Source organism: Cornus florida, unplaced genomic scaffold (genome assembly GCF_030987335.1).
Source record: "Cornus florida cultivar Cherokee Brave unplaced genomic scaffold, ASM3098733v1 CherokeeBrave_3.0.0_Hap2_Chr06, whole genome shotgun sequence".
Lineage (NCBI taxonomy): Eukaryota > Viridiplantae > Streptophyta > Magnoliopsida > Cornales > Cornaceae > Cornus > Cornus florida.
Window position 1 is genome coordinate 29904648 of NW_026775576.1, and position 144179 is coordinate 30048826.

General features: G+C 36.4%; 4 protein-coding genes, 1 long non-coding RNA gene, 1 other non-coding gene and 1 pseudogene across 23 annotated transcripts; 2 read left to right on the plus strand and 5 right to left on the minus strand.

The window, feature by feature from the left end:
• Positions 1 to 40300: 40300 nt before the first annotated feature.
• On the plus strand, positions 40301 to 47440 carry LOC132314827 (uncharacterized). The gene is made up of 2 exons (XR_009483515.1): positions 40301 to 40490; positions 47228 to 47440. It is a non-coding gene; the product is annotated as an uncharacterized LOC132314827 (long non-coding RNA).
• A 12964-nt stretch (positions 47441 to 60404) lies between these two features.
• LOC132311263 (probable LRR receptor-like serine/threonine-protein kinase At3g47570) lies at positions 60405 to 65652 on the minus strand. Of its 2 annotated transcripts, XM_059809101.1 has the most exons (5): positions 64728 to 65652; positions 63973 to 64626; positions 63587 to 63825; positions 61468 to 62227; positions 60405 to 61055 (listed from the first exon to the last, which is right to left on the minus strand). In XM_059809101.1, exons 1-5 carry the CDS (start codon positions 65548 to 65550, stop codon positions 60682 to 60684), a joined length of 2850 nt encoding a protein of 949 aa, XP_059665084.1. In that variant the 5' UTR covers positions 65551 to 65652; the 3' UTR covers positions 60405 to 60681. The 2 variants fall into 2 exon arrangements, with proteins under 2 accessions (XP_059665084.1, XP_059665083.1); XM_059809100.1 differs by having other exon boundaries at positions 61468 to 63825.
• Positions 65653 to 75896: 10244 nt separating this feature from the next.
• Positions 75897 to 86536, minus strand: LOC132311264 (uncharacterized). 17 transcript variants are annotated; one of them, XR_009482902.1, is made up of 10 exons: positions 86137 to 86522; positions 85788 to 85971; positions 85640 to 85699; positions 85469 to 85517; positions 83129 to 83270; positions 81828 to 81953; positions 79804 to 79919; positions 79534 to 79596; positions 79152 to 79442; positions 75897 to 76180 (listed from the first exon to the last, which is right to left on the minus strand). XR_009482902.1 is itself a non-coding variant. In XM_059809102.1 (5 exons), the coding sequence occupies exons 3-5, from the start codon at positions 79569 to 79571 to the stop codon at positions 76120 to 76122; spliced, it is 390 nt and encodes a 129-aa protein (XP_059665085.1). In that variant the 5' UTR covers positions 79572 to 79596; positions 79804 to 79919; positions 81828 to 81985; the 3' UTR covers positions 75897 to 76119. The 17 variants fall into 17 exon arrangements, 1 of the variants encoding a protein (XP_059665085.1); XR_009482905.1 differs by having other exon boundaries at positions 83129 to 83226; positions 86137 to 86521; XR_009482904.1 differs by having other exon boundaries at positions 83129 to 83236; positions 86137 to 86521.
• Positions 86537 to 87944: 1408 nt separating this feature from the next.
• On the minus strand, positions 87945 to 89192 carry LOC132313907 (disease resistance protein RPM1-like; annotated as a pseudogene).
• Positions 89193 to 91652: 2460 nt separating this feature from the next.
• LOC132315225 (small nucleolar RNA R71) lies at positions 91653 to 91757 on the minus strand. Its single transcript, XR_009483602.1, has one exon. It is a non-coding gene; the product is annotated as a small nucleolar RNA R71 (small nucleolar RNA).
• Positions 91758 to 92951: 1194 nt separating this feature from the next.
• Positions 92952 to 94013, plus strand: LOC132313908 (uncharacterized). Its single transcript, XM_059812843.1, has one exon. The coding sequence runs from the start codon at positions 92952 to 92954 to the stop codon at positions 94011 to 94013; it is 1062 nt and encodes a 353-aa protein (XP_059668826.1).
• Positions 94014 to 133061: 39048 nt separating this feature from the next.
• Positions 133062 to 135204, minus strand: LOC132313909 (disease resistance protein RPM1-like). The gene is made up of 3 exons (XM_059812844.1): positions 134811 to 135204; positions 134433 to 134718; positions 133062 to 133356 (listed from the first exon to the last, which is right to left on the minus strand). Exons 1-3 carry the CDS (start codon positions 135202 to 135204, stop codon positions 133062 to 133064), a joined length of 975 nt encoding a protein of 324 aa, XP_059668827.1.
• Positions 135205 to 144179: the final 8975 nt, after the last annotated feature.

Consider the following 144179-nt stretch of genomic DNA (forward strand, 5'->3'; position numbering starts at 1 on the left):
ATTTTTCCACAGTGTTAAGTATGGTGAATTAATTAGAAATCAACTATACTTAGGTTGGGTTTAATTGATACTCAAATTTCTATTAATTGTATCAATTCATGGATTATATTGGAGAATTTGGTAGGTTTATATACTGGAGCTTGGCAAGGTTGTTATGTATGATTTAAATATACATGTAAATCATATTTCTATAGTATTTGAAGTATTGGGAATTAACTAATTTTCCTTATGCTTAATTTGGATTTATTTGATGCTTAAATGGTACTAAATTGAATCAATTCAGGGATTATGTTGGAGAATGTAAATGTGTGCAAATTATGTATCAATTTACATTATTGGAGTTGGATTTTGGGCTCTGCATTAAATGTCTAATATTTATGTACATGAATTAACTTTTCTTGTGCATATTATGGATAATGGTTGATGGTTATTTAATATTGATTTATCAACTATGTTAACTGGAGGATTGTATGTACCGGTATGGGACAGTGACGTACTAGGTAAGGATTAGTTCAAGCACTAAGTCCTACCTAATTTGGAATGAGTTGGATTAACCATAAAAAGGTTAAGTCCCACTTATATGGATGTATATGAACTAGTATGGGATGGTGTCATATTAGGGATGGCTTAGTTAAAAACACTAAGACCTACCTATATTGGGAGTGGATTGGTTCAAAACGCTAAGTCCGACCCAAATTTGGATTCAGGTATGGATTAACCATAAAGGTTAAGTCCATCACCTAAATGTGTCATATCAATTGTGAATTGAATGATCTACTATGGTTTCCGAATGGATTTATTATATAGATATCAGATCACTACACAGATTGATTATATTCTGTATTAGGAGGGGTACGGACTTTATATATTTATTATATGTGCCATGGTATGAGCTTGAGTCTCAGGACCATGGTTAGGGTGCCCTGGTAGGTCTAGGTACTCATGCCCACCTTAGGGTGTGTATTCGCATGTTGCCTCCTATTCAGGCTGAGACAGACCTACTAGACTAGCAAGCGTCCTATAGTGTGTACTTTATATACATATATGGACTACTCTAGATATTGTTTAGTCTTTCTAGGATGTATCTGCGTATCGGAATACTGTTTAGATCGTAGTAGATCAGGACTTGCATGTGGGCCTGACCCACTCTATTATTTTTCAGGTGTTCGTGAGTACCAGGCTTAGGGTTTGATCGCGGTGATGCAGATACTGTCACTCACTCTTCCGACTACATAGGATTTTCTTTCTTATTTTGGTTTTGGGATTTTAATTCTGTAAATGTTTTACCAGTTGGAATTATTAGGGGTCCACTAGATGGATTCCCGAGTTGTACAGATTTGAAGAATTTAAATGTTATTAATTTATTATTTTAAGTTGAGGATTTTTATTTTAGAATTCTTTCAGCATTTTGTTATTTTCTTCTTACTTCAAATTTTATTCCTACTTGTTTACATATTAATTGTTTGGTATCCCTCGGATCTGTGCTCAGACTTGATCACCCGTGGCTCTAGAATCAAGGGGTATCACAATTTAAGATTTCTAAACTGAAATCAGAAGGCAAGTTCCTATTCTAATTCCTTCTCTTAAACATGTGTTTTGTGCCTGCCTAGGTAGTCTCCAGGGTTTAAATTGAAGTTAATACTGATCATTTAAGCATGTTTGAATTGAATTTAAAAACGTTGAATAAAACTGTTTTGTGGTTGATAGTTGTTCTTGCGTAAATTCTATTTTCGTTGATTGTAAATTAGTTTAAATTTCATGTTGTTGATATAAGATGCCTACTTATAATTAATCCTAGGACATAAATTGAACCCTAAGTAGTTAAATAAAACAGTACAGAGGGTCTTGCATGTCACCGGAGGCGAAGAAGACGAACATGAATTGGATTACGGTTCTCAGAGGGAGAGAGCTGGCTCTCTAAAGGAGTGGTCCAGCTCCCACATCAAGAGAGCTGGCTCCCACATAGAGGGAGCAGGCTCCCAACACCTTAAAGCTGGCTCCCACATGTGGGAAGCCAGCTCCCAAAAGAGCAGAGCAGGCTCTCAATGTTTGGGAGCTTGCTCTTGCCCCGGAAATTTCAGAAATTTGTTTTTAAGGGACTGTTTGGGCTGTCTAGAGTATTTTTGAGTTGTTTAAATTGCAATAAAGTATTTAAATAACTGTTGTGGATCTATAAAAAAAAATATTGTGAAGCATTAATACATCAATATGCTAAGTAATGGAACATCATGAAGATAAACAGTAAGCTTGGATGTGGAGTATCGATTAGTGGATTTATTTGCTTACTGAAATTTAGCAAATCTCTTATATATGATTGAATAGTGTTTAATCATAATTCAACAGTGTTATAAGTATAGTGGATTATCTAAAAATAACTATGCTTGGATTAAAGTGATGTTTTAATCTATTTATACTGCATCAATTATTGGACGGTTTGGAGGATTAAATTGCTTAATATTATTTTAGCAATTTATACAACTATGACATGATTTTAAAAATCTTGTATTGAATGTATATTATGGTTGTATACATATTAGACTCTATTTATGCTTATTTTGGAGGATGGTTGATGATTAAATGTATCATTTAGTGCATCAATCATTTGGTTTGTGAATTGTATGCACCGGTATGGGACGGTGGCATACTAGGGATGGCTTAGTTCAAAACACTAAGTCCTACCTATTCTGGAATAAGTTGGATTAATAATAAAGGTTAAGTCCTACTTAGATGTATGTATATGCACCAGTATGGGACGGTGGCATATTAGGGATGGCTTAGTTCAAAGCACTAAAACCTACCTATTCTGGGGATGGATTAGTTTCAAATACTAAGTCCTACCCATTCGGAAATAAGATGGATTAACTATAAAAGTTAAGTCTTACTTATAGTTATATGTCTGGTCAATAAACCTTTGAATGACATACCTTGGACGGATTTTTATATGTTTATGATTATGGTGCCGTGGTATGACCTTGAGTCTCAGGATTATGGTTAGGGTGCGTATATCACCTAGGATAGATAACTGGACATAGTTGCTATTCCCTAGTAGGTCTAGATACACATGACCACGTTATGTGCGATTTGCATGATATCTCTACTCAGGCTGAGACAGACCTATTGGGCTAGTGAGCGTCTTATAGTGTGTTTATACATATATGGACTATTCTAGTGATTGTTGAGCTATTTAGGATGTATCTGCGTATCGGGTTTCTGTATAGATTGTAGTAGGATAGAACTTGCTTGTGGGCCTAACCCACTTTTATTTTTTAGGTGTTCGTCAGTTCCAGGCTTAAAGCTTGATCGTGCTGAGCAGATACAGTCACTCACTCCTCCGACTACATAGGATGTCCTTGCATATTTTAGTGTTGGGTTTTGATTCTATATTTTACTTTCGATTGGGATTTTTAGGGGTCCACTAGATGGATTATTGAGTTGTACGGATCTGGAAAGTTTAAATTATATTAATGTATATTCTTTTGAGGATTTTTAATTTAAATTCTTTCAGCTTATTATTCTATTCTTATTTCATTTTTGTATTCCGTGTTTATTTATATATTAATTGTTTGGTATCCCTCAGATCTGTGCTCGAACTTGATCACCCGTGGCTCTAGAATCGAGGGGTATCATAGAGGCCATTGGCAAGAGTTTTGGTTGATAATGGTTCAGTATTGAATGTTGTTCGAGTCAATTTTATGCGCATTCTTGGAAAGTCACCTGAAGACATCATTCCAACTGATGTATTCATTGGTGGGTTCACAGGAAGAATAGTGAAAACACAAGGCATTCTACTATTGGAATTAACGGTGGGAGATAGAACTTCCATCACAACCTTCTTTGTTATTGAGTCTACAACGGCCTATAATTTGCTTTTAGGCCGTGAATGGATTCACCCAAACTTTTGCATTCCATCTTCTTTCTATCAAATGCTGATATTTTGGGATGGAGATGAGGTTAAAGTGGTGGAGGCCAATAGTCGGCCATTTGTGGTAAGGGTCTACCATATAGATGCCGAGCTATATAGTGAGGAATTCGTTCCAATTAGATTTATTGGAATGGATAGCAAGAATCGCCCAAGGAAGGCCACTATGAGGAGAACTCTCACGCAAGAGGATGTAAGGGAGCTTTTCCAAGAAACACCAAGGCCAACAATTTTACCCAAGGCCGGTGTTCAGCACTACATTTCAAACAAAAGTTTTTATGGAAGAGAAACCTAAAGAAGAGAGAATACTTGGCCAAGCGGTTAATTGCTGCCTTGTCAGGTTGAAAGCATATCTAGCCAAACTACGGCTGGAAAAAACTGCAACTGCTAGCATTTCTTTTTCAACCAATGTTTTAGAGATTATGGAAGATACTGAAGACAAGTTGGATGCTATCCAGCTGATAGACTTGAAGACAGCACCAATGAAGTTAGACGATCTGAAGGCCGAAATACAAGATCCATTTTTGGAAATTAATCTTGGAATAGAATAAGACCCTTAGCCTACCTACATCAGTAAGCTTTCGGAACTAACCTTTAGAGAAGAATTGATTTCCTTACTTGAAAAATACAAAGATTGCTTTATATGGACATATGAGGAAATGCCAAGACTTTCCAGAGAGTTGGCAGAGCATAAACTACCAATCAAAGAAGGTTTCAAGCCTTTCAAATAGCCTCCAAGAAGGATGTCCCAAGAAGTGGTTCTAAAGGTTAAAGAAAAGATAGAAAAGCTACACAAGGCTGGTTTTATAAGAACCGCTAGGTATGTTGACTGGATTTTCAATATAGTTCTAGTTATTAAGAAGAATGACAAGCTAAGGGTATGTGTGGATTTTTGAAATATCAATCTTGTAACTCAAAAAGATAAATACTGTGACGACCCTGGATTTTTCAACCTAGTGTGTCCTGTGATGACCCAAAACAGATCCAAAATGCAGAAGCAACAGATCAAACAATGGGCTCTAGAGATACAACACTCCTCTAAGACACCAAGAAACCCAAAGGAAGAAAATACGGAAGCAACATTTCAAAAACGGATAAGAATGAACCTAGGGGCAAAATGGTCATTCCACACTAAAATGGGTGCCACCATACACATCGTTGGAAAGACAACGAAAAATTAATAAGGATAGACTCAAGAATCACTTGATTTGGAGTCCGGACAGCAAAGATATCCAATTCTGAAGTAGAAGGAAGGGAAACCTTATCCCGGTTCGAACCAAAAACAGACACTACCTTACTAAAAATTTAATAACTTAAGCCACAAGAAGAATCTAAAGCTCTAATTAGTACCATTGGAAAGCTTATTTCGACACAATCAATTTAGACTCAAGAACGGACCAATTCGGAGTTAAAACGAAGAAGATATGATGATTTGAAGTCGGAGGTGCAGTGCTGAACCAAGACACACACACTCGTGAACTGTACCTCGAGCGCTTGAACAAGGACTTCGAGCGCTTGAAAATTGCCCTAAGAAATCTGCCCAAAGTTCGAGTGCTCCAACTCCCCATTTAGAGCGCTCGAACTCCTGTAGGCTGCTCTTGAAATGCTGACTTGAAATGCAATTTTGAGGACTTTTTGGGCCTTTTTGAGAAAAATAGAAAGAAGAAACTACCCTCAAAATCATGTTTTCTAGCCAACCATGCCAAAAGAAAACTTTATTTTTCATGTGAAAACCCCAAAATGCCCTTATGCTCAGTTTAGGCTCAAAACGGCAAAAAATGTAAGTGTGCACCAAACATACTTTTGACCCCAAATGCACTTCTAGGCTGAAACGAATATGTACGCAAACGTAATAAGTGATTTTGAGTAAGCGAAAATGGTTCGCGGCTCCCAAAAATGACCGATGCAAAATCCGACCCCCCGACGGCCAAAAAGGCGAAAATGAATTTGAAATGGAAATTTTGAAAACCAAAATTAGCAAATGATTGGAAATTACCGTTTAGTCCTTGGCTACACTTCATGAATGATTAATGAGATCCTACGAAAGAAGCAAAACGGAATTCCCACACCCGATGCAAACATAGTGAGACAATAACTTAACATTTTTCAACATTTTTATAATATTTCATGAAGTCAAAACTACATAGAATACAAATACATGTCATTGGCCTCTGGCCTCATCTCATACATGTCAAATACATTGTAAGGAGTGCACTCATGTACACATTACATAAATGAAATCAAATATACACATTTGACAAAAAGGACTACAATTGGCATTCCGAGCCAACCTTCACAAAAAAGGAAGTCTTCAAGTCCACAAGTCATCCAAGCATAATGGGAGTCTCAACTTTAATTCATGTACCTGAAATATGCCCCAGTATCGTAGGGGTGAGTAACATAAAGCTACTCGTAGGAAATGAATATGCATCGACCTACGTTTTACAAGTTTGCATGATTTAATTATTGTGGTTCATTCCACCTAACGTCTATGTCAAAGGTGAGACTCAAGGAGCATCCTAGCTACCTAAGATCATTTCTAGCATCAATTACCTCATTCATGCAACTTTAGCAACATAGGGTCACGCTTACACAAAGCAACAACATAGGAGCATGCTTACACAAAGCAACAACATATAGATTCTCAAGGTAATCAACTTGAAGTCTAAAATGCAACATTAACTAAATATAACAATTTAACATAATTAAGATATCTAATACCACACATCAAGACATAGGTTCTCTAGGTTATCAACTAGAAATCTAAAAGTGTGAAATCAACTAAATATATCAATTTAGTATGGATGTACTTAACAACATCAAAATGATTCATTAAAATCATAAACATGGATGTACTTAACAACATCAAAATCGCCAATAACCAAAACCACAAGTTACAATATAAACATGATTGTTAACTTAGAATCGAATGCGAAAACAAATAATGGAAGACTTGGACATCTAAGCTCGGAATTCTGCCGATACCTCAATGGTTATTCCGGGCACTGACCCGCAGGGAAGACCACCCTAAGTGCGCACTATCTCAATAACTTAGAGGACTCACGTCCCCGTACTAGAGCCAAACCCTAGCCATCTCAACTCAACAATGTTCCAAGATTCCAAAATTAAATCAAATAAGTTCACAACTTATACATAACTTATATATGTATGAAAACACCTTCCATGCACAAGTAAGTTGAAACCACACAATCCATGCCTTAGAGTTTCAATTCTAAAATGACATACATAATGTCAATTACAAAGTGTGCAATTCACTACACATGGCATCAATATATTCTATAAAGAAAATATGTTTTCATGAATATAAATATAACAACAAAGTTGTCCAATGCTCAAAACACAATCAAGTGAATACATAACAAGTTCAAGTCCATGATTTGAATATAGAAACAACTTCTAAAATACCAATAGATCCATGGAGCCATTAGATATAATTTAATTAAACAAGGTGATTAAATTCTCTAGATTTCAAATAACCTCAAATTAATATATGTTAAGCAACATATCATGGTCTTTACATATATCAAATCAAAAGTGCAAGATAAGCAAGATATCATCAAATAGAATTTAATTAATTTAAATCAATTAAATCTCTAGATTTCAAATAACCTCAAATTAATATATGTTAAGCAACATATCATGGTCTTTACATATATCAAATCAAAAGTGCAAGATAAGCAAGATATCATCAAATAGAATTTAATTAATTTAAATCAATTAAATCTCTAGATTTCAAAAGTTGTCCAAATGATCTCAAATTAATTTATATCAAGCACTAAGTCATGGTCATACCATATATCAAGTCTAAGATGGATTACAAGCAAAACACAATTTACTAGAATTTAAACCAAATTAAATCTATTTAATCTCTAGATTTGAAAACTCATCTAAATCAACCCAAATTAATATATGTCAAAGATCAACTCATGGCCATGCCATTTACTAAGTCTAAAATGAGTTATAAGCAAACTACCATTAATCATAATTTCTCAAATTAATACACTACATGCATACAAGTTGTATAAGTATAAAAAAACATGCAAGACAACAAACATATAACCCTATAACATTCCCTACCTCACTAGAGAAGTGTCTCTCTAGAATCCAAAACAAAATCAACACAAAATGGCAAACCCTTCTAGGGTTATGAAGAGGGAGATGAGGGGAACAAAATGTATTCCCAAGTTCAAGCTGGGAAATCAATGGAAAACTCTCAAAAATCAAGGTCAAAGCTTAAGGCTTTAGGCTCCATCCATGGAGGCTAGGGTTTTCTTTACAAAAGAGGGAAGAAATGAAAAATGATGAAGATGAAATATAAGTGGAGGGGATAGAGATCCTCCACTCACTATGTGCTCTTACACTACCTCTCACACACACACTAATGCAAGATCAAATTATGAGCCTACACTTGTCACAAATCCAAGGCTCCATCCTAGGCTAAATCTCAAGCCTATACTTGTCAACCATCCAAGCCAAAAAGTGCACCAATCCTAGGCCAACAAGTGGTTAAATCTCCACCCTCCACATGTCCTCATCCAAGGCCTCAGAGTGTTTCCACACACATCACAACAAGTGGACCAATGAGAGTGTGACACTTGTCACACTTTTTCGGAAATTGCAAAAAAATCCTTTTTGAAAATATCTTCCAAATTAAATTGCAAAATGGTCCCTAAGATGAAAAATAATTACTTTACAGTAATTACACAAAAACCCCTAAAGTTTAGAAAATTACAAAAAAAAGTCATGCATCTATACCCTTTACAAGAAAAGTAAGCACTTAGCATGCTTTTCTACAAAAGTAAAAATACACATAGTATGGAATTTAAATATCGTGGATGCATGCAAAATTGGAATCGAATCCGAACACAAAAAGTGAGGTTATGCCAACAAAGTGACAACCGAGAAAAAGACGAAAGTGAATAGTGTCACAAAAGTGAAAATATGAAAATGACTCGGTCCTTAAAGGAAGTCGTCAATCTAAGGAAAAGAGTCTCGGAAACCATCCCCGAGCACTCAAGATGACACTAAGTGACGAGAAACTGAACTCAGAAAGGAAAAGATCAACGGAAAAAAAATATCCGTGAAAATTTGAGAAAAGGAAAGGAAGGAAAATGGCCGGGTGATTACAAATACCCCATGCCTAGTGTTGACTAGTTAATAGATTCTGCTACCAAGAATAAAATTCTTTCATTCATGGATGGACATTCTGGGTACAACCTGATTTACATTGCGGAAGAAGACGTTGCTAAGACTGCTTTCAGATGTCCAGGATCCATTGAAACCTTTGAATGGGTTGTCATGCCATTTGGGCTAAAGAATGCTGGAGCAACATATCAAAGGGCCATGAATGCCATTTTTCATGACATGATTTTCCATTTCTTGGAAGTCTACATTGATGATGTAGTCATCAAATCTTCGTCCAAGGCTCAACATCTCCATAACCTAAAGATGGCTTTTGAAAGGATGAGGCAGCATAAGTTGAAGATGAACCCCTTGAAGTGCTCCTTTGGGGTTTTAGCTGGAAACTTCCTGGGTTTCCTGGTCCACCAAAGAGGTATTGAGATAGATCAAAATAAAGCAAAGGCAATTATTGAAGCAAAACCACTGGCTACTAAGAAAGAACTACAAAGATTTCTTGGCCAGGTTGGATATTTAAGGAGGTTCATTGCCAACCATACTGGGAAGACTCATGTTTTCTCCCCATTGCTGAAATTGAAAGGTGCTGAAGAGTTCAAGTGGACGGAACAGCACCAGCAAGCCTTTAAAGGTTTGAAAAGCTACCAGGCCAACCCTCCAGTGATGATGCCTCCAATCAAGAAGCGGCCTTTAAGATTATACTTATCGACCGCTGATGAGTCCATTGGAACTCTTTTAGCTCAGAACAATGAATAGGGAAAGGAGCAAGCCATTTATTATCTAAGTAGGGTGCTCACTCCGGTAGAATGTAGGTACACTTTCATTGAAAAGTTATGCCTTTCCTTATATTATGCGGCTATGAAGTTGAGAACCTATATGTTGCCAGTAGTCGTGTATATCATTTCTCAAACAGATTTGATTAAGTATATGCTTTCCAGGCCTTTGATCATTGGACATATTGGGAAGTGGTCATTGGCCTTGATGGAGTTTTCTTTCAAATATATTCTACAAAAGACGGTCAAAGGAAGGGCAGTGGCAGAATTTCTAGCAGATCATCCTTCCACTAAGATTGATTTAGAAGTATATGATGAGGTGGATAATCTCTACCTTGATTATACACCTTGGACTCTCATTTTTGATGGGTCAAGCACTTATGATGAAGGAGGAGCTGGAATAGTCATCATTTCACCAAAAGGAAGAAAAACCACATTTTCTTTCTTCTTGGATTTCAAGTGTACAAACAATTAAGCTGAATATGAGGCACTTATCGTTGGGCTGGAAATCGTGCTAGAGCTAAAAGTGGATAAGGTCCAGATTATTGGGGATTCCAACTTGATACTTAGCTAACTTTCTAAAGAATATAGATGTCTTAACTGGCATTTGAGGCCTTTCCATTTTTTGGCCTTGGAATTACTTTGCCAGTTTAATGACTTCCAACTCGAATATTGGCCAAGGCATTTGAACACGGAGGCTGATGATCTAGCACAACTAGCCTCTCGAGTGAAAGTCCCACTAGGTGTAGAAGAGACCTTGATCACAATTAAAAGAAGGACTCTCCCTTCTGTAGAGTCACGGTATGAGATGGCAGGTCCTATCCAAGCTGATGAGCCAGAAAGAATAAAATCTGCCAAGTGGACATGGGAGATTTTCAATGTTGATATAGATGGATTGGATTTGGAAGATTGGAGAACACCAATTATCCAATTCTTACAAAAGTCTAATACCAATGTGGACAAGAGGGTTCAGCTTTTGGCACCACATTACGTTCCGATTGATCGGGAGCTCTACAAAAAGAATAAAGAAGATTGACTTTTATTAAGATGCCTTGGTAGGAATTAGTCTATGAGAGTGATGGCAGAATCACACCTTGGAATATGCGGAGCTCATCAAGCTGGAATCAAGATGAGGTGGTTTCTTAGAAGGTATAGTTATTATTGGAAAGGCATATTGAAAGACTGCATAGAGTTTGCAAAGACTTGTAATGCATGTCAGGAACATGGCCCAGTCCAAAGAGTTCCAGCTATCAATATGCAGTCGGTAGTAAAAATATGGCCATTCAGAGGGTGGGCGTTGGATTTTATTGGAAAGTTGAGGCCACCATCTTCAAATGGTCATACTCATATTGTGGTGGCAATAGATTATTTCACGAAATAGGTTGAGGCTATTCCATTAAAGACTTGTAAGCAGTCAATAGTGATTGATTTTATCAAGAAGCACAGTATACATAGGTTTGGAATTCCAAAAACTCTCACAACTAACAGAGGCCTTTCCTTTGTTGGAAACAAAGTTCTTGATTATTGTGCTGAGTGTGGCATCTAAGTGATCAATTCCACTCTATATTTTGCCCAATCAAATGGACAGGCAGAAGCTTCCAACAAAGTAATTCTTAATATCCTTAAAAAGATGATTGAGAATAATCCAAAGGAGTGGCATCACCTACTTTCTGAGGCTCTTTGGGCTTACAGAAATTCAAAAAGATCAAGTACGGGCGTCACACCATATATGTTTACATATGGATATGATGTCGTTCTTCCAATGGAGATGACTATCAGGTCCGTAAGAATGACTTTCCAAAATAATTTGACTCTAGCAGATTACAACCATGCCATGTAGGTGGAATTGGAAGACCTTGATGAGGTCCGTCTCAATGCCTTAAACCATTTTATTGCTTAAAAGAGGAAAGTCATGCGGGCATACAACAAGAAGGTTAAGGCGAAGACATTTGTGGAAGGAGACTTGGTATGGCAGGTCAAATTTCTACCTGGGGTTAAAAGTTTGGAATATAAAAAATGGACACCTAATTGGGAGGGTCCTTATTTGGTGGAACGAGTCCTTGGAAAAGGGGCTTATAGATTGATGGACATAAATGGAGGATCATATTAGCATCCAGTGAATGGAATATATTTGAAAGAGTATCATCCTTCCATCTATGAAAATTGGAAATCCACAATCATTCAACCAGCCATGTAGAATGGCTAGTATCCTCCTTTCTAAGTAAACCGGAAAGCTGGAAAGGAAGCGTAATGGCCATACTTCGGCCATTCCAAGAAAAAAAAGCTAAGTACTTGGAAAAGTACATTGGCTAAAGTTATAAAGCAGACTTAGCTAAATTTCCAAGATCAGTGACGACGAGGCCGCTTGATGTACGTCAAAATAATGTAGTGAATGTGCGGTTCAAGAAAAGCCTTTTGGGTTAAGTTTAAATTTATAAAAACCACTACCAACACTACTACTAAAGTAGCAAGAGTGAGTAGTTATCGTCCTAAGGGATTATACGTATTGGAATTTAACTTCAACTCTAGCGTATTACAAGATTGCAAAAGATAGAGATTAGTTGATTAAACTAGAAAACAATTAATTAAAATGAAAGTGAAGTGAAACTAATTAGAGATAGGGATTTAAGAGATATGAAGAGAGGACTTAGGGTGTTGGAATCACCACTAAGCTCGTCTAATTAACCACTTGCTTTCCATTAATGGGGAATACATTATTGTGAACACAATGCGACTACCAATTGCAATATTAAGCATGGACCATCTAATTTATGTATGAATTGTCTACCTAAACTAAGTGTAGCACAACCCATCAATTTTAAGCATGACCCATCTAAGTAGCAACAATTGTAATACACATCAATCTAGAGAATCATGGAATTTGCAATAATAAGCCATGGAATATCTAAGCAAGCATAGATTGTCTACCTACCTACAAGCATGAATTAAATTGTAGAACAACCCATCAAGCATAAGTATAAACCATCAAATTAATTGACAAACCCATTCAATGAAAACCCATGCTTAGCCATCATTAAATCCTTAATTAATCACGTATAGACATGCAACCAACATAGAGAATCTAGTGTAGAGATCAATTCCCAAATAATCACACATAAGACAATATGTAATCAAATAGAGAATCAATAGAAAGAATTAATTCATATGAATCATGTAGAAATAATTCCTAATTTAATCACACATAGACATGTAAATAAACTAAAGAATTAATAGGAAGAATTAAACCATAGAAATCATAGAAATATACCAAGATTCATTAAATTCACAAGGCTAGAACACTAATCACAGCAATATATATAAATCCCCAAAAATAAAAATACAAGGGTTTAGATTACACAAGACTTAGGGCTCATCCAAGCCCTAAGTATAGATCTAGCCAATCATGGAAGAGGTAGATGTGGTCATGGAATCAAGCTCCAAACATGGCTCCATTTTCTTCTTCCTCTTATTCTTCTTCTTCTTTGAAGCTCTAAAGATGGAGAGAGAGAGTGGTCTAGAGATGGATCTTGAGATGTGCCTCCACTTCCCTCTTTTCTTCTAACCCTAATCTCTAACTTTGCTAGAGATAGAAAATAAAAAATACAATGTAAAAAATAAAAAGATAAAAAGCTTCTTTACAAAATGGGTCACTTCCCTTTATATAGAAGGTCCTTTTCTTAGTCACTAAGTCAGGAATATAGCTCCAAAAATATCTAATCCTGTACTATGTAGTAGGTGGACTTTTGGACGCGCACGAGTATAAGACAGCTCGCTGCTAGCAAAAGTTCGATCGATCAGAGAAAAGTTCGATCGATCAGAGAAAAGTTCGATCGATCCAACTTTGATTTTCAATCGATCTAACTTTGATCGATCTCACTTTTTGCGATCGATCTCACTTGGCAGCTTTTTAGGATCAGCCTCTTTTTGCTCCAAAGCAGCCTCCTTTTACTCCAAATCCTCACCAAGACTTAGTTTGACTCCAAAAAGGCCTTAAGAAACCATTTTTAGCCCATTTTAACATTATTGATCTGAAATAGACAAAAACACAAATAAGTACTAAAACGGGTAAATAAGATAGATAAAGGTCCTAGAATACTCAAGCTTAAGGAGTTTAAAAGTGTACTTTTCAGCGTTCATCAATCAGCTGATTTCCTAAGTATAGAGTATTTCATTAAGAAGAGGCTACATTACATATACTTCCACTTCTTCTTCTTTGATTTCTTTTTCCTTTTCTTCATGATAGCAGAATTTAAATCCCATGCCTTATTATCAAGTTGTTCCATAAGGCATGGAATTTGGGGGGCATTTGTTTACTCCATTATTTTTTACCCAATGGAAAGGCGACATGTGGCAAGTTCCAATGGAACTTACTACGCTAGATCACAAATCTTATGAGTTATTATTAGAAGCTATGTAATATTACGTAGTGATTAGACAAGTGGGTCAGTATAATCTTACCATGTGGGGTTTTCTATTTTAAAAGGAAAAAGGTGAGTCCTATTAGGACTTGCCATCTTTAAAATCAAGGGTCCACATCTTCCTATATAAAATGAGTTTGGCCACACATGGTGAATTCTGTGGGACTTACCACGGCTTATTAATTCCTTAGGGAATTGTTACTATAGAAGGTGTTGTATTTCCAAATGAATCCCAAATACATGGAAATTCACCAAAAGTGGTAGCACTGAAGTTGACCAAGTCAGAAGAAGGAGAACGTGGGGCTGGATTCTCTCTTTATTTTTTGGAGGCTTCAACATTTATTTCATTAAGTCAATTATGTTTGCAGAAGAAAAGGAACTAGGTTAGATGAATATATATATATATACATATATATGTGTACAAATATATATTCTAGGAAACTAACTGCAATGAAGAAGCTCTTAAAATCAAGTAGGTCATAGCGCCATGAACTCCAAAGCCCAGAAGGAAAATCTTAAGATGGAAGTTGCCAAAATCATGGAAACGTGGTTTACAGAAGAAAAGGGACGTGGGGAATAGTCTATATTTATGGATATATATATCTATGTATATATATTTATATATCAGATATAACCCATGAAAGAAAAATCGCTGAAGTCTTGGGGCCACGATGCCATGGATTCTAAAAATTAGAAAGGAAAGTCTGGTTAAGGGAGGTTATTAGAATCAAGGAACTGGGTGCAGAGGAAAATGAGGTGATATATATTTATGAATATATATATATATATATATATTCCAGAAAATAGCCCACAACGAATCAAAGAAGGTGCTGAAATTCAAAAGGAAACCCACGACGCCATGAACTCTAAACCTAGAAGGAGAGTCTCGAGATGGGAAGTTTTAGGAATTGAGGATGCCATCGCACTATGAAAAGATGCTAAAATTTAGGAGGCCATTGTGTTTTGAAAAGAGAGGTCTGGTTGAAGGAGGTTACCAAAATTAAGGACAACGTGGGTCTATAACTAACTTCTATATACATGCATGAAATATATAGAAGATATACAGAAAATAAGAATTTACGGCAGAAAGAAGGAGAACATGAAGATGTGGGACACATGTAAACCTATGGAGAAACCAAGTGGAAAATATATTACAAGAACTACCCATAAACTGAGATCGTGGAGAATATGGCTGAAGTCTACAACAAAGAAGGGAGAAGATGGAAGAAAGAAGTTACAACTGCCAAGAAATCATGGGGCACTTGGCAGTCCAAAATCTGGCCACGTGGAAATCGCTGGAGTTGCCACATTAAGCTACTGTATACATGGAAAACTCTATAAATAGAGTACTTAGAGTTAGTTTGCACATCACACAGCAAAAACAACACTTCAATTTCCTTACATTCATGTCTATTTACATTTATGTAATGCACCTTTAATATGTTTAATTCAAGTCATGCACTTATCTTTCTTACTTTCCAGCACCTTACTTTGAAGTCTTGCACTTTCAATACAGCTTTCCTTTCCACTAGCCATAGAGTAATCCAAAAGTCCTTTTTCAAGGCAAAAAGAACCTTTGAAAGTGGTAATTCCAATCCCTCGTACAATTGCATGATCCTTACAATCTGCTACTGGATAATTGTTCGGATATCCACTTTGGAATGACAACAGTTCCTGGTACGCCCGACATTCACCCTCTTTTTCACACTTAAAAAGGACCTCGGTTTTCAAAAGCCGAACACTTTTTATACTAACCATTAGATTAATGCTACGTTTGGTGTGCAGGAATGGAATCGAATGCCCATTCCAACCATTTCCATTCCTTTGTTTTATATACAATTTAAAGTGGGAATGGTTATTCCATTGGAATGAAAATCTATTCCACAACTAAACCTATGGAATGGCCATTCCATTCCCAAGTAAATTTTTTTAAAAAATCAACTTTCCAAAAAACCCTCATCTAAGTCCAAAAACCACTACTACTTTTCACCACAACCACATCCGTCTTTCACCACCACCATCGCACATTGCTTTCCACCATCACCACCGCCACCGACTTTCAGCATCGCACACCGCTTTCCACCACCACCACCGCCGCCACCTCCTTTCACTATCGACACCGCCTTCCTTGCTGCAACCACTACCACCGCTATTACCTTTCAACACCAGCACCACTTTCCACCACCAACGCCGTCATCGCCTTTCACCACCACCACCACCTTCCACCACCACCGCCTTTTACAATAGCCACTGACTTTCACCACCATGGCCACCATCGCCACTATCTTTCACCACCACTACCACATACCTTCCACCACCGCATTCCACAACCACCTTTCATTACTACCGCCACTGCCACCGCCACCGCATTCCACCACCATAACTGCCATCTCCTTCAACCACTTTCCACCACCGCCATCGCCATCACCTTCCACCACTGCCGCCATTGCCACCCCCTTCCACCACCGCCGCCACCACCATCCACCACCACCATCACTACTTTCCACCACCACCACCACCACCACCATCACCTTCCACTGCCGCCACCTCCACTACCTTCCACCACTACCACCACTACCACTACCACAATCACCTCCATTGGCTTCCGCCACCGCCACCTACACCACTATCTCCTTCAACAACAACCACCACATTGTCACCACTGCCTTCCACCAACACCACTACCACCTTCCACCACCACCGCCACCGCCTTCCAACACCACCACCTACACCACTACCGTTTTCTATCTCCACCACCGCTACTATCACCATTTATTTTAAAAAAATTATTAAAGAATGTTATTTTGTTAATTTAATTTATTTTTTTACTAAGAGGGATATTTTGAAGAATTTAATTTGAAATTTATTCCATTCTAAATTTTAAATTGATCTAACCAAATAGTAGAATGGTTATTATCATTCCATTCCTACATATTTCATATTTATAACCGAACAATAGAATGAGAATGGTCATTCCATTCTATTCCCACTTACATTCCATTCCATTCCAGCACACCAAATGCAGCATAAGAGTAATTTTACTCTGTCTGATCAAATTAGTCGACTTCTAGTCCGAATCCGATGTGTAACTACTATGTAATTACCTATTTTAGTGATATTTTTATTTAGACGTGTGACGACCCTGGTTTTTCAAGTTAGTGTGTCCTATGACGAACTGTAGTTTGACCCGATAAAGGATCCAAAATACGGAAGCAAAAATAGAAAACAAGTATCTAAGGATATACAACATCCCGAGGACACTAAAGTGACCTTTCATAAGGCCACAGAACTCCACGAGAACCGACGCGGAAGAGAAGAACAGAAAAAAAAAAAAAAAAAAAAAAAAAACCAAATAAGCCCCCAAGGGCAAAATAGTCATTTCTAAAAATATGAATTTGGGTGCCACAGAACATACCGCGAGAAAGATAATGAAAAACTAATCAAGATGGACTCAAGAATCGCATGATTCGGATTTCAGACGAATGAGAAATTGCATAACGAAAAAAATGAGCACTAAAGGCTAAAAGGGTAAACTAGTAATTATCTAGGGAGATCTAGGTGCAATTGAGTACACTATTGGAAAAACAGCAAAAAATTAGTTAAGTTCAAAAAAAGTTCACTTAATTTGGAGTCCGGACAAAAGAGAACGAGCGAAAACAAAACTCAACGTCAGGACGTCGAGACGAGGCACCACGAGCACCCCACGAGTATCCCACGAGCATCCTGACAAGCACCATGACATGCTAGGGGAAACAAAAGGGTTCAGCCAGAATTGAGAGCCGAAACGAGGTCCAAAACAAATTTTTCTGAAAAAACACGAAGAAGAAACCCCAATAAAATCGAGTTTTCTACCTGATTTCGCGGAAGAAAACGAAAAAAAAACTCACTGTGAAATACCCAAAATACCCATAGATCAGAAGAGGATCAAGAGGGCAAAAAATTGCTACTACTGTGTCTGTCCACATTTGAGAGTAGAAACGGGCTATCAAATGAATTTTTCTGGAAAAATACGAAGAAGAAACCCCTTCCGAAATCAAAATTTCTACCTGGCCATGCGAGAGAAAACAAAAAAAAAAAAAAAACACACTGTACAATGCCAAAATGCCCCTAGATCAGTTAAGGCTTAAAAACTCAAAAAATGCAACTTTGCACCAAGTATGCATTTGACCCTAAATGCATTTCTAGGTTGAAACAAACGTGCACGCAAGTGTAATAAATGATTCTGAGCGCACGAGAATAGTCAGCGGCTCCCGAGAAGCCCCGACTCAAAATCCGTCCCTCCGACAGCCAAAAATGAGAAAAATAGACTTAAAATGGAAAATTTGAAATCCAAAAATATAAAATGGAGTCAAATTACCGTTTGACCTTTGGTCACACTTCATACATGATTAATGAGACCCTATAGAAGAATAAAATCAGAATTCCCACACCCGATGCAAAAATAATGAAGCAATGACTTGTGAATTTTCAAGGTTTTCATAACCTTTCATGAAATCAAGAATTTCATAAGATGCAATATAAATGTCATTGGCCTCCGGCCTCATCTCATACAAGTCAAATACATTGTAAAAAGTGTACTTATGTACATATTACATATATGTAATCAAAGATATAAGTTTTGGTATATAAGGTTGCAAAATGACATTTCATGCTAACATTTGCGTGAAATGGAAACTTAAAAGTTACAAGCCAACCAAGGATTGATGAGCATCATGAACTAAGTCTTTGTACCTGAAAAATGTCCCCGGTAACTTTGGGGTGAGTAACATAAAGTTACTCGTAGGAGATGAGCATGCATAGACCTAACATTTTACAAACTAATTAAGTTGCCATAGTTTAATTCAAATGGTCATGCTACCTAGCATCGATGCCAAAGGTGAGACTCAGGGAGCATTCTAAGCTACCTTAGAGCATTTCTAGCATAAAGCACATCATTCATGCAATTTAAACAATATAGGAGCATATGGTACAATGCAACAAGATAATTAATTTACAAGTATACATACACAAGTATACACTCAATATTGAAATGAATTTAAGACAAGTATACAAGACATAAGTATACTAGGTTAACTGAAAAGTAGATCATCAATATACAAGTGTACACACCAAGTACACTAAGCAATATTGAAATGGAAATGCAACATATATATTCAAGTATACATTTCTAAGTATACTAAGCAATGTTGACATACATGGCATACAAGTATACAAATCCAAGTATACTAAGCATTTTTTATATATAAGGCGTACAAGTATAGAAATCAAAGTCTGCTAAGCAAGAAATGAAGTATCATGAATCCAAGCACAAGTTAAAAGTAATCCACGATTACAACTAGAAATTGAATGCGAAATCAACAATTGGCAAAAAGACAAAGGACAGAAGGTCTCAATGACCAAACAAGTGGTTCCGGGTTACTAGCCAGCAAGGTACTACCTAGTGCGCAACTAAACCTGGAATAAAATCATTATATTGGTGATTTTGGGTTACTAGCCCTCAGGTACCACCCGGTGCGCACTATATGAAATCGAGGGAACTCTCATCCCCTGTAATAGTGTCATACCCTAGCTGTAACAATTTTTAATGTCCATGCAAGCTTTCCAAAAATCATCAAATTGTGTAACAAGTATATCACATATACACAATGCACCAAAATCAATCACCACGCATAACCAAGTCATGGAATACACATAAGCCATGCCTTAGGCATTCAAGCTACAATGGCATATTAAATGTTATATAAGTAAAACGTGAACACTTATAAGTTAAATCATAACTTCAACTCATGGAATACTATCATGTAATCATATAATAAGTTTCAAACTACAAATTAAGCAAGAATACAACATCAATGCCTAATTACCTCAATGGAAGTATAAAAGGGAATTTAATTATCTTAAGTAATTAAATTCTCAAGATTACAAAGTAACTCCAAATATTCTACAATTCAAATATGTCAAAGATCATATCAAGGCCTATTTCAATTTCATGATACAAGTTAATTCTACACTAGGCATCACTAGGTGAATTAAATTCCAGGAAAATAATTAAACAAAGTATTCAAGGCTCGTTCAAATATTCTAATTTCAAGGTATGTTAATGAACATATCAAGGCCTACTTTAAAACCACATTATAAGTTAATTATATACTAGTTACAACTAGGTAAATTAAACTCAACGCCAAGAAAATAAATAAATAAAGTTCTCTAAACTTATCCAAATATGCCCAATTTAGTATATAGGATAGAAGATGCCAAGTTCATCAATAATATCAAGTTAAAAATCCATTCAAGTGACTAAAGCACTTAAAATATAATTAATTAATCTAATCTAATTACTTTTCTCTAGATTTTAAAACAACTTCAATTGCTCTCAAATTAACATAGAATAATGTACATACCAAGGCCTAATTTAATATCATATTACAAGTTGATTCTATGCTAGCTACAACCATGTGAATTAAATTTTCATACAAGTAAAAGATTAAATAAAAGTTGCAATACTTATTCAAATACTCCCAATTTAATATATTTTAACAAACATATCAAGGCCTAATTTAATAACATGCCACAATTTAATTTTAAGCTACATACAACCATGAGAATTAAATCTTATCCATAGAAAATAATTAAATTAAATCCTAGAATTAATACAAAGGCATGCTTACAAGTTGTATATGCTTAGAAAACAATCAATATAACATAAATATAAACCTAAAACATCCCCTACCTCATTTTGTGATGAAATCGCAAATCCCCACCAAAAGAAAACCGCTCCGAATCAGACGATACTCCTAGGTTTTGTCGGGGACAACAAGGTGAACATAAAACCCTAAGGAGGTCAAACCAAAATTCAAACTTGGCTTCAAAATTGAACTCAAAAAATGATCAAAAATGGTTTCTAATAAGGGGGAAAGGTGCACCTCGCCAAGGCCTTCGATAAACGCTAAGGCATTACAACATTTTATCTAAGGGAAGAAGGTTAATTTGGGAAAAGAGGGGTGGCAGCCATGGAAAGGATGTGGAATCTGATCCAGAACATATGGAGAAGAAGAGGAAAATTATGTTTTAATTTTTCAAACCCCCTATTTATAGAAAATCTCAAAAAGTGCCCCGAACGGGTCCCGCCGGGTTCGGAAAAGTGGAATTTGAGCAGACGTGCTCAAACGGCAAAACACTGTGAATGAAAAAGGACCAAAATGAAAAAAAAAATGAATAATGAAAGAAACAATGTTAAAAACTGAGTCCCGTATAAGAAGATATGTCCCGAACAAGTTCGGCACTAACCAGGGCCAAAAACCCTAAAATTGGGGAAAACAATCATGAGGAAATTCTAAGAGTGCATGACTCAACGAAATGTGAAAATGAATCCCGTACGAGGATCCGGACTCAAAATGAGGCATTTTGCAATAACTTTCATTAATTGCACAATGGCCCCTCCAAGAAAGGGTAACTGCAAAACTACGTTGAATGAAAATATCTTCCAAAAGATATTTTCTTAAAAACCCTTGAAATAAAATATCTTCAAAAGATATTTATGAAAAACACCCCAAAAAACATCAATGTTTCTGAAGAATCCTTTCATCCACGCCCCTACGGGAAAAAGAAACAACCAACGAGCTTTTTTCCAAAAGTAAAGCTACGCCTTTCAAGGAAATCAACTAGAATAAAAACTCTTGAAGTCAAAACTCAACTCCGAACATGAAAAGTGAGGTTATGCCAACAAAGTGACAAACGGGAAAAAGGACGAAAAGTGCATAGTGTCGAAAAATGAAAAATGTGGAAATGACGTGGTCCTTAAAAAAGTTGTCAATCCAAAGGAAAGAGTGTCGAAAACCATTTCCGAGCGCTCGAGATGAAACTAAGTGACGAGTAACCGTGCTTAGAAAAGAAAAATCAACGAAAAAAATTTATTCGTAAAAATCTGAGAAAAAGGAAAGGAAGAAAAATAATCGGGTTATTATAACCTACCCTCCTAAAGGAAATTTCGTCCCCGAAATTAAGAATATCACCGGAAGAACCGAACCACGACCGAACACAAGGTCACACCGAGGAAAGGATCATAAAGCACTAAAGGATAACTCCAAAAGTCCCAAGATCCAACTGAAGGAATGCGAAACCACGAACCGAAAGACAACACCTCACCAGACAAATTGACATACAACCCAACGTCAACCTCCCAAAGGAAACCAAGGCAACAATACGCCAAAACAAGGAACATGACCAGAAGCAACACGGCATCACGAATAGCGACTAGAACCCGCCCACAGGTACTCAAGGTGAGGTAACATCGACAGTGTCTAGTACCCGCCCACACTTACATTACTTGCTAGGTAATGTAAGGTAGCATCGACGGCAACTAGCATTTATCCACCATACACAACTTGTATGGTAGCATGACAGTATAAAGCCCTAATTCATCACCTACCCTAATTCATCACCTGCCCTCAACAAGTTCACCCGTGAAACCTACCGATACAAATAACATCAATGTCAAAAATGACCATTACCAAAAGCACCACGGAGACCAGGTATTTTGTGAGAGTTGAGATACAGTCCAAAGATGTTCGACCAGACTATCCTAGCCAATCCCAAAACCCTAACAGCAATACCATAGGTACCGCTACGCTTAAGGCCTTAAATCCTCAATACTAGAAAACTGATAACCCCAAGTCTCAAAACACCGTTGTCAACAACACCAGTCACGAATCCAAAGCCTGACAAGTCTGTACTCTTAAGTCAATCGATTGGACTTTACAAAATCTGACAACATCACCATCGCTCTAGTCACAACGACTCCTAAGAAGGCAATCAACCCAAAATCCTCTACGTTGTCCTAAAACTGACCTACTACAAGGCTACGCCTATGAATCAAGACACCGGATCAAGCTCACACACACAATCCCGACAACCAAGGTCATACAACCCCAGGCACTATACAGGAATGATAAAAGCATGAACTAAACAAAATAATCAGTCATAAGACATACATATATTAGGTGACCATTTACGACTCATAAAATCAAATCATATAAACCAGATCGCACCATACAACTAAACACATAGTGTACCAAGGCAATCAAATATGCCACCTATCAAATAAGGGTCAAGCATCAAGGACACGCTACACATCATCTATGACGCTAGCATGCTAAACAGATATAGTAAATGAAAACACATCATATATATCATCACATAACTACCAGATGGTCACGTATCCTAAACATGTTTCTAAGGCATGCTCAAAACAACAAGGCATATGAACATGTAAAAAGTACTACGCAATTAACAATCCCGTAAGTCAAAAGCAAGAAGGAATGAAATGCCTCTCAAAAGGACGAACTCACTGAAAGTGAGTCCCAAAATCCCGGATGGTTCCAATCTCTCACCGTGAGGAAAGGAATCATCTCCCAGAGTGAACCCTAAGGCTTCCGAAACAAAGAGTCTAAAAGTCTTTCCTAAGACTAGCTCAAACCCAAGATGGAATCCCAACGCCACACAAAATGAAATAATGATGCAATGGAGAGTTTCAACACTAGCCATTACGAAACATCAATAGAGAACTCAACTCAGGATGCCAACGAGTTCGATGAGAACTGGACAGGATTCTAGTGAAACCCTAAAGTACCACCCCAAGTCTTAAATGACAAGGGAGAGTAATTAATTACACCAATGCAATTAATTACATGAAACCATGCATACCCCAATAATAGCTCGTAAGAGCTATCTGGGCAACACCAGAAGGATCCTAGGTCAACACACCTATACATATCACAAAACCATTGCCCTAAGAAGGCAAGACATGAGAACCTCACCGCTGAGGCTCACAAGGCAACTTCCTAAATCCCCAAGGAAGGACTCGAGTTAATCCTGACTCATCGCCCTATGATGATAAAAACAAGACCCCAGTGACGTCATCACATCCAGGTCACCATGAAACCCCAAGAGATGAAACCAACACCTCAGGCACTCCTCGACCACGTCGTGAAGTCACGAATAAAAAAAGAAATGAAATGGTGCCTCCTTGGCCTACGTCTCACTCCTTCAGACAAGGACTGCGATTCTACGCTCACATGAGCCTTACTCGCATCAACCATCGGACCAAGGTCTCGAAACAACCAAATTGACAATAAAAATAAGAAGGTTCCCGTCGTGGGTTCCTTACAGAATGAATTTCTCCTACCCAAGGAAGAAACTCAGCAAGACAGAATGCATCCAAGGGATACGATAAGAGACAACGCCCTGGCATTAATCTTTACCAACCAAGCTAGAACAACATAAAATGTCAAAACAAGACATAAAAAGTAAACAACTAGGATACAACATAGCAACAGGCTACCTACTCACACAAGTAGTAAAAATCACATAAGATGTGTCAATGTATACAGGAGAAGGACATAAAGGATGACGATATGCTGCATATAATCATGCTAAGATTGACAAGCATATATAACATGTTAAAGCAGACAAGCATAAATAACATGGTAACTCAGATAAGCGCGTACAATGTATTAAGGCCAGCAAGCATATACAATATGCTAAGGCAGACAAATACATACAACATGCTATGATAAACAAGCATATACCATACGCTAAGATAAATAAGCATAATTCGTATGCTAAAGTGGTTAAGGTAAGCTACTAAACAAGTTGCCACATAAGCAAACAAAGATGTTATTAAATTAAAACATGTCATCAAGAAGTAATTAAACACATAGAGCATGGCAACATAAGCATGATATGCACCCAAAATCCGTCGTCTAAGGTATTCGAACCTAGGATCTCTGATAACACTTGTGACGGCCCTGGTTTTTCAAGCTAGTGCATCCTGTGATGAACCATAGTTTGACTCAATAACGGATCCAAAATGCAAAAGCGAAAACAAAAAACAAGTCTCTAGGAATATACAACATCCCTAGGACACCAAAGTAACCTTTCATAAGGCCACGGAACTCCACGAGAACCGATGCGGAAGAGAAGATCAGAAGAAAAAAAAACCAAATAATCTCCCAAGGGCAAAATAGTTATTTTTAAAAATATGAATTCGGGTGCCACCGAACACACTACTGGAAAGAAAATGAAAAACTAATCAAGATGGACTCAAGAATCGCCTGATTCGGAGTTCGGACGAAGGAGAAACGACATGACGAAGAAAAACAAGCATTTAAGGCTAAAAGGGTAAACTAGTAATTATCCAGGAAGATCTGGGTCCAACCGAGTACACCATTGAAAAGACAGCAAAAAATTAGTCAAGTTTAAAAAAAAGGTCACTCGATTTGGAGTCCGAATGAAGGAGAACGAGCGGAAACAAAACTCGATGTCAGGACGTCGAGATGAGGCACCACGAGCACCCCACGAGCATCCCACGCGCATTCTGACAAGCACCATGACATGCTAGGGAAAACAAAAGGGTTCAGCCAGAACTGAGAGCCAAAACGAGGTCCGAAACGAATTTTTCTGGAAAAATACGAAGAAGAAACCCCCATAAAATCGAGTTTTCTACCCGACTACGTGGAAGAAAACAAAAAAAACTCACTGTGAAATACCCAAAATGCCCCTAGATCAGAAGAGGATCAAGAGGGCAAAAAGCTACTACAGTATCTGTCCACGTCTGAGAGTAGAAACGGGCTATCAAATGAATTTTTCTGGAGAACAAACCCCTCCCGAAATCAAAATTTCTACCTGGCTACGCGAGAGAAAACAAAAAAAACACACTGTGCAAAGCCAAAATGCCCTTAGGTTAGTTAAGGCTTAAAAACTCAAAAAATACAACTTTGCACTAAATGTGCATTTGACCCTAAATGCATTTCTAGGTTGAAACGAATATGCACGCAAGTGTAATAAATGATTCTAAGTGCGCGGGAATGATTCGCGACTCTTGAGAAGCCCCGACTCAAAATTCGACCCTCCGACAACCAAAAATGAGAAAAAAAGACTTAAAATGAAAATTTCAAAATCCAAAAATATAAAATGGAGTCAAATTACCATTTGACCCTTGGTCACACTTCATACATGATTATTGAGACCCTATAGAAGAATAAAATCGGAATTCCCACGCTCGATGCAAAAGTAATGAAGTAATGACTTGTGAATTTTCAAGGTTTTCATAACCTTTCATGAAATCAAGAATTTCATAAGATGCAATATAAATGTCATTGGCCTCCGGCCTCATCTTATACAAGTCAAATACATCGTAAAAGGTGTACTTATGTACACATTATATATATGGAATCATAGATACAAGTTTTGACATATAAGTCTACAAAATGACATTCCATGCTAATATTTACGTGAAATGGAAACTTAAAAGCTACAAGCCAACCAAGCAATGATGAGCATCATGAACCTAGTTTTCGTACCTGAAAAATGTCCCCAGTAACTTTGGAGTGAGTAATATAAAGCTACTCGTAGGAGATGAGCATGCATAGACCTACCATTTTACAAACTAATTAAGTTGCCATAGTTTAACTCAAATGGTCATGCTACCTAGCGTCTATATCAAATGTGAGACTCAGGAAGCATCTTAAGCTACCTTAGAGCATTTCTAGCATAAACCACATCATTCATGCAATTTAAACAACATAGGAGTATGCAGTACAACGCAACAAGATAATCAATTTACAAGTATATGTACACAAGTATACACTCAATATTGAAATGAATTTAAGACAAGTATACAAGACACAAGCATACTAGGTTAACTGAAAAGTAGATCATCAATATACAAGTGTACACACCAAGTACGCTAAGCAATATTGAAATGGAAATGCAACATATATATTCAAGTATACATTTCTAAGTATACTAAGCAATGTTAACATACATGGCATACAAGTATACAAATCCAAGTATACTAAGCATTTTTTATATATAAGGCGTATAAGTATACAAATACAAGTATACTAAGCAAGAAATGAAGTATCATGCATCCAAGCACAAGTTAAAGGTAATCCATGATTACAACTAGAAATTGAATGCAAAATCAATAATTGGCTGAAAAACAAAGGACATAAGGTCTCAATGACCAAGCACGTGGTTCCGAGTTACTAGCCCGCAAGGTACTACCTAGTGCGCAACTAAACCCAGATAAAATCATTATATTGGTGATTTTGGGTTACTAGCCCTCAAGGTACCACCCGGTCCGGTGTGCACTATATGAAATAAAGGGAACTCTCATCCCCCCTACTAAAGCCATGCCTTAACCGTAACAATTTTTAATATCCATACAAGCTTTCCAAAAATCATCAAGTTGTGCAACAAGTATATCACATATACACAATGCACCAAAATCAATCACCACGCACAACCAAGTCATGGAATACACACAAGCCATGCCCTAGGCATTCAAGTTACAATGGCATATTAAAAGTTATATAAGTAAAATGTGAACACGTACAAGTTAAATCATAACTTCAACTCAAGGAATACTATCATGTAATCATATAACAAGTTACAAACTACAAATTAAGTAAGAATACAACATCAATGCCTAATTACCTCAATGGAAGTATAAAAGGGAATTAAATTATCTTAAGTAATTAAATTCTCAAGATTACAAAGCAACTCCAAATATTCTACAATTCAAATATGTCAAAGGTCATATCAAGGCCTATTTCAATTTCATGATACAAGTTAATTCTACACTAGGCATCACTAGGTGAATTAAATTTCATACAAGGAAAATAATTAAACAAAGTATTCAAGGCTCATTCAAATATTCTCAATTCAATATTCTCAATTCAAGGTATGTTAATGAACATATCAAGGCCTACTTTAAAACCATATTACAAGTTAATTATATACTAGTTACAACTAGGTAAATTAAACTCAATGCTAAGAAAATAAAGTTCTCTAAACTTATCCAAATATTCTCAATTTAGTATATATGATAGAACATGCCAAGCTCATCAACAATATCAAGTTAAAAATCTATTCAAGTGACTAAAGCATTTAAAATAAAATTAATTAATCTAATCTAATTAATTAATTTTCTCTAGATTTTAAAACAACTTCAATTGCTCTCAAATTAACATAGGATAATGTACATACCAAGGCCTAATTTAATATCACATTACAAGTTGATTCCATGCTAGCTAAAACCACGTGAATTAAATTTTCATACAAGTGAAAAATTAAATAAAAATTGCAATACTTATTAAAATCCTCCCAATTTAATATATTTTAACAAACATATCAAAGTCTAATCTAATAGCGTGCCACAATTTAATTCCAAGCTATATTCAACCATGAGAATTAAATCTTATCCATAGAAAATAATTAAATTAAATCCTAGAATTAATACAAAGGCATGTTTACAAGTTGTATATGCTTAGAAAACAATCAATACAACATAAATAAAAATCTAAAGCATCCCTTATCTCATTTTGTGATGAAATCATAAATTCCCACCGAAAGAAAACCGCTCTGAATCCAACGATACTCCTAGGTTTTGTTAGGGACAACAAGGTGAACATAAAACCCTAAGGAGGTCACACCAAAATCCAAACTTGGCTTCAAACCTGAACTCAAAAAATGGTCAGAAATGGTTTCTAATAAGGGGAAAGGGTGCACCTCACCAAGGCCTTCGATAAACGCTAAGGTACTACGACATTTTACCTAAGGGAAAAAGGTTAATTTAGGGTGGAAGCCATGGAATAGCTGTGGAATCGAATCTAAAACGTGTGAAGAAGAAGAGGAAAATTATGTTTTAATTTTTCAAACCCCCTATTTATAGAAAATCTCAAAAAAGTGCCCCGAACGGGTCCCGCTAGGTCCGAAAAGTGAAATTTGAGTAGACGTGCTCAAACGGCAAAACACCATGAATGAAAAGGACCAAAATGAAAAAAATAAACAACGGAAGAAACGACATCGAAAATCGAGTCCCGTATAGGAAGATATGCCCCAAACAAGCTAAGAGTACACGACTCGACGATATGTAAAAATGAATCCCGTACGAGAATCCAGGCTCAAAATGAGGCATTTTGCAAGAACTTTCATTAATTGCATAATGGCCCCTCTAAGAAAGGGTAACTGCAAAACTGCCCAGAATGAAAATATCTTCCAAAAGATATTTTCTTAAAAACCTCTAAAATAAAATATCTTCAAAATATATTTATGAAAAACACCCCAAAAAACATCAATATTTCTGAAGAATCCTTTCATCCACGCCCCTGCGGGAGAAAGAAACAACCAGCGAGCTTTTTTTCAAAAGTAAAGCTACGCCTTTCGAGGAAATCAACTGGAATAAAAACTCGTGAAGTCAAAACTCAACTCCGAACATGAAAAGTGAGGTTATGCCAATAAAGTAACAAACGGGAAAAAGGACAAAAAGTACATAGTGTCGAAAAATGAAAAATATGGAAATGACGCGGTCCTTTAAGGAAGTTGTCAATCCAAAGGAAAGAGTCTCGGAAACAATTTTTGAGTGCTCGAGATGACACTAAGCGATGAGTAACCGTACTTAGAAAATAAAAATCAACAGAAAAAATTTATTTGTAAAAATTTGAGAAAAAATAAAGGAAGGAAAATGATCGGGTCATTACAGGGCGCTAAAGATCCCAAAAATAAATATGGAAAGAAGCTAAAGAGGTTTTGATGATCTCTCTCTGTCTCTCTGATTTCTCCTTCCTCTTCTTCGTTCTGCTTCTTCCTTAATTCTTTCTCTTGCATCCACTTCGTATTGAACTTTTGAAGGTTTTTTCTTTCCTAATCAAATCCCCAAAACTGATACAATATACAAAAGCCAAAATATATATTGAAAAAAAAAAAACTTGAATATATACATTCAATCTTATTAGGGTTTGTTTTTTTCTTTTCAAGCAAACATATACGTTTATAAATTTAATATTTACCAATACCATTAATTATAATAATAAAAGGTAAGTACCAAACAAATACAAATATAAATCGCTTCACCTTTGGAAGTCTCACACCACTAATTGAAAATTTTGTTTTCTTTGATGTCTTTGTTATTACTTTACATATTAGTCGTCTTTCATACTTTTTTTACTTACCAAAAAAAATTGATGATGATAGTATAATAATAGCAGTATTAAAGAAAACACTAAAAAAATAACTAATTTACAATGAAAAAATAGATTGAATTTCTAATTTTTAAATAACATAAAACTAATTTACAATGGAAAAATAGATTGAATTTCTAATTTTTAAATAACATGCAGTTAGGGTGGTATACAATAATTTAAATTGTAATTTATTAAATTTTTTATGGGTGAAGTGTTGTGCAAATCACAAGTTACCTTAAGTTGATCACGTGGATAAAAAAATAGAGATTTAATTTTAATTTTTTATTATTTTTAAGTCAATGTTTTGTGTGTCAATAGTGTAATTTTTAATTTGTTTTTCACACTCAAATAAATAGGTAATGTCAACTTTAATATGATGCAGTTTTCTAACACTTATAAATTCTTTTAAAGAAAATAAAATTCCAATTAGTGGTGAGATGTGATTTCGAGAGGTGAAGAGATTTCTATTTTTATTTTTTTAGTGCTTACCTTTTATTGTTATAATTAATGGTAATGATAAATATTAAATTTGAAAATTAGAAATAGTGATAATGGTTTTGTATTGAAAGGAAAACATATAAGTGGGTTTAAAATGTGACCATTAGATTTAATCTAATAATTACTATAAAAAGTGAGGAAGAATTTTCTTACTCCACGGGAATCAAGAGATCACTATTTAAAGTTGGTGACTCTGTTGATGATGCAGAAAAAAGGGTGTTGAAGAAAAGTCTGGTATTGGGGTCTGTAAATGGAGGAGAATACGATGGTGAAGATGGTCAAGATATATGCATAGGTATATGTATATGAGGTGTTGCGGAATCCAATCCCACTCTCAACAAAAGAAATTTAATCGTCCAGGAAAGAAAAAATTATTCCTTATACGAATATTAACCCCTTCTTGCTCTATCATACCATACAGTACTCTCTCCATCTCTCATGGCTTCTTCTACTGTTGCTGCTACTTCCGAGCTCACCGAGGACGGGTCATCCAAGGCCCTAGAATCTGATCAATGAACAACTGATGCTTGCATGTCCTCTAACAGAACTTCTGAATTTGGGAAAAAAAATAATATACCATAGATTTTCGTCCCTGTTCCATTTTGGTAAAATTTCATTAATGTGAAAAACTTGATTTTGACTCCATTATTTTATCCTTTGACCCACAAAACTCCATTTTTTAGAATTATTCCTTTTATTTTTACTAAATATGACCCGAAGATACTTTTAGTAAAAAAGGTAATTGATTTATTTATTATTATTATTATCAATATTATTAACTTATATCTTTATTTTTATATATATAATTATAATTAGCACACTAGGGCCACGACCTGATCATATTATCATCAGGATCATCAGGTCGTGGCATTAAGCCATGACCTGATATTTCAATTATTTTATTTTTTTATGTTTTTTTATATTTATTATTTCTTTTTTTATTTTATTTTTATTTTTTTCTACCCTAAGGTAATGACACATTCCGGACCAATGACAGAGTCCGTTCTTCTATTAAAAGATCATATTAGACCAATTTTCAAGTTTTAATTACACTTGAACGGGTTAAGGGATGTAAAATTAAGCTTTTGCCCCTTCCTTAATAGAGTGTTATGAATTGCATTACCAACTTGACTCTAGGTGTACCTCAAGGTTTTGAGACGTTTCGGATCCAATGGTGACATTCATTTTATGATCTGGTGGTCGGATTTTTATTTTTATTTTCCTAGCTTAGTAAAACTAGTTTTATTGGAAGACCCCTACAAATAGGTAAGGGCAAAATGGGGTGTTTACACTGTTCATAAATGCTAACAATATATAACAGTTTGTCTTAGTAGGTTAAACCCATTTCCTTTTCCCAGTGTGGTGATTCACAGGCATCAATAGCAGTCAAGGGGTAGTGGTTTAGTGCAAACAAGGGGTACCAGTTTAGTACAGTAAAGGGGTGGTGGTTCAGTGCAAAGAAGGGGTAGTCGTTCAGCAGTGCAAAGAAGAGGTGGTGGTTTAGGGGAGGGAAGAGGTGGTTCAACAGTGCATGAAAGAGGTGGTGGTTTAGTGCAGCCAAGGGGTGGTAATGTAGTGTAGCCAAGGGGTGGTGATGGTGGGCATATAGTGCAGCTATGGGGGGAAAGCCCTCAGTTCAAATATGACAGTCTCAAAAGGTAAATGTTGTATATTAGTATGTTTACAGTTCCCTTTGTTAAAAATTTAAATTTTTTTACTAAAACTTCTTCTTCTTCTTTTTATTTTTATGTTTTTGTACAGGTTCATAACATTCCATTATCCCATTTGGTTGAAACACAGGCACCATCATCAAGGTAAGAAGACATCTTAGTTTCCATTTACTTTTTACAGAGGCAATGAGTTTATGAGAAAAATAAATATGTAAAAATTTGTTGGTCACTGATGAATGAAGAGTTTAGTGAATATACTGATTGGTGATGGTGAGATTTGTTGGTTGTCTCTCACATTTTGTCGTTGATGTGATGCAGTATTTGGGTTGTTGAGATACAGTCATTTTGTTGTTATGCTATTTTTGTGTATTTACTATGATGTTACATGGGTAGCTGTGATGCCGTCATTTTGTTGCTATAATCTTTTTGTGTTTACTCTAATGTCACATGGGTTGCTGTGATGCAGTCATTTTGTTGCTATGATTTTTTTTGTGTATTTACTCTGATGCATTCTTCTGGCACTTTAGTTATAGCATCTGAACCAATGTTATAGGTTGTTGTAATGTTAATATATATGCAAACCTGTTAATCTTATGTACTGTAATATATGTATGGTTATGAAACTTGCCAATAACTTTATGCAAGCAACCTTTATATATGCAACCTTTTCTTCAAAGTGTTAATATTTGTGATCAATTTCTGTTTTGTGCAGACTTTGTTGATAGAATTTGCATATATTGATAATGTGACTGACCAACCAAACATTAAATTAATATACTTGCTATTGATGTAAAAATCTGCGCGGTCAAGAGTCGAGGGCCATTCTTGTAAGATAAGAAAAGCGATGATCGGTGTAGTGTCGGTCGGGTACACTCCGATGGCCAAGTTAGTACTTGACTATTGAATATCCGATAAAAGATTAAATATGGAATTTATGATATACCTTTTTCTATTGACTGGCTTCACTTTTATAGAAAGTTGAAGTTGTCGTTTTTGTATTTCTTTCTGGGAGAGAAGGGAATAGTTAACCGTATTTTCAGTGCAACCTTTGAACTAATCAAATCTTATCCCTTAATTACCTGATGAGATGGTCACCTTATCTTAATTACCTTATCAATATTGTTGGCTTATCCTATCTCCTTAATTTCCTCATCAGTTGTCCCCCCGTTCCCAATTTTGCATATCAAAAGTCGGGAACACCAAGTTGCTTCTGGCTTCTTTGATATATTTCTGGTGAGTTTTTTTTTTTTTTTTTTTTTTTTTTTTTTTTTTTTTTTTGCACAGTCGCTACTCAGGAGTGACACTTTCGAGCTCCATGCTTGAAAAAGTTGTCATATAATTTTTTCACTACTAATTTCATTATAATTTTCCTTTCAAATAAGTAGACTTATTCTCACAATCCATAAATATAGATGCAATGTTGTTGAATAGTAAGCCTAAATGTAGACAAAAACTCAACAACTAGATATACCTAAAAAATATTTAGGATTATGAGTCAGGATAGGCATGAATGCATTTGCTCTTTCCATCATGCATGTTAATATATATATATAAACAGTGATCATTATGAACTAACAGTCATAATAAAGTAAACATGATTGCTTTGACAAGTCATGCTCGTTAATGAGATATTTCAATTGTTAATCATATTAAACTTTGAAATCAATTTTTGAGCTCATCCTGAGCTATAGCTGGAACACTTTTTTTTTTTTCTTTTTGATCGGGCTCTTTTTGCCAAGAGCTCTTAAGAATAGAGAATCCCATCAAATCAATGTTGTGCGACTTGAAATTATTCTCCCATTGGCTTTGTTGCCTTTCAAGGATGTTCGAGCATAACACTTATTCTTATCGTTGGGTTGCCTTTAATACTAGCAAAGTTTATTTGATCATTACTAGCTCGACTCTTCAATGAAAGGAATAGTCATTAATTATGAGCTTTACTTAGCTCACTCCTTTAATAAATGAGTAATTTTTATGAGCTTCATACAACTCGTTCTTTCAATAAGGAACAAGAATTTGTTGAGCTCAGCTCGCCCTTTAATAAGGGAAGTATATTTTACGAGCTTTACTGAGCTCACCCTTTAACAAGGAAAGTATATTTAACGAGCTTTACTGGGTTCGCCCTTTAATAAAGGAAGTATATTTTACGAGCTTCACTCAGCTCGCCCTTTAATAAGGGAAGTATATTTTATGAGCTTCACTCGGCTCTCCCTTTAATAGGGAAAGTATATTTTACGAGTTTCACTCAACTCGCCCTTTAAAAAGGGAGTTATTTTTCCAATTTTCATGAGCTTGTCCCTTAAATAAAGGCGGTACATTTTCCAAGCTTTATAAGCTCATCCCTCTAAGAAAGGGATTAGATTTTTCGAACTTCATAAGCTCATCCCTTTAATAAGGGAGGTTGACTTTCCTGTGCTTCGTGAACTTATCCCTTTAATAAGAGAGGTTGATTTTCACGAGCTTAGCTCGTTCCTTTAATAAGGGAGTTGACTTTCTTCCTTATATGCTAATGACATGCCCCCTGTACAACTTCCACGATATAATTTTCTTAAAATACATTTGTATACTTTATACATATATCACCATAGCAAAAATTGAAGTAATGTTCTCGAGCTGGGGAAGTTATTCCAGAGATTTTTTTTAAACAAAAGAACCTGGTTTCTTTTTATTTGATATCGATTAGGTAAATATGGCTTTACACCAAAAATAAGGGCTAAGTAGTGCTCCCAAGAACACTGCTTGGAGGTTAGGGGAGCTGTTTTGATGACAAGATAACTAGCATTGCCGACTAGGTATCGGTATTGAGTTTTATATATACCACTACATACATTCTATGTGAATGTATATATATATACATATATATATCCCTTAATGACTTTTACCCAGGATATATGATGTTAACATAAGCCATCATGAAAAATTTTCATTGCCAGCACATGAAATACTCATAAATGGTATGTAGACATCTAAGTCTTCATATACATCATACAATTATATACATTACTCCTATGCATGGTAAATTTAAGGGTAATTTTTTTTCTTTTTGCAAAAATTAAAACGAAGTTATTCCAACAAATATCAAAGTAAAACCCTTAGAAGAGATTTACATGAAAAATCACAAAGATGAAAGTGGAGTACGTATAGGGATGGCAACGGGGCGGGTTTGGAGCGGGTTTACCTTAATCCATTCCCACCCCGTATAATTATTGGCAAGTTCATGCTCGCCCCGTGCTCCGCGCCCCATAAAGAGTTGGATGTTCATATCCATCCCCACCCCGTTGGGGAATGTTTTGCCCTATGCCCGCCCCGTTAACAATTTTTTTCCTTCCACTTTTTGGGACTTAAGCTGCTGTTATTCAATCTGTCATCTGCAATCTCCCAAGACTCTCATGTCCTCGAGATTTATAGAAAGATTTTCAAGAATGTGTGATCACCCATCATATCAAGGAAAAACACTAACTTTATGATTTTTTTAATGAATAAATCTACTAAATAAAATATGAAATTTAAAGATTTACAGATTTATAATTTTTTTTTTAAAGAAAATGATAGGCAGATTTTGTTTAAATTTGATATTTAATACAAGCAGAAAAATTAGGGAAAACAATATATATATAATGTTATATATCACAAGAACATATTCTTCATTTGTGAAATTAATGAACCAAAAATGCATAATTTACATTACAAATTAATGAACAGTTTGAAGATTGCAACTTGGAAAGCCAAAAAGATATATAATTAGGGCTTAGCATTGGAAGATGAAGAAAGGTTGCTTAAACAGTACTACCTAACTGTGATACCCCTCGGATCCGAGAAACGGGTTGATCAGCCCAGGCCCAAACCCGAGAGAATATCAAACAATTAATATTTTAAAAGCGAACACAGATGACAAAATCAACTAAGAATAAATATTACAAGCTGGAAGAAACTAAAATAAAATTCATTAGAATAAATACTTAAATCCCAATAATCCAAAAACCTCCAATAGATTAAACAACTCAGGAATCCATCTCTAGTGGACCCCTAATAATAATCCAAACTGAAATATCGATAACTGAAAAAAAACATCCAAAAATAGATTACGGAGAGAGTCCTACGTCGTCGAAAGAGTGAGTAGTAGTCTCTGCTCAGCACGATCAGGTCTAAGTCCAGAACTGACGAGTACCTAAAAAATAGAAGTGGGTCAGGCCCACGAACAAGTTCTAACCTACTATAATCCAGGAAGAAACTCGATACGCATATACATCCTAAGCAATTCAACAATAGCTAATAGTCCGATACATAATTATATCCACACTACAGGACTCTCACTGGACTATGGAGGGGGTCTCAACCTAAGTAGAATGCAACATGCGAAAACGCACCCAAAGGTGGGCATGAGTACCTAGACCTAACAGGGTATACCTCAACCTCTCATATCCAGTTATGCATCCTATTGCATATACGCTCCCTAACCAACGACTCTGAGACTCAAGCTCAGATCGCAGTATCATAACGTATATTTAAAGTCCGTCCTAACCATAGAAAGTCCAGTTAGCCATTCAGCTTGTGCAGCTTCTTTGACTTAACATAACTCACGAGTAATCCGAGTAGTCATTCAGCTAATGCAGCTTCTTTGACTCAATTATAAGTAGGATTTATTTTAATATCCATTCCCTTATTCCGTGTAGGTAGGATTTAGTATTTTGAAACTAATCCAAACCTAGGCATGCCACCGTCCCATACCGGTGCATATAATCCAACATCTACAGTTGACAACATAGGTAATATATGTAATTATCAACTATATAGTATATTCAACAATAATCCAACATCCACAGTTGACAACGTGAGTAATAAAAATAATTACCAACTATACAAAATATCCAACAATCGACAGTTAATCACTCAATTGTAAACATCAACTGCTTCACATTAAACATGTTAAAACTTTGTTCTTTAACTAGTCTACTCAACACTCATCCACACAGTTCCATGATGGATATTACAGACCCTGTATATAACCCTTAATTAAATCCAAGTAAGCATGAAAGATTTGTTTTACAAATTTACATACTTATCCTATAATACTACACAGTTGTTCAAGAGTGAATAAAACAGTTAATGTAAGTATACATCTTTCATCCATTATAGGCATGTAATTCATTCTATAGTCCTGCATGATTATAGTCCATTACAGAAATATGATCATAGCCTAACTCCATTCCCAAATAAACTGCTACACCTAAAATGGTGTAGTTTAAATCCTAAATCTCCAAAACAGTCTAGTAGTTTTCTTAGAAATTGTATACTGTTCCAAAAAATAATATTAATTGGGTGAATATGCATTAACAAGCCCTCTGAAGACCTAAATTAATCTCAGACATCAACCACAATTCCCATTCACAGCTCCTACACACATCTGCCATGTCAAAAATCAATCCAGAACTCACAGAAACTCAAAAAAACTGGACAAACACAAGGAGAGCAGGCTCCCACAAGGTGGAGCCGCCTCCAACCATGGTAGAGCTGGCTCCTAACCATGTAGAGCCGGCTCTATGGTTCCATGGAGCCGTCTCCTCTTCCCCCTCTCCTCTGTTGCTTGTTTCATCTCTGTTTGACTGTACTACATCCGTCCCTCTCTATTACAGCTTCTAACCCTTTTATTTGTGTTCAGACCTACCCAAAGAAAACCCATCTACCTCCTTCATGCATTAATTAACAGTAATTTAAAAGAATAATTACACAGTTGGACACAAGACAAGCAGTTTATAATAAGTTTCAACACATACTGATGTAATGAGTTCTAAACATGTATAGTCAATTAATTCCGTTTCATGATTTCCTGGAACTACTTAGGCATGCAAAGAACACGAGTAAAAAGGAAAGAGATGAGGTTAGAACTTACCTTTAGCCTTTCCTCGTTGTCCTCCTAACTTCTCCCTTTGACAGACCTTTCAATACTCTGCTCTAAACCCTCTGTTTATTTGTTTACAGAACATAGGTTACGTCTGTGAACTAAGTGCTTTGATTGTAACCCTAGACTTATTATCATGGTGTATTTATAAGCTTTAATCCCTAAAACCCTAATCCTTGTAAGATTAGAAACAGATCCCAACTCGGCCCATAAACCATCCTGTGTTATAAACAACGTCGGCTACCCATGTAAAGCTTAAACCTAATGTAAAACTATATGTGAGCAACAGCAATTACAGTAACGTTTAAGTTTAAGACAGAAAAAGAATTAAATTTCATTAAAAATATTCAATTAAATAATTAACTAAATTCAATTAAGTAATATCAATTAAATAATTAACTACACTGAACACACAATGAACCACTTAAACAAACAATTCCAATTAAATAAATAAACAAAATAAAACACTTAACAAATAATTAAATAAAACAATTTAAGCAAATAATCACATAAAATGCAACTAAATAATAAATTAAATTCCAGAAATATCCTTTTAAAATTAGGGGTATTACACTAACTTTGCTCCAAGTTTTTCATTTCACAGCCGGCTAAGAGATATGTTAAGGTGAGAACAACTACAAAGATTACGTGACCAATTACAATATCAAAACCACAAGTCATGAGAGAGTGAGAGAGAGAGAAGGACAGATTACATTGATGCCGCTGGCTGTAGTATAATATCATTTCAGTTAGGGTTGTAACTTATAAGTTATTAATATTATATAAAATATATAATATTAAATAGAATTATATGTTAGCGGGGTGGGGCGGGGCGGGGCGGAAATGGGTCAGATCTCGTACCTGTCTCCTGACCCGTGATGTAAAGTTTTTGACTTATCTATATATATATAATTAGTATAATGACTTTTCAACTGTGGGGCCCACCTGAGATATAAGGGTCATTACAGACCCATTTAATTCCAGTTTGCTTTCTCTCTCGGGCAGCTTAAATCTCTCTCTCGCTGCTTCTATTTTTTTTCTTTTCTTTTTTCTTTTTCAACTTCAATCCTTGATTTCTCTTTCAATTCTTGGCGGATTTAGGTGTCGTTTGAGGCAAAACGACGAGCTCTACGTGCTAGTACTAGAAATTCCAGCTTTTGGTCCTCTTTGGGAGTTCGAATTTCAACACCCATTTTAAAGGTTTTGTTCAATTTAGAGGTAGGGGCCCTTAACTCATGATGTTCTTGCTCTTTTGTGAATTATACCTCCTAAATTATTGAAAAGCAAGCTTATTTTTGAACTAATTGTATTAAAGATGATGTAAGTGTTATATGTGAGGTTATGATTAAATGTATTACTTGAGTTGTATGAGAACATGTTTATTTGACTAATTTCCTTGTCTGATAAATTGATTTACCATGCTTATATTGTTGTAAAACTTGTTAGAATGATATGGGATGGCATGTGTAATTTTCCTAGAGTACTTGTAATGTATGCACAATTGTATAATGTGAAAGCCTTCACTTCCATGGCATTAAGAACATGATGTACATGCATACCATGAGACATGATTGGGAAGATTGTTTTTGAAATGAAAATAGGGAGTTTTAGGGAAAAGTATTTTGATGAAAGTGTTTTTGGAAAACCCGGTCGCCACGGGGGTACCAAAGGGCCGGAGTGTTAATATAGCCTAGAGGGGACTAGGAAGTCTACCTAGCATGGTTGAGCTAGCTGGGCCCCATAATGACGCCGCGGGGTTACCAAGGGTCAGGGACACTAGCCAATCCTCCTCTCGTGTCGCTGCGGGGTCACCAAAGGGCGGGTTATATTAACAGTTTGAAAGTGATGGATTTTAAATGTGAAAACGGGGAGCGACATCGGCATGCATTCGCATTTCATGGCATTGCATTGTTTGTACTTGAGTTTAATTGGAATGTTGTATTATCCCGATATTGTATGATCCCCATTCCCATTGACCTATTCTATGTTTGGATTCACGGGGACACAAGATGCGTGTCTTAAGTGTCACCTACTGAGCATATAGCTCACCCTGCATACTTATTATTTTTTTCAGGTCATGGCAAAGAAACGGCGGATGACAATCCTCCGCAAACTTGAAAGTTGTTAGAAGGTTGTTTGCTATTTTGTATTTTGACCATTCTATGTATATTCATAGTTGTGGAAATGTAACTAAGTTAGTATTCATGGCCTTGTAATTTAAGAACGAACTTATCTTTTGTTTAATGTAAATGAAACTAATGGAATCATGGTATATATTTCCATGTAATTGTATCATGTAACGTTGTAAGACATGGACTTTAGATCTTAACCATATATTTTGGGACTATAATTATGATAATTTAGATTAATTGGTGTGTGGATGTTCCACCGTGAAATGAACTATGTTAAGGTATAATGAACGGATGAATGGGATGTTAGATGATTTTAAAGTATTTTGTGTATTGGGACAGGTTGTTGAAGGCCCATTTTTAAGGGAGGTTATGCCAAATTTTTTTTAAATTTTGGCATCAGCTAGGGTCGTTACAAATTTGGTATCAGAGCGATGGTTCGAATACTATTAGGACGACGGGTAGAGGCTTGCCTAGGGTTGTCTAGGAAGTCATTTGCATTGTTATTTCCTTGTTTGGAAAAGTGTTTTGCTATGTGAAAAAGCATGCTTAACTGCTTACTTGCTTACGTGCTTATGTGTTTATATGCTTACATTAATGTGTTCATTGCATAGTATTACATGCTAAATGTTTGTACAGTATGTTTTTGCGTTGGGTTGTTCACGGTTGGACCTTAGTGTTATCGTTATTGAATTGTTTCCTTTGTTTTATAGAACGATGTCACGGCGTGAGGAAATCAGGGAAGTTGGCCCTAGACCGACTAGGGGTGATGTTGGTGAGAGCTCCAGCTTCAATCCGGAGGAGCTAAATGATGAGGACACACTTCTTAGGGACTTAATTCCCCTAAGAGCTGTCCCCATAAAGGGGGATAATGTTGAAGCACCCGTAGAAGTGGGTGAAGGTTCTGTGACATTGGAGTTTAATCGTTTGTTGCAAAATGTCGTGAGGGCAACGATTGCTGCTCAGTCACAGTCGGCACCACAACCTACAGTTCAAGTTGAGGAGATGCCAGCTCAGAAGCGTCTCAAGATTATTAAGGGGTTTTCTCAGCTGATGCCGGTTATGTTTGAGGGCGGTGCGGATCCAATGATAGCAGATGACTACATGGAGCAAGTTGAAACTCAATTGACTTCTATGGATGTGACAGAGGATCATTTGAAGATCATCCTAGCTACTTATAAGTTTGCTAAGGATGCTAAATTATGGTGGAAGTCGGTTACGAGCCGATACAAGGTGGAAGAGATGAGTTGGGACAAGTTCAAGGAATTGTTTTATGAAAAGTACTTTCCGCTTTCCAAAAGATGGGAGTTACAAGACCAGTTTCATAACCTTATCCAAGGGAGCATGTCAGTGGCAGAATATGAAAACAAGTTCACTTCACTTTCTCGCTTTGCTCCAGAAATGGTGAGAGATGAAGTTAACAAGACTCGGAAGTTTGTTTCTGGTCTTAATGATCGGATGAGGCCGTTGATCACAGCACAGTTCATTAAGGTTTACTTTGAAGCAGTGGAAAGGGCTTTAATGCTGGAACCTGATAATAAAGAGAAGGATGCAAGAAGAGAGCAGTTGAAGCAAAAGAGGGATGCAGGGCCATCTTCAGAAGGATCTTCTTGGAAAAGGAACAGGGGCAGTCCATCTCAGTTTCAGGGACAGCAGTCTGTACGATCTGCTCCTACCACTCCGTTGCCAGCTGGGTCTGATAGGAGTGCAGTTGTTTGTTTTCAATGTCAGCAGCTTGGGCATTACAAGTCTAGTTGTCCCATGAGATGGACTTCAGTTTCTTCAGCTCCGAAGGCTTGTTATGGGTGTGGCCAGCAGGGTCATTTGATTCAGGACTGTCCGAGGCAGGGAGCAGGCACCACTAGTGGCAGAGGGTCACGGCAGAGGCCGTTACAGTCGGCTACGGTTCAATCAGGTTTCAGACCACAGCCGCCACCACCACAACCTGCTTTATCTTCTCAAGGTTCACGACCAGCTAGGAGGGATACTCCTACTGTGTCGGCATAACAGTCTGGTGTTCAAATTAGTGGTTCACAGGCATAGGCACCGCAGAGGCGTGTCTTTGCCCTTACATCATCGACTGATGCATCTCTTGGATCTTCAGTTCTCCGAGGTATATTTCCAGTGTTTGGTCCTTGGGCCCTTGTTTTGTTTGATTCTGGTGCATCTCATTCTTTCATTTCATCATCATTTGCACTTACATTGGGGTTAGAGGTCAGTTTTATGGATGGGGCGTTATGTGTTGATACGCCAGTTGGAGTTTCAGTGTCTTTGAGCCGAGTCGTGAGGGACTGTTCCATTGTGATAGCTGGGCGGACTTTTATGTTTGACCTTATCCTCCTAGAAATGACTAGCTTTGATGTCATTCTCGGGATGGATTGGTTAGCTTCTTTTCATGCCACGATCGACTGTTTCAGAGGAAGGGTTACAGTTTGTACTCCGGAGGGAGACTGTTTCTTTTTCGTGGGAGATCGGAGTGATTCCCACATTTCATCGTTTTATGGAATTCGTGGACAGAGTCGTGGTGATTACTTTTTGGCTAGCCTTATAGCCGAAGAGGATGATGTTGTGGAAGAATATTATCCTGCAGTTGTTCGTGATTTTCTGGATGTGTTTCCGGAGGATTTGACAGAGTTGCCTCCACACCGAGAAGTGGAGTTCTCTATTGAGTTAATGCCAGGTACCGCGCCGATTTCTATGGCACCGTATCGTATGGCACCAGTTGAATTGGAGGAATTAAAAAGACAACTTGATGATTTAAGGATGAAAGGTTTCATCCGACCGAGTGTGTCACCATGGGGAGCACCGGTCTTGTTTGCTAAGAAGAAAGATGGTTCTTTGAGGTTGTGCATCGATTATCGGAAGTTGAATCGCGCCACCATCAAGAACAAGTATCATTTGCCAAGGATAGATGATTTATTTGATCAGTTGAGGAGAGCCAGTTGTTTCTCCAAGATTGACTTGAGGTCTGGCTATTATCAGTTGCGGGTTAGGGATGAGGATATCCCGAAGACAGCATTCCGTACACGGTATGGACACTATGAGTTCCTTGTTATGCCTTTTGGCTTGACTAATGCTCCAGCGGTATTCATGGACTTAATGAACCGCGTCTTTCACGATTACTTAAACCAGTTTGTGGTAGTTTTCGTGGATGACATCCTTGTGTATTCACGATCTCGGGAGGAACACGAGATCCATTTAAGTATTGTTTTACAGATTTTGCGGGAGCACCGGTTGTATGCCAAATATGAGAAATGTGAGTTTTGGCTACAAGAGGTGAAGTTTTTGGGAGATGTTGTTTCAGAAGGTGAAGTGTCAGTTGATCCATCAAAGATTGAAGCTGTTTTGAATTGGGAGCAACACAAGAATGTGTTTGAGATCCGTAGTTTTCTTGGTCTAGCGGGTTACTACCGGAGATTTGTGAAAGATTTCTCCCGTTTAGCAGCGTCTATGACCCGTTTAACCCGGAAAGGGATTAAGTTTGCATGGAATGAAGCCTATGAGTCATCTTTCCAGGAATTGAAGACAAGATTGACTACGGCTCCAGTGTTGGTGATACCTGAGCGTGGCTTGGGTTATGTGATCTATTGTGATGCTTCACGTGATGGTTTAGGGTGTGTGTTGATGCAGGATAGTAGAGTAGTGGCTTATGGGTCTCGGCAGTTGAAGACTCACGAGTACAACTACCTTACTCATGATTTAGAGTTGGTGGCAGTTGTGTTTGCTTTGAAGTGTTGGAGACACTACTTGTATGGTGAGAGATTCGAGGTGTACTCGGATCATAAAAGTCTCAAGTACCTTTTCTCCCAAAAGGACTTAAACAATAGACAGAGAAGATGGGTTGAATTCTTGGAAGATTATAATTTTGACTTGCAGTATCATCTGGGCAAGGCAAATGTGGTAGCAGATGCCTTAAGCCGAAAATCTCATGGAACTTTGGCCTGTCTGGTTATTCGGAAGTGGAAGATGCTTAAGGATTTGGTAGAGATGGGATTGTATTGTTTTGATGATGATGTTGACAGCGAGCCGGCATTCTTGTTTAGTCTTATGGCTCAGCCTACTCTTGTTGTACGAGTGATTGAGTCACAAAGACAGGACCCGGATTTAGATGCCATTCACGCTTTGATCTCCAGTGGTGAGACAGTGAAAGATTGGGCTTTGTATACAGATGGGGGTTTACGGTTCAGGGGTTTGTTGGTGGTTCCTACAGTTTGTCGTGAGGACGTCTTACGGGAGTTTCACACTTCCCGCTTTGCAGTTCATCCAGGTGGTACCAAGATGTATCACAATTTGAGACGTCAGTATTGGTGGAACGAGATAAAAAAAGATGTTGCACAGTTTATGGCTAGATGCCTTACCTGTCAGCAAGTGAAGGCCGAGCATCAGAGACCAGCCGGTTTGTTACAACCATTACCTGTAGCACAATGGAAATGGGATCATATTGCTATGGATTTTGTGACAGGTCTTCCAAGGTCACGAAGGGGCAATGAGTCCGTATAGGTCATCATTGACAGATTGACCAAGACGGCTCACTTTTTGCCTATTAAGGCAATAGATGATACAGAGAAGCTTGGTGTTCTTTATGTGAAGGAGATTGTAAGGTTGCATGGAGTTCCAGTAACCATTGTTTCAGATAGGGATGCTAAGTTCACTTCGAAGTTTTGGGAAGGACTTCAAGTAGCGTTTGGGTCAGCGTTGCACCTGAGTACGGCATTCCATCCGCAGACTGACGGTCAGTCGGAGCGTACTATCCAGATTTTGAAGGATATGCTTCGGGCATGTGTGCTTAACTTGGGTGGTAGTTGGGAGGATCACCTTCCACTTATTGAATTTGCCTACAACAACAGTTATCAGGCGAGCATTCAGATGGCTCCATTTGAGGCGTTGTATGGTAAACCTTGTAGGTCTCCTGTTTGTTGGACTAAGGTAGGCGAGACAGTCGCCTTAGGACCTGACATTGTACTCGAGACTACTGAGAAGATTAAGTTGATAAGACAGAGGTTACTTACAGCTCAGAGCCAACAGAAGAGTTATGTGGATAAGCGGAGACGGTCGTTATCCTTTGAGGTGGGAGACCACATTTTTCTTCGGGTTTCTCCACGGAAGGGATTGATGCGATTCGAGAAAAGTGGCAAGTTGTCGCCACGATTCATTGGACCATTTGAGATTTTGGACCGTGTAGAAGAGGTTGCCTACAGACTTGCTTTGCCACCACAGTTGGATGGGTCCATAATGTTTTCCATGTATTGATGTTACGGAAGTACGAGCCAGATCCATCTCACATTTTGAGTTAGGTTGATGTAGACATTGATGAGGATGTTTCCTACGAGGAAGGACCAGTTCAGATTCTTGACACACAACAAAAGGTGTTGAGGAACAAGACGATACCAATGGTGAAAATCCTTTGGAGACACCACGGAGTCGAGGAGGCTACTTGGGAGCTCGAACAGGAGGTTCACTCCAAGTATCCAGAGTTGTTTTCTTCTCCAGGTATGTCTTGATTTCGGGAACGAAATCTTTTTTAAAGTTGAGGAGAATGTAAAGTTTTTGACTTATCTATATATATAATTAGTATAATAACTTTTCAACTGTGGGGCCCACCTGAGATATAAGGGTCATTACAGACCCAATTAATTCCAATTTGCTTTCTCTCTCGGGCAGCTTAAATCTCTCTCTCGCTACTTTTGTTTTTTTTCTTTTCTTTTTTCTTTTTCAACTTCAATCCTTGATTTCTCTCTCAATTTTTGGCGGATTTAGGTGCCGTTTGAGGCAAAACGACGAGCACGACGAGCTCTACGTGCTAGTACCAGAAATTCCAGCTTTTGGTCCTCTTTGGGAGTTCAAATTTCAAGACCCATTTTAAGGGTTTTGTTCAATTTAGAGGTAGGGGCCCTTAACTCATGATGTTCTTGCTCTTTTGTGAATTATACCTCCTAAATTGTTGAAAAGCATGTTTATTTTTGAATTAATTGTATTAAAGATGATGTAAGTGTTATATGTGAGGTTATGATTAAATGTGTTACTTGAGTTGTATGAGAACATGTTTATTTGACTAATTTCCTTGTCTGATAAATTGATTTACCATGCTTATATTGTTGTAAAACTTGCTAGAATGATATGGGATGGCATGTGTAATTTTCCTAGAGTACTTGTAATGTATGCACAATTGTATAATGTGAAAGCCTTCACTTCCATGGCATTAAGAACATGATGTACATGCATACCATGAGACATGATTGGGAAGATTGTTTTTGAAATGAAAATAGGGAGTTTTGGGGAAAAGTATTTTGATGAAAGTGTTTTTGGAAAACCCGGTTGCCGCGGGGGTACCAAAGGGCCGGAGTGTTAATATAGCCTAGAGGGGACTAGGAAGTCGCCCTAGCGTGGTTGAGCTAGCTGGGCCCCATAATGACGCCGCAGGGTTACCAAGGGTCAGGGACATTAGCCAATCCTCCTCTCGTGTCGCTGCGGGGTCACCAAAGGGCGGGTTATATTAACAGTTTGAAAGTGATGGATTTTAAATGTGAAAACGGGGAGCGACATCGGCATGCATTCGCATTTCATGGCATTGCATTGTTTGTACTTGAGTTTGATTGGAATGTTGTATTATCTCGATATTGTATGATCCCCATTCCCATTGACCTATTCTATGTTTGGATTCACGGGGACACAAGATGTGTTTCTTAAGTGTCACCTACTGAGCATATAGCTCACCCTGCATACTTATTATTTTTTTCAGGTCATGGCAAAGAAACGGCGGATGACAATCCTCCGCAAACTTGAAAGTTGTTAGAAGGTTGTTTGCTATTTTGTATTTTGACCATTCTATGTATATTCATAGTTGTGGAAATGTAACTAAGTTAGTATTCATGGCCTTGTAATTTAAGAACGAACTTATCTTTTGTTTAATGTAAATGAAACTAATGGAATCATGGTATATATTTCCATGTAATTGTATCATGTAACGTTGTAAGACATGGACTTTAGATCTTAACCATGTATTTTGGGACTGTAATTATGATAATTTAGATTAATTGGTGTGTGGATGTTCCACCATGAAAGGAACTATGTTAAGGTATAATGAACGGATGAATGGGATGCTAGATGATTTTAAAGTGTTTTGTGTATTGGGACAGGTTGTTGAAGGCCCATTTTTAGGGGAGGTTATGCCGAATTTTTTTAAAATTTTGGCATCAGCTAGGGTCGTTACACGTGATGGGTTCAAAGTTTGTATCCATGCCTGCCCCAACGGTATAAAAGTTGTTTTCATATCCATTATTAACAGGGTAGGACGGGGCGGAGCCCGAGCGGGGCGGTAAAAATTGCCACCCCTAAGTGCGTAGCATGCTTTCAACCAAATTTATTCACATAGCATGTTATACATTACTTCAATAATAATATTCTTTAGCAAGAAATCCATCTTAAGAAATTATAAACTAGTTAGGTGTTCTGATATTAATGTTCACTGGATGCGTGTTAAAGGTGCTACACTTCCAATTGGTGACACTACTTTTTAAGGCCTCCCTATTCTTGCATTCTAACTCCCAAGGAATTTTTTATATTCCACCAAATAGTACTATACGGTGAAACAAAATGATAGATAGTTGGTTGAGAGACAATCCAAATGATTCTATGATTATTTTTTATATTATTAATTGGAGTGTTGGAGAGGAATTAGTTTCCATCGATCGAAGGTGTGGGAATGCAACAAATGCAAAATATAAGTGATTGAGACACTTGGGACTTCTAGACATTGGGCACTTGATCAACATCTAGTCTATATAATTCTTGAGTGTTTGACAGAAGGTTAAAGAGCTATACATAGAACTTTAACAAAGCAAAAAAGACAGTATTTTTCTTTTTTTCTTTTTTTGTGGTCATTATATGGAAAATTGTTTCGAGATGCCTACCAACCTCAAAAGAATTTATTTTCTCTAATTTACTATGTTATTGCAAAAATTAAGGTTTTCCATAACTAGGGATGATCTTAGAGCTCTTAGTCTATTATAGTATGCTAATTTGTAAAGGATTATTAGAAAATAAGGATACTTTCAGTATAGCCGGGCTGTCCCATGCATGGAATACTAATTAAAGTAGACAATAGCAAGAAATCATGATTAAAATAAAGATGAAAATAGACCAATAGAAGGGGAGAAAGAACTATTACCAGACAACCTTGCCTACAGTATTTGGCGAAGCCAATTTGAATCTTGTTGGTCGCTGAAGCTCTTTCCAGTTGATTAGTCACTTTCGGGTCTCACCGGTTTTTCATGACTGAAGCTTCTCGCCGGCGTTCGTGGTTATTGTTCTCTGTACTCGCTAGTGTTCATGTTCATGAATGCTGAAATTCTATGCACTCGCGGGTTGGGTTATTTTAGGAGCTTCTGGGTCTTTCTAGTTTACACGTTGTTAGAGCTTTCAGGACTCCCCGTTTTCAAAGCTTCAGCCCAAGTCTGGCCACTTCAACGTCTCTGTATCGGATTTCATGGAGTTAAGTCTGTTATAGCCTTCTCTTGTTATTTTCGTTTAAGGTCTTGGCCACCACGCACCTTTATTTGCACTTTGCACCGATAAGAATAATGAAGCTCATTGGCTTGCGTGAGAGAGGAGATATATATATATATATATATACATATATATATTTTCAAGAGACATTTTGATTGAGCTCTGCCCTTTTCTATATAGGAAGCAGACCTTATATATCTCTCTATCATCACTTTTCTTTTAAAAGCAGATACGCTCATGAATGCTTCATCACGTGTCTTCAAATTTGACCCATAAGACCCTTGAAAATAATACTCCATATGAAAATAAAATAACCCCTTTGAGTGGTAGTGTTTGTGGAAGCCTTTAAATTTAAAATCATGAGACTTGACGGCGGGTAACGATGGCATTAGCATAGCCTATTGCAAGTAATATTGTGATATAATAATAAAATGTGTGGAACGTTGGAGCCATAACTTCTTTGGCAATTAGTATTCGTTCCCATATACGGCGCTAACTGTTGATGCAAAAATCTGCACAATCAAGAGTCGAGGGCCATTCTTGCAAGACAAGAGAAGTGATGAACGGCGTGGTGCCGGTCGGGTGCACTCCGACGGCCAAGTTAGTACTTTACTATTGAATATCCGATAAAATATTAAATATAGAATTTATGGCATACCTTTTTTGTTAACTAGTTTCACTTTTATAGAAAGTTGAAGTTGTCGTTTCCGCATTTCCTTTTAGAAAAGAAGGGATTAGTTAATCTTATATTTAGTGCAACCTTTGAACTAATTAAATCATATCCCTTAATTACCTAATGAGATGGTCACCTTATCTTAATTACCTTATCAATACGGTTGGCTTACCCTATCTCCTTAATTTCCTCATCACTTGCTAAATAGAATCTGCAAGAAAAACTACACTAATTGTAAACAACAAAATCATTCATTTTTTTCAATATATGATCACTAATACAACATCAATTATACCCATACATAAGTTAGCCCTAATACACATTGCTACATATACCCACTGCATCACAACCATTAACTTAAACATCAATGCACTAATGGAGATCAACACACTTAGCCAATCCCTGTCAAAATAGACAAAAATTTCTCCAAACATTAACCCAAAAAATTATAACACATGATAACCCACTTAAGCATCAATTCACCAAACAATTCCACAAGTCTTTTGGCATTTAAGTTGTAGACACATCCTCACCTAAGCATCAATGCAAAAAATAACACCGAAACAGATATCTGAGTGTTGCTCCGGTCATGTGGTTTAATTCGATGCCAAAGGAAAAAAAAATGATCCATAAGATGGCCTAATCCTCTCGTGGGTTTCTTTACAGGCTTAGGTGACTAACTCCTCGTAGAGCTAGGTATAGCTAGTCGAATGTAGTGCAGCTCATTAGGCCAGTCCTTCCTTTTTCGAGGGGTTGTTAGTTAAGCAACGTAGATGAATTCCACCAAAGACCCTTCATTTTCTCACTATAAATCACAGCGATGTGCTTGTGATTGTAGGAGGGTTATGAAAAAATTGATGGGTTTGGTGTATAAGTGTTGAAGGCTTGTGCAAACAAGTAGTATTTTAGTAGGGAATTGATATTAGAGCATCTCCAATGCAAAGTGCTATATTTCCATACTAAATCTATATTTTGAGATGAGCTACAGTATCAAAATGCAATATTTTTGCAATTCTACTCCAATGGAATATTTCATCCAAAATGCTATTTTTTGACACAACAACCATTCTATATTTTAAGAGCCCATTCGAGTACCTTATTTTCATTTTAGCAACTTTTGACAATCTCAAAATATAAGAGGTCTTTTGAGAGCCCATTGGAGTACCTTATTTTCATCTACTTACTATGTTTTGAGTTTGATAGGCCATTTGATAGCTGCTATATTTGGCAATACTTTTGACAATCTTAAAATATGAGAGGTCTTTTGAGAGGCCATTGGAATGCCTTATTTTCAAACACTTGCTATATTTTGAGTTTGAGAGGTCATTTGAGAGGGCATTGGAGATGTTCTTAGGGTTCATGTACAATTGACTCCACAGATTGAGGGGTTTTATTGGTTTCTGTCCCCAACAATTACAAGGGTAAACATGGCATTTTAGAAAATTAACATAGCTCATGTGACTATATCACAAACAAAACTAAACGGAACAGTGTTCCCTAGTTCTTTTTGTAAAAATAGGGATAATTTAGGGAGCTTTCTGTAATAATAAAATATCAGGGAGGATACTTGGGAGAGAGAGTAAAGTTTAGGGGCGGTTTTTTGCACATTACCCCAACTTTAATGAGTTGTCTTCATTAGTAAACTTGTCTTTAAGCATGAATAGTCATCTCAACTTTAATGAGTTGTTCATTAGTATACTTGAAGCAAGTTGAAAAGAAGGTATCTATTATAAATATATCATATAAAGAATGAGTAAGAAATGGAAATACAAAGAGATGAGAGTAATTTATTCTCATATATACCCCCCAATGTAATACAATGCACATATTTATAGACCCAATTTACATATAAGTGATGCCTCCACAAACACAATACTCATCTGATGAATGGGATGTAGATCCCATAACCAACGCATATTCCATATATCTTGCCCACACTTGCTTAACATACTTATTAATGGGTTATACAATAATAACATTAATGGGGGAGTGGATCCCATACATACATAACTCTCTCCCTTGGGATTCACAACACCAACAACATGCCTCATTATAACCTTGCTAAGAAAAACCCAGTGGGATAAAAACTTAGCGAAGGAAAAAAGAACAATATTCTTGTGTGACTGAAAATAGTGTTATCTAGGTTAAAACTGCTTCATTAAAACCTTGTTAGGAAAACCCAATGGGACAAAACCTGAGCGAAGGAAAAATAATACTGTATGCCAATACCTTTCCAATTTAGTGCTCCCCCTCATTTATATAATTCTTGTATTTCTTCAAAGATTTTCGATCAGTTTCTCCCCTTCATAAATATGATTGTTGTATTTCTAAGAATCAATGTCAAGCCAAGGATAATTCAGATTCAGTTCCCCTTATCCATCAAATTGGTTATGTCAACACAATTAACTGTCTCATTCAATACTCGAGATGTGATTATGGTTCTATAGCATCTTTGAACTCAAGCTTTCATTTTCTTATTCGGAGTGGTAAACTGTATACACTGTGGCAGCATCAAGGTGTGATTAAATATTGGATCTATATTTCTTGTCTTTTCATTGAGTAGGAGGCTTTTGATCCATATCACAACCGATGGATGCGCTTGTCCCGGATGCCTTTTAACAAATGCTTTATGCGTTCAGACAATCAGTCATTGGTTCTAATTAAAAGATAGCAGTACTTTCCAATTTATCTGTTTATGTAAGCATGGTCTCTCAACACTCAGAACATATGCGAAGAAGGCACTGATGGAGTTGCAAATAACTAATCCCTTTTTAGATTCATCAGCTAATGGTCAAGAATTTCAACCATCTACGAAGACGATCCTCATCGTTGCAATGACAACCAATTCATTGGTAAATAGTGCAGAAGTCTCGAAACCTGTTACTTTTCATAACCTACATAAAATATTAAGAAAAACTACGAAGCATAATATATTGTTAATTCTTACACCATAAATGTTTCATAATTTCTTGAGATCTCGTTATTTTCAAATATTAGTACCGATGGCTCTTTTAGGACTTATACCACTTCTTGGATTTATGTCTCTTCTAGGGCTAATTCTACTTCTGGGACTTATACCACTGTTGGGGTATGTGCCACTGTTGGGGCAAATGCAACTTATGGGGATTATAACACTCTTGGGGTTTCTATCTCTTATGGGGTTTATGCCTCTTCTGAAGAATGTGCCTCCTCTAGGGCTACTTGAATTTAGATTGATCGATCAATTTATTACTTTATTTGCAAGTGTAGCATTTTTAGGAGCGCCAACATTTTTATTTCTTTTCTCTTATTCTTTTATATTCCCGAGAATAATATCTTTTTGGGTTAAGTGCATTAAACCCCCCTAAACTAGCACCAGATTGCAAGAAACCCCCCTGAATTAAAAGTTACCCCCTTAAACTATTAAAATGTTGCACTAAAGGACAATCCGTTAACCCGCTGTTAACGGAAGAACTAAATTTCATTTTTGCCCTTAAATTGTTGTATGGTTTTCCAACTTGATATACTGATGTGGAAAAGCAATCCCATTAACCAATAAAACAAATAATGACAGCACAACAACCTAAATTTAACACTTTGATTATATGACGCCAAAAAGAAAAAAGGGCAAAGGATTATTTATATCACTATGCCACGTGTCAACAGCCCAATAGGCTGCTGACTTTAGTTATTTATTTATTTTATTTATTTCTGTCTTTGGGTCTCCTCACTCTCTTCGTTCGCTCTCTGCTCATCGGCGGAGAAGTTCGTAGGGTAGTCAGAGATATCAAAACTGCCATAGCTGTTGAGCTGCGATGATAGAGGCCGAGCACGAGCCGAAGCTACCGTTGTTGATTCGGGCGATGATGGGGTCATAGTGGGCGAATTCAGATCGAAATCTAAATATCAAACCAGAAAAATAAAGATTTGAAAAAAGATTAAGAGAATCTCCGACGCGGAGCTCCGATCCGAATTCGTCCTGCTATGTTTGCCAAAATCTCACGGCTATGCTTGCTTGAATCTCTGCAAGTTCTCTTTGAGAATCAGGCATCTTATCCATACTATCAACCATTTCACTCTGAATTTGGAAGGATTTCTACGAGTCTTTGGTTAGAGTTTCATTTTTAGTTTAAGTTGAAGTCCTAATATGTTTAAAGCAACTCATCCTTAACATCTTTTCATCTCATTCTATTACTGCTATATATATATATATATTATTTCCATCTCATTCTCTCTTAGTTTCTCTCTCTCTCTCTCTCTCTCTCTATATATATATATATATATATATATTTAGTTATTTATTTATTTCCATCTCATTTTCTATGTGTCTCTATATACACAGAGAGAGCTGTTATAAATTCATGAAGGTTAAAACTTAAACCACAAACCGTAGCTCTCTCTGGAAAGTCTTTCTCTCCTATAATGGTTATGAATAAAGCTTTTATTCAAACAAGATGGTAATTACAGTCCTTAGAATTGGGGATTTTGTAGACATATAACATGTATTTATATATACATATATATAGATATATAATCCATATAAAGGTAATTAGGGTCATTTCAGTCTTTTAAAATTTTTGCCATTCATATGCCTCACATGACAGCCTTTAGCATTAAATTTTGGATGGACAACTAACCATTTGCAACAAATTGCATAGTTTAAGGGGTTAAGTGCCTTTCTAATAGTTTAGGGGGCTATTTGAGAGAGAAAAAAAAAAAATTTAGGGGGGTTTAATGCACTTAACCCTATCTTTTTATATCAATAGGCCTACCACACTTTTCGTGTGTCTTATATGCATCAACTGCAATACTGATGAATTATCCTTCAGGGATATGGGATTTTACCACTTTCTTTGTATCTGCTAATTGTGTCAATTAATGTATCTGCTAATTGTGTCTTTCCTTCCCTTAATGGTGGAATAACAACCTTATTAAAATAACGTTCAACATTGTGCCATAAAGACATTACCCATCGTAGGTTCAATATATCTAATAATAGATAATAAATAAATAAAACCTACATCAACCTCAAATCGTCGTTGACGACTCATTTTGATGTGTTGTGGTGGTGCAATAAGAGTGTGCACAATGCAACCAAAAACTCCTAAGTGAGAAATACTTGGTTTGTTAACTAACCAAGTGTTTGATGGTGCAAGTTATAGTGGTGAAAGACTGTGGCAATGTAACGACCCTAAACTAAAACCATTTATACAAAAATTTCGGCATGACCTCCCCTAAAAGTGGTCCTTCAACAACCTATCCCAATACACAAAACAAAAAAATATACTCCAGCATCCCATTCATTATACCTCAACATAGTTCCTCTCATGGTAGAACATGCACACACCAATTAATCTAAATTATCATAATTACAATCCCAAAATACATGGTTAAGATCTAAAGTCCATGTCTTACAACGTTACATGATACAATTACATGGAAATATATACCATGATTCTATTAATTTCATTTACATTAAACAAAAGATAAGTTCGTTCTTAAATTACAAGGCCATGAATACTAACTTAGTTACATTTCCACAACTATGAATATACATAGAATGGTTAAAATACAAAATAGCAAACAACCTTCTAACTACTTTCAAGTTTGCGGAGGATTGTTATCCGCCGTTTCTTTGCCATGACCTGAAAAAAATAATAAGTATGTAGGGTGAGCTATATGCTCAGTAGGTGACACTTAAGACACGCATCTTGTGTCCCCGTGAATCCAAACATAGAATAGGTCAATGGGAATGGGGATCATACAACATTCTAACCAAACTCAAGTACAAACAATGCAATGCCATGAAATGTGAATGCATGCCGATGTCGCTCCCCGTTTTCACATTTAAAATCCATCACTTTCAAACTGTTAATATAACCCGCCCTTTGGTGACCCCGCAGTGACACGAGAGGAGGATTGGCTAATGTCCCTGACCCTTGGTACCCCCGCGGCATCATTATGGGGCCCAGCTAGCTCAACCACGCCAAGGCGACTCCCTAGTCCCCTCTAGGCTATATTAACACTCAGGCCCTTTGGTACCCCCGCGGCGACCGGGTTTTCCAAAAACACTTTCATCAAAATACTTTTTCCCAAAACTCCCTATTTTCATTTCAAAAACAATCTTCCCAATCATGTCTCATGGTATGCATGTACATCATGTTCTTAATGCCATGGAAGTGAAGGCTTTCACATTATACAATTGTACATACATTACAAGTACTCTAGGGAAATTACACATGCCATCCCATATCATTCTAGTAAGTTCTACAATAATATAAGCATGGTAAATCAATTTATCAGACAAGGAAATTAGTCAAATAAACATGTTCTCATACAACTCAAGTAACACATTCAATCATAACCTCACATATAACACTTACATCATCTTTAATACAATTAATTCAAAAATAAACATGCTTTTCAACAATTTAGGAGGTATAATTAACAAAAGAGTAAGAACATCATGAGTTAAGAGCCCCTACCTCAAGATTGCACAAAACCCTTAAAATGGGTCTCTAAATTCGAAGGCCAAGGGGAGACCAAAAGCTGAAATTGATGGTACAACCGCGTAAACCTCGTCGTGCTCTTCGAAGAGCCGCAAACGGCTTCCAAGTATTCCAATTGATGAGAAGAAACCAAGCTTGTAAATGATGGTAAAAGAAAAGAAAAAGGGAACTGAGAGGATAAAGCGAGAGAACGTAATTGAGAAGAGAGAAAATGAGAGTCTGATATGTGAATTAAGTCATTTGTAATGACTTTGGTACAGGTGGGTCCCATTATCATATAAAAATATCTCATTTGCTCCCCACTATGTTGGCTGCCATCTCCTCATGATCAGACAAGAGATATATATATATATATATATATCATATGTATTTATAAAATTTAACTAAACCAAATCCCATTAATATTTTTTTTGTGGGTCCCGCGGCAACACATTACCAATCTCTCTTATTCTTCTTCACTCAATTCTCACGGCTGGCACTTGGTAGCAAGCTTCTCAGCTCCATTTGATATCATATATATATATATATATATATATATATATATATATATATATATATATATATATATATACATAACAAAACTAAATTATCCCATTAAACATCACAAGTGGGTAAAATCTGCAACCACAATTAGATAATTAATTATGGTAACCAAAAATATAATGAAATGAATTAAAATCTTAGAAAATTGGGTTGTCACAGGCAAGTAGTTAGTCTAATGCAACCTAAGAATGCTAGGACTGGTCCACATCTATCCCCTTAAATGCATTATAAAATATTGGAGATTCAACGACGACCTTTGAGGATGATGGTTTGATAATCATTTTACCTTTTGAGCGAACAATACATGAATAATTCCTTGACAAAATGTGGTTTCCCATGTAATATATTTAATCATTATAGACCCAAGATGACTAAAATAATCATGCTGAATCTCTATGGGTCATGGCACTTCTGTTGCGTCATAGCATTTCTGGTGCCTGAATTTCTGGTGTGTCATAGCACTTCTCTTTGGGTTATGGCACTTCTGTTGCGTCAAAAATTTTCATTGAGCCTACAACCTCATCTGCTTTCACACTAGACAAATCCCAATATACAGTGATAGTTTATACCCTTATCTGAAATCTTTTAGGTAATGACCTCAAGATTTTTTCACAAATTTTCTTATCACTAACTCATTTGCTTAAGTGGCGAAGTTCAGAAATAATTTCAAGAAGACTAGAATAGAAATCAGAAAAAGTTTCATCTTCTTTCATCGCAATGTTCTCAAACTTCTAAGAAAGCATTTGAATTTTGGATAGCTTCACTTTCGAAGTCCCTTCATGAGTAACGTGCAAAATATCCCAAGCATCTTTAGTAGTTTTACAATCAGAAATTCTAACATATTCAGATAGAACAACATAATTAATAATTGCATATAAAGCTTTTCCATTAGCATCATTACGCCTAGTTTCAAGTGCAGTGCAGGTAAAAATATATTTTAAAATATGAACTACTTTACCATCCACAATCTTTTCCTCAGTAGGAGGTGTATAACCTGACTCAACAACATCCCAGACTTTACCTCCTAAATTTTGCAAATAAGCTCCCATCTTTGATTTTCAAAAATTATAATTGTCTCCTTTGAATAAAGGACCACGTTGATTAAATTCTTCTTCTCTAAAAAAAAAAAGATATTATGAAGGAATTTTTGAAAACAAGCAAAAAATTTCACTAGGATTAACTCAATGTGTAGAGATTGGCTCCAATACCAAATGTGAGTTGTGCAGCGAAAGATAATTGTGGAAAGTTTAAGTTTTTAAATAGAAAAGATAAAATCCATGTCTTTCTATTTTAATTAGCTTTACTTAAATTAGTAATTAATTAATTAATCACATGTAAGATAAAAGCAAAGTAAATGGAGTTTGAGAGATAACACCGAGATTTTAGCGAGGAAACCCCAGTTGATAGAATATACCAATTGTTGTGGAAAAAACCTCGTGGATTATACAGTCCAGAGCAAAACGATCCACTATATTGAAACAAATTCACTAAATTTTGACTCAGGCTCACACCCTATCATTCTACCAAAAACCAATTGCTGACAATCATCTGGTTTTGCGACGTCCCGTCCAACAACTCTTGACTCCAGGCTTACTCTTGATCTCCGTAGAAGGATTACTGGTAGATTACACAACACTCCTCAAAGGTTTTGACCATTCCAAAGTGTGGTCGCTTCACCCCTTTTCTTCAAGATCTGAATTTAATGTAGAAGAAATAGATCTACTTCTCTGATTGTTGTCAATGCAATATTCAATAAACTTTGAACACGATCAGGAATTGAACAACACCCTAAAATCACTCTTGTATTTATGTGTGTGTTTTCAAGAAATAAAAACAGAAAAATCAAATTTGATTTTCGGCAAAATCTCTCAAATAAGCTTTTAAAGAATCAGAAGTATTAATGCAAAAATCGTATCAACCTAGATGTAAAACAAGGTTTATATAGACTTTCAAAGACCTAGATATGCATAAGAAAGAAGTAAATTTTGTGCATAGGACTTTTGGAAAGAAATCCATATCAAATAGGAAGTTTAGATTGAACAGAAAACTGATACCTAATCTGCAAGAGTATTCTAAACCAGTAGCCACTCTTGGAACAGGTTCAGAGTGTTCAAAGCAGTGGTTCTTGAACCAGTAGGACATGTTGGTACCGGTTCCCAAATGACAAATTCGAATGGGCAGGGTCCTAACCTTTAACTCAACTTTCTAAAGTGTTGTTCATATCTTTTTTATAGATATCAGTTTATCAAATACGAACAACTCGTCAATTTTGTAGCCGATTTCGATCTTGATTTTGAAACTTCAAAATACAACTCGATCGGACTTATTTTAACATCAAAATTAACCAATTACAAAATATAAATTATAGCTTTTTTCATATAGTTAGAATAATTTCTTTTCGTTTAATCGTCTTCGCTATGTAAGCTTTTGTAGAGAAGACTATTGGTTATAATTTTCCAAGCTAATCATTTGTTAAAGTCTGAGCAAGGAATTGTTTACAGCATTTGGCCTGAGACATGCAACTATTACTTTCTTCTTCCTTAGATTTCAGCCTTAGTTTGTCACGCTTAAGATTCCTAAAATTCACACGGTGTTAGCATCTAGGGTTTTGCTTTTTGGAACTATGTGGCTAAACATAAATTTTAAGGAAAGTAATAGGCCATGCTGTTAAACAATGTTTTTTTTTTTTTTTTTTTTTTTTATAAAGAAAATAAACTAAATTTCCTCCGATTCCAATTCCTTGATGGCAATTTGGCGCTCCCAAACTTAGCTTTAATTCTTTTACACATTTCTATCTGAATGAAAATAAACTATATTGCAAGTATCATGTAACAAAGTCAAACATTAGAGCTTAAGGAATAATAAGAACCTGAACTTAGAGCTAGAATGAATGTAACAAGAAAAATGTGTAAATTCTCCAACCTAGAATGAGGAGTAGTAAGAAGCTAAATGTTGAAGCAATGTAACAAAATTCACTTTCCATAAGTTGTTTTTCTATCTGAATCATTCAAATCCTACGTTTCTATGTAAATTATATACATATGTGTGTGTTTCTATGTAAATTATATACATATGTATGCGAAGAGGATGAGGAGTCAGCAGCAGTAGCAGTTGAAACCGATGAAGATGAGGACAAAACCAAAAAAATGAACATATTACTCAAACACAATTAGATTTCCCCAATCTATTCAAATAACCAAAGGCATAAGCTTAATTCAAATAACCAAAGGCATAAGCTTAATTTCCCCAATCTATTTCTCAAACACAATTAGATAAAATAACAGAGTCTGAACCGAAAGACTAGAAGCAGTGGTGGTCATATCTAATAAAATGAACATATTACTACCAAAAGTTCACACTTCTTTGAAAATCTTATACTAATCTACGCAAATTCAAGAAACTGTAGCGGTCATAGTTAATAAGATGAGCTTATTTCATCTACTCTCTATCCATCCAGCTTTTCAAAGATAAAATTACAATGGCTATATTAGTTCTTGTCATTGAAAAATTGTTACAGCTCTATCTGTGCACATCATTCAGTTTACAAATTGAGAATTAAAAAACCTAATTTTTTTGCTACTGATATCCATCTTTGATAGGGGATAAAAAAGGGTACAACAAGTCCACAATAGATTTGATAGTCCAATAATATTGTATTTTATATGTTGTTAAATTGGAGAATTTGGAGTGCCATCGACATCTTGGAGAATTTAAAAAATAATAATAATAATACTAATCTGACAGAGTGTCTTGTTAAAAAGTACTGTAACAAACATTCAACTGAAAGGAAGTGAAGCCTACAAATAATAACTCTGGTGGAGTCACATGTCATACAAATATCACTAACTATATTAGGAAGGCCTCTGATACATCTGAGGAATCACCAAGAATAGTGATAAAGTATGCAAAAGGCTTATTTGTAAAATATCTCCAACAAAACATGAAGAGTTATTCTCTAACTGAGTACACCATTCTGAAACTTAGCTAGATCAGTGGCTTCATTGAATTCCTCGTTACGCTCTCATGAAACGAGATTTTGATCTTCTTGAGCCTGGCTAAGACATAATTCATGTGAACCCTCTCCTCAGGTAAGTCTGCGGTGCATTCTAGAGCTAATCCTAAGAGGGATGACAGGCAATTATTTGTAGCAGCAAAATATTCTTCCTCTTCTCTTAGTAAATTAGCATCTGCAACCTCCAGTATTTCATTAGGGAAAGACTCCCAAACCCAATGCATCAAACTCAGTTCCCCTTGAAATAGATCCTCTGTGGGCTTCTTCCTTGTAAATGTTTCCATCAACAAAATTCCATAACTGTAAACATCCGCCATAGGAGATACTATCCCGGCCGAACCATACTCTGAAACATTAGTATTATAAGTAAATTTTAATAAAAAAGAAACAGTATTAGGTAGAATACTGGAATAAACTTCCCAAAAAACATAGGAAGTGCTCAAACAAAACAGTGGGTCTTGAGATTTAGAAGCATACTATATGTTAAATTCCACTTACTGACCTTTATGCTTCTTCCCTTTCCTTTTCCCACTAAAAAATATTAATAGCATAGGGCGAAAACCAATAATTTACCATAGATGGAGAAAAAATGAGAAAATGTACTCAAGTCCCATGTCAGTTAATTTACTATTTGCGAAAACCAAATCGAAAAGAAAAGGAAGAACAAAAATTTATGTTGCATATTATTTCTTTACTTCTCTATTTACCAAGACATTGATATGGAGTAAAAATGTCCCAATGGTGTAGAAGGAACATACCTGGTGCCATATACCCAATGGTGCCTAGTGTCTTTGTTTGTGCCATTGACTTGTTCTCCATCAAGAGCTTTGCTATACCAAAATCACTTACGTGTGCAACCATGTCTTCATCTAACAGAATGTTGCTTGGCTTCAAGTCACAATGCACCACTGGGGTTGAACAACTGTGATGGAGATACTCTACTGCAGATGCAACATCTATCATGATGCACAACCTTTGGACAATATCCAAGCAATAGTTGTGAGAGTACAACCACCTGTCAAGGTTCCCATTTGGCATATATTGTAGCACCAAGGCTTTGAAATCAAGGTTGGAGCAACTGCTGATTATTTTGACAAGATTTCGGTGACGAATGTTGCGCAGTACTTCACACTCTGCATCGAAACTCTTGAATGCACCTTGTTGCTCTAAATTGAAAACCTTGACAGCAGCAACCATCCCATCAGCGAATATCCCTTTGTATACCGAACCAAGGCCTCCCTTTCCAATCAAATTTTCTTCACACAAGTAGTTTGTTGAACAAAGAATCTCTTGGTGTGATATCCTTCTATGTGTTACACCAGGTGGTAAATCACATTGGATTGGAAGTTGCCTGCTTTTGTTTTTGCATCTTAGCAATCCAACTAGAAAAGCCACTACAATTACCAATGAGGCAATTGGTGGTACAACATATTTCAGAAGAATTTCTGTCTTCCGTGATTTTTTGGGGCTTTTACATTTTCTGACATGGAACTGAGGTGCTCCACATAGTGCATCATTCTGCATGAAAGATTCATACGTGAAATTTGCAAAAGATCCTCCACTTGGAATTTCTCCGCTTAATCTATTGAATGAAACATTTATGTACTTAAGATACAAAAGTTTCTCCAATGACTTGGGGATTGCACCAAAAAAATTGTTCAGCGATAGATCTAAGGATTCCAAACTTATCAAATCAGAAAATGATTGGGGTATAGGACCCTGTAGTCTGTTTTTTGACAAGGAGAAGTTGGCCAGGCTCTGAAGTTGCCCAATTGTGTTTGGAATTTTACCTGTGAACTGATTCTTTGATAGATCCAACAGCGTAACATGTTTCAAATTGCCAATTTCTGGAGGTAGAGAACCACTTAGAATATTAGAAGACAAGTTCAGAACAATGATATCCTTAAGGTTCCACATAGTCAATGGAATTTCAGAAGTTAAGGCATTGGTATCTAAAAAGAGTTTTCTCAATGAAGTAAGGTTCCCAAAGCAGCTCGGAATTGATCCAGAAAATTTATTTCCATACAACTTTAACTCACTCAAGCTTTTTAAAGCACATAGTCTGCTTGTAATCGTTCCTTGCAATTTAGTACCAGCAATTTCCAAAAACTGGAGTTTCAGAAGCTGTCCAAATTTTTCTGGGATTGACCCTGTCAGGTCATTATCTCCTAAAGCCAATCTAATCAAGTTGCTCAAATTTCCAATTTCTGTAGGAATTACTCCTTTTATTTGGCAGGCAGTTGCAACAATTTCTTCAAGAGAGTTGGAGAAATTTCCTATCGATTTTGGAATAATACCATTCAGAGGATTATATTGTAAGGCCAATGATTTCAAATGCCTGCAATTGGTTAATGAAGTGATAAAACTTAGCTCAATTGCCGATGGATCGTTCGTTAACTGATTCATTTCTAAATTGAGAAATTGGAGGTGGCCTAAATTCCCGAGAGTCGTGGGAACGCTACCAATGAACAAGTTACTGGATAGATCGATCTCAACTAGTTGGGTGGCATTTGAGATTGAGTTGGGAATTATTCCACTGACTTGGTTCTCAGCAAGATAAAGAGTACCAAGATTTGGAAGCCAAAAGAAAGTACTTGATGGAAGAGTTCCTGAAAGGTGATTACTTGTGAGGGAAATGTATTCTAATGTACTTAGGTTGAAGAGTGACAATGGTATTTCACCCATAAGGTAGTTAGAAAAAAGGCTTAAACTTATCAAATTTGAGAGATGCCCTAATTGCCAAGGAATCATACCATGAAAATTGTTTTCACTCAAATCGATATCCTCTAACATGGACATATTACCAATTGAAAGTGGAATTTCACCTTTCAAGTTATTTCTACCAAGATATAAAAGTTGAAGTGCAGACAACCTTACAATGTCAATTGGCATGCTTCCTGTGAAATTATTGATCGATAGATCAAGTTCCTTAAGTGCCTTGCAATGGGACAGTCCAGAAGAGATATCGCCAGTGAGTCGGTTCGAAGAAAGATAAATGACTTCAAGCCTTGGATTTCGGCGACATAGACCCTTGGGCAGAACACCAGAGACTTTATTGTAGGAGAGATCAAATTCCACAAGTGAGGAGATGTTGAAGATTGTATCAGGTAATTCACCTGCAAGAAAAGTGAAGAAAAGGAGCTTAGAGATTGCAAAATTGAAAGATATGTTGCAAATAGAAGGGGAATTTTTTATTTTGTTATATCCTAAGGCTGGTAGCATCTTTAAAATTGACAAATTACTAACTGAAGGTGAAATTGTACCAGTCAGGCTGTTACCACCAAGATATAATATATGAAGCTTAGATAAGTTGCTGATTCCCCAAGGCATTTGTCCTGTAAATTCATTGTATGACAGTGCTATATCTCGAAGTTCAGTACATTTGGGTAAGCTAGTAGGAAGCTTGCCACCTAGCTGATTTCGTGCAATATGTAGCTCTTCAAGCTTTGAGAGATTGTTGCACATGTCTACTGGGAGAGTACCGGACAGCGTATTGTTGGTGAGGCCAATCCTTTGCAAAGAAGAAATGTTGAAAATGGTGGAAGGAATGAACCCTGAAATGCTATTGTTCCTGATGTATAGTACCTTCAGCTTGCGAAGATAACCTATGTCTGAAGGGATAGATCCTGTGAAATTGTTGTAAGAGAGATGCAGGACCTGAAGCTTAGATAAGTTGCCGATTCCCTGAGGCATTTGTCCCGTAAATTCATTGAATGATAGTGATATATCTCGAAGTTCCGTACATTTGGATAAGCTAGCAGGGAGCTTGCCACCTAGCTGATTCTGTGAAAGAACTGTGAATTCAAGCCTTGGATTTCGGTGACATAGACCCTTGGGCAGACCACCAGAGAGTTTATTGTAGGAGAGATCTAAATCCACAAGTGAAGAGATGTTGAAGATTGTATCAGGTAATTTACCTGCAACAAAAGCGAAGACAAGAAGCTTAGAGATTGTAAAATTGAAAGATATGATTTTAAATAGTTAGGAGTTATCATCAGAACTGAATGTGAAATTGTACCAGTCAGGCTGTTACCACCAAGATATAATAACTGAAGCTTAGACAAGTTCCCGATTCCCCAAGGTATTTGTCCTGTAAATTCATTGAATGAAAGTGATATTTCTTGAAGTTCAGTACACTTGGGTAAGCTAATGGGAAGCTTGCCACCTAGCCGATTCTGTGAAAGATACAGCCCTTGAAGCTTTGAGAGATTGTTGCACATGTCCATTGGGAGACTTGGAGACAGGTTATTATTAGAGAGTTCAATCCTTTGCAAAGAAGAAATGTTGAAGATGGTGGAAGGAATGAACCCTGAAATGTTGTTGTTACTAATGGCTAATATCTTCAGCTTGGGAAGATAGCCAATGTCTCTGGGGATAGATCCAGTGAAATAGTTGTCAGAGAGAAGCAAGAATTCAAGTTTGGTTAGAATTCTGAAACTAGTTGGAATTTTACCACTAAACTCATTGAAGCCAAAATTGATTGATTTTAGTCGACGCAAACGACCTAGTTCACCAGGGAGATGGCCATGAAAGCTGTTCTCACTGATATCAAAGAAACTGAGGAATGAGAGGTTGCCAACATCTTTGGGGATGGTACCTCTAAGACCCATATTTGAAAGATTCAAGGCTGTCACTCTTTGACGCCTACGGCTGCAAGCAACACCAACCCAATTGCAAAAGGAGGTACCTTTTGACCAATTTGTTGCCAAAACATTAGTAGGATCAATGGTAATATGAGCTTTGAAGGCTAGAAGTGCATACTCATCTGTGAAGCTGGTTGAAGTCACAGCCAGGCAACCCACAAATGAATATATCAGAAACAATAACAATATTACACCCATGACTGTAAAAGTAGTAAATATTGTTTGGTGTTGAGATAAAATTGTTAGAACTGAATTGGAATTTTAGTTCTGTCTAATTGTAAATTTATAGCAGTTCCGCATAACTAGAGTATCCTAGTAGTCTTTTTGGTTCAGTTTGTGGAATTTATTTGATCACCACTCAAATTATTTGTGACAGCAGTGCGTGAAAGTGATAGTCAATGTCATTGATGTAAGAGGGGAGTCTTTAACGTAATTTATACTTCGACATCCACAGCGATGAATTGGGACTGATTCTGTCAAATTGTAAATCAATGATTTGAAATTCCACAAAATTACAGTACTATTCTTTGTTCGATTGTGGAATTGATCCCAAATTCTTTATAGAATTCCAAAACCCATTATTTGGTCTCCTCAAAAGAAATGTGACCACAAAATTTGTGTGTGTGAAAATGATTGTCAATGCCAACAAAGTGGAATTCCTTCGTGTTGGAAAGGTTGTAAATGATTTTTTTTTTTTTTTTTTTTTTTTTTTTATGTCAAAGCAAACACACACCCATATTTTGCCCCCACTGGGTCCGGAACTCGAACTCTAGACTAGGGATTAGGAAGAGCTTATACCTTCTAGGCTATAGCAAGGAAAGTAGTATTTGACAGCAAATTGCAAGTAATATACTTCAATGTAGCTTTTGCCAAAGTCCGGACATTGACGCATCAAAACACTACCTGGAAAAGGTTTCCCCTAGTTAGAAAATTTTTCTATTCCATAAGATCTATTGTAATGTGTGAAAATGATGGTCAATGCCAATAAAGTGGAAAGACTTCATTTTGGAGAGGTTCGAAATGCCCTAGTTGATGTACGTGTGGACTCAAGAAAGTCATTGAGTCAATCTTTGGACTTTGGCAAAATTTCCAATCCCAAATCTAAAATATCGATTGGGTACTTTTGGACTTTGGTAAGATATTTGATAGAAATATCATAACTATCAATTGAGAAGCATTTTTTACACATTTTATCTTAGACGAAATTTTTGTGCACTGGTCAAGACCTTTGGTCACCGTTCTAACGTAAAGTCATCTTTCTTTGCATTGAATTGCATCTCCACACACACACACAAATAATAATCAATGGGCTAGTGGCCCAACAGTACCAAGTTCCTACCGTTCAAAGGGAGATTAAGGGTTCAAGCCTCACTGAAGGCATGGGTGTGTGATAACCAACTAAGAAAAAAAGAAAATATTTTTTGGATGATAAGTTTTATTTCAAAAACTTATAGGAGTTCAAACAATTAATTTGCAAATCGATAACTATAAAACCTAAACAGGGGAATTAATTATAGTTCTTCTATGAGAATATCCCGATTGGATCAGAATATCAGTTCATTTTTGTTAATTACCGTAAACTCTAATAGTTTAATATATTAGAGAAAGTTACTTCAATATTTAAATCCTTGGACAAATTGTTGATCAACGAGTTCCATGTAATTAACCACCAGATGGGCCAGCCCATGCCAAGAGAAGAGGACCAACAGCTGCTGGCCCAGTTTATCGAAAAGGAATGGGCCCATCGACCCAAGAGAGTCCCACTCCAAGCGGAAGCCTTTTCCTAGTAGAAAAGGGTTCAAAAAAGTCCCAAATAAAAGGTCTTTGTGAGCGTTGGATGTGAAAGTGCTATTTGACTAACAATATTACACCCATGACTGTAAAAGTAGTAATATTGTTTGGTGTCGAGATAAAATTTGGAGTTAGAACTGAATTGGAATTTTAGTTGTGTAATTGTAAATTTATAGCAGTTCCACATCACTACAGTATTCCTAATAGTCTTTTTGTCTCCTCAAGGAAATGTGATCACAAAATCTGTGTGTGTGAAAGTGATTGCCCATGCCAACAAAGTGGAATCCCTTCGCTTTGGAAAGGTTGTAAATGCCTTTCGTTGATATTTTTTTATTGTTTTTTTAATGTCAATGCAAACACACCTATTTTGTCCCAACCGGGACTCGAACACTATACTAGGGAGAGCTTATACCTTTGTCAGGAAAGTAATCTTTGACGCAACTTGCAAGTAATACTTTAATGTTAGCTTTTGCCAAAGTCCCAAAATTGACGCATCAAACACCACCTGGAAAGTTTCCACCTAGTTAGAATTTTTTTCTATTCCATAAGATTTATTGTAACTTGGTCATTGTAACCATCAATGAGCACAGTACATTTAAAGGAGGCTGTACATGTTAAAGTCTTTCTCCATTTTCTTGGCAACCAAACAATTTGGAATTCAAAGCTTTGTGTTTGTTTTCCTAGTCTTGTTCAGTGCTGAAACTTTGGACATTGGCAACATACTTGGAGTATTATTTTTGTTAGAAAGTATATGAACTATATTATTTTTGTATAACTCACTCTTCCCAGACCCATAACAGCAAGCATTATTTACCTTAAAAGTAACTGAACTATACCGTAGACAAATTGCTCGAAAATAAGTATTATGAGGTACATGTTTGAAACTTTTGGATGGACAAACTCCTAAAATAAAATACGTTTCTAATAATTTAATTTTTTTATTACTTCAAAATTATTTAATTGCATATATTGAATATTGTTACATAAAAGCTTTACTTTACTCTATTAAATAAAATAAAAGTATTTAATAATATGAATAGTTAGTAGTAAACATGTGTCTTTTCATTTGAGAATTTGAGACGTTTGATGTGTGGATACATACTTGAATTCACATAACATAGGAACTATCAATTGAGAAGCTATTAAGGCTATGAAGGTAAGATTGTGTATATTTTGCCCTTCATAAACCTCGTAATGACAGGTGCCTCATGCGTTGGTCTTGTCCTTTTGACACTGATTATGTCCTTCCGACAGTATTTTAATGCAAAGTCTTCACTTTGTTGACGATAACAGCACCATTGAGCCCTAAATTTATGTTTGGGATAATAATTTAATTTCAAACACGTTAAGGAGTTCAAACAATTGGTATGAGGCCTTTTGGGGTGAAACCCAAGAGCAAAACCGTGCGGGCTCAGGCCCAAAGCGGACAATATCATACCATGTGGTGGAGTGGGTCGTTACAAATGGTATCAGAACCTAACCCAGCCAGAAATATGCCGACGAGGACATCGGGCCTCCAAGGGGGGTGGATTGTGAAGACCTTGTGAGCGGGTGTGCCGTGGGCGAGTGCGAGAGACATTGTCAGGCTACCACACTGGCGAGCTATGGGTGCATAGTCCCACATCGCCTGGGGAGAGAAAAGGTGAAGTGCTTATATGTAAGTGTGTCACCTCCAATTAGTATGAGGCCTTTTGGGGTGAAACCCAAAAGCAAAACCGTGTGGGCTCAAGCCCAAAGCGAACAATATCATACCATGTGGTGGAGTGGGTCGTTACACAAGAGAATTGTCAAAATTCCAATTCAATAGTTGATTTATAGTTTCTCCTGATTTTTCAGCAAGCATATGAAGTTTGCAAACCATTCAAAAGTCAGCGGTGGATGATTCGGTATATTATAAAATATGAACTTCAATTCCAGATACCTAAAGCGTACTAGTAGTCTGTTTTGTTCAGTTGTTGAATTGATTTAAAATCTTTGGACTCCTAATGCAACTAAATTGATCATCACTTGAAACTGTGTGTTTACTCTGTGATTTCCCCATTGATAAGTGTGTGTGATAGTGATAGTCAATGAGTCAATGTCACTTATTTTGGAAATGATGGTCGTGTGAAAATGATGGTCAATGCCAATAAAGTGGAAAGACTTCATTTTGGAGAGGTTCGAAATGCTCCAAGTTGATGTATGTGTGGACTCAGGAAAGTCATTGCGGCAATCTTTGGACTCTGGCAAAAATTTCAATCCCAAATCTAAAATATCGGTTCTTTTGGACTTTGGTAAGATATTCTATAGAAATATCATAACTATCTATTGAGAATTATTTTTTATATAGTCTATATGAGTCTCTTCAGACCTAGTAACCACGGAATTCTCATGCAGTGATCAAGACTTTTCGTCACCGTTCTAACATAAAATCATCTTACTTTGTCTGCATTGATTTGCATCTCCACACACACAAACAATAATCGATGGAGGGACTATTGAGCCCTAAAACTTTAAACACCTTTGCACGGATCACATAAACAATGCAAATCAATCCTCTACCCCAACTACGTAGGCCTTTTCCTATCATCCTAATGGTATTTGAACCATGTCTCTAATACCAAATCTGTAATGACCCAAATTCGTAGATTCAGATCATTAACCGGATCCTTACCCGAACCCGAGGTCACACAAGGGTACTATGGCAATTTCCCATTAAAATGGTAATTCTAGAGTCCATAAGGGCATAATGGTCATTTACCGTGGTCAAATAATGTTTTAGAACCCAAAAGGGTGAAATAGTCATTTAGTACATTCATGTTGGCTTCTAGACTCATCAAGGGTAAAATTATCATTTTTTATTCTATGGTCAATGCTTTGGTCGAAGTCTGGGGGTAAATATGTGACTATACTGAAGTCTGGGTCAAAATCAAAATATTGGACCATATGTGCACACACTTGGCCTCAGATCATTATTCTAATGAAGTGAACAAGATGCAGGACCATCTGTGTGCACACATGAGAGGATCTGGGCATACACATGCCCATCTGTTCGCACACATAAGTGGATTTGTGCGCACAGATGGTGAATCAGGCCAAAATCACCTACTGCCTAGCCCATCTAACCGGCCCATCTAACCGTTTAAATCATGTCCCAAGTCCATGTGATCATACAAATCACCTCCCCTGCCTAATTGAATGCAATCCCAAACAACCAAGTATGAAAATAAACTCCACGGACCTCATTTAACATGAAAACATAGCATTAAATCATCAAAATAACATCTTACATCCATTATTTAGAATCAAATCTCTATATAAACATTCATACCTCTCTAGAACGATAGAATCATGGCCAAAGGAATATAATTACAAATCAAGGCCTCCATGGCCACAAATACAATGACTTCTCTTGATACTGGCAAAAGAATAAGGTCATTACATGGTTTCAAACATCTAAAAGAGTGCCTTTACTAAAAGATAACAAAAACGGTCATTGAAATGCAACTAAGCTTGCAGGGGTGCATCATCTACGACATCCTTGCCATTTCCTGAAAATGTTAGAATATAGGGTGAGCACAACGGCTTAATAGAAATATCCTAAAATACACCTCTTGTAATCCCCTGAATCATATCGAAAACAAAAGATGACAAGAGAATGGGATCATATAATAGGGGAAATCAATCATAGATCATAATTCAAATTCATGCCTTTCAAACAATGAAATGAAATGCCATGAGATGCACTCTCCCAATTTCCAAAAACTTTTTCCATCACAACACAACCTACACTGAAAATTTTAACACAACCCAACCCTAGGTGTTTCCTAAGCGTCACGAAGGGAATTGACTAGCTATCCCTGACTTAGGGGGTCTCCCTAGCGTCATTTGGGGCCTAGGTAGTTCAACTACACATATCCAATCCGTCTCGTGCCCCCTTCTAGATTAGTTAACCCCGAACCACATGGTTACTCCATGGCGTCTGTTTTCACAAAACTTTTTTCAAAATCTTTCAAAACTTTCAAAATCGATCTTTACAAACCTTTGGAAACCATTTCAACATCCTTTCCAACCCATAAACCCGACCAATGCCCATAATATGCATGCTATACATCAAATCATTTAACATTTCTCAAGGAAATCAACACACAACATCATCATCATAGCATGCTTTAATTCAAATACATCAAATCATAATATTTATAACATGAATCATGTGAGGCAACAACCCTCTCAAGATCACCAACTTGCAATTAACAATTCCTTAACATATAATTATACTTATTCGACAATACACAGAGAAGAAAACTCACAAAGATCAAAAACATTATAGTTTAGACTTCCCTACCTCAAAAGATGCAAACCAAACTCAAGATCCAAATCCGAAATTCACCAAATGCAAGCAAAACCGGTGCCAAAACGTAGCCCTTGTCAAGCTCTACACTTTCTTTAACTATTGCTCCTCACAATTTTTACTCCATCATAGAGAAAATCTAGAGAGAGTGTGGAGATATAGAGAGAAAAAAGAAATGAAGAACAAGAGAGATGTGATGACCTTGTAGGCGGGTGTGCCGTGGGCGGGTGCGAAAGACACTATCAGGCTACCACACTGGCGAGTTACGGGTGCATAAGTCCCACATTACCTAGGTAGAGGAAAGGTAAAGTGCTTATATGTAAGTGTGTCACTTCAATTGGTATGAGGCATTTTGGGATAAAGCCTAAGAGTAAAACCGTGCTGGCTCAGGCCCAAAGCGGACAATATCATACCATGTGGTGAAGTGGGTCGTTACAAATGGTATCAGAGCCTGACCCAGTCGGAAGTGTGCCGACGGGGACGTCGGGCCTCCAAGGGGAGTGGATTGTGATGACCTTGTGGGCTGGTGTGCCGTGGGCGGGTGCGAGAGACACTGTCAGGCTACCACACTGGCGAGTTATGGGTGCATAAGTCCCACATCGCCTGGATAGAGGAAAGGTAAAGTGTTTATATGTAAGTGTGTCACTTCAATTGGTATGAGGCGTTTTAGGGTAAAGCCTAAGAGTAAAACTGTGTGGGCTCAGCCCCAAAGCGGATAATATCATATCATGTGGTGGAGTGAGTCGTTACAGGAGATGGGAGTGTGTATGTGGCCAAAGAGAGAGTGAGTGATTGTGTGGTCCGGTCTTCAAGTCTTTAGAGTGAAAGGGTTAAAGATACCCTCAACTAACATTAGTAAATGACCAAATTAACCTCTTTCCTTTAAACAACAACCCACATGCCACAAAATCTCTCCACTAACCATCCACACACACACACACATATATATATAACACATCAATGTTCAAATAATTAAATAAATACAATATATCATCCGGACTCATATGAAGCGCAAAATGATATACGAAAATTAAATAAAAAATAAAATATCAAAAAATTTAGAAAAAATCGGGACATTACAAACTAACTGCAAACACTATCAAATATGTTTTATGCTTTTAGTTCACTATAGTAAACTAACGAAAACCAAAAAACACGAACCAAAAGTATTTTAACCGAACAACCCTGTGTCACTTAATAATGCCCAATGTGTAAAAGTTCTTAATAAAGCAATGTTACAAAAATTAGCAGTGACAGGATCTTTCTAGTAAGTTCCGTGTCTAATTTACATATGTCTTTGGAATTATTCAAAAGGATCTTTCTAGGAAGTTCCGTGTCTAATTTATATATGTCTTTGGAATTATTCAAAAGGATCTTTCTAGGAAGTTTCGTGTCTAATTTATATATGTCTTTGGAATTATTCGAAAGTAAATCATTGTACTACGTTGATGTGATCTCAATTGCATCTCTCTTCAATGATTGGTGTCATTGGTGCAATAATGATAGCAGTTCTAAATTTAATGTACAACCATTTAAAAAAATCCACACAAATCTATTATAATAGTAACTAACAAACGATATTAAATTTAGAGTAATGCAAAAAAATGAAAAATAAAAATCTCTAATGATAAGAGCATGACTTTTAACAAATCTCAAAAACTCCTTTTTAAAAAAAATTTGACAAAATAAATTATCATCCATACTTTTTATCAACTGGGCTTCTTTTCTTCTTTTTAAGTTTTTCCTTTTTCTTTTTCTTGAAAAAATGGTAGTGCTACTTCAATTATTTGATATCTAATAATTATCTTTCTTCTGCCTGAGCTCTATTTATAATTTGAAAATCACATTATATATATATATATATATATATATATATATATCTCTTAATTCTCCCGGCCCCAAAATATGACCGAACCCATCTCACTCAAAGTTTTCGATTACGTATATATGTGAAATTAACATAATGGATAACCATTTGTAAAAGATTATAGTATGGTGGTGTGCCATTACATCCCATAAATAACTCTTCGTCAAAGATGAATTAGAGGATCTGTGCTTCCAATCATCTCTACTATATCTGACAAGGTTTCTAGGGAGGAGCTTCTGGGAAAATCGTCGTCGTATTTGGGAGGTGGTGATGCTGGTGGAGAGTAAAAAGGTAATTCATTTTTTGAGTTTTGGTTGAAAATGTTTAACTAGTAAAACAATATTCAATATGCAAACATTAATGTGTTTATTTCGACGTAAAATATCTTGTTATAAAAATATTTGGCAAAAATTGATGTGTAAGATATTTTTGTTAAATTTTAATATTTATTTTCCTAATAAATATTTTAGCACGCTCAAACACCAAAAAAATAAAAAATATATATATTTTCTATATAATATTTTACATCCAAATAAATGGAGCCTAAAATTTAACAGGAAAACTATTTTTTTTAAATCATTTTATATCAAAATAAACACTGAAAAATTCTTTTATTCTTTGTATAAAAAGCGAATTTCTTTAACCCATTGCACTCTCTTAAAAGAAATCAATTTAATTAATAATCCTTATGAATCAATGGATTTATGAAGAAATCAATCACAACCAAATCATAAATGGATTGTATCAGGCAATATATTTGAACGAGTTGGGGCACTAAAATTGAAATTAGTAACATAGATTAAAAAAAACAACAATAACATAACCACAAACATTACCAATAACGGCAAGAAGCTATCAAGTTCAAAAGTAGATCGTATTACCTCCAGTAATGCCTCCAAAGTAAAGAAAGAAATTTCACGATATTCACGCCTATACAAGTCTTTATGGTGTGTACTTAATGGAGACAATCACAAATTACTACTTGTTAGGCATGGGACCTCTATAAGAATACTGTATGAATAAATCGAGAGAGTAAAAAACAATCCACCATGCAATAAATGCACGTGTCTAACAGTGACAACGACAATTGCCTGCAACAGTTTTGGACATCATGAACTTACAAACAAACAGAGCAACACCTTCACTTCTTCGTGGCTCGCAACCTAGGCATTACACGGGAACAAATATATATATATATATATATATATATATATATATATATATATTGACAATAAATATTTTTTAAAAAAAAATCACAGGTAAGAAAACCTACTCGGTGACAAATTTAAAATTTTACTAGATAGCAATTTTTTTGACATACGAATAAAGACTGTGGACTATGTCCAAATGATAAAAGGGAACAGCAAGGAAAGGAATGGGCACTGATGTTTAATGAAACACATAGCAGATAATGTCTCACCTTCTTGCAGTAGATGGAATTAGGACAAGATTTCGTAGAAACTCCCATGTGGTAACTCGAAGATGTGTTTGATGATCGGGATGTGTGCAACCTTTGAGCGATCCATGCTCTCTTTTCCACGTATTTGCTCTATGAGGTCACTCGAAATGGACATCAACCCCACTTATTGAAGACGCATGAGATATTCGACACCACACAGCAACATCTTCAACTCTCCACATGTATATAGAGTCATCTCTTGGAGGCCTGGCATCGCTCCCTTCTCTATTGTTATCTCATTCAGTTGAGGGGAATTTCCCAATGATAGACTTGTAAGCTTGTGGAACACTGTAGCGAAGGATAACTGCTTTCCTGTATATGCATTTGTAAGATAGAGCTTCCCTAAATTAGGCAGAGCTTGGATGAATGGAAGTGGGTCTTCATTCAGCCTCGACCAACGCAAATACAAACACTACAAGAAAAAATGGCTTCTACGAGGGGCCAAAAATGCCGTGGAAACCTATTCACGGCGCATTTTAGGCCCTCGTGTATGAGGGTTCCGTAAATACTCAATTTTTTTTACGGAAAAAAATCTATCTCGTAAAAAAATAATAGATTCGCCGTAAAAATAATTTTGTTTATATATATTAAATTTATTTAATTAACTTACGAGGCACCGGTGCATGCCGTAAAAAAAAAAAAATTTCTACGGCGAATTGTAAATTGCTGTAGAAAAGTTTTCAATGGCGAGTTGTAACTACCCGTAAATAATCTCACGAGGTACCGACGCGTGCCGTAGAAAATTTTTCTACGGCGAGTTGTAACTACCCGTAAATAATCTCACGGGGCACAGAAACATGCCGTAGAAAAGTTTTCTAAGGCAAATTTTAACTACCCTTAAATAATATCACGAGTCATTCAAGCATGCCATAGAAATGTCTTCTGCAGTGAATTTTAAGTACCCATAAATAATATAAATCATTCTCACGACTTGCCATGTATGCCATAGAAAAGGTACTTAGGAGGATTTTCACTTATTTACGGGATTTTAAGCTCCCCGTAAAAAATATATATATATTTTTATAAATAAAACAATCTTAATTAATGCCATTTAATCATCCAACACCTATAATTGACATCACTTTCAGCTATAATTCAATTCAAAAAACATATCCCACTAAATATATCAAAAGAGTTAAAACATTTTTACAATTCATCATTTATTAATGTGAAAAAACAATTCAACATTTATCAATGTTCCAAAACAGGAAGTAAATCCATTTGTCAAGAAAATCATCAATCTCTTAACACTTCTGTTGAAAAATTGATAAACCTTCTAGCACTTGAGTTTCAGTCTGCACTTATCAGAAAACCACCTCACTGTACAAAATCCAAGGAAGTAGCTGCAAAATCCACGGTATAAAATCCAAAAAAATAGCTGCATCACACAAGTCTCAACTTCAGAATACTAATAAAAAAGGGAAATAACAAGATTATCATTTATGAATCAAACACAAACATTTTGCTAAAAATTTCTTCCTTAGATCTGCCGAAAATATTTCAAGCAGATAATTTTTGAATACTAGATTTTTGCAAGGATATATGAGAACAGACAATATCATAATCTCTTTATATTCATGAACACTACAATATCATAATGTGTAGTCTCTTCATCTCATGATTATGAGCAAATCTGAAACATTCTGAAACAAATCTGAAACATTGTAGGTTTTTGGTGCAATGATTATGAGCAAATCTGAAACATTCTTGTTGGAGTTAATTGTTGCAAGACCCATTTTGGAGCAGCTTCATCATTAAATGGAATTTGAACTTTTGATTTTTGTTTGTAGCAGTGTCAACATAATGATTCCAGGGATTTCAAATTTGTTGAACCAGAAGTGGTGCCTTGTTGTCTGTCTATTCGTCTTCAAGAAATTGAAATTACTGGATTTCTGGGGCAGAGTTATGATCTAGAGCAGAAGCTAATACAATATTTTATGGGAAATGCTAAAGTATTGGTAAAGATGACAATTAATCCTTATAATTCCGAATGAATTGCAAGAGGGGGAGTTTTTTTTTTTATGAACTGCTGGTGTGGTTGGGAGGGTTTCAATAACATTAGACCCGGCCACGTATCTAATTTTGTATCAAATTGGCAAGTACTCTTCCTCTATAATTTAGCATTTCCCCTTTTTTTTGTCAATAGTCTTACGTATGTAGTTGTCGCATGTGCTTTAGCTTTTAGTTGCAATGATCAATACAATGTCTCTTACAACAGCAATTTTGTAGGTTTACTTCAATTCTGATTCTAAACCCTTATGAGAAATACATATTAGGTGTGCGTTTTTGGCATCAAATTGGAAGAGCTCTTATTATAGGCATCATCCATGAGAGTACATTTGTTGAATATGTAGGGTATGTTTATATATTTACATTATATATTGTGGGGTGAATTGCTTTGTAAGTAAGGTAGGTGGAATGAGTTGTATAGACCACAAGTAATTGTTACATAATCATTTAATTCATTCATCGTTATGTATTGGATTGAGTTATCAAGTAAGATCAAAATTTTATTGTTATTGCTTCACTTCCACAATATATAATTCACTATCCAACCATAAGATGACATATGGACGTTATACAATAAAGAATTAAGCTAGGTTGTGTTGTTGTTGTGGGGACAAACATGTATGGTGGAAATAATAGTTGTTGTAGTATTCGATAGACAAAACTGTTAATTAATTGACAAGGTAGCTGGGGTTGCTTTCAACTTTAGATTGTTTATTACGTGTGGATGGGGCGCCAATGGTAGGTATATTGCACAACTTATTGTCCTTAATCATTAATCAACACTTGAGCTTTGCTTTGTAACCAATTAAAGCTAACTACATCTGGCCCAGGAATTTGAAAGCTGCTGGGAACTCAGATATTCGACCTTAATACATGCATTGTCTTTTTTTTCTTTTTTCTTTTTCCTTTTTTTTCACTTGCATATAAATATACTGTGTGTATATGTGTGCACCTTTATGGCGAGTCTATCATGAACTTATTTGGCCATACTATGCTGACCATCATCCCTAGCTTTTTCCTCAAACCATCATAATTGATGTAGAGTTTGTAAACAGATTGCTCTCTTTGATTGATAAATTTGAGGATCCATTTAAGCTAATCTAGCTCCTGGCTTGTTCATTATTCATGATGGACAATCAATTGCTTCTGGGACTTTTGGGCAAGTGATTGTTTAATATTTACTGTTGCACCAAGCAGTGACTCTTTACTAAGTTTACGAAGTTCTGCCAAATTAATGGAATTTTCTCTTTCATAACAAACTAACTGATTAATTTGTGTTCTAAATAACAGGCTAGAGTTGGGAAATTGAAAGAAGGTATTGAGTTTTCTTGAGCATTGTGGGTTCGAGAGCGATGAAGGAGGTGAGTTTTTATTTTTTCCTAGGGACAAGGTTGACATGGAAGTACTAAGATCAGCTGGGAATTTGTTAAAGTCTGCAACAACGAATCCCTTTTTTGGACTTCTATCAAAATGAAAGAAGATTAAGGTTCTTCCAGAGTGATTGACTTCTTCAAATTATGATAAAACGTGGCTATAGAGAAAATATAACTTGAGAATTTGTATCCATTTGAGAACTTAATGTTCTTGAGTCTTACGTTGGGGTCTATCCTATTTATGAGGGTTTGTAAATTTATCAATAAGATCCAACATCACTTATCTGGAACATTAGTATTGTCTGAGCTTTTGTTCGAAAAGTGGATTGTGATATCAAAGTACTTTGTTATTTGTGTTATTGAGTTGTAGGAGAATTGCATAATCTGGACTTACTGACCCATTTTAGTATGATATTTTTTTAGTCTAAATCCTTTTAGATGTGGGATGCAACATACTTGTGTGCTCAGGAATGATTTTTCATGATAAGGCCTGATTGAAATAAATTATAATTCTGGGATTGGTTCTCATTATCTCTGATGATACGTGGTATGTCTGCTCATTAGTATAGGGTCATAAATAATTAGAATGGTCCATACCCTACTACTGTGGTACTAAAGTATGGTTCCAATAATAGATGGAAAGGCTTCAAAATTTTCATGCAAAGACAAACTACTATTCCATGTAAAACTAAAAAATTTAAGTAGAGATATAAATAACATATCAACAACAACTTCTCCTCCACAACAATCAATCAAAACCTCCACATACGTTGATCCCATATTCCCATGCTTTCAACATTTTAAAACAAGAAATAAAAATGGCCTCCACACGGGCCGATGTACCATTAAGGTAATAAAGTTCAAGATACACTGCAAAATTGGACACTTAAAGGCACGTGACCCCCCTAAGTATGAGTATAAAAAGCATTAAAATTGTGCAATCATAAAAGAAGCATAGTATTTGACCTTTGTCGTAGACTGGAATCATAGAAATTCTGATACGTCTCTGGCATTTCAACGTCATTTACATCACTTCCATGTCGGAGAGATTCACTCAAATTTTCCCCGTGAAAGTACCAGATAGTGTATGATTGATCCATTCCATTTTCCAATAAATGCCTAAACACCATGTCGAAGTGTTGGTGCTTTGCATTTAGACAACAATTACAAGGGCATAAAATCTTTTCTGGATGGCCTGCATTCGCTTGCGCCTGATCAGCAAACCTCCGTGCTCCTTCTAAATACTTTGGATCAACTCTATAAAATTAAAGCTTTAACATCTAATTAAACATAAAATTAGTGTAGACAATATTAACTTTTATAAGCACACTCCACTACATATAATAACCTGTAAGTCATGTGCATCCATTCTTTATCCATCACCATTTGCTTAATTATTTTGTCTAGTAACCTATCACAAAAGATTAAAAAATTTAATCAAAATTCTAGCAAGAAGAATATATAACTATATTCATGATAGATTCTATTATGTCTCTACTACACTTCTATAATATTATCCTCTACTACACTACAACAACTGAAGGAACAAAACTTGGCAAAAATAAAATAAAATAGCACACAACATGAAAAATCAAGAATAAGTAAAGAGGGAAAATACCACTACAATTATCTGAAAATGTTGTCAGGCAAATTCCATCTCTCTCCCAAACAAGTGTTACTAGTGCTGTTATCTTCGAGTTTTTTTGGAGGGAGAAAGCTCTATTCCTCTCAACCCTAAATGAAGTATATATAGGCAGCAAAGAGCAATTTATTAATAACAGAATCAAATTTTCAATCTCATCGCATTGCTATGCCTCTATAAGAGAAAGAAGAAAATGAATTTAAAAAACGGAGAGGGTGGTATTAAAAGGCAATCAATAGTACAAGCATATATTTCTTCCCTTCATAGGATGGCATGAAAAAAAATAGATAAAAATGGCATCATCTATACAGAAGTTGGAGCATCACTTGTAAAAATATGTGATTCTATCCCATGAGGCCACGACTTCTTTTGCTTGTTTCACTAAAATTTACTTAATTCAGAATACTTGACTACGGCTAGCATTTCCTTAATGAATTAAATCTAGACCCTCTTCGTAATTCATAAAAAACAATAACCTTGTCATTTTGACCAATGAATAGATAGTTAATTAATATGAACCACTTGTAGGATCTATACTCGGGTTTGATCTGATGAGACTCTTTGCAAACAAAGATCACATATACATTTGACACACTATATATAGTCATAGCATTCTCCAAGAGTTCTCCATTCACAAGAAAAAGAAATCCATAGTTCTATGTTCACAAGTTCTCAAAAAGGGGGGAAAAAAATAAAGATGGATTCTGCCAATTTATTTTTTGAATAGGACCAACTATTTGTTACATCGTTTTTAGGTTCTCCAAGAGTTCTCAGTCTACAAGACAAAGGGCCTAGGGATGTTATATATATATATATATATATATATATATATATATATATATTACATGAATACAAATAGAGAAATCCAACCAACAAAAGAGAAACCCAGACATTAAAGAAATGCAAACTCAGCCAACAAAATCGACAATAGAACGAGAGAAAGAAAAAGAAAAAAAAGAAAGAAGCAAATTGAAGCTATCTTTACAAAATTGAATATAAGATTAGAGTGAATATTGCATTTTTTAAAGAAAAAAAAAAAACCAAAAATTTTTGAGAGAGAAGGATGGATTATTACATGTAGATGCTGAAGATAGGTAGCGAGAGTCAAACATAAGGTACCGGGAGGGATGAGGAAGAGTTGATTTGTAGGTCTAGAGAAGGGAATTTGTGGCTGAGGAACGGACAATGTTTTGAACGGCCGGAGAAAGTTCAGTCATTTTAAGTTGGAGGAGTTCTCCGTGTTTTCTCAAAGATGGAAACTCTACTCCCAAAACTCTGATAACTTGTTCAAGCTGTTCTCTAAAACTCATACTCTAGTGATTCAATTTTTTGAGAACTATTCTCTAAAAAGAGATCCAATCATATTATAAACCAGCTTTCTTAGTTTTTGTCACTCAAAAAACATTTTAATTGGGATAACTGAGGCATTCAGAAGCTGTCTCATTGATCATGAACAATTTTTCCTTAACTGTCATGCAGATTATTATATACACCACGATTTTAACAACCTGTCCTATAGCAGTCCAAAATTGAAAATCCTTGCTTTAAGACCCCTAAATCAGAAAAATAAATATAATAAGGAAGTATGGAGAAACACCAAATTCATAATAACCAATATCTTCAAAATTTCAAACTTAAATTCCCATTCACTAGCTTCAATTCAAAGTGCCTAATTGAATATGAGAAAAACCAAATAATTACTAATTAATTTTCTGATAAAGAACAGAGAAAAAAAAATGAAAACAAGATCAGTTTGAATATTGATTATGAAATCAGAAAAATAAGAATCAAAATTGATAAAGTCAAATTCATGCATTGGCGCCAAGCCCTTCTGCCGAGGTTTCCCCTATCTCTGCAACTCAATCTAAGTCTGGGATGGATAGAAATAGAGATGACGAGCGGAGCGAATGATCAAAGTGATCAAGGATCGACTGAAAGTACAAACACACAGACACACATATATACTAGTATAAATAGAGAGAAATAGATTGGAAACAAACCTAGCAGCAACAGCCATCCGTAAATCGCCTAGCACACCTTCGCATCTCCAAAGGAGGATTCCAGACCTAGGGTTTCTTCTTTGAGCCATGTTACCATTAGGGGTTAGGGTTTTCTTCGATGTCCAACTGCAAAAGCTTTAGGGAGAGAGACGTTATGGCTAGATGGAAAGACAGAAACACATTTTCAGTACTGGTTAGAGCTTCGATCCGTCGACTATCAGGGTGCGTGTTTTGGGTGTATGGTTATATACTGAATTTATATTTTTCATTTATTTTTATTTTTTTGTCAAACCAAGTAGTGAAAATATCAGCGGGAATTACACAGGCAATAGACATGTGTGCGCGGGAAATTGAATTAAAATTAGTGCTAAAAATTTTCAAATTACATTCACAACATGCTCAAAACGTTGCATGTTTTCAATTTGACAACAAGCATGTTATAAAATTTCCTTTTAACAAGGTGTAATTTTGCATATTGTAAATACCTCGCTGTAAATAATCATTTTTCTTGTAGTGTGTCTATACACGTATAGCGCGCTATTCAAATTCTTCTATATATAATCATTTCATTCACCAAAACACGAACTCATCACGCTCCAAACTGGAGCTCTGTTTCTATAATTAAGTAGCTCGATCATCATTATTGAGGGCATCGAGTATTCAATATAAATATAACTGGACTTGCCTCAGACAACTTAACTATCTACTCATTCAACAAACTTCCTGTATCCTCCTACCTTATGTGATTTACCTCTTTGATGCAGATTCACACTAGATTTTTTCCAATGGATGTTGACTCCAGCTCTTTGAAAATTCAAGCATCGTATAAAAGATTTACACTAGATTTTTTCCGATGGATGTTGACTCGAGCTCTTTGAAAATTCAAGCATCAAATAAAATCATCCAAATGCTTACGCACATATGCAGTACTCGAGGCTAGATTATATATATGCATGGTAACAATAATTACAAAAGAAAGCCTAATGTAATAAATACTTCAGAATTAAAATCTTTCTACTACTACGGAAGCAGATGATAAAAAGATCTTGCATTTTCAAGGTCTCAATCATGGAGTACACACTTATTAGGAGTCAAAACATACTAAACTATTTTATGTGGGAGCAACTAGCTAGCACAATGATTTAAGGTGGCTATTTCATCACGAAACAAGTATTTTCTTTACCTAAAAATAAATTAACACAAAAGGAAAAGAAAAACTACTTTAACCACAATCTAAGATCAAAACTTAGGTTATGTAGCTCAATGTAGTACTGTATATGTGTAACAAGTCGGGCCCTTACATTCTGAATCAAAAGCCTAAGTTGTTGGGTAGTGTTGCATATCCGCTATATGTACCCAATATCTTTCACATCCGGATTTGAAGTTAGCTAGCTAGCTGCTGCACAACTCTTTCGTCAAAGATGACAAGCTATTAGATGATCACTATTGAAGACAAGAATCATCAGCTATTTAATTTATGAGAGGCAGGAACTTATTCTTATGCAAATGAAAAAAGATAACCATAGAACAAGCATATAGAAGCAATATATATGAAGTTATATAACAGAATAACTAGCTTCTGGTAAGAGAACCTTAACAGTCCCTTAATTTATAAATTTAGTTCTTTCTGAAACTTGCATATTCTTATGCACTTTGGAAAAATGAGATCTGAAAATTTCAGGGAAATAACATTAGACTACTGTGCTAATTAAAACTTTTAATATCAATTAGCATGGCAAAGGACTAAGATACATTTTAGATAAATAACATTAGACATCTGTGCTAATTAAAACTTTTAATATCAATTAGCATTGCAAAGGACTAAGATACATTTTAGATAAATAACATTAGACATCTGTGCTAATTAAAACTTTTAATATCAATTAGTATGGCAAAGGACTAAGATACATTTTAGATTTTTCTCTCTCTCAACATCCGCTTATAAAATGATCGAGATTATTAAATAATTGTTCTCAATCTATATCAGAGTTATCATTATAACATTCACTCTTGATTGGGGACTTAACAGATATTATCAAGGCTTAGTCCCCTAAACCAATAATCCAAAAATATATATATATATATATATATATTCTTTATATATTGTTACTTTCTTAAAAATGTTATTTCCTTATAATTACTAGATCCCAAACAATATCAGAATCCCAAAAAAAAAATATTTTCTTATATTATCATATTTTAAAAGATTTATTTCCTTATATTATTATACCCCAAACAATAGCAGAATCCCCAAATTTTATTTTTCCTTTATTTTATTTTTTTTACCAAAATTTTATAGTGAGCCCAAAGAATTAACTCCTAGTTGATTCTCATAAATATATATTAAGCTTTAAACTCTTTGCTTAAGATATTAACTCATAAATCCCCATATTCTTTTTCCTGATAAATCCTGGCCATTGTCATGTGCCTGAGCACTCATTGGGTTGCATTTTTTTATTCATATTTTTGTAAGCATGGTGTCACGCTTAGTCAAGTTGCATGGAGAATCTACCATGTCTTAGACCGGCGGAATGACATGACTGAAGTTATAGAATATTCCAGATTGATGTGGAGTTATGAAGTACCGGATGGATTTGAGAAGGTAGGGAGGATGTCTATGGATAAGGATCCTCTTCAAGAAATGAGAGGTTCTGCACACCCACCAATAAGGACCTCTTCTTTCTTGGAGGGGATCCTTGTCCGATATCTATAAATAGGGAGTGTCATTTGTAACCTAGTGACATTTTCCTCCCAACATCTTCGATTAATTGAGATCATACTCACAATAATGCAAAATTGAATGTGACATGCATTCACTCAAATCAACCTCATTTAACTTCATTTCTTCTTTTATCAAATGAATTTTTTAAAGATTCATATCCATAACATTCAACAAGTATATAAGGTTGTAAAGGAAGAACACTCAGTAATATACCATTCCCATTTCTCCTTTATAGTGAACCCTAATACTATTATATATTTTCATCCAATGCGGTCTCATAATTTTATCTCAGAAAAGTTGTTTCTAGAACTCTTGTTACTTATACAATGAGATATAAATGTTTTAGAAACAATCTATGATCTAAATATTCACCTAGATGCCGTGTAAATTAGGTTGATTTACAAATCAACCTAAAATCCATGTTAAAGATATATAGAGAGAGTGATCATATGGTTATATGTAGTCATGGCTATTACCTCATATCCTTTTGATGTGCTCTTTACACATTAGTACTACCAGTAACACTAGGTTTAAATATACTGAGAATAAAGGTCCTCATAATTTCTTTTGTTCTCAAAATATGTTATTTTGATTACATTGTCCTGGATAAATCATGCTTGGCTATCTGTAGTAATATTCATCATCCTGGTTATTATGCCAAGTCTCAACTGCTACCATCAAATTCGTTTTTCTAATGTTTAGGTAAGTGTACTAACAAAAATTAATTTATTTTCCAGACTCCTAAAAATTAAAAGATATTTTTAGAAGTCTCATTGTTGAATTTTCTTTTAAAGCAAAATGAAAGTAGTACTAATAGCAGAAACCATAGTAGTAAGAAAAATATTGTATCCAAAAAGAAGAAGAAAAATAAAACTTAGGCACAAATTAATTAACAAACATAAATAATAGAGAAACATACATATATCTTCCCCATGATCATTTCAACTGCTCAGCAGTTGATGGGTGATCTGAAACCATAATAAGCATGGGAAGATAATAAAAACTTTTAATTATTCAGAGATTAATTTCAATCTGAAGGAACTTCAAAAGAACTAAATATACATATATATATTAGAGTACGTTCATGTACCATATTAGAGCTGACTGTGGTTGTTGTAGATCTCCCAGGGTTTGCCATAGATTTGAAATTCTGCAAATTAATTGAGACACAAATTAAATAATAAAATGGTTCAAAGAATCAATTCAGCTAGGTTCTTATGTACATAATTGGATGATACCTGTGGATAGATTCATGCTAGCCATAACACGAAAGCTAGAGCGTGCAATAGCAGTACCAATGTCCCAACGTTGCGCGACATTTGAAGAATAGTTTGAAAGGTCTTGCTGATAATAATTATCAAACAACAAAGATACGTTCCTAAGTTCTTCCAAATCTGCAATTTCCCTTGCAATTTTGAAACCCTATAATATGTATTTGCATTAAAAAAAATAATAATAAAAAATAAAAATAAAAATAAAAAATAAAAACTACAGAAAAATCCAAAAAGAAAAAATTAAATTAAATAAAACACTCTTAGTCAAAAAATCAAAACTAATAGATACATATATAGAAAGAGATAGACGAACCTTGATTTTTTGCTCCAAATTGATGTGTATAGCCGTCTAAAATTTGAAGAAACTGTGGCTCCAAATGGTTGTTTCTCGTGTCCAAACCAGAGAGAGAACTCGAACAAAGAGGCGAACCAGAGAGATAACTCGAATAGGGAGACTATATCGAATCTATAACATCATCTTGTCCGCATCTTTTTCATCTAAAGAGAGAGAGCAGAGAGAGAAAGCTAGGGCTTCGACGCGACAGAGAGAGAGCAGAGAGAGAAAGCTAGGGCTTAGACGAGAGAGAGAGAGAGCAGACAGAGAAGGCGGGCTTCGACGGCAGAGAGAGAGCAGAGAGAGAAGTCTAGGGCTTAGACGCGAGAGAGAGAGAGAGAGAGAGCAGAGTTGTGTAGTCCCGTTGGACGCACGATATTATGCCTATTGACAAAAACTACGTCATTTCATAAGGTGAGACTAATTTTTTATTATGTTTTCTATTTAAAAAATCATTTATCTGGCGCTAAGTTTCCGCCAGAGGAACGGAGGGGGGAATTTTTTTTTGCCTAAAAATAGTATTGCTTATCTACGGGATAAAAAAAGGTGCCTTAAAAAAAAATGGCTCTAAATTTCCCGCCAGCGGTACGAAAGGGGGAAAATTTTATTTGGAAAATAGTATTACTTATCTACGGCGCAAAAAAGGCACCTTAAATGTGAAATTTATTCACGGGCTTTTTAATACACCGTAAAAGAACTTAAGTTCATTTTTATTTAAAAAAATAGTATTATTTATCTACGGGGCAAAAAAGACGCCTTAAATGTGAAAGTTCATTTTTATTTAGAAAAAAAGTATTACTTATCTACGGGGCAAAAAAGGCACCTTAAATGTGAAATTTATTCACGGGCTTTTTAATACACCGTAAAAAACTTAAGTTCATATATATATATATATATATATATATATATATATTTTAACTAATTTTATTAATTGTGAGTATAAAAAATGGTGGGCAAGGCGAATTGCTTATTTACGGGAAAAAAAAAGGCCTTAAATGAGTGTTTTATCAACGAGGAACATTTATCCCGTTAAAGGTGTACAAATATGCCGTAAATATATCTAAATATTCACGAGCTCTTTAATACACCGTAAAAATATTTTTCTACGAGGATTTTACTAAAACGTCATGAAAGCATGTCCTATAACGAGGATTCTTTCAAAAACTCCGTAAATGGTGGTAATCACGAGGCAAAATAAAGAAGCCCCGTAAATACTATGTCGTAAAAGCCTACATTTTTTGTAGTGAAAAATGTGAGGGTTTGGAGTGAGGGAAACCAGCGAGGCACTTTCTCCAGTTTTTCGGCTAAAACTAGCCTGTTAATCCATGGCGGACCAAAGGTGAGCGCATCCATTCGAAGGTGTTCCTCTTCATCACTAACCATTACCCCTAAGTTGCGAAGAAGTTTCATATTTCGGATGGTGATACACAAATCTTCCTCGTCTGCTTCTCTCACCTTCGCAATGCCAAAGCTTGTGAGTTGAGTCATGTTCCTCGCTTGTTTCAACAACCCTGTTTCTGCTTCTACCATGGACAACACTTGCAAGTTTTTTAGCTTACAAATATTTGACGATGCTCTTATGCCATACACATAATCGAAGTCTAGAGGATGTGCATAATTGTAGTGGTACATAATTAAATGCCGCAAATTTTGCAACTTGGTAATCCCATCGGGAAGCACTTCTATCTTTGAGTTCGTAGTGTTTAAGGTTTGAAGATTGTGGAGTCTTCCAATGGACTTCGGAAGCTCCTTCACCTCAGTTCCCTTCAAGTTTAGATATCTCAAACTGAAAAAATGACCTAGTTCATCTGGTAATTTCACAATCGGTGCGTCTTGTAGATCTAAAACTCTTAACAATCTTAAGCCAGATGGCAATGTAGTCAAAGATGGAGAAATTGCTTTAAAAGGCAAAAACAAAAAGAGCGCGAAGATGAGACATACTCTTCCATGATTTGAGTAGTTCTATGTCATTTGATTGAATTGATAAACGACGCGCTCCATTCTCTTCTTGATCATTCTTGTCACTAGTCCCATTATAGAGTACTGTGTAGAAATTTTCTTTTTCTGATACTGATATAGCAAGCTCTCGCATAAGATTATGCATCTTAAAAACTTTTGGTCTTCCCGCAAAGTTCCTTTCCACAACTTGAAACTTACGTCGGTTAGTGAGTGCCATAAGATAACTCTCGGCTACTTCTTCAGGTGTTATATTCTTAACCTTTTCTACAAATCCTTCTGCCATCCAAAGTCTAATGATCCTCGTCCGTCGAATATGATAGTCTTCTGGAAAAAGACCGCAATATAAGAAGCAACACTTAAGTCGGTAAGACAAATCATTGAAGCCGAGCAGCAAGATATTTTTCACTCTTTCTAACTCAATGTTGTTGCTCAACATCCAATTTAAGCTTTCAGGAGCTTGCCTCCACTCCCCTTCTGATTTTTTTGAAGACATGACACCAGCCAAAGTCACAATTGCTAGGGGTAAACCTTCACGTTTTGCAACAAGGTCATGAGATAAGTTCTCGAGTTCTTGAGGACAACTATGATTGGTATGGCTTGGAAACGCTTTCATGCAAAAAAGGTCCCACGCATCAGGATTTTCCAGTGGTTTAAGATTGAGGATATGACTTTTAACTTCAAAAGAAGACGAAGCTATATCTTCTTTCTGAGTTGTACGCAAGACACGACTTTCAAGTCCTTCATCTGGAAGTGAACATTTTATGTCCTTCCAAAGGTCGCTGCTTCATACATCATCCAGAACAATTACATACCTTTTTGGTCGTAAGCATCTCCACCAGTTGTTTGTACCTTATATAAGAAATAAAGATGAATAAGAAAGTGAAATAATATCAATTGGGAAGCTATGTTTTCCATCGTTTTGAGGCTGTGAAGGTAAGATTGTGTATATTTTGCCCTTCATAAATCTCATAATAACAAGTGCCTCATGCGTTGGTCTTGTCCTTTTGACACTGATTATGTCCTTTCGACAGTATTTTAATGCAAAGTCTTTGCTTTGTCGACGATAACAGCACCATTGAGCCCTAAATTTATGTTTGGGATAATAATTTAATTCCAAACACGTTAAAAAGTCCAAACAATTGATCTGGAATTCCGGAACAATTCAAAATGAATTCCAGAACTAAAAACCAAACAGGGGAATTGTCAAAATTCCAATTCAATAGTTGATTTATAGTTTCTCCTGATTTTTTTGCGATTACAGGCGTATGAAGTTTGCAAACCATTCAAGAGTCAGCGGTGGATGATTTGGTAAATTATAAAATATGAATTTCAATTCCAGATACCTAGAGCGTACTAGTAGCCTGTTTTGCGTACTAGTAGTCTATTTTGTTCAGTTGTTGAATTGATTTAAAATTGTTAGGTGCTGAATGTTACACATTTTAGTCCCTTAACTTGCATGTCTTATTCAATTTGTAGTAGTTTATTTTAGATTTTACATTGTTTTACTGTTTTTATTTATTTCAGGGCTTTAATTGTAAAATCAGTTAAGACCAGTGATTCTGAGCTTTAAAAGATGACATTCCTAGGACTGAGCAATATTGAAGATCCAAGTCTAATTATACGTAGAAAATAGTCCAAAAGAAGCCACAAGTTGATAAGAATGGAAAGAGGAAGAAAAGGAAAACTCCTTCTCCAAAAAGGAAACTTTCGCCAAAGTTGGTAGCTTGAATCCGTTTTGGTAATCTGGCTGTATCTCTCTCATCGAGTGTTAAAACGGCTAAATTCTTGCATTGGTTGAAAGGAAATTCGAAGAGCTACAATTTTGTATTTCACGAGAATTCTCTAAAACAGCTGTTTACCATGTCAAAATTGGCCTAGAAGTCTGTACGAATTTTGGAATCCTTATTTGCCAAAATTTCTATGTATGTCTCCTATATGAAAAAGGGAACTTTAGGGCTGATCTTTTATTATTTAAAGGGGGTCCTCTATAACAGTGAGAAATCATACAGAGGAGCTTGAGGCTGAGATCAAAGAGGAGCATTCAGAAGAAAGAAGAGATAGATCCATGGCGGTGAAGATGTCTTCCTCAACCATGAAGAATTCCACTCTAGTTATGCTTGGCTAAACGCTTTGCTAGGGTTGTGATGTAGCCCTAACTTAGCACACTGGTTTGATTGTATTTAATTATTGGAGAACAATTTTTATCATGCATGATTGTGTAATCTATAGGGTTTTTGATTGAATTTTTAATAAGAATCGGTTTTAGAGTTTTAATTCAATTACAAATATTTTTCTATCTTGTCTTAGATATTTTAATCTTGTGATTGAACACAATTCATTCGCTTCTTGTAGTTGTGAATGAGATGATTACACAATGGTATTTCTCTGAATATAATGTTAGAGATTTGATGGATTATGCCTAGAAAAGATAGACCATGCTACACTCTAGAGTAAAGTAGTTAGGTAGATGGTTTATACTAATCGAAGATAGTCCATGCTTAACTTTAAATTATATTATTTTCTAGCTGAATTAATATGTGCTTGTAGCCATAATTAATTTCCTATGTATGTTATATGATATATTTCTAATAAATTAATGCAATTGACTAGTGGTGCGACATTAGTGGTGAAATCATACCCCTAGTCATCTCTCTCTATTTTCTACATCATATTTAATCATTGTTCTTTAATTTATTTTATTTTCTATTTAGTTAATTTAGAATTAATCATCATAATTCGATTATCATATTTTCAAGTTAATTTAGAATTTAAGAAATTTGTTGACAAACTTATTTTACGCAAGTCCCTTGGGTACGACACCCTTACAATTAAACCCTATATGCAAAGATTCGTTCACTTACGAGTGGTACATATAAATCTCACAACAAGTTTTTGGCACGGGTTTTAGTTCTTGACAGATAATATTAAATTCTACAATTAATTTCAATTAGGATCTTAGTTTAGGATTTTATTTTATTTTATTTTCTTTATTTTACTTTGAGACTGTTTTCTTTTAATTACTGCAGGTGACATTATATGCTTGGAAGACATTCTTTGTCACTCCCTCAACTTCCGTTAGACCCAGAAATTGAAAGGACTCTCAGAAACTTGAAGAAAGATTTTGGAGGCCTTAAAAAAGAAAAGATGGCGGATGATCCACCAGCTGCAGAAGCAGTTCGCTGTTTAAAGGATCACTACGAACTAGGTGCATATAATTCTTCATCTGTAGTTCGGTATCCTCAAGTGAGGGCCCCTCACTACGAAACTAAGGCCAGTACTCTTCAGTTACCGCCTTCTTTTTACGGCCTATTAAAAGAGGATCCATACCAGCACTTGGATGACTTTGCAGAGGTGTGCAGAACAATAAAAATCTAGAGTTTTGACGATGATGTGCTCAAGCTACACCTTTTTTCCTTTTCATTGAAGGACAAGGCAAATGATTGGTTTAATTCATTACCAACTGACACCATCACTACATTGGCTGAATTGTAACAAAAGTTTTTAAATAAGTACTTCCCCATTGTGAGAACTACTTAATATCGAGATGCTATTACTCATTTTGCTCAACAACCTGACGAGCCTTTTCATGAGGCTTGGGAAAGATTCAAAGACCTCATTCGGAAGTGTCCTCATCATGACATGCCAAAATGGCAGCTTGTCTACTTCTTTCATAAGGGGCTCAATGAGGCATAAAGGTATATGGTGGATGCCTCTTGTGGTGGAAATTTTATGTTGAAAAGTCTAGAGGAAGCATGGCAGCTTTTTGAAAATATATCTGATAATTCTACACAACATGTCTTACCTCCAGTAACAAGACCTCCTACCATATTGAGGAGAGCAGAAAGTGTGAATGAAACAGGGATAAATCAAGGGCTAGTGAGCCAAATTGAGGCATTAACCAATAAGGTTGATCAATTGATGACTTCACAGTCAAATTTTACTCCTCCTGCGACTCATGCTCAAGGCTTTGAAGTGTGCTCTTTCTGTTCCAGTCCAACTCACCATATGTCCATTTGTCCAAGTGCAGCTCAGTATTCAGGAATTTCACAGGAGCAAGTTAATGCTGCCTATGGAACGCCTAGAGGGAATAATATGTATTCAAATACTTACAATCCGAATTAGAGAAACCATCCAAAATTCTCATGGAGAAATCAAGCCGCAGGGACATCAGCTCCTCCACCTCAAGTACCTCAGGTACAAGGTAATTTTCAATCTCAAGTTCAGACTTCAAATTCTCAAAGGTGCACTCCTATGAATGCCTTCAGTCAACCTCAACAATTCTTATCAATGCTCGAGGCAATGATAGCAAAGCAGTTAGAGCCAACTAATCAACTTATGCAGTCTCATTCTCAATCCCTTGCCAAGTTAGAGACTCAAGTTGGACAACTAGCTCAAGCCTTGAATAGAAGAGAAGATGGAAAGCTTCCTAGTCAAACATAGCTAATCCAATAGGTGTGTGTATAATTGATGACATTACTGGCCAAGAAGTTCACTATAAATAAGTGTAAGCAATTACTACTCTGAGAAGTGGTAAGAGAGTTGAAAACAAGGTGGAAGAAGAGGAAGCAAGGAAGGATGAAAATTGGAAGAAAAGACTTGAAGAGAAAAAGGAATGTAATGAAAAAGCACAAGAAGTACCTCCAACTACTAAGCCATCTCCAGAGCAAATGCATGTTGTTATGCCATTCCCTCAAAGACTACAAGAAACATTGAAGGCAGCGAAGCGAGCAAGCAAACTTCAGGACATAATGGAGATGTTCAAATAGGTGAAGATTAATCTCCCATTACTTGATGCAATTCAACAAATCCCAGCTTACGCTAAATTTCTGAAAGATATGTGTACTCAGAAAAGGAGTTCAAATAGCCATGTTCCTAAGAAGGTGCTATTAACTGAGCAAGTCAGTTCCATAATCCAACACTGTACTGCTCCAAAATTTAAAGATCCAGGCACTCCAAGAATTTCATGCACAATAGGGAATCATCAAGTAGAGCGAGCTTTCTTAGATTTGGGTGCAAGTGTAAACCTCCTTCCTTATTCGGTTTACTTGCAACTCGGATTAGGAGAATTAAAGTCTACCTCCATTATTCTCCAATTGGCAGATAGGTCAATTAAACAGCCTCGTGGTGTTATCGAAGATGTGATTATCAAAGTAGATAAATTCTACTTCCCAGTTGACTTTATTGTGCTAGATACCGAGCCAGTTCCGGAGCCCAAGAGGCACATTCCAGTGATCTTTGGTCGTCCTTTCCTTGCGACAGCAAATGCAAGCATAAATTGCAGGAATGGCATCATGGACTTATCTTTTGGCAATAGGAAGGTGCGCTTAAATATTTTCAATGCCAGTAATTGCCCTTCAGATGATAAGGAGTGTTTTCTTGTTGGTTTTCTTGTTGATGCCATCGATGAATGTGTTAAAGAGATGGCCCCATTTGCCTTGACAAAAGATCCATTAGAAGCATACCTGTCTTACTTTGATGCCGAGTCATTTGATGTTGAGAAAAATATTGAAGAGGTAAATGTCATTCTTGATGGAGCCAATATGCATAACATTCCATCATGGAAAATTCCTATTGAGCCACTTCTACCATTGTCAAGTGAACCACCTACGCCATCTTTGAAGTCTCCACCAGAGCTAGAGCTGAAGTCGTTACTTTTTCATTTGAAGAATGCATATCTTGGGCCAGAACACACTCTTCCATTGCATAATTCATTCTCGGATGAGCAGCTATTTCAACTTCAAAAAGAGACTTCACCATGGCATGCTGATATTATGAATTGGAAAGCGTTAAGAAAGAAGACCGTTCGGCCGGATCAGAAGGAGTGGTGTATTGAAAATTATGTGCCTATAGAAGGAGTTAAATCCGTTACTTTGACGGATCCCATTTACTCCACCTAATTATCCAGGTACCACGTCGCCTACCGACGTTAAATGTAGGAATTGTAGATAGAATTTTTCATTTATGTGTTTTTTGTTTTATCTTTTTCTTTTTAATTTTATCTTTTGTTTTAGTAGATTAAGAAGATTTAATGTGTTTCGTAGGATTTTTAGTTACTTGTGCAGGTTTACAGGTTGTGCTTGTTTCGAAGAAAATAAAAAAATAAAATTTTCCATGACATACAAAGAAAAAAGGGATGAGTGGGGCCGAACGGAGCATTTTTTAGGTCCAAACATCTACCAAAACGCATAGATCTCAAAAAAATACCCAAAATGAAGAAAACAAATTCGTCCAAAACGGACCTTCGATGCCAAAGTTATGGCCGCTTGAAGTTTGCATTTTAAAATTAAAAATAAAAAATTCGGACTACAAGCAGGTCCGGGCGACCATCGCCCGGATGGAATTTCCAGAGCAGCAAAGTAGCAGGTCCGGGTGATCGATCGCCCGGCCCATGGGCAACCATCGCCCGATAGGATTTATTTTTTCGGGCAACTAGCAGTGCCGGGCGCATGATCGCCCGGCTTGGAGGTGACAGTCGCCAATGGCAACTCAGTGAGGATGAGGACAACAGCCGGTGGCGATGAACAGGCCAGCAGCTTCAGCGCCGGGCGAATGATCGCCCGGCCAAAGAAAATTCCGATGGTAGCAGCGCCGGTGCAATCACAGACCTGGCTTCATGGCGACGCAGCAGCAGCCAGCAACAGAAAAAAATTATAGTGTTTCCAATGATCCCCATTGCAACGCCGGCGAATTGTTTCTGGCAGAAGCAACTGACCCGGCACTTGGGCGATCATTCTCCCAGCTTTCCGACGACCGGAGAAAAAAAAAACACAAAACAAAAACTGCGAACAGGGTGGAAGAACGTCGTTTCAGATACTCATTGGGGAGTAGAGCAGCTATTTAATTTCCATCTGGTTCTTATATGGAAAGCCAACTATTTTGATCAACCTGTGCTGACGCTGTCAATCTGGTTCTTAGGCCAAAAGAGATATGGACTGGTAGGAAGGCAAGTAAAGATGAACATGGATTCTCATAATAAATGAACCAAAAAGCTTTGAGGGGGTGCTTCTCAGCCCAGCAGTAATTAATGGAGCAACGCCGGCCGGCCAATCAATCTTTTTTTCCGGCGCACTCACAGATCCAGGAGACCATCGCCCGGAGGGGGGGACTTTCCGGCGATCCCCATAGCTGCCCAGTGACGACGCACAGGTACGGCCAGACAGAAAAAAAAAAAAAAAAAAAAAAAACGGTTCGTAAGGCTGGTTTGCGTGTTTTGGGCAGAATGTATCACTCCCACTGTTTCCCAAATCTTTATCCACCTAGGAGTTTGATTAATCAACCTCTATCCACCAACATTCCATAACCCATTATTAAATTTCATCATTCCATATTATCCAAATTCAACAACTTTCCTTTCCACTCATACTCATTGTCTACACCAGTCTATACATAACCCATCATTTATTACCTCAAAGCATTCAATCCTTACATTCCATATTACCATAATCCATCATCCTTACAAAATTCATAACCCAAACATCAATCTTCATAAATTTCTCTACACCACCTTCCCTACCCACATTAAAAATTCTTCACCATACCCACTTCCATTACCATTACTTGATTGCCCATACTGTTTGCACAAATTTGAAAAAAAATAATAAATAAATAAATAAAATAAAAATAAAAATAAATTTCAGAGATTCAAGGAAAAATATCAAGAAATTGTGTGAGGTGACCCGACTCAGAGTTGACATTCAAGAAATCCATCAGAATCCAAGATCAATGATGGACATGCTGCGTGTACTTATGATTCATAACGGGCTTAATCCTGAGCCGCCTCCATTTTAGCTATCCTCTCAGGTGCTTTCATTCTGTGTTTTTATTTTTATTTTAATTTTTTTTATTTTTAATTTTTGTTCTTATTTTTCTTATTTTTAATTTTTGCCCAGTGAGAACACTGTCCAATTCAAGTTTGGGGGCATAGAGTCTACTCTAGTTGTTGAAAAAAAAAAAAAAAAAAAAAAATTCAATTCTTTTTCTTTGGCATATTGACTTTAATTCAAGTATTTGAGAATGATTGTGAGGATTAAGACACTTAAGTACTTTTTAAAATTCTTTTCTGAGATCGTCTTGAATCCCTAATTTTCGTGCTTTATTTTATGTGGGTTCCATTATCTATTATGATAGGAATTTTAGTAATTATCGGTCACTGAGGGATTTCACACGCACACTAGAATTTTATTTATGGGTATTTGTATTGTTAGTTGAATTCTGATGACTATGGATGGATATGAATTGGTGAACTTTGAAGGTTATTACTATGGTAGAGAAAAAAAAAAAAAAAAAAAAAAAAAAAAAAAACAGAAAAAATATATATATATTTCGTAACCCTTTCATGGAATAATCGGTGCTCATGTTTCATATGCATAGAGTGTTCGCATGAAGAAGTGGGGGTAAGGATAAGTGAAAAAAAAAAAAAAAAAGGAAAAGAAAAAGAAAAAAATAATAATATTTTGCCATAGAAAATGACTTGAGAAAAGATCTGAGAAATAGAAGTTATAGAAGTTGGGTTCAATTGAAAAGACATTGCTACATAGGTGATTTGCTAGTTCACAAATTTTACACCATTGGGGATTGATTTTGCTATTGCTCTTGTTATATAAGTGTGTGGGAAACATTTGGATGAAGTATGACAACAGGGACAAAAAAGTATAGTCAGATGATAATTTTTGAAGTACTTCCGTGTAGTCTTCCCCTTGATTATTGTGATGCTATGAGAATAAGTTGATTGCCAGTGGATTGAATTGTGTTGTATGTTTGTGGGTATCATCTCTGGAAACCCTCACGAGACAGCACTCATCCACTAGGGGTAACCAAGGGGTTTAAAAGGCTTGTTACATATACTAAATGCAATCGTGATTCCCACGAAAGCGGCAATTATGTTTTCTTTAGTTTTATTGCTATGGGACTAGCAATATGTAAGTTTGAGGGTGTGTTAAGCGCTGAATGTTACACATTTTAGCCCCTTAACGTGCATGTCTTATTCAGTTTGTAGTAGTTTATTTTAGATTTTACATTGTTTTACTGTTTTTATTTACTTCAGGATTTTAATTGTAAAATCAGTCAAGACTAGTGATTCTGAGCTTTAAAAGATGACATTCCGGAGGGAATGGTTGGTAGAAATTACCAACATTGGTTGGGATTTTAATTCCATATGGATTAAGAGTCGTGGATCAAGCAAGTTCGATTATGGACATCATTGTTAGTCGGGTTTATTTTGACGTGTCGTGTCAGTTCTACATTGCACTAATAATGAAATTATAGTATGTGGTTATCTCTTATGGGAGCTAAACACTTCTATATCAACGGAGTTTTCGAAGGTATTGGAGCAACAACTATGCTTCGCATCTCTAGATGGGAAATTTGATCGCAATATAATATTGGATCATGGCAAATATGCTTAGGATATATATCCTAGGTTGGCATGGGTAATTGAAAGCGTTACTTAGCTTTTCAGTTATTATCTGTGCTATTGTTGGCACAAGGATGTTAGTGCGACAATGTTTTGAATTTTGGATAGTATGTTGTACAGATCTCTCACTAGTTGGTCTGGCATGGAAGCGAGGTTATATCATAAGATCTTGTCTTTATTTAACGATACATCGGGGATAAATACTCTCTTTTGGTACAAATTGCGCGCGGTCGGATTTTGTAGATAGTTTAACTCGTACATAGGAGTTTTCTATCAGGAAATGGTTATTTAGGAAGACTTCCGTATTGGAAGCAATGTGTTTTGGAGGAAGGTCAGTTTTACGTATGGTACTGACTTTTCACGGATTTTGGTTATTGGTTTAGGCAGTCGTCTATTTGTTAGCGTTACTAATTTAGCTAGCGCTGGATGCATAGGAATTTTATGCGTCTGTTCTATGGAACTTGGAGGAATAAGGATCATTACCATTCGCTAAATATTGGGTAAGATTAGATCGTTGATAGATACAACCTAGGGTTGTATATCTTTGATATTTCTTAAGCATAGAAACTTGGTATATTGTTGGATGTGTTGGAAATTGGTGAAGCCATATAAAGAGGCTGTGCCACACGAAAACGGAAATGAATTTTGAAAAGATATTAATTCAGAATTTCGTGAATTCCGAGGACAGAATTCCTTTTGTTAGGGGGAAAGAATGTAATACCCCTAATTTTCAAAAGGATAAAATGGGAATTTAATTATGATTTTATGTGCATTTGTATTTAAATTAGGCAACTTGATTAATAGTGAATTTGTTTTATGTGTAGTGGCTTAATTGATTATTTGTGTGTATTTAAATTAATTGTTAATTAGAAATTGTTTTAATTTAATTGTTATTGTTTTAATTTAATTGTTTACGTGTTTTGAATGATTTAGTTAATTATATTTATTTAGTTATTTTCCTTTGTTTATTTGTTTTAAATGTCATTAATTAATTAATTATTTAAGTGTAATGGATGTAATTATTTAATACTGTGTTTGCGTATGTTTTGAGTTTAGGGTTTTTTTTTTATGTAATTAGGGTAGCTGACAGATAAGTAGGCTGGGTTTAGGATTATGGTTTCTTGTACGAAGTAGGTTAGCCGACTTTTAAATGTGTTTTGTAATTATACGTAGGGTTAATAAAAATTTATATATATATATTTACCAATATATGTGTCTGCAAGGGTTTGAGAAACCCTATTCACGTATTATCTGGAGAGGGGAAAACAGAGGCTCTGGAATGGTTTTGAGAATAAACAGAGAGGGTCTTGGGAGATTAATAAAGGGAATTGCTCGTGGGTTGAGCCAAGGAGCAACCTAGAAAGAGAGCAGTGGACAGAGGAGGAAGGAATGGTCTTGGAGTTGTCGAATTATAGAGACAACGTTTTAAGGTTTCAAACCGAAACCTAAAGGAAAGTTTCATTCTATGTCCTTCCTATAAACTTGTGTTCTTTGCATTCTATATAGTCTCTAGGAAGTTAATTAAACTTTAAAACGGAATTTTGATGCATGGTAACATACTTTAAACTGCACGTTTGTTTAGGTGAACTGAAATTGTGTTCCTTGCATAAACTGTTTTGTTCGGTTTTAAATTTTTGTCAAGCAATGCCTATTGATATTTGAGGAGTCGTTAGGATGGTTGGGACTTATTTGAACCCTAAGAACTTTAAAAAAAATTCTGGAGTAGAGGGTTGAACTTTACCTGAAGCGGAGAAGGCAAACAGAGGAAGCATAAACTGTTTCGATTATAGTTTATGTTTTTGTCAATTAATTCATACTAGAATTGGAGAAGTTTCTAGGATTTTTAGGACTTAAATTGAACCTTAAAAATCTTTAACAAAAGTGGGACAGAGGACTGAAGCTTTGCCGGAAGCGGAGAAGGCAAACAGAGGAAACGGAGAAGGAAAAACGAAGGCTGAGAGAGTGGAGGAGGCTCCACCCTTCAATGAAGCTGAGATACCCCTCGGATTTGAGACGCGGGTTGATCAGGTCCAGCCCAAACCCGAGGGAAGTATCAAACAATTAAAGTATTTTAAATCGAACACAGAATATAAATTTAAGAATTTAAATAAAGAAATCCAAGTGAAAAATAAAATCCTTCAACGATAAATAATATTAATTTAATCCTCCAAAACCTTCAAGGTTACAACTTGGGAATCCAAACAGTGGACCCCTAAAGAAAATCTCAACTGAACTGAAACTGAAAACATCAAGCTAGAAGTATCGAGAGAAATCCTACGTAAGCAGATGAACGTGAGACTGTCCCCAACAAGCACGATCAAGCTCTAAGGCTGGAACCGACCTGCACCTGAAAAATAATAGAAGAGTGGGTCAGGCCCACGAACAAGTTCTAATCTAACGGCGATCCAAACGGTGACCCGATACGTAGATACACCCTAGATATCTCAACAATATCTAATTAGTCCATACATATATATATCCACACTAAAGGACATTCACTAGACTAAAATAGGGGTCTCAACCTGAATAGAAGGTAACATGCGAAAGCACATCCAAGGGTGGGCATGAGTACCTAGACCTAACAGGGTACACCTCAACCTACTATAGTCAGCTATGCATCCATTGCATATACGCACCCTAACCAACGAGTATGAATCTCAAGCTCATCTCGTGGTACCATACACATATATCTAAATTCCGTCCCAAAACCAGGTATGCCATTCAATTACTTATTGAACGGGCACACTTTATACAAACTAGTTAGTCACTCAACTTATTTGCAGTTGATATGACCCACCACAATCCACTAATCCAGGAAGTCACCCAACTTAGTTGCAGTTGATCTGACTTAGTCACAAATAGGATTCAATATCTTTCAATCCATTCCTTTAGTCCATTAGGTTAGGTTTATGCGTTTTGAGCTAAACCATCCCTAGTATGTCACCGTCCCATACCGGTACATACAATCCTCCACATTCGTATAAATTACAACATATATACGAGTTTAGTAATTTACAGTCCAAGACTATTTCCCAAAGAATTGCAGAAAAATAATTAATATTTCAACAACTAAAACCAAGCATTAATCCATTTAAAGTTTAATATTCCAACAACCACCTCCAAAACCATAATCCAATTCCAAACCAAAAATCCAGTTAATTGCTTAACAGTGTGTAATATTACAGCAATTAAATCATGTACCATTCCGTTCAAAACCATGCAACTACAGATTTATAACAGAGTAGTTTAGCAACCAAAATCTGAAACATGCCTAGGATCAAGTCTGTTCACTAGAAGACCCTAATGTCCATTTAAACCAGTTTTAAATTTATGCTACACTCATTAAATCACTAATTTAGAAATAAGAAATTTAAATCTTTTCCATCCATTATTCACATTCAAAAAGGTTTAAATTCGTATTATGCATTCGACTTGTCTACCTGTATAAACCATGCACTGAGAATCCTTAAGAACACCCAAGTGACATGTTAAACTCCTCCATTTACTTCCAACTCAGTCCCTGACTCACAACCCTCCAACAGTAGCAAGTAATTCGTAATAAATAAAAAAAATCAAAAATCAAATTCCAAGAGAGCCTGCTCAATTTTTGGAAAGAGCAGGCTCTTTTAAAGCCTTGAGCCGACTCCTTTGCCCCATGGAGCCGGCTCTTTACCCAGAAAAGGGGAGGGAGCTGGCTCCCTCCATCCATGGAGCCTTCTCCTTTGCCTTTTTTGTATTACCAACGCTAGTTCACTCTCTGCTTGAATTTTGCTTCATTATGTCCGTGTATTCTTTCCCCGATTAATTCCTAGCCCTCTGTTGGTTACTTACAGTGATCTTAGGGGTTCAATACTATCCTAATATCATCTCCCAAGCTTGATTACAGCAATTTAAATCAATTAAAAGAAGTAAACTTGCTACGGAACTAAATATGTTTCTATGCAAAAAACTGAAACCTCATGCATGGATTACAACGAAGCAAAATGCAACAGAGATCTAAAACAGAAATAGCAACCTTCCTATGAGATTTACATAACTCCCGTAGTCTTTCCATACTTAGTTTACAGTAGTTGCAATAAAAAACGGAGACAAAAACTACGACAAAAACCTTCATGCTTAAAGGACATAAAACTGAACCAACTTGCATGCACTGTAACAGATATTGCAGAAATCATCACAGAAATAATTCAAAGCATACATATGATTAATTTGATGTATAACATACATGAATGATTTAGTTGTTAATTTCCTTAAAACTCTAGAGCATATCTAGGTGCACAGAACACGGCTTAAAGGGAAAGAGGAAGATAGAACTTGCCTGAATAGGTTTGCAAACAAACCCTTGTTGCCGTTGGTCTCAGTTTTTCGACATCCACTAAAACTTGTCTAACCTCCTAGAACCTCTGCTCCTTCCTTCTCCTTGGTTAAACCTTGGAACCCCAGTCGAAATTCTCACAAACTGCTCTGTTCTCACAAAAACTCCCTCTGTAACTCTCTCTATTTGGCAGACTTTTCCGTGTAAAAGCTACGACAATATGTAAGCCTAGGTTTAACATATACTGAGGTATTTATAATTGCAAGATTAAAACCCTAATCCACAGAGCCCTAACTTCGTCGGCCCACAAAGTAACCCAGTTTAGATACATATCAGATGCCTATGAGACGGCTCCAAAAATCCTAACTAAAACGTATCTAAAACCCTAGTTAATGGGAATTACATAATTATCCTGGTCAAAAATTAAATACTTAATAAATAATTAATTTAATAAAACCCATTAATTAAATCAAATAAGCAAGCAACGAATCACTTAAAACACATAAAATAAATAATCAAGTAATGAATCAATTACAACACATAAAACGCAAATAAAGAATAAACTGCAATTAAAGAATAATTTAAATAATAAATCAACTAATGCACATAAAAAAAAAAAATCCAATTTAAACAATAAATTAAATACCAGGACTATCCTTTTGAAATTAGGGGTATTACAGGAGCCGTCTCCATTGAAGTGGAGCAGGCTACAACTCTTGTGGAGGTGGCTCCAAGAGGGTAGAGCAGACTCCACACTTTTGTGGAGCCGGCCCCTCTTTTGTAAATGCACAGTAAGTGCGTTGTGCTGATTTTTTTATTTATTACAGGGGTTTAAATGAAATTTCTGGAAAGTGATATGGGATTTTAAATGTTTAAAATTAACCTATTAAAACCTTAAATTAGTAAGTATATGCTAGTATGTTAATATTAATGGACATCATGAATTTTTAAAGATTAATGTGCATGCTGTCCAGGAAGGAGGAAGACTTAAATTTCTAGTTTGTTTAGCCAATTGAATGAACTGAAATGAAAGATGTTTTAGGGATGTTATATCAAAGATATATAACGTATCATTAAGACCCAGGAATGTGGGTGTGTGATCTGGAATGGAACGTCATGAAATTTAGATTTTAATTTACATGCCGTCAAGGATTGTGGAGGATTTCATTACTAGTCTTTGTTTCAGTGATTTAAATGAACTAGTATGAGAGTATGGTTTGGAATTTCTAGTATAATGTCCTCAGTTTATAATTATGATAATCATTATAACATGCTATGGATGTTAATTGATGAACTGTTGTAATTTATATCTTGTCAATTGGATATATATGGATAATTTAAATTGTTTATCAGTACTCTAACAGTTTAAAAGGAGTTTTTATGATTATAATCATATACTGGATGCATGATAGGATCTTATTCATATTTGAATTCTATTATGTTGGTTTCTGGATTTGCTTGATGTTCATTTGAGTGTGCATCATTATTGGATCATATACATTATATGCACTGGTATGGGACGGTGGTAACAAGGCCGCTTGTGAACGCCAAAATAATGTAGTGAATGAGCGGTTCAAGAAAAGCCTTTTGGGTCAAGTTTAAATTTATAAAAGCCACTACTAATACTACTACTAACGTAGCAAGAGTGAGTAGGGATCGTCCCAAGGGATTATACGTGTTGGAATTTAACTTCAACTCTAGTGTATCAAAAGATTACAAAGAGAGATATTGGTTTGATTACACTAAGGTGCAATGAAATTAAAAAGCAAGTAAAGTAAACTAATGAGAGATAGGGATTTAAGAGATGTGAAGAGAGGTCTTAGGGTGTTGGAATCACCACTAAGCTCATGTAATTAACCACTTGCTTTCCATTAACGAGGAATACATTGTTGTGAACAAAATACGACTACCAATTGCAATATTAAGCATGGACCATCTAATTTATGTATGAATTGTCTACCTAAACTAAGTGTAGCACAACCCATCAATTTTAAGCATGACCCATCTAAGTAGTAACAATTGTAGCACACATCAATCTAGAGAATCATAGAATTTGCAATAATAAGCCATGGAATATCTAAGCAAGCATAGATTGTCTACCTTCCTACAAGCATAAATTAAATTGTAGAACAACCCATCAAGCATAAGTATAAACCATCAAATTAATTGACAAACCCATTCAATGAAAACCCATGCTTAGCCATTACTAAATCCTTAATTAATCACACATAGACATGCAACTAATATAGAGAATCTAGTGTAGAGATCAATTCCCCGAATAATCACACATAAGATAACATGTAATTAAAATAGAGAATCAATAGAAAGAATTAATCCATATGAATCATGTAAGAAATAATTCTCAATTTAATCACACATAGACATATAATTAAACTAGAGAATTAATAGGAAGAATTAAACCATAGAAATCATAGAAATATACCAAGATTCATTAAATTCACAAGGCTAGAACACTAATCACAACAATATATATAAATCCCCAAAAATAGAAATACAAGGCTTTAGATTACACAAGACTTAGGGCTCATCTAAGCCCTAAGTATAGATCTAGCCAATCATGAAGGAGGTGGATGTGGTTATGAAATCAAGCTCCAAATATGGCTCCATCATCTTCTTCTTCTTCTTTGAAGCTCTAGAGATGGAGAGAGAGTGTGGTCTATAGATGGATCTTGAGATGTGCCTCCACTTCCCTCTTTTCTTCTAACCCTAATCTCTAACTTTGTTAGAGAGAGAAATAAAAAATACAATATAAAAAATAAAAAGATAAAAAGCTTCTTTACAAAATTAGTCACTTTTCTTTGTATAGAAGGTCCTTTTCTTAGTCACTAAGTCAGGAATATAGCCCCAAAAATATCTAATCCCGTACTATGTGGTAGGTAGACTTTTAGGCGCGCATGGGAATAAGACAGCTCGCTGTCAGCAAAAGTTCGATCGATCAGAGAAAAAGTTCGATCGATCAGAGAAAAGTTCGATCGATCCAACTTTGATTTTCGATCGATCCAACTTTGATCGATCTCACTTTCTGCGATCGATCTCACTTGGCAGCTTTTCAGGATCAGCCTATTTTTGCTCCAAATCAGCATCCTTTTGCTCCGGATCCTCACCAAGACTTAGTTTGACTCCAAAAAGGCCTTAAGAAACCATTTTTTGCCCATTTTAACATTATTGACCTGAAATAGACAAAAACACAAATAAGTACTAAAATGGGAAAATAAGATAGATAAAGGTCCTAGATTACTCAAGCTTAAGGGTTTTAAAAGCGCACTTTTCAGCGCTCATTACACTCCCAAACTTAAATATTACTAGTCCCTAGTAATGAACTATAAAGTAAAGGAATGAAATGAATAACTAAACAACTATAAACTAGAAAACAATAAAAGGATAACGCCACTTTCGTAGGGAGCACGATTGCACTTAGCACATGCAACAAGCCTTTTAAACCCCTAGGTTACCCCTAGTGGACGAGTGAAGTCTCGTGAGGATTTCCAGAAATGATACCCACAAACATTAAGCTCTTTCTCATAAAAGAGGCACCAATATACAAAACAAGCATTGGGAGAAAATTACTTCAAGTATGCAATGTTTCAAACATTTTCGAGTAATCTCCCAAAATATCAACATCAAGCAAGCAAATATAGTCCTCCACACAGCAAGCAAATACAATCCTTTTGAGTGGACCGGCATCAAATATGTTGCTATCTAAGCCAACTAAGGAATTAATTACATCCTTGCCCTCAAACTAGTACACAAATCTAGTACCGATCATCAAGACAAAAAGTTGACCTTTTATTAAAGCTTTATTGTTCTAGGTGCGCTTATTCTTTTCACTCAATTTATTTTTATTTTTATTTTTTATTTATAGGATCAAAGATGGAAGCATGGTGCAATGTGTTAATCTATTAAGCTTTCTAGCGATCCATGAGGTCGAGCGTTAGGTCAATGACTCCTAAACCAGACGGCTTTAGGACATTAGGCGTTGAAATACCCCTACGGATTTACAAGCTCAAATTAACTAGGTTACAAATCAAGACAACCTCCATCTAATCATTTCTCACATCTCACCATTTGGGAGAAGTCCTCACTTTTTATTGCTTTTGCTTTTGCTCTTTTTTTTTTTTTTTTTTTTGTAAGCAAGTTCAATTATTAACCTAGAGTTTGGGCCCTCCACCTTTCGGTGTGAGAAGTTCAGTGCTTGATGAGGTTAGAATCCCAGCTACTTAGTGAAAAGGGGTTGTTATCCACCTTTATCAAGAATGAAAGCTTTCAATGCACTATTAACTCAATTGGAATATAACCAATTCAATAATCAACAAAGCATGTACCCCACAAATGAATGCTAGTGTGCACCTGTGCTAGTGTAGAATCCTAGAGTGAATCTCAAAACAATCACAAGATCAAGATGATGTGGACCACAAGTGCAAGCAAGATATCAATTTTTTAAAAAACTTACTCCTAAATGGCATCCACAAGGCATACAAGGAGTATTGGACTCTCAAGTCAAGCAATTTTTAAATTTTAAACAATATAGTCCTCAAAAGATCAAAATCATCGCTAGCATGGATCTCAAATCTTAATCATGCATTTAAAGTTCAACTTTAAGTACAATGCAACAAGACACCTTACCCCCAAACTTAAACCACACATTATCCTTAATGTGCAATGAGAACAATGGAAAAGATGGAAAGAGTATACAATGGTGGCGAAAACATGAAGTCCGGTTATGATCCAATTCGAAAGACGTCTCCCCCAAACTTGGAATCAACATTTGTATAACCATACTTGTAAACTCACATCAAATATCAAATGGGATAAAATAAATAAATCAAGCATTTTAAGGCAATATAGCACAATATGAATGAGAGATATGAGATCAAGCCTAATATAAATCATAAAGTAGCATGACTACACATAAGGGCACAATGGTGAATCTTTTTATATTTTACATTTAATGAAAACAAGTATATACAAAATGTAAGAAAAACAAAGAATAAAATGTATGAACAAAATACAAAAAGAAAAATAAAGAAGGTAAAATGTAATGAAAGAATATATACAATGTAAAAAATGAAAAACAATATGTATAATACAAATATATACAAAATTTTCTTACTTTTTTTTTCATTATTTTTTATTTTTTATTTTTTTTATGACATAACAAGTACGTACACACACACAAAAATAAAACAAATAAACATACAAGAAATGAAAATGCAAGAAAATAAATAATGCAAAGAATAATATATATATATATATATATATTTAAATTTTTTTTTTTAAAATTAAAAATTAAAAATGAAGAACAATTAAAAATTAAAGTTAAACAAAATAGTTTTGGATTTTTTTTTTGGAAATAAGATAAAAGGAAATAAAATAAAAGAAAAATATTTTTGGGATTTTTTTTTTTTAAGACAAAACAAATATGCACATAAATAAAAATAAAAAGCAAGTAAATAAAAATGTAAGAAGTAAAAATGTAAAGAATGCAAAGAAATAAATTTTATTTTATTATTATTATTATTATTATTTTTTTTTGGGATCAAGAAAATGAAAAATAAAATAAAATAAAAATAGAAAAAGGAAAATGTCAAAGGGGCAAAGCTATAATCGATCTATGCTCGTACGATGGGATAGAGAGTATGAAATTTGCAGTGCTATGAAATTTTTTCTAACTATGGAATCTCAAGATCGATCCAATAATGAAGTTGGATTGATCGAAGAACTTTAGATCGATCTAGGAATGTTTTCGATCAATCTGACAGAGAGCTGAAATATGCAGGTTGATGCAGGCTCAAAATTTTTCTAAGTGTTGAAACTACAGATCGATCGAACTTGATGTTTGGATCGATCGAAGGTCTTCTAATTGATCTAACTGAGAACTGAGATCTAAAGATTTTCTTGGATCGATGAGACAGAGAGTGATTTGGATGCAGGTTTGCTGCAGGAATGAAGTTTGATCGATCGAACTCTCATTTGAGATCGATCGAACTTATGCAAAATGCTCAATTTTCAACATGAAAGTGCAGAAAACCCTATGCTAAGCCCCAATGATGATAACAAAAATAAAGATTGAAAAATGGATAAAAGAATGTACACAAAAATAAAAAATAAAAATAAATAATAAAAAGAAATGGGAGAGGAATAGAGTTGAAAACTCTATGAATGCTAGTGTTTAACGTCTCTCGTAAGACATTGGGTTAACTCACTAATCAAAAGAATCAAAAGCTAGATATGAAACATCCTTATTGATCCTCTTTTCACTTTTCTCATTTAATGTCCCACTTACAACAATGAAATCATCCTCCAAAATGAAAGAGATGATATTGTTCCTTTCATCCACGGTCTTGAAAACAAAATCAATCATGGTTAGCCTTGCCTCAATTTTATGCTCTGGAAGTGTATTCAAAGAATCACTTCTTTTGTGAATTGGCAAGTCAATGTCTTTCAAAGACTCATTTGGAATATCAAGGAACACCTTCTCTTCATCCTTTTTCTCCTCCTCAAAAATAACCATCTCCTCACCTTCCAAGTTAGCTAAGGAGTCCATTAGAGAGTTTATTTCATTTTTAGAGCTTTCAAGGTTAAAACTACAATTTTTATACATTTCAAAAAGACAAGTCTCAAGAGGGTCATTAGAGATAATAGAAGGAAGGCTCTCTTCAACAAGTTCCTCCTCCTCCTCTCCTACCTCTATAGTGGTCAACATCTCCTCACTTTCTAGAGTAGTAATGTCCGAGATAAAATCATAATCAAAACAAGGAAAGTCCTCATTAATCATGTTATGCTCTATTGGATTAGCCACTAACTCACTTGCGACTTCCTCCTCTATACAAGATAGAGTGCTACGCATTAGCTCACTTATTTCATTTTCTTCACTTTCATCATCCTCATCTATATACATTGAAGTTCTTGCCATTTTTTCATTTGCCTTTTCTTCCTCCTTTTGACGAGAAAGAGTACTTGCAATTTTCTCAAGTTGAGCTTCTAAATTGACTAAAGTTTGAGAATGAGAATAATAAGTGGAGCAAGTGAAATATGCACGTCAAGTAAAACTAACACTTTTTCTTCAAATCCGGGTGAGTACCTAGAAGGTGGTGGGATTGGTTCATCATAAAATGGTGGGGGGGGGGGGGGTAATAGTCATAAGAAGGATCAAAAGAGTGATTAAGTCCATAATTAAATGATGCATATTGAAATGAATTGGACTCAACCTCATAAGGATCAAAATATAGTTGGATCAAACAATTCCTCCATTCACAATTAAAATCCAAATGCAAGAAAATATTGGCCTCAACAAGGGCCTATGCTTGGACTTAAAATAAAGCAATGAAATAAGCCTCAACAAAGGCTATCACAAGCATGCAAAGAAGTGTACAATTGAAATACAAGAGTTCCAAGAATTGCTCACAACGGTCCTTAAGCAACTTCAAATTTTAATGTTAGCTTTAAGCTCCAATGATTGTTTCAAGTTCCAAAATTTGCCTTCCTTGTAGTCAAGTACCTAATTGAACAAATAATAATGAGAACAAGAGAAGAAAATATACAATAAAATAAAATAAAATAAAAATAGAATCAATCAAATGAACGCTATTGTCTAGTTTAATTCCAACAAAACTGTTAACCCCCGGCAACGGCGCCAAAATTTGACGAGGTCGCTTATGAACGCCAAAATAATGTGTTGAATGAGTGGTTCAAGAAAAGCCTTTTGGGTCAAGTTAAAATTTATAAAAACCACTACCAACACTACTACTAACGTAGCAAGAGTGAGTAGGGATCGTCCCAAGGGATTATACATGTTGGAATTTAACTTCAACTCTAGCGTATCAAAAGATTGCAAAGAGAGATATTGGTTTGATTACACTAAGGTGCAATGAAATTAAAAAGCAAGTAAAGTAAACTAATGAGAGATAGGGATTTAAGAGATGTGAAGAGAGGTCTTAGGGTGTTAGAATTACCACTAACCACTTGCTTTCCATTAACGGAAAATACATTGTTGTGAACAAAATGCGACTAACAATTGCAATATTAACCATGGACCATCTAATTTATGTATGAATTGTCTACCTAAACTAAGTGTAGCACAACCCATCAATTTTAAGCATGACCCATCTAAGTAGCAACAATTGTAGTACACATCAATCTAGAGAATCATGGAATTTGCAATAATAAGCCATGGAATATCTAAGCAAGCGGAGATTGTCTACCTACCTACAAGCATAAATTAAATTATAGAACAACCCATCAAGCATAAGTATAAACCATCAAATTAATTGACAAACCCATTCAATGAAAACCCATGCTTAGCCATCACTAAATCCTTAATTAATCACACATAGACATGCAACCAATATAGAGAATCTAGTGTAGAGATCATTCCCCAAATAATCACACATAGGACAACATGTAATTAAAATAGAGAATCAATAGAAAGAATTAATCCATATGAATTATGTAAGAAATAATTCCCAATTTAATCACATATAGAGATGTAAATAAACTAGAGAATTAATAGGAAGAATTAAACCATAGAAATCATAGAAATATACCAAGATTCATTAAATTCACAAGGTTAGAACACTAATCACAACAATAAATCTCCAAAAATAGAAATACAAGGATTTAGATTACACAAGACTTAGGGCTCATCCAAGCCCTAAGTATAGATCTAGCCAATCATGGAGGAGGTGGATGTGGTTATGGAATCAAGCTCCAAATATGGCTCCATCTTCTTCTTCCTCTTCTTCTTCTTCTTCTTTGAAGCTCTAGAGATGGAGAGAGATAGTGGTCTAGAGATGGATCTTGAGACGTGCCTCCACTTCCCTCTTTTCTCCTAACCCTAATCTCTAACTTTGCTAGAGAGAGAAATAAAAAATACAATGTAAAAAATAAAAATATAAAAAGCTTCTTTACAAAATGGGTCACTTCCCTTTATATAGAAGGTCCTTTTCTTAGTCACTAAGTCAGGAATATAGCCCCAAAAATATCTAATCCCGTACTATGTGGTAGGTGGACTTTTGGGCGCACATGGGAATAAGACAGCTCGCTACCAGCAAAAGTTCGATCGATTAGAGAAAAAGTTCAATCAATCAGAGAAAAGTTCGATCGATCCAACTTTGATTTTTGATCGATCCAACTTTGATCGATCTCACTTTCTGCGATCGATCTCATGATCGATCTCACTTGGCAGCTTTTCAGGATCAACCTCTTTTTGCTCCAAATCGGCCTCCTTTTGCTCCGGATCCTCACCAAGACTTAGTTTGACTCCAAAAAGGCCTTAAGAAACCACTTTTAGCCCATTTTAACATTATTGACCTGAAATAGACAAAAACACAAATAAATACTAAAACGGGAAAATAAGATAGATAAAGGTCCTAGAATACTCAAGCTTAAGGGGTTTAAAATCGCACTTTTCAGCACTCATCAGGTGGCATATCAGAGATGGATTAGATCAAAAAGCTAAGTCCTACCTCTTCATACATACGGAATGGATTAACTAAAACAGTTAAATCCTACATGGATGCATGTCCTGTCAATTAAAACAGTTGAACGACATAATGGATATTTATTCTATCTTTCTGCATTATGAAGGAATTTATATATATACTTATGGTACCGTGATACGAGCTTGAGTCTCCTGATCACGGTTAGGGTGCGTATATTGCAAAGATTGAGTAGCTAGATATAGCTGATATTCCCTGGTAGGTCTAGGTACTTGGTCGCTGGAAAGTGTGTTTTATATGTCACCTTCTACCCAGGCTGAACTATGTTATAGGCTAGTAAGCATCCTATAGTATGTATATATATATATGGACTATTTTAGATATTGTTGAGCTATCTAGGATGTATCTGCGTATCGGGTTTATGTACGGATTGTAGTAGGATGGAACTTGCATGTGGGCCTGACCCACTCTTATTTTTCAGGTGTTCGTCGATACCAGGCTTAGGGCTTGATCGTGTTGATGTAGATACAGATACTCACTCTTCCGATTACATAAGATTTCCTTTCTTATGTTAGTTTTGGATTTTAGTTTTGTATTTATTGTTCATTTAGAGTTACTAGGGGTCCACTAGATGGATTCCCGAGTTATACGGATTTGAAGGATTTAAATGATATTAATTTCTTATTTAAAGTTTGAGGATTTTTTTATTTTAGATTTCGTTCAGCGCATAATTATTTTTATTCTTAATTCAGTTTTTTATTCCTGCTTCATTACATATTGATTGTTTGGTATCCCTCGAATCTGTGCCCGGACTTGATCACCCGTGGCTCTAGAATCGATGGGTATCACAATTGGTATCAGCACTCCAGGTTCCTGTGTCCTTAGGAGTGTCTTTTATTATATGACTTCCGCGTTGCGTCTCTTAAAAACTTAGAGCCATTTTAGGATTCGTTATACTCTTTTACAGTTTGTTAGGAGGAGCAGCTGATGTCAATTATATTTCATAATTATGGAATGGTTGACACTAGGAGGAGAATGGGGTCCAAGGCGAAAGCGATACAGACCCAAAGGAGTAAAGGAGTACGTTATCAAGTTCTTTGTCAGAAGCAAAACTTGGGATCGAAGGTTTAGTTCCGGTTGGCGTTACTTTTAAAAGTATAAGTCAATGAAGGATTTAGGAGTGTGTTTTAGGTTACCGCATAAAAGGGCCAACACGATTTCAGTTGTGCTCATAAAAGAGACAACCGAGGACTAGGAGTCCCGAAGAAGATTCTAGTGGAGGAGATTTCAACATACCCAGGAAGAGGGTATTAAATCTTACAAATGAAGGATCACGCGAGAATGATCTTGTTCGCTAATAGTATACTGAACGATACTTGTAGAATTGGTGTGGATCAACCTACATATAGTTAACCTTTCGTATTACCTTTAAAAGAGGTAAATAAAGGGAACTCTTTATGCGTTTAGGATCGGATGGAGATCTTATCCGAACACAGCAATGATATTATATCACGTTCTGGGGAGTATGGGGATCAGGTTGTGACGTTCTAAGTTACTTTATTCAGCTACATTAGACGGTTTGCATTCCGTGTATGAGGAGGATAAAGGTTAGGCCTTTGGAATTTGCTGAGGCAAATGGATTCTGTTTTGAGCTATGGATTAAGCTTATGTTTTGAGGTTAGTTGATTACCTTTGAAACTGGCAAAGGAGATTGTGAATCAATCAGGTAAAGTTGAGTTCTAAAAGAGATTTTCTTGCAAGGAGGAACGATGTTTTACGTATATTTTATTATGTTTTATTGTGTGTGTATTATGTGTTTCCTTTTTGTTAATTATTCTGGTTTGGGAATGTGGTTTAGTTAGGGACACGAGTATGTAATCAGCCAACTACCGTTTTGGAGGAATAGCGTTAATTACGCTAGGATTTTGGGTATGTGGTCACAGGATTTGGTAAGTATACCTACTTTTAGCCAACCTAAGGAACCTAGACATGCGTGGTTATAGTATGTGTTTAGGATTGGATAATTAACCCGTGGTATGATTCAAATAATCTAGATTCATTTGATATACTTTAAAGCCACGCTGGTTTATTGGAGGAACTAACTTTGCTGAATAGCTTCTCAGGAATTTTAAAAGGTATTCCCAAGTCAGCAGGAGGATCTTGTAATGGTTTGAGTACTTATTGGAACGCCACCGACTGAGGATAGTATACGAATTAACTATTCATCAGTTTATCCTTAATCAAGAATTTTCTTTCATAAGGGGGTGTCATTAGGAGGCATTGCTAGAGTTGCATGGAAACAAGTCTCTTCATTTGCACAAATAATATGAAAAAATAAAATAAAATAAAATTTTTAGGTCCCAGTTCGCAACAAATAGTTGTTGTTGGGAATTGTTGACTATTTGGAGAATGGAAAGATTCCATATTCTTTTGAAGTTAGACAGGAAGTCTAATTGATACTTACTTGAGTTAGAGAAGTAGGATGGCACAGACTTAAAGGTGAGACTGAACATCTAAATATGGAAGCTGGTGCTACCAGACTAATGATAGTTCTTTATTGATTCTGGAGGAAACATGATACTTCATAGAGGGAAGCAGATGTTTGGAGGTAGGTAGGAGGAGGGACATAGTGATTTTCTTTCAAAGTCTGATATCTGGTAGATAATCTAGATGGACCGTCAGAGATCATTGGATCCTTGTAGCCACTTCTTATGCTAGAGTGGGACTAACAAGGTAGTTTCCACGGATCTAGATGAGAGATTGCTAATTCTACACAAGGGTCAGGATTTTAGTTGGGATATTGTTTGACTGATCAAATTAAATCAGCTTTGCTTTGTCTATTTGGAACCAGTAAGATATCAGTTCCGACAAATAACACGGATCACGAGACGGCTTAGATGGATAGACGTGGTGATTCACACTTTGCATTAAGTTTTATCTGGTGGAAGTAATAGGGAGGAGGATGATCTTATCAATTGAGAAGGTAATTGAACCTTCAGTGGTTGTTGCATAATCCGTTGTGTTTTAGCATGTGGAAATAATAACACTTACTATTACTAGGGAAATGGAAGCGGTCAACTTGGAATATTTGAGCTGACCCCACAGGAGGTAGTACCTTACTCAGTTGAGTTTAGGGTACTGAAGGAGGATTGATAATTGTTTTTTTTTTTTTTTTTTTTTTTTTCCTGATTCTAGGAAGGTCGGAGTGACTGAGATGTAAAATTCATAAATTTTATAGTGCAGTCAAATGGATAGGAGTTACAACACGACATATCAGGTTAGTTTTGGTGCGGTATGGATAGGGACATATACATAACTGGCTCCAAGAGTATCACCAGCTAACAAGGTGGAAAATTGATACTTGGATATTATTGGAGATTTTAGCCACTTCTTATCTCAAAATTGAAGTAGGACTAATCCGGAGAGGATGGTTGGTAGAAATTACCGATATTGGTTGGGATTTTAATTCCATATGGATTAAGAGTCGTGGATCAAGCAAGTTCAATTATGGACATCATTGTTAGTCGGGTTTGTTTTGACGTATCGTGTCAGTTCTACATTGCACTGATAACGAAATTATAGTATGTGGTTATCTCTTATGGGAGCTAAACACTTCTATATCAACGGAGTTTTCGAAGGTGTTGGAGCAACAACTATGCTTCGCATCTCTAGATAGGAAATTTGATCGCAATATAATATTGGATCATGGCAAATATGCTTAGGATATATATCATAGGTTGGCATGGGTAATTGAAAGCGTTACTTAGCTTTTCAGTTATTATTTGTGCTATTGTTGGCACAAGGAGGTTAGTGCGACAATGTTTGGAATTTTGGATAGTATGTTGTACAGATCTCTCACTGGTTGGTCTGGCATGGAAGCGAGGTTATATCATAAGATCTTGTCTTTATTTAAGGATACATCGGGGATAAATACTCTCTTTTGGTACAAATTACGCGCGGTTAGATTTTATAGATAGTTTAACTCGTACATAGGAGTTTTCTATCAAGAAATGGTTATTTGGGAAGACTTCCATATTGGAAGCAATGTGTTTTGGAGGAAGGTCAGTTTTACGTATCGTACTGACTTTTCACGGATTTTGGTTATTGGTTTAGGCAGTCGTCTACTTCTTAGCGTTACTAATTTAGCTAGCGTTGGATGCATTGGAATTGTATGCGTCTATTCTATGGAACTTGGAGGAAAAAGGATCATTACCATTCGCTAAATATTGGGTAAGATTTGATCGTTGATAGATACAACCTAGGGTTGTATATCTTTGATATTTCTTAAGCATAGAAACTTGGTATATTGTTATATGTGTTGGAATTTGGTGGAGCCATATAAAGAGGCTGTGCCACACGAAAACGGAAATGAATTTTGAAAAGATATTAATTCAGAGTTTCGTGAATTCCAAGGATGGAATTCCACGGAATTCCTTTTGTTAGGGGGGAAGAATGTAATACTCCTAATTTTCAAAAGGATAAAATGGGAATTTAATTATGATTTTATGTGTATTTGTATTTAAATTAGGTGACTTGATTAATGATGAATTTGTTTTATGTGTAGTTGCTTAATTGATTATTTGTGTGTATTTAAATTAATTGTTAATTAGAAATTGTTTTAATTTAATTGTTATTGTTTTAATTTAATTGTTTATGTGTTTTGAATGATTTAGTTAATTATATTTATTTAGTTGTTTTCCTTTGTTTATTTGTTTTAAACGTCATTAATTAATTAATTATTTAATTGTAATGGATGTAATTATTTAATACTGTGTTTGCGTATGTTTTGAGTTTAGGGTTTTATTATATGTAATTAGGGTAGCCGACGGATAAATAGGCTGGGTTTAGGATTAGGGTTTCTTGTACGAAGTAGGTTAACTGACTTTTAAATGTGTTTTGGAATTATACGTAGGGTTAATAAAAATCTATATATATATTTACCAATATATGTGTCTGCAAGGGTTTGAGAAACCCTATTCACGTATTATCTGGAAAGGGGAAAACAGAGGCTCTGGAATGGTTTTGAGAATAACCAGAGAGGGTCTTGGGAGATTAATAAAGGGAATTGCTTGTGGGTTGAGCCGAGGAGCAACCTAGATAGAGTGCAGTGGACAGAGGAGGAAGGAATGGTCTTGGAGTTGCCGAATTATAGAGGCGACGTTTTAAGGTTTCAAACCGAAACCTAAAGGCAAGTTTCATTCTATCTCCTTCCTGTAAACTTGTGTTCTGTGCATTCTATATAGTCTCCAGGAAGTTAATTAAACTTTAAAACGGAATTTTGATGCATGATAACATACTTTAAACTGCGTGTTTGTTTAGGTGAACTGAAATTGTGTTCTTTGCATAAACTGTTTTATTCAGTTTTAAATTTTTGTCAAGCAATGCTTGTTGATATTTGAGGAGTCTTTAGGATGGTTAGGACTTATTTGAACCCTAAGAACTTTAAAAAAAATTCTGGAGCAGAGGGTTGAACTTTACTGCAAGCGAAGAAGGCAAACAGAGGAAGCATAAACTGTTTCAATTATGGTTTATGTTTTTGTCAATTAATTCATACTAGAATTGGAGAAGTTTCAAGAATTGTTAGGACTTAAATTGAACCTTAAAAATCTTTAACAAAAGTGGGACAGTGGACTGAAGCTTTGTCGGAAGCGGAGAAGGCAAACAGAGGAAACAAAGAAGGAAAAACAGAGGCTGAGAGAGTGGAGGAGGCTCCACCCTTCAATGGAGCCAGCTCCATAGAAGTAGAGCAGGCTCCACACTCTTATGGAGGTGGCTCCAAGAGGATAGAGCAGGCACCACACTTTTGTGGAGTCGGCTCCTCTTTTGTAAATGCACAGTAAATGCGTTTTGCTGATTTTTTTTATTACAGGGGTTTAAATGAAATTTTTGGAAAGTGATGTGGGATTTTAAATGTTTAAAATTAACCTATTAAAACCTTAAATTAGTTAGTATATGTTAGTGTGTTAATATTAATGGACATCATGAATTTTTAAAGATTAATGTGCATGCTGTCCAAGAAGGAGGAAGACTTAAATTTCTAGTTTGTTTAGCTAATTGAATGGACTACAATGAAAGATGTTTTAGGGATGTTATATCAAAGATATATAACGCATAATTAAGACCCAGGAATGTGGGTGTGTGATCTGGAAAGGAACGTCATGAAATTTAAATTTAAATTTACATGCAGTCAAAGATTGTGGAGGATTTTATTACTAGTCTTTGTTTCAGTGATTTAAATGAACTAGTATGAGAGTATGGTTTGGGATTTCTAGTATAATGTCCTCAGTTCATAATTTTGATAATCATTATACAATGTTATGGATGTTAATTGATGAACTGGTGTAATTTCTGTTTTGTCAATTGGATGGATATGGATAATTTAAATTGTTTATCAGTAGTCTAACAGTTTAAAAGGAGTTTTTATGATTATAATCATATACTGATGCATGATAGGATCTTATTAATATCTGATTTCTATTATGTTGGTTTCTGGATTTGCTTGATGTTCATTTGAGTGTGTATCATTATTGAATCCTACATGGATACATGTCCTGTCAATTAAAATAGTTAAACGACATAATGGATATTTATTCTATCTTTCTGCATTAGGAAGGAATTTATATATATGCTTATGGTACTGTGATATGAGCTTGAGTCTCTTGATCACGGTTAGGATGCGTATATCTCAAAGGTTGAATAGCTAGATATAGCTGATGTTCCCTGGTAGGTCTAGGTACTTCGCCGCTGGAAAACGTGTTTTATATGTCACCTTCTACCCAGGCTGAACTATGTTATAGGCTAGTGAGCATCCTATAGTGTGTGTATATATATATGGACTATTTTAGATATTACTGAGCTATCTAGGATGTATCTGCGTATCGGGTTTATGTACGGATTGTAGTAGGATGGAACTTGCATGTGAGCCTGCCCCACTCTTATTTTTCAGGTGTTCGTCAGTACCAGGCTGAGGGCTTGACAGTGTGGATGCAGATATAGACACTCACTCTTCCGATTACATAGGATTTCCTTTCTTATGTTAGTTTTGGATTTTAGTTTTGTTTTTATTATTTATTTGGAGCTATTAGGGGTCCACTAGATGGATTCCCGAGTTGTACGGATTTGAAGGATTTAAATGGTATTAATTTATTATTTAAAGTTTGAGGATTTCTTTAATTTTAGATTTCGTTTAGCGCATAATTTTTTTTTATTCTTATTTCAGTTTTTTATTCCTGCTTGATTACATATTGATTGTTTGGTATCCCTCGGATCTGTGCCCAGACTTGATCACCCGTGGCTCTAGAATCGAGGGGTATCACACCAATGGTATTTGAACTATGTATCTAATACCAAATCTATAATGACCCAAATTAATGGATTCAGATCATTAACCAGGTCCTTACCCGAACTCGAGGTCACACAAGGGTACTATGGTAATATCCCATTAAAATGGTAATTCTAGAGTTCATAAGGGCATAATGGTCATTTACCGTGGTCAAATAATGCTTTAGAACCCAAAAGGGCAAAATAGTCATTTAGTACATTCATTTTGGCTTCTAGACTCATCAGGGGTAAAACTATCATTTTTTATTCTATGGTCATTCTATGCTTTGGTCGAAATCTGGGGGTAAATATGTAATTATACTGAAGTTTGGGTCAAAATCAAAATATTGGACCATATGTGCACACACTTGGCCTCATCCTATTGTTTAGATCATCATTCTAATGAAGTGAACAAGCTGCAGGACCATCTAGGTGCACACATGAGAGGATCTGGACATACACTTGAATGGATCTGTGCGCACAGATGGTGAATCCGGCCAAAATCACCTACTGCCAGGCCCATCAAACCGTTTAAATAATGTCCGAAGTCCATGTGATCATACAGATCACCTCCCCTGCCTAATTGAATGCAATCCAAAATAACCAAGTATGAAAATAAACTCCACGGACCTCATTTAACATGAAAACATAGCATTAAATCATCAAAATAACATCTTACATCCATTATTTAGAATCAAATCTCTATATAAACATTCATACATCTCTAGAATGATAGAATCGTAGCCAAAAGAATATAATTACAAATCAAGGCGTTCGTGGCCACAAATACAATGACTTCTCTTAATGCCGACAAAAGAATAAGGTCATTATATGGTATCAAACATCTAAAAGAGTGTCGTTACTAAAAGATAACAAAAACGGTCATTGAAATGCAACTAAGCTTGCGGGGGTGCATCATCTACGACATCCTTGCCATTTCCTGAAAATGTTAGAATATAGGGTGAACACAATAGCTTAATAGAAAATATCCTAAAATACACCTCTTGTAATCCCGTGAATCACACCCAAAACAAAGGATGACAAGAGAATGGGATCATATAATAGGGGAAATCAATTATAGATCATAATTCGAATTTCATATCTTTCATACAATGAAATGAAATGCCATAAGATGCACTCTCCTCATTTCCATAAACTTTTTCCATCACAACACAACCTACACTGAAAATGTTAACACAACCCAACCCTAGGTGTTTCCTAAGCGTCACGAAGGGAATTGACTAGCTATCCCTGACCTAGGGTGTCTCCCTAGCGTCATTTAGGGTCTAGGTAGTTCAACTACACATGTTCAATCCGTCTCGTGCCCCCTTCTTGATTAGTTAACCTTGGACCATATGGTTACTCCATGGCGTTCGTTTTTATAAAAAAAAAAATTCAAAATCTTTCAAAACTTTCAAAATCGATCTTTATAAATCTTTAGAAACCATTTCAACATATTTTCCAACCCATAAACCCGACCAATGCCCATAATATGTATGCTATACATCAAATCATTAACATTTCTCAAGGAAATCAACACACAACATCATCATCATAGCATGCTTTAATTCAAATACATCAAATCATCATATTTATAACATGAATCATGTGAGGCAACAACTCTCTCAAGATCACCAACTTGCAATTAACAATTCCCTAACATATAATTATACTTATTCGACAATACATAGAGAAGAAAACTCACAAAGATCAAAAACATTGTAGTTTAGACTTCCCTACCTCAAAAGATGCAAACCAAACTCAAGATTCAAATCCAAAATCCACCAAATGAAAGCAAAACCGGTGCCAAAACGTAACCCTTGTCAAGCTCTACACTTTTTTTTAACTATGGCTCCTCACAATTCTTACTCCATCATAGAGAAAATCTAGAGAGAGTGTAGAGATATAGAGAGAAAAAAGAAATGAAGAAGAGGGGAGATGGGGGTGTGTGTGTGTGGCCGAAGAGAGAGTGAGTGATTGTGTGGTTCGGTCTTCAAGTCTTTCAAGTCAAAGGGTCAAAGATAGCCTCAACTAACATTAATAAATGACCAAATTAACCTTTTTCTTTTAAACAACTACCACATGTCACAAAATCTCTCTCCACTAACCGTTCATACACGCGCGCGCGCAGACATATATATATATATATATATATAACACATCAATGTTCAAATAATTAAATAAATGCAATATATCATCCGGACTCATATGAAGCGCAAAACGAGATACGAAAAATAAATAAAAAATAAAATATCAAAAAATTCAAAAAAATTCGGCACATTACAAATTGCAAATATTATCAAATATGTTTTATGTTTTTAGTTCACTACAGTAAACTAACCAAAACAAAAAAACACGAACCAAAAATATTTTAACCGGAACAACCCCGTGTCGCTTAATAATACCCAATTTGTAAAAGTTCTTAATAAAGCAATGTTACAAAAATTAGCAGTGACAGGATCTTTCTAGTAAGTTTCGTGTCTAATTTATATATGTCTTTGGAATTATTCAAAAGTATATTTCTAGTAAGTTTCGTGTCTAATTTATCTGTCTTTGGAATTATTCGAAAGTAAATCATTGTACTACGTTGATGTGATCTCAATTGCATCTCTCCTCAATGACTGGTGTCATTGGTGCAATAATGATAGCAGTTCTAAATTTAATGTTCAACCATTTAAAAAAATCAACACAAATCTATTATAATAGTAACTAACAAACGATTTTAAATTTAGAGTAATGCAAAAAAATAAAAAATAGAAATCTCTAACGATAAGAGCATGACTTTTCACAAATCTCAAAAACTCCCTTTTTAAAAAAATTTGACAAAATAAATTGTCATCCATTCTTTTTATCAACTCGGGCTTCTTTTCTTCTTTTTAAGTTTTTCCTTTTTTCTTTTCTTTTCAATATGCAAACACTAATGTGTTTATTTCGAAGTAAAATATCTCACTTGAAAAATATTTGGCAAAGATTTAGAGTGGTGTTGAGCTTTGGCGGGTGTATAATAATTTCTTAAAAATTGATGGTAAGGTTTTTTTGTTAAATTTTAATATTAGTTTCTTAATAAATATTTTTAGGATGCCCAAACAAAATAAAAATAAAAAAATATTTATTTTCTATAAAATATTTTACATTCAAATAAATGGGGCCTAAAATTTAATAGCAAAACTGTATTTCTGAAATCATTTTATATCAAAATAAACACTGAAAATTTCTGTTATTCTTTACATAAAAAGCAAATTTCTTTAACCCATTGCACTCTCTTGGAAGAAATCAATTTAATTAATACTCCGTGTTTATGAAGAAATCAATCACAACCAAATCATAAATGGATGGTATCACGCAATATATTTGAACGAGTTGAGGCACTAAATTGAAATTAGTTACATAGATTAAAAAACACAACAGCAACAGAATCACCAACATTACCAAAAAGGATAAGAAATACATTCAAAAAGTATACCGCATTACCTCCAATCAAGAAATCTGTTTTATTCATAATTCCATTGCATTATCTCCAATCATGAAATCGGTTTTATTAATACTTCCAAAACAAAGAAGAAATGTAATGTCTGTAAATTAAAAAGAAAAAGAAAAAAAGAAAAAAAAAGAATTTTTGGTGGGTCCCACCACTAAGCCTTAAGTGGCTAGAGACCATTTTTGATCTCTCATTCTTTCTCTCTTCCCGTATCTATCTCTCTCTCTCAATTTTCTATTTCATTTTCTTTTCTTTTTCAACCCAATCTTTGAGGCAAGATTTATTCTTCGTTACTTGGCGGATTTAGGTGCCGTTTGAGGCAAAACGAAGCCCACGACGAGCTCTACGCATCCATACGAACAATTCCAGATTTGGTGCCCTTCTTGGAGTTTGAAATTCAAGACCCATTTTAAGGGTTTTGTGCAAATTTGAGGTAGGGACACCTTAATCCACTACCTTCTTGTTCTATTGTGAGTTATAATCATTTGCTATGCCAAGCATGCTTAATTAGAAGTTAATTGTATCAATGATTATTTTAAATGTTGTCTAAAGAAATTCATGTATTTGAATGTGAGTTGTTTTATGTGTAAAGCATGCTTAAATGTATTTTGATGTATCTTAATGTGTTAATAATTACTTGGGAGATGTTGAACATGTTGAATGTTTAATTTTATGGTGTAGAATTTTAAATGCCATGACATTGAATGTATGGAACATAGCTACATGCACATACCATTGGGTTTGCATGAAATGGGAGAAATTGTTCTTGAAATAAATATGGGGAATTTCAGGGAAGTGTTTTTGATGAAATAGTTTTATGCGAAATCCGGTTGCTGCGGGGTTACCAACGGGCCGGAGGTTAATATAGCCTAGAGGGGACTAGGGAGTCGCCCTAGTGTGGTTGAGCTAGCTGGGCCCCATAATGACGCCGCGGGGTTACCAAGGGTCAGGGACACTAGCCAATCCTCCTCTCGTGTCGCGGCGGGGCTACCAAAGGGTGGGGTGTATTAACAGTTTGGAAATGATGTTTTGGATTATGAAAATGGGGAGCGACACTAGCATGCATTGCATCTCATACCATTGCACTGGATATACTTGACATTGAATCGTTATGCTGTATTATTTCCCGACATTGTATGATCGCCATTTCCCATTGGCCTATGCTTTGTTTGGATTCACAAGGACACAAGATGTGTGTCTTAAGTGTCACCTGCTAAGCTTTATGCTCACCCTACTATTTATATTATTTTTTTCAGGTCTTGGAAATGAACTAGTGGACGACAATCCACCTCAAGCTTGATAATTGTTAGAAGGTTGTTTGCTATTTTGTATTTTGACCGTTCTATGTATATTCGTAGTTGCGGAAATGTAACTAAGTTAGTATTCATGGCCTTGTAACTTAAGAACGAACTTATCTTTTGTTTGATGTAAATGAAACTAGTGGAATTATGGTATATGTTTCCATGCAATTGTATCATGTAACGTTGTAAGACAAGGACTTTAAATATTAATCTTGTATTTTGGGACTGTAATTATGATAATTTAGATTAATTGGTGTGTGGATGTTCCACCATGAAAGGAACTATGTTAAGGTATAATGAAAGGATGAATGGGATGCTAGATGATTTTATGTATTTTGTGTATTGGGACAGGTTATTGAAGGCCCATTTTTAGGGGAGGTTATGCCGAATTTTTTTTTTAAATTTTGGCATCAGCTAGGGTCGTTACAAATTTGGTATCAGAGCGATGGTTCGAATACCATTAGGACGACGGGTAGAGGCTTGCCTAGGGTTGTCTGGGAAGTCATTTGCATTGTTATTTCCTTGTTTGGAAAAGTGTTTTGCTATGTGAAAAAGCATGCTTAATTGCTTACTTGCTTACGTGTTTATGTGTTTATATACTTACATTAATGTGTTCATTGCATAGTATTACATGCTAAATATTTGTACAGTATGTTTTTGCGTTGGGTTGTTCACGGTTGGACCTTAGTGTTATCGTTATTAAATTGTTTCCTTTGTTTTATAGAACGATGTCACGGCGTGAGGAAATCAGGGAAGTTAGCCCTAGACCGACTAGGGGTGATGTTGGTGAGAGCTCCAGCTCCAATCCGGAGGAGCTAAATGATGAGGACACACTTCTTAGGGACTTGATTCCCCCGAGAGCTGTCCCCACAAGGAGGGATAATGTTGAAGCACCCGTAGAAGTGGGTAAAGGTTCTGTGGCACTGGAGTTTAATCGTTTGTTGCAAAATGTCGTGATGGCAACGATTGCTGCTCAGTCGCAGTCGGCACCACAAACTACAGTTCAAGTTGAGGAGCTGCCAGCTCAGAAGCGTCTCAAGATTATTAAGGGGTTTTCTCAGCTGATGCCGGTTATGTTTGAGGGCGGTGCGGATCCAATGATAGCAGATGACTACATGGAGCAAGTTGAAACTCAATTGACTTCTATGGATGTGACAGAGGATCATTTGAAGATCATCCTATCTACTTATAAGTTTGCTAAGGATGCTAAATTATGGTGGAAGTCGGTTACGAGCCGGTACAAGGTAGAAGAGATGAGTTGGGACAAGTTTAAGGAATTATTTTATGAAAAGTACTTTCCGCTTTCTAAAAGATGGGAGTTACAAGACCAGTTTCATAACCTTATCCAAGGGAGCATGTCAGTGGCAGAATATGAAAACAAGTTCACTTCACTTTCTCGCTTTGCTCCAGAAATGGTGAGAGATGAAGTTAACAAGACTCGGAAGTTTGTTTCTGGTCTTAATGATCGGATGAGGCCATTGATCACAGCACAGTTCATTAAGGTTTACTCTGAAGCAGTGGAAAGGGCTTTGATGCTGGAAGCTGATAATAAAGAGAAGGATGCAAGAAGAGAGCAGTTGAAGCAAAAGAGGGGTGCAGGGCCATCTTCGGAAGGATCTTATTGGAAAAGGAACATGGGTGGTCCATCTCAGTTTCAGGGACAGCAGTCTGCACGATCTGCTCCTACCACTCCGTTGCCAGCTGGGTCTGATAGGAATGCAGTTGTTTGCTTTCAATGTCAGCAACCTGGGCATTATAAGTCCAGTTGTCCTATGAGATTGACTTCAGTTTCTTTAGCTCCGAAGGCTTGTTATGGGTGTGGCCAGCAGGGCCATTTGATTCGGGACTGTCCGAGTCAGGGAGCAGGCACCACTAGTGGTAGAGGGTCACGGCAGAGGCCGTTACAGTCGGCTATGGTTCAATCAGGTTTCAAACCACCGCCGCCACCACCACAGCTTGCCTTGTCTTCTCAGGGTTCACGACCAGCTAGGAGGGATACTCCTACCGTGTCGGTACAACAGTCTGGTGTTCAGATTAGTAGTTCACAGGCACAGGCACCGTAAGGGCGTGTCTTTGCCCTTGCATCATCGATTGATGCATCTCCTGGATCTTCAGTTCTCCGAGGTATATTTCCAGTGTTTGGTTCTTGGGCCCGTGTTTTGTTTGATTCTGGTGCATCTCATTCTTTCATTTCATCATCATTTGCACTTGCATCAGGGTTAGAGGTCAGTTTTATGGATCGGGCTTTGTGTGTTGATACGCCAGTTGGAGTTTCAGTGTCTTTGAGCCGAGTCGTGAGGGACTGTTCCATTGTGATAGCCGGGCGGACTTTTGTGTTTGACCTTATCCTCCTGGAGATGACTAGCTTTGATGTCATTCTCGGGATGGATTGGTTAGCTTCTTTTCATGCCACGATCGACTGTTTCAGAGGAAGGGTTACAGTTTGTACTCCCGAGGGAGACTGTTTCTTTTTCATGGGAGATTGGAGTGATTCCCACATTTCATCGTTTTATGGAATTCGTGGACGGAGTCGTGGTGATTACTTTTTGGCTACCCTTATAGCCGAAGAGGATGATGTTGTGGAAGAATATTATCCTGCAGTTGTTCGTGATTTTCTGGATGTGTTTCCGGAGGATTTGACAGAGTTGCCTCCACACCGAGAAGTGGAGTTCTCTATTGAGTTAATGCCAGGTACCGCGCCGATTTCTATGGCACCGTATCGTATGGTACCAGTTGAATTGGAGGAATTAAAAATACAGCTTGATGATTTGAGGATGAAAGGTTTCATCTGACCGAGTGTGTCACCATGGGGCGCACCGGTCTTGTTTGCTAAGAAGAAAGATGGTTCTTTGAGATTGTGCATCGATTATCGGAAGTTGAATCGTGCCACCATCAAGAACAAGTATCCTTTGCCAAAGATAGATGATTTATTTGATCAGTTGAGGGGAGCCAGTTGTTTCTTCAAGATTGACTTGAGGTCTGGATATTATCAGTTGCGGGTTAGGGATGAGGATATCCCGAAGACAGCATTCTGTACACGGTATGGACACTATGAGTTCCTTGTTATGCCTTTTGGCTTGACTAATGCTCCAGCGGCATTCATGGACTTAATGAACCGCGTCTTTCACGATTACTTGGACCAGTTTGTGATAGTTTTCGTGGATGACATTCTTGTGTATTCACGATCTCGGGAGGAACATGAGATCCATTTAAGTATTGTTTTACAGATTTTGCGGGAGTACCGGTTGTATGCCAAATATGAGAAATGTGAGTTTTGGCTACAAGAGGTGAAGTTTTTAGGACATGTTGTTTCAGAAGGCGGAGTGTCAGTTGATCCATCAAAGATTGAAGCTGTTTTGAATTGGGAGCAACCCAAGAATGTGTTTGAGATCCGTAATTTTCTTGGTTTAGCGGGTTACTACCGGAGATTTGTGAAAGATTTCTCCCGTTTAGCAGTGTCTATGACCCGTTTAACTAGGAAAGGGATTAGGTTTGTATGGAATGAAGCCCGTGAGTCATCTTTCCAGGAATTGAAGACAAGATTGACTACGGCTCCAGTGTTGGTGATACCTGAGCGTGGCTTGGGTTATGTGATCTATTGTGATGCTTCACGTGATGGTTTAGGATGTGTGTAGATGCAGGATGGTAGAGTATTGGCTTATGGGTCTCGATAGTTGAAGACTCACGAGTACAACTACCCTACTCATGATTTGGAGTTGGCGGCAGTTGTGTTTGCTTTGAAGTGTTGGAGACACTACTTGTATGGTGAGAGATTCGAGGTGTACTCGGATCATAAAAGTCTCAAGTACCTTTTCTCCCAAAAGGACTTGAACAATAGACAGAGAAGATGGGTTGAATTCTTGGAAGATTATAATTTTGACTTGCAGTATCATCCGGGCAAGGCAAATGTGGTAGCAGATGCCTTAAGCCGAAAATCTCGTGGGACTTTGGCCTGTCTGGTTATTCGGAAGTGGAAGATGCTTAAGGATTTGGCAGAGATGGGATTGTATTGTTTTGATGATGATGTTGACAGCGAGCCGGCATTCTTGTTTAGTCTTATGGCTCAGCCTACTCTTGTTGTACGAGTGATTGAGTCACAGAGACAGGACCCGGATTTAGATGCCATTCACGCTTTGATCTCCAGTGGTGAGACAGTGAAAGATTGGGCTTTGTATACAGATGGGGGTTTACGGTTCAGGGGTTTGTTGGTGGTTCCTACAGTTTGTCGTGAGGACGTCTTACGGGAGTTTCACACTTCCCGCTTTGCAGTTCATCCAGGTGGTACCAAGATGTATCACAATTTGAGACGTCAGTATTGGTGGAACGGGATGAAAAAAGATGTTGCACAGTTTGTGGCTAGATGCCTTACCTGTCAGCAGGTGTAATGACCCACTCCACCACATGGTATGATATTGTCCACTTTGGGCCTAAGCCTGCACGGTTTTGCTCTTGAGCTTCACCCCAAAAGGCCTCATACCAATTGGAGGTGACACACTTACATATAAGCACTTCACCTTTTCTCTACCCAGGCGACGTGGGATTGTGCACCAGTAACTCGCCAGTGTGGTAGCCTAACAGTGTCTCTCGCACCAGCCCACGGCACACCCGCCCACAAGGTCATCACAATCCACCCCCCTTGGAGGCCCAACGTCCCCGTCGGCACACTTTTGGCTGGGTCAGGCTCTGATACCATTTGTAACGACCCACTCCACCACATGGTATGATATTGTCCACTTTGGGCCTAAGCCCGTACGGTTTTGCTCTTGAGCTTCACCCCAAAAGGCCTCATACCAATTGGAGGTAACACACTTACATATAAGCACTTCACCTTTTCTCTACCCAGGCGATGTGCGATTGTGCACCAGTAACTCGCCAGTGTGGTAGCCTGACAGTGTCTCTCGCACCCGCCCACGGCACACCCGCCCACAAGGTCATCACAATCAAGGCCCAAAGCGGACAATATCATACCATGTGGTGGAGTGGGTCGTTACAAATGGTATCAGAGCCTGACCCAGCCGGAAGTGTGCCGACGGGGACGTCGGGCCTCCAAGAGGGGTGGATTGTGATGACCTTGTGGGCGGGTGTGCCGTGGGCGGGTGCAAGAGACACTGTCAGGCTACCACACTGGCGAGCTACGGGTGCACAAGTCCCACATCGCCTGGGAAGAGGAGAGGTGAAGTGCTTATATGTAAGTGTATCATCTCCAATTGGTATGAGGCCTTTTGGGGTGAAGCCCAAGAGCAAAACCGTGCGGGCTCAGGCCCAAAGCTGACAATATCATACCATGTGGTGGAGTGGGTCGTTACAGCAGGTGAAGGCCGAGCATCAGAGACCAGCCGGTTTGTTGCAACCATTACCTGTAGCGCAATGGAAATGGGAGCATATTGCTATGGATTTTGTGACAAGTCTTCCAAGGTCACGAAGGGGCAATGAGTCCGTATGGGTCATCATTGACAGATTGACCAAGACGGCTCACTTTTTGCCTATTAAGGCAACAGATGATGCAGAGAAGCTTGGTGTTCTTTATGTGAAGAAGATTATAAGGTTGCATGGAGTTCCAGTAACCATTGTTTCAGATAGGGATGCTAAGTTCACTTCGAAGTTCTTGGAAGGACTTCAAGCAGTGTTTGGCTCAGCGTTGCACCTGAGTACGGCATTCCATCCACAGACTGACGGTCAATCGGAGCGTACTATCCAGATTTTGGAGGATATGCTTCGGGCATGTGTGCTAGACTTGGGTGGTAGTTGGGAGGATCACCTTCCACTTATTGAATTTGCCTACAACAACAGTTATCAGGTGAGCATTCAGATGGCTCCATTTGAGGCGTTGTATGGTAGACCTTGTAGGTCTCCTGTTTGTTGGACTGAGGTAAGCAAGACAGCCGCCTTAGGACCTGACATTGTACTCGAGACTACTTAGAAGATTAAGTTGATAAGACAGAGGTTACTTACAGCTCAGAGCAGACATAAGAGTTATGCGGATAAGCGGAGACGATCGTTATCCTTTGAGGTGGGAGACCACATTTTTCTTCGAGTTTCTCCACGGAAGGAATTGATGAGATACGGGAAAAGTGGCAAGTTGTCTCCACGATTCATTGGACCATTTGAGATTTTGGACTGTGTAGGAGAGGTTGCCTACAGACTTGCTTTGCCACCACAGTTGGATAGGGTCCACAATGTTTTCCATGTATCGATGTTACTGAAGTACGAGCCAGATCCATCTCACATTTTGAGTTGGGTTGATGTAGACATTGATGAGGATGTTTCCTACGAGGAAGGACCAGTTCAGATTCTTGACACACAACAAAAGGTGTTGAGGAACAAGACGATACCAATGGTGAAAGTCCTTTGGAGACACCACGGAGTCGAGGAGGCTACTTGGGAGCTCGAACAGGAGGTTCGTTCCAAGTATCCAGAGTTGTTTTCTTATCCAAGTATGTCTTGATTTCGGGACGAAATCTTTTAAAGTTGGGGAGAATGTAATGTCTGTAAATTAAAAAGAAAAAGAAAAAGAGAAAAGAAAAGAATTTTTGTTAGGTCCCACTACTAAGCCTTAAGTGGCTAGAGACCATTTTTGGTCTCTCATTCTTTCTCTCTTCCCTTATCTATCTCTCTCTCTCAATTTTCTATTTCATTTTCTTTTCTTTTTCAACCCAATCTTTGAGGCAAGATTTATTCTTCGTTACTTGGCGGATTTAGGTGCCGTTTGAGGCAAAACGTAGCCCACGACGAGCTCTATGCATCCATACGAACAATTCCAGATTTGGTGCCCTTCTTGGAGTTCGAAATTCAAGACCCATTTTAAGGGTTTTGTGCAAATTTGAGGTAGGGACATCTTAATCCACTACATTCTTGTTTCATTGTAAGTTATAATCATTTGTTATGCCAAGCATGCTTAATTAGAAGTTAATTGTATCAATGATTATTTTAAATGTTGTCTAGAGAAATTCATGTATTTGAATGTGAGTTGTTTTATGTGTAAAGCATGCTTAAATGTATTTTAATGTATCTTAATGTGTTAATAATTACTTGGGAGATGTTGAACATGTTGAATGTTTAATTTTATGGTGTAGAATTTTAAATGCCATGACATTGAATGTATGGGACATAGATACATGCACATACCATTGGGTTTGCATGAAATGGGAGAAATTGTTCTTGAAATAAATATGGGGAATTTCAGGGAAGTGTTTTTGATGAAATGGTTTTATGCGAAACCCGGTCGCTGCGGGGTTACCAACGGGCCGGAGGTTAATATAGCCTAGAGGGGACTAGGGAGTCACCCTAGCGTGGTTGAGCTAGCTGGGCCCCATAATGACGCCGTGGAGTTACCAAGGGTCAGGGACACTAGCCAATCCTCCTCTCGTGTCGCGGCGGGGCTACCAAAGGGCGGGCTGTATTAACAGTTTGGAAATGATGTTTTGGATTATGAAAATGGGGAGCGACACTAGCATGCATTGCATCTCATACCATTGCACTGGATATACTTGACATTGAATCGTTATGCTGTATTATTTCTCGACATTGTATGATCCCCATTTCCCATTGGCCTATGCTTTGTTTGGATTCACAAGGACACAAGATGTGTGTCTTAAGTGTCACCTGCTAAGCTTTATGCTCACCCTACTATTTATATTATTTTTTTCAGGTCTTGGAAATGAACTAGTGGACGACAATCCACCTCAAGCTTGAAAATTGTTAGAAGGTCGTTTGCTATTTTGTATTTTGACCGTTCTATGTATATTCGTAGTTGCGGAAATGTAACTAAGTTAGTATTCATGGCCTTGTAACTTAAGAACGAACTTATCTTTTGTTTGATGTAAATGAAACTAGTGGAATTATGGTATATGTTTCCATGCAATTGTATCATGTAACGTTGTAAGACAGGAACTTTAAATAATAATCTTGTATTTTGGGACTGTAATTATGATAATTTAGATTAATTGGTGTGTGGATGTTCCACCATGAAAGAAACTATGTTAAGGTATAATGAACGGATGAATGGGATGTTAGATGATTTTATATGTTTTGTGTATTGGGACAGGTTGTTGAAGGCCCATTTTTAGGGGAGATTATGCCGAATTTTTTTTTAAATTTTGGCATCAGCTAGGGTCGTTACAAGAAATTTCAATATATTTATTCGTCTATACTAGTCTTTATGGCGCGTACTTAATGAAGACAATGGAGACAACACATATTACTACTCGTTAGGTATGGGACCTCTGTATGAGGCCTGGCATCGCTTCCTTCTCTATTGTTATCTCATTCAGTTGAGGCAAATTTTCCAAAAATAGACTTGAAAGCTTGTGGAACCCTGTACCGAATGATAACTGCTTTCCTGTATATGCAGTGGTAAGAATGAGGTTCTCTAAATTAGGCAGAGCTTGGATGTATGGAAGTGGGTCTTCATTCAGCCTCGACCAATGCAAACGCAAAAATGTGAGGGTTTGGAGTGAGGGAAACCAGCGAGGCACTTTCTCCAGTTTTCCGACTAAAACAAGCCTGTTAATCTGCGGCAGACCCGAGGAGAGCGCATCCATTCGAATGTGTTCATCTTCATCACTAACCATTACCACCAAGTTGCAAAGAAGTTTCATATTTCTGATGGAGATGCACAAATCTTCCTCGTCTGCTTCTCTCACCTTCGTAATGCTAAAGCTTGTGAGTTGAGTCATGTTCCTCACTTGTTTCAACAACCCTGTTTCTGCTTCTACCATGGACAACACTAGCAAGTTTTTTAGCTTACAAATATTTGACGATGCTCTTATGCCATATATTGAATCAAAGTCTAAATGATGTCCATAATTGTAGCGGTACAGAATTAAATGCCGCAAATTTTGCAACTTGGTAATCCCATCGGGAAGTACTTCTATCTTTGAGTCAGTAGTGTTTAAGGTTTAAAGATTGTGGAGTCTTCCAATGGACTTCAGAAGCTCCTCCACCTTCGTTCCTTTCAAGTTCAGGTATCTCAAATTGAAAAAATGTCCTAGTTCATCTGGTAATTTCACAATCGGTGCGTCTTGTAGATCTAAAACTCTTAACAATCTTAAGCCAGATGGCAATGTAGTCAAAGATGGAGAAATTGCTTTAACAGCAAAAATAAAAAGAGCGCGAAGATGAGACATACTCTTCCATGATTTGAGTAGTTCTATGTCATTTGATTGAATTGATAAACGACGCGCTCCATTCTCTTCTTGATCATTGTTGTCACTAGTCCCATCATAGAGTACTGTGTAGAAAATTTCTTTTTCTGATACTGATATAGCAAGCTCTCGCATAAGATCATGCATCTTAAAATTTTTTGGTTTTCCCGCAGAGTTCCTTCTCACAACTTGAAACATACTTCGGTTACAAAGTGCCATAAGATAACTCTCGGCTACCTCTTCAGGTGTTATCTTCTTGGCCTTTTCTACAAATCCTTCTGCCATCTAAAGTCTAATGATCCTTGTTCGTCGAATCTGGTAGTCTTCTGGAAAAAGACCGCAATATAAGAAGCAACACTTAAGTCGGTAAGACAAATCATTGAAGCCCAGCAGCAAGATATTTTTCACTCTTTCTAACTCAATGTTGTTGCTCAACATCCAATTTAAGCTTTCAGGAGCTTGCCTCCACTCCCCTTCTGATTTTTTTGAAGACATGACACCAGCCAAAGTCACAATTGCTAGGGTAAACCTTCACATTTTGCAGCAAGGTCACAAGATAAGTTCTCGAGTTCTTGAGGACAACGCTGATTGGTATGGCCTGGAAACGCTTTCATGCAAAAGAGGTCCCACGCATCAGGATTTTCCAGTGGTTTAAGATTGAGGATATGACTTTTAACTTCAAAAGAAGACGAAGCTATATCTTCTTTCCGAGTTGTAAGCAAGACACGACTTTCAAGTCCTTCATCTGGAAGTGAACATTTTATGTCCTTCCAAAGGTCGCTGCTCAATACATCATCCAGAACAATTACATACCTTTTTGGTCGTAAGTAGTTCAAAAGCATCTCCACCAGTTGTTTTTACCTTGTATAAGAAATAAAGATGAATAAGAAAGTGAAATAATGCACACACCGTAATATTGTTTCATTGTGTTAATTATATACACGTAAAATTAAGGTGGTTAAAATTGGGATACTAAGTAGGATCGATAAGGGGTTGATAGGATCGGATTGAGATTAAGGCTAAATAACCAATTCAGACACTCCAACAAAATTAATTAACATTAAAAGTACTAAGAGACAGTGACAAATACTAAATATCAATTTCTTGATTTCAACAAAAAAATCAGCATAACAATCATGCAAAAACGTAAACAATAAATTAAAGTAAAGCCTAGTATAGAGAGAAAAATACAATTTATTTCCCTAATTGTTTGAGCAATTTAGTTGAAAAGTTTACCTTTTGGTTAGAAAAAAGAACAAAATAGAGATAGAAAGAACAATGAAAAAAAATTAAGTCTTTCTTTATTTTTGTTTCAGAATTGACCAAGAATAGGTGGAAAAATAGAATTCTTTATGTTCATTGTATCGAAAAAGAAAGAAGAAAAGAGAAATTAAGAAGAATTAAAAAAAAATTGAGAAAATCTTGGAAATTGTAATCGATACATTTGAAATCCAGAGATCGCCTCTACATTTGACGTTCGTTTCTTTGTTTTTTGTTCTATTTTTTTTAATATAATTAGGCTAAAAAGACATTTTAGTAGAATCATTAGGATAGTAAGATTCTATGAGATTCTACAATCCTACTCTCAATTCTACAGATCCTACTAAGTTTCTACTTCTCAGAAATTTTACATGGGATCGAAATCGTTTTGGCAATTTATGATCGTAGAATCGTAAGATTCTAAGATCTAGAATCAGGATTTTAACAACTATGTCTATCTAAGTATGGTAAATAAATAAAAATAGATCCTAATTACATGATAAAATCAATTATCAAAAATGGGAAAAACTAATTACGTAAATTGCTGCTATAATTGAGAAAGTATTCATGTAAATGTTGTAGTGAATCACACAATTAAAGCTTGATTGATGAAGGAGTATCTCTAATACCTTATGGTGCTTGTGTCCATTGGAATTGCTTCATTTGATGCGCGGTAGAACTCCTCAATCATATGCCTTAGCAAGTCCTCAGCGTCGTAAGTTTGAGACACGGTGATCCAAGCAAAGCAATGAAAATGACGCTTGACATTTCCATGGTTGTAGGCGTTGGCAACAAGGGTGGACTTGCCTAAACCACCCATACCCACTACTGAAATAACAGTGCGTTGTGGTTCACCATCCGTCAACCATCCAACTAATTTCTCTCTATTAGCTTCAATACCGACTAGATCCTCATCTTTAAAGAAGAGGGCAGATTCAGCCTGGTTTTGCATCCATTTCTGATCCACATGTGAGCTTGATCCTTCCAAACAATCCACAACGCCATACGTTGTTTTCTTTCTGGAATGTCCTTGATCATTCTCTTGATGTCCTGCAACTCTGTGGCTATTAGGTGCCTCACCAATAGATTGTTTGGAACGCCAACAGTCTTGTAGAAAAGCCTTCTAAATTTACCCCCACTTTTTTGCTTGTTCATGTGATACATGAACTCATCTATAATGTTTTCAACCCTGTAGGACATGCCTCTCACTTCTTCTACCCAAGAATTCTCTACTTCTGTGAGACCGTCCTTTTTATAAAAATCTTGTAGAAAGGAACTCATCCATCCTAACTCATTCTTGAGGTTTTTGAGTTCAGCATCAACTCCCCCAATCAACGATGCTTCATTCTCAAGGACGGAGACTATTTTGCCGATCAAAAGATCCACTGTAGCAGAGGCCATGCTTGCCTCTACCTAGCTTCTCTTCTCAGCCCTTAATTTGTTCATACGCAGTCACAGTATTTTGTTTAATTGTCAAGCAGCCAACTGTGGCTGGCATTGTTTTCCTACTGACATTTTAAGGGAACACTGTTTCAATATTTGGATGATTGGTAGTTATTGTGTGGACCGGCCGACACACCAACTATATATATATATATAGGGTAAAGTGCAAATAACCCCCTTGAACTATGGGGAAATTTGCAACTAACCCCCTGAACTACCAAAAATGCAAAAAACCCCTTAAACTATACAAAAAAGTTGCAGATCACCCCATCCGGTGACCGGCCGTCCAAAAATGAGCGCGTGATTCACACGCGACAGACAAACTAAGTTTTTGGGACAATAATGCCCTTCTATATATGAAAATACCAAATTATCCTATAACCACCACCACCGTCGTCTACGACCACCACCACCTTCTGCAACCACCAACATAACCACCACCACCGTCCGCAACCACCAACATAACCACCACGAAACCCTCCTGAACTCATGCCAAAACATACCGTTAAACGAAATCAAACCCACCACCATCACTACCATCTCCATCGGCATCTCAACGGCACACCACCAAACCCAATCGAACCAGTACATAAACCCACAGCCACCACCCCAATCCCGCCACCACCATCACCCGTCATCACCAACCACAGCCCAACCTTCTCTCCATCAAACCCATCACACACCGTGAAACCAAACCCCCACTAACCCACTGCCATCACCCCCTTCAAACACAATCTCTGGTTCTCCCTCGAGAACGAAGGCAGCATGGAACTGCTACTCAGTGGCGTCGGATTCCGGTCTGATAGCGGAGCACTAGTATGGGCGGCGATGGATCCGTACGCGAGCAACGAAACTTTCAATTGCAGCAACGGCGATCTGTTCAAGTGGAAGCACTTGTGGAGAATGATTGCGGAGTAATTTGGGGTCGATGAAAACGAGAAGTGGGTTACCATCCCGATCGGAACAGGGAGGTTGGCGGATGAGGCGAAGCTCGGCCACTGTGCAGCTAAGCCGTAACCAGCCCATCGCCGCGAGTTAACTATGGCCGAACCAACCCATCGCCATTCAGCCCACCTTGCTCGCCGCTCCTCTCCACCATCCGAGCTCGTTCTAGCTATCACCGCAAGAGACGGTGGCGGGGCAGGCGCATGAGATGACGGCAGCGAGATCCCAGCGGCAACGAGGATGATTTGGGTTTTGACGTGTCGACTCCGCATCGTCACCATAATCGCCGACTTACCTCCTCTTTCGTCACCATAATCGCCGTCGCCGCCCCCATCTTTTTCCTTCATTTTCTTCACGATTCAATCTCCAGCCTGATGCTTCTCTCTCTCTTCAATCTCCAATGTAATATATATATATAAACACATATATATAAATTCAGTTTAAAACCAGAAATATATATATATATATATATAAACGCATATATATTTATAAAATATATATACCTTATACAATAGTGAATAATCATAAGGGCAATTCAGACTTTTTATTTTTCCGGTTAAGTCAGTCACCGGAATGGACTGGAATGCAACAAATTCATAGTTTAGGTGGTTTTTTTTAGTTTAGGGGGGTTAGTTGCAATTTGTCAATAGTACAGGGGGGTTATTTGCACTTTACCCATATATATATATATGTATATATATGTCTGTCATACAGATTTGAGTTAAGTATAAGCAGAAGACAATAATTGTGAAAAAAGAAAAAAGACAACAATAATTTATTGATTCATTCTGAGCCACTAAAATGTGCCTCCCATCTTTAATAATGACAACAGGTCACTTATGGCATCCAAAGTAGAATAATTGTACTTGTGGGGGCAAATGAAATAAAATATACCATCACCGGGTCCATGACGCAAATTATGGTGGAAAATTCTAGGCGTTATGAAATGGTTTAGATTAATTATAATGACACTTTTTGAAATTTTACAAAAATAATTCTTGAGAAAATAACTTGGCCATGTCCTTTTGCAATCACTATGTAAGGCCATGATAATGCATTTTTAATTGAGAAAACCGCCAAAGCTACTATCATCAGAAACCAACAAATTGGGGAAATAAAAAAAAACAACTTTTCTTTAAGCTTGAATTCTCAATCTCAACTTTAATCATCAGTTGAGTTCATTAGTAAACTTGTCTTTAAGCATGAAAAGTCATCTCAACTTTAATGAGCTGTGTTCATTTGTAGACTTGGGAGATATGTTGAAAAGAAGGTATCCGATGTATAATTCAAGAATATTATATATAGATAGAGAGATTGATTATGTTCATACTTCATAATCTTATTGGCGGTTTTATTTATTTATTTATTATTAGTATTATTTTTTGTTGTTGTCGTTAGTACTATCCTATACATAAATATCTATGCTTCAATTCACTCTCCACACCAATATAAGTGAGATTGCAAGTGTCTAACTGCTGTTAAAGTCGCGGCTTAATATAATTTGAGGTCTTACACCAAAAAAAAAAAAAAAAATTTGACCTATGTAATATTTTTTTCTTTCGCTATTCTACATATATTCTTCTAGTTTTGTTTAGATGACTTGTTTCTTCATTTGTTGAAATTTCTCCTAAATTTTGTTGTTATATTTTGATTATTAATTGTAACACATTGATCCAGAGCTACTTTTTAAGATTGAATTAGTGGTTTATCTATTCTCCTCTTCTTTTTAAGATTTTCATATTCGAATTCATGCTTGTTAGTAGACATATTCAATAATATAAATAAAAATGTGTCACTAAATAATTTAAATAAAAGAATAATGAAACCTAACCTTAGAACAATCCGGTCCAATGCTAAAAAAATATAAAGTATTTCAATCATTTTATTCATGTTTTATATCTTTCAAAAAGCTCATGGCACTCAAGTAAAAAGGATTGTATAAGGGGTTATACACTCTATATGCATGCCATAGAAATATTTTTAACTTGCAACCCTTGTATTATTAAGGGGAGATAAGAGATATGGGGAGTCTGATATTATGAGTGGAGAATAGAGAGAGAGAGAAAAAAAAAAATATATACAAATTTAAAATAAAAAAAATGGAAAGTTTTGTCATTTCCCACAATTTACTACTGACATTTTTAGGGAACACTGTTCCAATATATGCATGAATAAATTCGATGGCAATGGGGCGGGGCGGGGATCTCATTCCCCATCCTCGGTAATTTTTTTCATCCCCACCCCGCCCTCCAATCCCCATCCCCGCCCTGCAATCCCTATCCCCGTTTAATATAGACTATAATTTTTTTAACAAATAATTTTTCTTATTTTCAGAAGTATGTTTATATATACTTAATATAATTTAGTAATACATCATAATATATAAGAGTATTTTAGTAAATGTACATCCTAAACAGTGGGGCGGGACAGGTTTACCATATCCTCGTCCCCATCCCTGCCGGGTTTTCAAAAATTACCCCCATCCCTATCCCCATCCCCGTTTGCATAAAAGGATCCCCAAACCCGCCCTAAACGGGGCAGGGATTGGTAGATATTGTGGACACATGCAGCAACTATATACATACATATATATATATGCGTGTATGTGTGTGTGTAAGTGTGTATGTCATACAGATTTGAGTTCATGCATAAACTGAAGACACCTATAATTGTGAAAAAAAAAAAAAAGACAACTATAATTCATTGATTCATTCCAAGCCACTAAAATGTGTGTCGCATCTTTAATAATGGCAACAGTTCACTTATGTTCTCCAAAGTTGAATAATTGTACTTATGGGGGCAAATTGAATAAAAGATACCATCACTAGGTCCACTGACGCAAATTATGGTGGAAAATTCTAGGCGATATGAAATATTTTGGATTAATTATAATGACACTCTTTGAAATTTTACGGAAACAATTTTTTTTAAAATAACTTCACCATGCCCTTTTGCAATCACTATTTAAGGCTATGATAGTGCATTTTTAATTGAGAAAACTACCAAAGATAGAGAGGGGTTGTTGTTATTATATCAGTGGGGTTATCTTTTGGTGGATGTGGAAAGTGATTGTCAGTCCATTGTCAATTTCAATCCTGGGAATCAATTTCAATCCTGCTGTTTCCTTTACCTCTACTGTTCTTGATTATATCCAAGTTTTGTTGAAACAAAATTTGGCATTAGTTTTGGCTTGGGCTCCGAGGTCCTGTAATAAGGTGGCTTACCAACTGAGTAAATGCGCTTTAACTAAAAAATGTATGGATCTGCATTGGCAGATTTGGCCTTCATGGCTTTCTGATGCAATCGTGGAGGATTTATCCTCTCTTGTTTCCTAATATAGTTTCTGCTTCTCTCTCTCAATCAAAAAAAAAAAAAAAAACTACCATAGATACCATCATTGAGAAACAAACAAAAGGCATTGACTTGGATAAATTAAAAAACAACTTTTATTTAAGCATGAATTATCATCTCAACTTTAAGGGTAATATGAAAAAAAAAAAAAAAAAAAAAACCCCTGAACTTTACTCTCTCTCCCAAATAACCCCCTTAAACTAAGTAAAGGCCCTGAACTATTCAAGTTGTGCAATTTAAGGACAAAATTAGAAGTCACAGGCATCATCTGAGTTGACCAAAAATATTAAATTACCAAATTGACTTTAATTAAAAGGACGTGCTGTTAATGTTATTGTCTATTCCATTGCTGACTTGTCAAGTAAAATTTCAACAGCCAATGATATCATGACAACTCACCACCTTATCAACAAGTTTCACCCATCCTTATCATTTTAGCGCCAAAAAAGTTTTTCAATACACATCTTAGCGGCAAAAAAAATTAGACCCACTCTTTTACTATGAGGTTGACCTCTAAAACACAATCTGTAGTTACAATAGCTCCTTCAATTGTAACATCGGTACTGGACGATCACTCCTCGAGCTGTGTAACGGGAGGGTAACTCTAATCAACTAAATAATTGTAAATTGTTTGTTATTCTGGTTTGAAATCAAAGTATTGTCTCTGTATAAATGGTTTTATTTTTTCATTTTGGTTTGTAATCAAAGCATTATTTTTCTATAAATGGTTTGATTTTTGTTTTGATTTTTAATTTTGTTCTCTAATCAAAACACTATGTTTCTATAAACTGGTTTGATATTTTGTTGTGGTATAACAAACATATTGGTGGTTGAGAAACTTGAATATGCGGTTCAAAGAAGTTTGCTAAATATAAATATATATGTATATGTATGTCATACATATTTGGGTTTACGCATAAACTGAAGACACCTATAATTGTGAAAAAAGAAAAAGAAAAAAAGACACCTATGATTCATTGATTCATTCTGAGCCACTAAAATGTGTGTCGCATCTTTAATAATGGAAACAGCTCACTTATGTCCTCCAAAGTTGAATAATTGTACTTGTGGGGGCAAACTGAATAAAATTAGATACCATCACTAGGTCCACTGACGCAAATTATGGTGAAAAATTCTAGGCGATATGAAATATTTTGAATTAATTATAATGACACTCTTTGAAATTTTAGGGAAACAATTTTTTTGAAAATAACTTCACCATGCCCTTTTGCAATCACTATTTAAGGCTATAATAGTACATTTTTAATTGAGAAAACTACCAAAGATAGAGAGGGGTTGTTGTTATTATATCAGTGGGGTTATCATTGAGAAACAAACCAAAGGCATTGACTTGGGGTAAAAAAAAAAAAAAAAAAAAACTTTTCTTTAAGCATGAATTCTCATCTCAACTTTAAGGGTAATGGACAAAAAATCCCCCTGTAGGTGCAAAATTTCGCTCAACCAATAATGATTAAGAAAAACAACTCACTCAATCAATAGTAAAGATAAATAAGAACAATATATGTCGAAGCGTAGAATTGCTTGATCCCTTTATTGGAGGTCTAAGCCTCTATTTATATACAAAAGATTGTAAAATTATGGTAGGACTCGCCTTGCTTGTCCTCCAATTCTTTCTATATAAACATTCTTTACTAATAGAGTTCTTTCCATTGTCTAATTTTCCATACATAGAACTTGCCTTGTACAAAACTTCCTATCTCAGAATTTTCCTTCTACGGTAAATCCTTAAACTGGTAGGACTTGTGCATTCTTGAATAACTGGGCTAAACATACTTTGATCCGGCTGGGCTTGAGTAACGAACCGGATGTTAAATATTAACAAGTTGGGCTGATGACCTCTTGATTCGGCCTTGATGGAGGTTGGAAGACAAATAACAATGGCCTTGAGCTAAAAATACACTCAATTTAGGCTTGAGCATGACGGGCCTTATATGTCCTTGGAATGTAGATATGTGTAGTGATGACGTGTACGCTTCTTATTGGAGGAAGTTTTTTTCCCTCCACACTTTGCCTCAAATTTCATTTTTAATTGAGTGACGGCTCCCATTAAAGAGGGAATTGAAACCGGTTTTTTACTTTGCTTCAGAGACGGTTCGAGGACTTTCATTATTACTCTGTCATACAAGATTCTGCAAGAGTTACATTCGCCCTAGCTGCACTCCTGCGTTCTTCATTCCATCGCCTTGTCAGGTTAGTTTTTTTTCGCATCTTTTTCTTCAATCTTTCATTATGAGTACTTCATCTACTCCCGAACGTATAGACATTGGGGATTCTGAATCCACACCTTCATCTTCCCCCGTTTGCATTAGGGCTCCCCCTCCTAGGGTTTCTACAGATTGTCTTTCGTTGAATCAATTAGGTACTTCCCCCCTTTCAGCCGAGACATCTACCTCAGGCTCTGATAATGTTCTTACTCATGAAGAGAGGAAAGTAATCATCTCTATTCATCGCATCAAGTTCTCTATTGCTTCGGTAATGGAAGAATTTGATATTCCTGAGGGAGTAGAAATTGTAGAATATCCCAAGGGTGCCGATTTTACCTCCAGCGAGGGAATTGAAGAGAGTGAGTTGCTTCTTTTGGTAGGGCATCTTAGCACCCTCCGGTTCCCTCTTCACCCCTTCTATCATTTAGTTTTCAACAAGTTAGGTCTTGCCCCCCTTCAGGTAAATCCTAATTTCTTTCGCATCCTTTCGGCACTGTTGGTGCGCTGGAAATTCGAGGCTCTGGATTTGACCTTTGCCAACCTTCTGCTTACTTACAATATATCTAAGCATGGGACCGAGCCTGGTCGCTTCTTTTTTACCTCTCCCCTTCATTAGAGGATATGCACGAACCTTCCTTCATCCGAGAAGAAGTGGAAAGAAAGGATGGTTATAGTTAAAGGAAAATGGTTCGTGCCCCAATCAATTACGCTCCCCATCCCATGCAAGTTTGGGAAATTAGGTATAGAATACTTAACCTCCCTTCATACCAAGTGTTCTGGCTGTTTTCCTTGCCAAGTCTTAATGTTTCGCCATACTTATGAGTTTCTTGGTGTTTTTTCAGCTACATTCCCATCCTCCGCAGCTAGGAACAGAATTTCTTTTCTTGAGGAACGAGTCTGGTGTGACCCCTCGCCTATCGAGGACCTACTAACTTCTTCAAACCTCAAGGATATTGCCTCCAGTGCTGTTGCTGCAGACCTCATGGATCTATCTCTACCATCCTTTGATAGTTTCCCCATGACTGAGGAGGAGATACGGAGGGCTGAGGCTTTAAAAAAGAAAGCCGAAGATGCCCAACCCTTGGTAGTTATTAGATCTACTGAGGGTGAAGTGGAGGCTGAGGAACCACCAATGAAGAAATCTCGCCTCAACCCCCCATCCTCTGGCAAGGGCAAGGTCCCTTCTAAAAGCAGAGGGAAAAAGGCTGGAGAGGCCGAACCTGAAGATGAAGTCAGGGCATTTGTTTTGGCTAAAACTGGGGCTCCTTGGACTCCTTCCTTCACCAGGGCTGACAAGTCAGTCCTGCATTCAGGGGATTCTGTGATCACAGACCCTTCAGCTGCACTGGATGTGGCCCGAGGGATGTGGCTCCCAAAGGACAAGGAAGCCATCAGCCAAATGGGGTTGGAACAACTACTCCCCTCTGCCCCGGTCCGGGCCATAGAGGTTCGTATTACACCTTCAGAATTATATTACTCTTACTTACTTATGTTTCCATTTATGCTCATATTTGTTCCTCTGTTATACAGAGTCTATACCACACCATGGCCCTCTGCATCACTGCTGAAACCCAATCCCTCTCCATCAAGAAGCTGGAAAAGGATCTTGACAATGCAGAGAAGAGTGCCACCACTGCCTCTACCAATCTGAAGATAGCTACTGAAGCCAAGGATGTGTATAAGAGATAGTTGGCTGCCTCTGAGGCTAAGGTGGATTCTCTTCAGGCCGAAATTCAACGCATGACCGAGGCTTTTACTACTTGCTTCAAGGCGGGGAAGCAAATGCAGGGGCGCTACTCCTGTTTGCCACACCTAGCTAGTGCTAAAGCATTCCGGTCTGGCTATAATCAGGCTCAGGCCCTAGGACGATGGATCCGGACGCTTTTGACAAGCAGGTGGGGGTGCACTTCCCATATGATGAAGGGCCACAGGCTTTGGAAGCTGAAATCCGCTTTGCCGAGATGGTGAAGGCGCACCTGAAGGGTACTCCTAGCTCTTCTGCCCCTGCGGCTTCAATTCCTCCTACCCCAAGTCCTACTGTAGTGGATGCTTTTGAATTTACTCCCTTCGATCCGAAGAGGAAGTAGAACCATGTATTTTGTTTTTATTGACAGTATGTTTGGGATAATAAATACAATTTTTGTTTTAGGCTTTCAATACCTGATTTGTTTTTGCTGTATGCTTTTGATATTGTTCATACTTTTCTGACTGGTAATGTTTTTATGACAAACAAAACACATTGTCTTTATGCTTTAGATTTATGTTATCCGAGAAAAAGTAAGGATGATGGGAAGAAGGAGATCCTTTTAACAGTTTAATTGATATCTCAGGATGATTCATATGGACAATGATCTAACTGTTAAGTGAACTCTTCTTGCCTTTGACTTGCCTGTAGTAGACGTATACATACTC

Coding starts and splice junctions, on each gene's coding strand:
- LOC132311263 (XM_059809100.1), bottom strand. CDS start 65,550: ATGGGTGTAATATTGTTATTGTTTCTGATATATTCATTTGTGGGTTGC. Junction 64,627..64,727: donor TGGTGGTAACAGCCTGACTG/GTACAATTTCAC, acceptor CTTTTGTTGCAG/GTAAATTACCTGATACAATC. Junction 61,056..61,467: donor CATTGGGTATATGGCACCAG/GTATGTTCCTTC, acceptor CTAATGTTTCAG/AGTATGGTTCGGCCGGGATA.
- LOC132311264 (XM_059809102.1), bottom strand. CDS start 79,571: ATGGTGATGGATAAAGAATGGATGCACATGACTTACAG. Junction 79,443..79,533: donor TGGATGCACATGACTTACAG/GTTATTATATGT, acceptor TTAATTTTATAG/AGTTGATCCAAAGTATTTAG. Junction 76,181..79,151: donor GATTCCAGTCTACGACAAAG/GTCAAATACTAT, acceptor TGTGTGATGCAG/CTATTTTTTTGGATTTTATA.
- LOC132313908 (XM_059812843.1), top strand. CDS start 92,952: ATGTGTACTCAGAAAAGGAGTTCAAATAGCCATGTTCCTAAGAAGGTG.
- LOC132313909 (XM_059812844.1), bottom strand. CDS start 135,204: ATGGCCTCTGCTACAGTGGATCTTTTGATCGGCAAAATAGTCTCCGTC. Junction 134,719..134,810: donor CATTCCAGAAAGAAAACAAC/GTATGGCGTTGT, acceptor TCTTCTTTAAAG/ATGAGGATCTAGTCGGTATT. Junction 133,357..134,432: donor ATGGACACAAGCACCATAAG/GTATTAGAGATA, acceptor ACGACCAAAAAG/GTATGTAATTGTTCTGGATG.